At 47.0% G+C, this 144,179-nt stretch overlaps 3 protein-coding genes across 3 annotated transcripts; all 3 read left to right on the top strand.

Annotated features, from left to right (window-relative positions):
• Positions 1-62,529: 62,529 nt before the first annotated feature.
• On the top strand, positions 62,530-85,448 carry LOC142591400 (neprilysin-1-like). The gene is made up of 6 exons (XM_075703727.1): positions 62,530-62,589; positions 65,990-66,322; positions 69,645-69,784; positions 72,370-72,643; positions 82,225-82,533; positions 85,005-85,448. Exons 1-6 carry the CDS (start codon positions 62,530-62,532, stop codon positions 85,446-85,448), a joined length of 1,560 nt encoding a protein of 519 aa, XP_075559842.1.
• A 5,307-nt stretch (positions 85,449-90,755) lies between these two features.
• On the top strand, positions 90,756-97,033 carry LOC142591399 (uncharacterized). The gene is made up of 3 exons (XM_075703726.1): positions 90,756-91,104; positions 95,933-96,266; positions 96,909-97,033. The coding sequence occupies exons 1-3, from the start codon at positions 90,766-90,768 to the stop codon at positions 97,031-97,033; spliced, it is 798 nt and encodes a 265-aa protein (XP_075559841.1). The 5' UTR covers positions 90,756-90,765.
• Positions 97,034-102,390: 5,357 nt separating this feature from the next.
• LOC142591398 (neprilysin-1-like) lies at positions 102,391-133,079 on the top strand. Its single transcript, XM_075703725.1, has 6 exons — positions 102,391-102,508; positions 107,555-107,674; positions 110,988-111,127; positions 118,148-118,421; positions 130,577-130,885; positions 132,636-133,079. Exons 1-6 carry the CDS (start codon positions 102,449-102,451, stop codon positions 133,077-133,079), a joined length of 1,347 nt encoding a protein of 448 aa, XP_075559840.1. The 5' UTR covers positions 102,391-102,448.
• Positions 133,080-144,179: the final 11,100 nt, after the last annotated feature.

The following is a 144,179-nucleotide window of genomic DNA, read 5'->3' as shown; positions in this document are numbered from 1 at the left end:
CCACCGTTAGATCGCGCGACCCTATTCTTTGCAGCCCAACACCATAGCCATTAAGCAACCACGGTGGGTGTTTTATGCGTTAGCTGCTGGGCTGGCTAGGCGTTCTCCCTGTGGATCTCAAGCTTGCCGAACCTCTTGGTGGGTCGAAAGGCCCTGCTATCTGAATGATATTAAAGTGTAAAAGATGGTTCAGAGAGTTCTAGCTTAAACTATACTGTGCTTCCATGGAGCCGCGCTGTTGTGCTTGAGCTTCGAGAACGCACCGCACGTATTTATTTTTCTCGTCTTTCGCAGCCGCCACCGAGACACCGGCAGAGAGTGCCGACCTTAGCGCCCCCGCGTTGCGCGGTCGGTGGGCGCTACAATGGCGTCAGGCCATCAATGTGTAATTAAACAGTCAATCCATGTTGGGCGTGTTGTTGGCACGAACGGCTTCTTATTGCCTGGCTCTGTCATAGTCGCGGTTTGGTGTTGGAGTGCAAATATCTGGAACGCCAGCAAAGTCCAGGTTCCACCGGCCGTTGGTCTTGTTATCGCGTCCAACATACTGCAAGTACTATTTCAGACCGCGTGCCCGCCGTTCCTCTTTTTTCCTCCAAGGAAAAACTCTGGCTTCTAAAAGCCCGCATTCGCATCTGTTGGTGGACTCCACTTGAGAACTCTTCGGGAAGGTAACATTTTTAATCGCTGTCTTTTAGCGATGCCTTCGCGTCTTCTCACTGAAAGGAATGCAACGAAACTAACGTTATCAATGACACAACACTTGAATCACGTGGAGAATATCCATAGCCATTAATAACGTGGTGGTGACGAGTACGAAGCTCTCTCGCGACGCTGTGGATAACACGAGCCCCGTTTTGAGGCAACAACAACAGTAACTCCTAAAGGAAAACCGACCAACCATACCACTCCCCCCGCAGCAGATCCCTCTCATTCCCGCCGGCTTCATTGCCGGCGGTACTACTATGGCGGCGAGCGCCATGTTATGGTGAGTAAACAAGCAAACAGCGTCCGCCAATCCCACACTGTGGGTGTGAGCGAGGGGTACATAGAATAACACACAGAACAACGTGGTCGGCGCCCTACTGGACGGTGGCCACCTTCGCCAATTCCCTAGTCTTTAACAACACGTCCGCGTACATGGCCAGGCCGGCTCTCGCAATAAACGTGGGAGCTCATCGCCACTAGGCGATGAGCTCTTACGTCTTCTAATAACTATAACTACGTCTATAGCTATGTCTCCCTTGGACATTTCTCTTCCTGCAGAATTATTTGATTAACTACTTGTACTACTACGCAAGGAAACTGATGCGTATTAGGAACGTGCAAGTACGGCTTACATTCGCGGCATGTAGCTTAGATCCCAGGGGAAATTTTCACAGTGCACGAGTGTCTCGGAAGAAAATGTCGACAGCGGCTGCGAAGTGCAGCCTCCCATCTGGACGCATCCTTGATCGCCGACTCTTCAATTCTTTCGCAAGAACAGAGCATGCGTTTGAGCGTGGCTAAAGCACCCACAATCTTGGCAATAAGGCTCTGTATTCGTCTCCGGATAAAACATGTTCAGTCTCCGTGGGCAAGGATAAGTACCAGTCTGTAGTAAGCGTAATGTAAGTGCCTGAGCCCTGTTTAGTTTAGGATGCGGCAAACCGTAAAGCCTGCGATTAACAAGGTAATACTTCGTGATTTCACTTTATGTGGAAGGGGAAACTCTGTTCTCGGGGAGTACCGCCACGCCGTGGCGCGGGGCAGAGCGGAGGGTAAGATCTCGCGCTGCCTCATGAGCGGACTCATTGAGATTTGGAGGGGCTCCTTGAATCATCCCAAGGTGAGTAGGGAACCAACATAAGTAGTGCTGATACACAAACGTCTGCATAATTTTAAAAGCAACCTTAGCCACCGAGCCCTTCTCGAAGGCCCTAACGGCTGACTTTGAATCGCTAATACAATTTTCTCACTTTCTTCAGTACCCTAGTTAGAATGCCTTAATTCTCCCATTTCCCCTTACCTCGCGTAGCAGGATGTAGGCGAACGCTACCGCTTCAGAAAATGTCTCTGATTTTATGTAAATAACTATGTCTCTACAGGACATTTCTCTTACTGTAGCACTGCTTGATAAACTACTTGTAATACTACGCAAGGCAACGGATACGCATTAGGAACCTGCAAGTTCGGGTTACATTCTCGGCATAGCTTAGATCCCAGGAGAAATTTTTGCAGTGCACGAGTGTCTCGGAAAACAAGTCGACAGAGGAACCTAAGAATGCTTACTTGTTGGAATGCGAAAGCATTGTAGTCCCTTTGGTTAAATGCTTTTTTCCGCACGTTCCTTGTCCGCGCAAGTTCTCGGCTGCGTTCCAACTGCATCTCGGTAAAGCCAAATCTAAAAGCGCCGAGCGTCTCAACATGCTCGCTTGTCCGCGAGGAATGACGGGTGCCATGATGCATGCACTAGGCATAAATCCCGTCAGCTGGAGCATGCTACTGAAAGCACGGTCGTCACGCATCCCGGAGGACAGAGCTCGATTCCCCCCCGGACGAAAATTTTTTTCTCAAAGATATGAATATACTTTGTTTACAGGAACCACCCTGAGCAATGGTTTTGGCACGTAAAACCCCAAATATTATTATTATTACCCTGAGCAATGTGAGGTCAATCCGAGCATCTTATGACTTACTTTACTACTGCTACATTTAAGTGCACTTCGGGCAGGCCCGTGTAGACGAGTCTAGTGCTGGCAGAGGCTATCATGCCGTGTGCTCCACTTGGCTCACGGGGCTGTAACCAGGCTGAGCAGACAGCGCGTCGATCATGAATACGCAGACAGAAAGCGCCTGACTCCGCATTTCACCTGATTTGAACCTACTGGCTATGTATGTGCCCCTACCTAAGACTTGAGTGAATGAATGAAGAAACTTTATTGCAGGTTCGGCGAGGACTCGAACTCGACGCGCACCCGGCTAGTCCCACGTCGAGACCGGCTGGTCTAGCCCAGCGGCCGAATCGCGAGCACGCCGGACAGCCAGGGTTTGCTTGTCAAGAGCGGTGCAACGTAGAAGTGAGTCCCACACCTCGTTGATGAACAAGGGGTATTTCAACCCGCACTCCCAGGGCATGCGCGCTAAAGTGGAGGTCTGCCCGCAGGACGGGCAGGCGTCGTCGCGATGTGCGTCGGTGTCGAGCCGCTGCAGTGCGACATCATCACTTGGTCACGTCAGTTTCCTTGTCATGTGATGTTAGCGCCGGATGCGAGATTTTCTTGCGATAACAATATATATCAGGAATAGTATAGGTACAATCCGCGAATATTTCAGATGTAGTTCACACATAACCTAAAACATTCCTGTGTGCAGTTTTATTAGAGCCAATTATCCAACCTAACCCGAAGCTGATCCACACAGTGCTACCACACCTCCGCTTCTGGTTATGTGCAAAGATATTGGCCATCTTTTTGGGAGAATTTGTGCAAAATTAAACTGCAAGCAGAAGCGAAGGAGGCAATTTGTTGCCGGTGCGGAAGTTTCATCCTAATTGTCCGTTCTCAATAGAGAGGGGCCAAAAATGTGCAAATGGAGTTTAAAATTACGGCCAAGTGCATTTCAGGATTTGTTAACATTTCGTCATCTTTCACGCACATAGTCAGGCTGCAGGCTCCAAGAAGCTTTCGTTCCCTTCTTTTAACAGTCTAATATGCCCAACAGAAACAAAGTCGGGAGGGTCACTTAAGGCCGGTTACGTTTGGGAATGCGAAAGAACATAGTTGCTTTAGTGAAATGCTTTCGATTGACGTTTTCAATTAGGAGGCACCGCGCTCATTTTATGCACTAATGACGTCGCGCTACCTTCTCCCTGTTTTCTGAGACAGAAAGAAAGCTTTAATGATACGAGGTGCAGAGAAGTCGGCCTGAGGTACATTCCTCTGGTCAACTACTCCGGGTCGGGGGAAGGGGAAGAGGGACAGAAAAAAGGAAGAAAAAGGCGCATGATGGGTGACGATGTTGAGGAAAGATGTAAAGCATCCCCATGGTCTGCGCTGCCACGTGCCCAATGACGCATGCACGCGCAGGTTAGTCCAAAAAAAAGGAGAAGTTCCGTTCGTGATTGAAGTTTTCGTATTGTGTTCGTCACCGTCACTATACAACGTAACAGTATTACGCAATGCGTGCATACTATAGTCCGCGCTCTACTAGAATCCCCCTACGGCTGCCAAGAGAGTGTCGTCGCTGACGAATCTGTACTAAAAAGTACAGCGATGAAATCAGCACCCACTCTGGCAGTGGTGCCAAGTCTATATCCCTCCATTTTCTTGCGGACTTTCACAAGAAAGCTCTGGATTGTCCCCTCGTAGGACGCCGTCTAAGACTTAGTTGTGGCCAGCTCAGCGAAACCCGCGTGCCGCTTTCTGAGCTTATGGTCGAAATTTTGAAGATTGGCGAAAACGAAATCACCCTGAAACTCCTCTGGGAGTTGTCTGAGTATGCGTAACAGTCGCGCCACTTGCTCATCTCCGCGCACCCTGCCGTCATAATCAGCGTTGTGAAACTTGATCCGACCAGTAAGAAAGGCAGCGCTACAGGGACGCGAACTGCTGCGGACGGCGGCGCAAGGTGCTTGAAGGTGGCGTCGTCAGGTGCGATGATGACGTTACGATCATTGTAAACCCGGTATTGCTGTTTAGCGCCTTGTCCGTACGCGTGGATACATTATCAATCGTGATCAACCCTACTCCGATGGCGGCTGCGTATGGAACGCACACCATACGTTGAAAGGGATCGGCGATGCCGACACAGAGTGCCGCCTGCTGATAACTTCGCTCGGTCTGTTCTCGCCGTTTCGCGTTGAAGAGAGACACGTACGTAGGCCCATATATTGAAAATCATCCGTGAAGGGGGCAGGGTGCGGCATGTGCTGACACATTTGTGCATGCTGTGTTCTGGCTGCTTCGTTCGCGTTGAAACGACAAGCAGCAGGAAGGTAAAGTCACTCGCTGCTGCAGGCTCCATCTTGAAAGCGATCGTTTTGTGTGACGGACGGTTTTTATCGAAGGTAAGCATACAAATGCTGACGCATTTAAAGCCTCATCAGGTGGTTACGAGTGCGTAACGTGAAGTTTTTTGCGTTAAAATGTTAAATACGAGATTCCAGGTGCCGAAACCACGACCTCAAAGACACGCCCTTGTGGGGGACTCCGGAATAATTTAAACCACATAGGATTCTTTAACGTGCACCTAAATCAAAGTACGCGAGAAATGCGGTCGCCGTGGCCGCTGTTCGACCCCGCGACCTTATTCTTAGCAGGCCAACACCGCAGCCACTGAGAAACCACGGTGGGTGTTTTATGCTTTGGCTGCGGTGCTGGCTAGGGGTTCTCACTGTGGATATATCAAGCTTGCCGAACCTGATGGGGGGTTGAAAGGCCTTGCTATCTGAATGACATTACAGTGCAAACGATATTTCATATCGTTCCAGCTTAAATTATACCATGCTGCCATGGAGCCACGGTGGCGTGCTTGAGCTTCGAGAGTTCACAGCACGTAATTGTTTTTCTCGTCTTTCGCAGCCCGCACCAAGCCACCGGCAGAGAGCGCCGACCTCAGCGTCCCCGCGTTGCGAGGTCCATGGGCGCTATAATCGCGTGGGAATCGCAGTCAAGCCGTGTTGGTCGCGTTGGGGGCACGAACGGCTTCTTATTGCCTTGCTCTGTTATAGTCGCGTCTTGGCGTTGGAGTGCAAATATGCGGAACGCCAACAAAGCCTAGGTTCCACAGGCCATTGTTTTTGTTATCGCCTGGAACATACATCATGTATCATTTTAGGCCGCCCGCTCGCCGTTCCTATTTTAAAGCGCGAGCTTTAATACGCCAGCCAGCGAGCCAATCCGCCTCTTTCATTTTCCTGTGCTGCCACCTGCCGCACACCGCCAGAAACGTTTTGGAAGGGGTCCGTCAGGCCCATTTGAGCTTTCCACGTGCTGTCTGAACCTTGGTTTGAGCTTGTTGGTTCGCCGTGTGACTTTTAAGTGGAGCGTATTTGTTGCCAATGGCCTCCGCAGGCCAGTACATAGTTCCGGGAGGCTACCTGGCTCTTACCGATGGCTGGGTAAGACACATTCGCGGTCCTGCGCCAACGGAGCGGCTCATAAACGACTACCTCCAGTCGTCGGGCATGCGTTGCGATCGCCAGTTGGAAAGGGGTCGACACTTCAAAGAAGAAGGCTACGTTCGCAATATGATGTACAATGAAGTGTCACCGCAGAGTGCCGTAGGAGTGTTACGTGCGATTTGCCTGCCATCGATGAAGGGTGGATACTACGTGGTTCACGCCGCACTCCGGAAGGATAACGGAGCGGTCTCCGAGGCGCATTGCCTTTGTCCGGCTGGGTGAGTAAATTTTTCTGTTCGCGCGCGATACCTTTAGATGTTGAACGCCACCTAAGTGTAACGTAAGATTAGCGCGTCGTTATATATCTTGCACTGATACTTGAAAGCGGCGGCAGCTTCTTCGGTGAACGTAAACATAGTAAAAACTGCGAAAGACAGCGTCGGGATCTATTGTCTTGCGCTTAGACATAGCTGCACAAGAATCACAAGCTGTTCATCCACTCGGGTGTGTAACTTTTATCAAATAAGCAGCGCCATAACGTAATAACGATGCGGAACACGAGTACACGAACTGTTGCCCTGCTTTTCGCTCACATTGCATTTGCTATGATGCGCATGTTCGCTCAACGCGTACCCGTCTGGCAAGTACGTGTGCATGCAGCCGTTGCCTACTGCAGCGTGATCAGCAGCAGTAGCCCAGTCTTTCATTATGCAAAAATAGAAGTGAGGCCTGCAGACAGGACACAAGAGTAGAGAAATGGACAACACGAACGCCGTAGCCGAACGCCGAACGCAGTAGCCCAGTCTTTCAAAGTGCTGAAGAAACTACCAGCGCAAACTTTTTCTTCGTTTTCATTACGTCATTTCATTTGTTCACCTTGTAGCAGTCTTTCGATAGTTGCGTTCCATTTGCGCTGCTTTGAGCTGGCATTCGATATGCACATTCCAACATTTGGGTTTTTGTATTTCATGCGCTACCACGTTAACAGTTTTCTTCCTACCTGCTGTTGTCCTGCATTTAGCTTTAATTTTGAGCGTTTGCACTGTAAGCCCACGTTTCAAGAAATTGCTTTCTTGTTTAACATCAACTGCTAGAATATTTTGTCAGTAACATAAATCGTCGAGTGTTTGAAAGGAAAGTGCGCTTGCGCGGGAACAAAGCATTACACCCATGATATGTGGCAATGTGTAACAAACAGACGATTTTTCATACTTCAAATGGTCCTTTTCTTTATTTACAGATTAAGTGGAACATGCCAGCACGTTGTTGGTCTTTTACTGACTGCAGCCAGTGTAGCTTCCCTCGAGCCTACGTGCACGGATCTTCCGTGCGCTTGGATTGTCCCTCCGGCAGATAATCATTTTCTTCATGTGCTTTATATAACCCAGATTGTAACCGAAATTATAACAGTAATTTCAATTTCTAGCCAAGAAGACGAGCCTTCAAAGCCTTTCAAGGACATTGCTTTCAAGGTGGCAAGTCCCAACACTGAAGATGCAAGCAAGGGAAAGAGGTGCTATGACCCTTGTCCAGAGGCATTCCCTTGTGATTTAGACACATTCCAGACAAATCTGCAGGATGCGTCATCCCGAGCATTGTGGCTTCGCTATAACAAGGTATCAGTAGAGAAGTGCCTTTCGTTTTTTATGAACACATGAGCAAGAGAGAAAGAGACAGAGTAAAGGGAAAGGCAGGGAGGTTAACCAGAGGGGAAGAACCGGTTTGCTGCCCTACGCTGAGAAGAGAGGGGAGAGGGAGGTCTTTTGCCCCTGAACACTTGAGCAAAATAGCAATAAAACAGTGACAGTTTGTCAGGTAACCTGTGCTACTAAAGCTAAAGCAAATTCCAGATTTTTGTGTTCAGGAAAGCTTACTGATCGGAGGGTGCAATCGTGCAGTAGCAACACGACAAACATTGTGAACAATCTTTATCACATTTTTTTCGTCAGCAGTTGTGACTGTGTTCATGAAGTTGTACACTAGAAACTAGTTAGAAACATTGATAGGTGGGCCCAATAGCAGATCTATGTTGGCATTGGTGGAAATCAGAAGTGATCCCACAGCTACGGTAAATTAATATTTTGTTTGTCAAACCAATGTTCACTCTGATACTCTCAGTGAGACCACAGAACTAAGTGTACCAACTGGCAAACAAAAGTGCATGTGCGCCAACATGCAGTGAGACACGTCACAACTCGAGAAACCTGTACAGATGGAGCGGTTACCACGAAGGTAGCACCACTTGTTAGCATGAACTTGTAGAATTGCTATGTCTAAGCCTGCTGTACCACCAGGTGAATGTTTAGACGAGTTGAATTTTTTATGCATGTAGTAACTAACGCTCACAGAAACACTGTATCATGAAAACAGCAAGCCAACAAACAAGCCTTGAAATATCACTACTGTTGTATTGCACTAGTAGGTAAAGATTGATGCAACTTCGACACACCACTTTGGTAAAAATTCGATCTAGTTAGTACATGTGTACTGTATTGAGTAGTGCAGGGCAAACACAGAGAAAGAAAGACCTAAAGCAACACCTTGTGTGGTTTTTGTTTGTGTGTATGTATGTCTTGTTAGGGCTGCACTGCTCAATACAAAAATCCACTTCAACTGTTCGCAGTCCAAAAAGTACACAACGTACACACACAAACACACACAAACATATATATATATATATATATATATATATATATATATATATATATATATATATATATATATATATATATATATATATATATATATGCGCTTCGCCTTAGTGTATTAATTGTTATGGAGAGCGCGAAAGAAACGCAACAATGAGAGGAGGAGGCAAGGAAGAGACAACGCGCTCAAGAGACGCCAGAAGAACGCGCCGCACGACTCGAGAAGCGTCGTAACGAAGATGCGGCTAGAAGAAGTCGTGCCACGTCCCGGATTGACTCTTCAGCTGCGGAAGAGACCGCATTGAGTTCTCGAGAGCGTCGGAATGAGACGGCGCGTAGACGTTACCTAGTCGTTACCTGAACAGTGTGTCCTGTCGGATCTATACAATAGAGCTAAACCAAACGCTTAACCACAAGAGTAGCCATCTAGCTCTTGCTTTTGCAGTTCAACTAGGGCTAACCAGAGCTAAACCGCAGGCAATTTTTTCTCCAAGAGGAAACGCCGGCTTCTACAAGCTCGGATTCATATCTAATAGTGGACCCCACTTCGACGTTGCTCACGAAGGTCACATTTCTACATCGCTGTCCTTTAGCTATGCCTTCGCGTCTTCTCACTAGAAGGAGGGCAACGAAACTGACGTAATCGATGACACACCAGTTGAATCACGTAGAGGGTATGTATAGCCACCGTTAATGTAATGGTGGCGAGTACGAAGGTGTCTCGGGACGCTGTAGATACCTCGAGCCATGTTTCGAGGCAAAAAAACAACAACAACAACCACTCATAAATGAAAACCAACCAACCATACCACTGCACCCGCCCCAGATCCCTCTCATTACCGCCGGCGTCTTTTCCAACCTCCCACAGTGGGTAATCACCATTGTATGATGAGCAAGCAAGTAAACAAACCACGTTCGCCAATCCCACACTGTGCGTGTGAGCGACGGCCACTCAGAATAAGAAGAACATTTTCGGCGACCTAACAGACGGTGGCCACCTTCGCCAATTCCGCAGGAATTACCAAAACGCCCACTTCCATGTCCAGGACGGCTCTCGCAATCAACGTGGCAGCTCATCGCCACTCGGCTGCAAAGTCTGCCTCAAGATGCAAATAGATGTAAACGTAGTCTGCCTAGCAAGCCATGCTCAAGCCTCGCATGCTTATGTTTAAGAGAAAGTCTTCTTTGAGGACTTCACAGGGGTTTGGCATACATCTGATCTGGCTACCTGCTTGGCCTCGTGGTAAAAAAATAAAGAAAACAGTCCTTGCGCGCCTGCGGAGTCTCGCAGCGAGTCGCAACAGGCGCCGAAATGTAGGGAGAGGAATACGTCCGCCGCGCTCTGGAATCGAACTCACTACCTAAGGCTCATCAACGTACCGCCATATATCCGCTGAGCAACCGCGTGGGAGTTCCTTTGGAGTTTAGCGGCCGACTGTGGTGTTAAAAGTCTTGATATCTGAAATAAAGCACGCAAAAAAGTTTCCTGTCCTGACGACGAGGAGTTAACGACATCGAAGATTGTCATCGTCGCTGACTCCGCGCCCTTAGCAGATTACAACGCGGTCAGATTGATTGTCCAGATGTGACTATTCTTCCAACAAAAATGTATAAAGTGGGCATCTCTCGTTGCCCAGTGGATACCTTTACACGTAGGGATCACCGGAAATGAAGAATCTGAGAGGCTGGCTTTAAAAGTGGGGATCTCTCGTTGCCCAGTGGATACCTTTACACGTAGGGATCACCGGAAATGAAGAATCTGAGAGGCTGGCTTTAATTTGGACTTATAAATGTTGCTTCCTTGCCGAAATTTGTGAAAGCTTGATGGTGCTCGTCTGCCGATCTGTCACTTCCTACTCGAGCAGCATCGAGACCAGCGCGTCGCAAATGAAGCGTAAAGGCCGCCCCGTGTTCGCGGTCGCGGCTTGCCTCTTCGTACTAAAGCGCAATTACTCAAGCTGAGCGTTCGTTGTGCGAACGTGTGCGACCGTTTATGCCGATTATGACGTGTGGTCAGTCCATTGTGTAGGTCTTGCGGTTGCTGCGAGACACTTAAGCATCTGATTGCACAGCGCGTTAGTCAGGGAATATCATATCCTTGGCCTGCGTTGTACTACACTCGACGAATGTTACTACCGCAGTTGGTGTGCATCTCAGCGCGATCAGGCTCATCGCACTCTCCTGGCTTTTCTAAAAGGCAAGTAACTTAGCTTGACGTTTGTAGTTTATATCTGTTTAGAAATGACGATACCTCAGACATGTTTCGTCTATTTTAAAATTTGTGTAGCGTGACCTGCAGTGACCAGCCCTACTGTTCGTGACCTGTACTGTGTGTTCTACTTTATGTTCTCACATTTATCATCTTGCTCTTTCTTTCGTCTTTCCTCTCCTTATTCCTCTCTACCATATCTTCTATGTTTCTGTCTACGCCGTTCTGCGTAGTGCTCATTGCGGCGTAGTGCTCCTTGCGGTGGCAGTTGCCAGCCTGCTCCTCGCATTCCCTTTCGTGTCGAGTGTATATGAGTCTTCAAAAAAAAATAATAATATCATCATAATCAGCCTGGTTACGCCCACTGCAGGGAAAAGGCCTCTCCCATACTTCTCCAACTACCCCAATCATCTATTAATTATGGCCATGTTGTCCCTGCAAACTTCTTAATCTCATCCGCCCGCCTAACGTTCTGCCGCCCCCTGCTACGCTTCCCTTCCCTTGGAATCTAGCCCGTAACCCTTAGTGACCATCGGTTACCTTCCCTCCTCATTACATGTCCTGCCCATGCCCATTTCTTTTTCTTCATTTCAACTAAGATGTCATGCACTCGAGTTTGTTCCCTCACCCAATCTGCTCTTTTCTTATCGATTAACGTTACACCAATCATTCTTCTTTCCATAGCTCATTGCGTCGCCCTCAATTTAAGTAGAACCCTTTTAGTAAGCCTGCAGGTTTCTGCCCCGTATGGGAGCTCTGGTATGACACACCTGTTATACACTTTTCTCCTGAGGGATAATGGCAACCTGCTGTTCATGATCTGGGATTGCCTGACAAGCACACCCCAGCCCATTCTTATTCTTCTGATTATTTCAGTCTCATGATCCGGATCCGTGGTCACTACATACCCTAAATAGATTTATTCTTTTACGACTTCCAGTGCCTCGCTACCTATCATAAATTGCTGTTCTCCTCCGAGACTGTTAAACATTATATTAGTTTTCTGCGGATTCATTTTTAAACCCACCCTTCTACTTTGCCTCTCCGGGTCAGTGAGCATGCATTGCAATTGGTCCCCTGAGCTACTAAGCAAGGCAATATCATCAGCGAATCGCAAGTTACTAAGGTATTCTCCATTAACTCTTATCCCCAATGCTTCCCACTCCAGGTCTCTGAACACCTCCTGCAAACATGCTGTGAATAGCATTGGAGAGACCGTATCTCCCTAGCTTACGCCTTTCTTTATTGGGATTTTGTTGCTTTCTTAATGGAGGACTACGTGGGCTGTGGAGCCGCTATACATATCTTTCAGTATTTTTACGTATGGCTCGTCTACACCCTGATTTCGTAATGCCTCCATGACTGCTGAGATTTCGACTGAATGAAACGCTTTTTCGTAATCATTGAAAGCTGTATAAAAGGGTTGGTTATATTTCGCACATTTCTCTATCACCTAATTGATAATGTGAATATGGTCTATTGTTGAGTAGCCTTTACGGAATCCTGCCTGGTCCTTTGCTTGACAGAAGTATAAGGTGTTCCTGATTCTATTTGCGATTACCTTATTAAATAGTTTGTATGCAACTGACAGTAAGCTGATCGGTCTATAATTTTTCAAGTCTTTGGCGTCCCCTTTCTTATGGATTAGGATTATGTTAGCGTTCTTCCAAGATTCCGGTACGCTTGAGGTTATGAGGCATTGCGTATACAGGGTGGCCAGTTTCTCTAGAACAATCTGACCACCATCCTTCAACAAATCTGCTGTTACCTGATCCTCCCCAGCTGCCTTCCCCCTTTGCATAGCTCCTAAGGCTTTCTTTACTTCTTCTGGCGTTACCTGTGGGATTTCGAATTCCTCTAGGCTATTCTCTCTTCCACTATCGTCGTGGGTGCCACTGGTACTGTATAAATCTCTATAGAACTCCTCAGCCACTTGAACTATCTCATCCATATTAGTAACGATATTGCCGGCTTTGTCTCTTAACGCACACACCTGATTCTTGCCTATTCCTAGTTTCTTCTTCACTGTTTTTAGGCTTCCTCCGTTCCTGAGAGCCTGTTCAATTCTATCCATATTATAGTTCCTGATGTCCGCTGTCTTACGCTTGTTGATTAACTTAGAAAGTTCTGCCAGTTCTATTCTAGCTGTAGGGTTAGAGGCTTTCATACATTGGCGTTTCTTCATCAGATCTTTCATCTCCTGCGATAGCTTACTGGTTTCCTGTCTAACGGAGTTACCACCGACTTCAATTGCACACTCCTTAATGATGCAAATAAGATTGTCGTTCATTGCTTCAACACTAAGGTCCTCTTCTTGAGTTAATACCCAATACCTGTTCTGTAGCTTGATCCGGATTTCCTCTAGTTTCCCTCTTACCGCTAACTCATTGATTGGCTTCTTATGTACCAGTTTCTTCCGTTCCCTCCTCAAGTCTAGGCTAATTCGAGTTCTTACCATCCTATGGTTACTGTAGCGCACCTTGCCGAGCACGTCCACATCTTTTATGATGCCAGGGTTAGCGCAAAATATAAAGACTATTTCATTTCCAGTCTCGCCATTGGGGCTGCTCCACGTCCACTTTCGGCTATCCTGCTTGCGGAAGAAGGTATTCATTATACGCATATTATTCTGTTCTGGAAAATTTACTAATAACTCTCCCCTGCTATTCCTAGTGCCTATGCCATATTCCCCCACTGACTTATCTCCAGCCTGCTTCTTGCCTACCTTGGCATTGAAGTCGCCCATCAGTATAGTGTATCTTGTTTTGACTTTATCCATTGCCGGCTGCACGAGATCATGAACAGCAGCTTGCCATTATCCCTCAAGAGAAAAGTGTATAATAGCTGTGTTTTACCAGTACTCACCTACGGGGCAGAAACCTGGAGGCTTACGAAAAGAGTTCTACCTAATTTGAGGACGACGCAACGGGCTATGGAACGAAGAAGGATGGGTGTAACGTTAAGGGATAAGAAAAGAGCAGATTAGGTGAGGGAACAAACGCGAGTTAATGACATCTTAGTTGAAATTAAGAAACAGAAATGGGCATGGGCAGGATATGTAATGAGGAGGGAAGATAACCGATGGTCATTAAGGGTTACGGACTGGATTCCAAGGGAAGGGAAGTGAAGCAGGGGGCGGCAGAAAGTTAGGTGGGTGGATGAAATTAAGAAGTTTGCAGGGAAGACATGGCCACAATTAGTACATGACCGGGGTTGTTGGAGGAGTATGGGAGAGGCCTTTGCCTGCAGTGGGCGTAACCAGGCTGATGATGATGATGATGATGACTGCATGTCTTCATAGAAGCTTTTGACTTCCTGGTCATCGTGACTGGATATAGGGGCGTAGACCTGTACGACCTTCAATTTGTACCTCTTATTATGTTTCACAACAAGACCTGCCACCATCTCGGTAATGCTCCAGAATCCCTGTATGTTACCAGCTATGTCCTTATTAATCAGGATTCCGACTCCTAGTTCTCGTCTCTCCGCTAAGCCCCGTTAGCACAGGACGTGCCCGCTTTTTAGCACTGTATATGCTTCTTTCGTCCTCCTAACCTCACTGAGCCATATTATACCCATTTACTACCCTCTAATTCCTCCAATAACACTGCTAGACTACTGAATGGTTAACATCCCTGCCTTCCTGTATTCCTCTCTCTCTCTCTGCTAGACTTGCCTCACTAGATAACGTTCGAACGTTAAACTTTGCCAGGTTCAGATTCCAATGGCGGCCTGCCCGGATTTCAACTCTAGCCACCCCCGAATCTCAGAATGACCGGGGCTGTTGGAGAAATATGGGAGAGGCCTTTGCCCTGCAGTGGGCGTAACCAGGCTGATGATGATGATGATGATGAATCTCAGTTGACCCATATTCAACTTTTAAGTAGGCCCACCCCTAATATAATTTGGCCCCTGTTCAAATTTTCAGTTGGCCCAGCCCAATAATTAAGTTGGCCCACCGACAAACTTCACATTGGCCCGCGTCTACTATGCTTCTATTCTAAGGAGCACAATGCTTCTCTATGAATACTCATTTCTTTAATTTTTGTGTTTACATTGTTGCTTATCGCTTTAAAGCTACCAATCATGCACATTTACGCTATCATAATGATTAAATGTCTCAACTTTGTAAATTACGCATTTTTGTGCATACACAAGGCATTACACTTTTCGCATCACAGGGCTGGGGAGCTCGCCAAAGAATGCGTGCGCATTAAAAAAAAAATACTATAATCACTTATATTTTCATATGGGTACTACTGACCAGTAAGTTACGAGGAAGCAAGGACTTAACATTATGTTTCCATTGCGAACAATGGCCAAACTCCCCCTCGTGGGCGGTTGTGATTAGGATCTGTACGGTGAAGATGGAGCTAATTGGCATGCTGTAATATTTCGACTATCCACAATGCTACAGCCACAATTGTCGGTGCGGTTAACTGCTCTCCTTTTGCCAGCGTGAGTGTGTGCATTCGCAGCAATATTAAACGGCAGAAGTGAGAGATAAAGCTTCCTGTTCTGTCAGTACATGTTTTACGACAATCTATATATCGGACATAAAGGAACGTCCCAAATGCAGAATTAGCCACAAAAAGTTTTTACATGTACAGATGAAACGCTGTTGCCTGCGTTCGAACGAAGCAGGTAAATAGAATTAGAATAATGCCATCGCCCGCCACATTCGGGACTCGGCCGACGAATTCCCGTAGGCCATGGCGCTACTTGCAATGAAGTCCGCACGGGCACAGATTCTCACGCAAGTCCTGTGTAAGTATGCTCAAACAGAGCCACCATAGAGAGGTGAAGAGACCGCACGACTTCCTCTTGATAGCGCTGTTCGCTCTGCGTTCAGTGCCAGGAACCCAGGTTCTTAAATCTAACCAAATTACAACGGATCCTTGCGAAACTTCAGAACAAACTACTGAACAATCAGCGTAAATTTCAGTCAGACAATAATCTACACTTGAAAGTTGCCTGTGTAGGTTATATGCGGTCTGGTTAGTCGTACATAGAATAAATATGCTCTTCTAAATAGGTACTCAATACTCGTATTTATTTAGCGGTAAATAAGCATTGATTCATTGGCTGAGACCTACAGTTGGGTAGTTTATATAATGCATGGAGCCGATACTGCAGAGCAGATATGCAGATATAATTCATGGAGATATAATGCAGAGCAGATAAGCGGAGCTATACGTTTCTAGACCGAGAAAAAGAATGGCGACTTCCTACACTAGCTACACACGTGCGGCCAGTTTACATAAAAAAAATAGCCCTATTGTTTCCGCCGTCGGCCGTTTTTAGAGCGATAGCTCTGCTACTTCAGGGGCAAACCCAGAACACGCCTGGTTCCGCAACTCTGTCCTTCAAGCTCAGCCAAGGTCAAACTGGGACTTAGCCTGCCGCTACCGGCGTGCTGCGCCCACCACCTGGACGCCTCTATCTTGAAAGCGATCTGCAATGTGCACAAAGTGCGCCGATTGTTGGTAGCTTCGTATGCGTTGTGCTTGCGGCGCTTCGTTCGCGTTGAAGCGAGACGCAGCACGAAGGTCGATTCGCTCGCTGCTGCTGTCGCGCCGAGCAATGTCTGTGTGTTCTCTTGTGGTGCAATTGTAGATGCGGTAGTTTCTGATGGCGCATAGCAGCATGTGTTTCAGGTGTTTTAATAAATTCACAGCTTAACTGAAGCGACCATGTTGATTACATCTGCTCATCTGCGTTAAAAAAAGACTTGGATTTTTGAAACACAAGCTCAAAGGAGCACCCAGACACGTTAAGCTATCAGCCTATAACTCTCTTATTCGGCCCAAACTTGAGTATGCCGCTGTAGTGTGGGACCCGCACACCAAAAAAGATATAGCAAAAATAGAAAACGTGCAAAGACGGGCTGTGCGCTTCATTTACAATAAATTCAAGAGAACTGATTCCCCATCTGCTTTAATGGCCTCAAACGAAATTAAACCTCTTCATATAGGACGGAAAATTGCTCCATTAACGTTTCTTCATCAACTCATCCAGGGAAAGTTTGGAATTTCTCCTTCACCTTATGTTACACCTTCAACTACACGAAAAACCCGTCACCAACATACCCATGCCCTAACACCATATTTTGCGAAAACAAACTTGTTTAAATACTTATACTTTCCGCGCACAATAAACGATTGGAATGCACTGCCTGAACAGGTTTGTCTCAAGCGACAGTTTTGAAAGAAATCTTAGCAATGAATTTTGATGTGCAGATTGATGTGCAATGTATTTCCTTTGACTTGTTTCGCTCATTTGTGTCATGTGTCAAACCTGTTGTCTATGCAATAACTTTATGGCGTTTGTAGATATGCCTTGTTATCTGCCCTTCCTGCTTGGAGCACATGAGGTCTGCAGTATTATGTAAATAAAAAAAAATTTTAAAATTTCCCAAAGCTAGCAAAACGGTAACATCGCTTGACAAACTTGGTTTAACCGCGTTCAACCAGGGCACTTTTGTGGTCGCTTATATATGCTGTACAGAGCAGTACAAAGCAGTCCTTTCTCTCTACCATCTTTCGGTCAGGCCGACGCCGACGGATTTTCGCGTAATCGCGCTTATGATTCTCTTGCACTAAAAGAGAAATTATTATTTGTACGTATTAGTGAACGTAAGTATTACGGTTAGTCTATTCAAATCGATTTCGCTAGACTGAATTTTGTTTTTCGTGTTCCTCTTCTAAGCGCACATACAGGAAAGCAAAAGCAGACTGACTGACCGAATATTTCGAAGCGATGCAGAAGCCTGCGCTTTCGTTGGCTATGAAGAGCAGGTTATGTAAGCGAAGCACGTCGGTGTGGTCGCTGCTGGAAATAGAGTCCAATTTCGTTCACGTTTTCTTACTTGAAGATGAGAGAACTACCTCATTTTCCGTAACGTTCACCAGTCAGCTATTGATGTTTCATCTTGCTTCTTAGTACATCCTTTCGTGCTTTCTCACATGCAAGACTATGGCAAGTTCTTGGCAATCCTCAAAGGCAAGAGGGTGGTCGCGTTTTGTGAAAAGTGTTCGTCGCCTGCTTCCGAACTGGTCAGCTCTCCTGAGACATCGATGACCACCTTCAGAGAACAAATGGCTGTATATGATCACAACAAATTAGTGGCACTCTTAAAAAAAAAGGAGACAATTTAAACGTCAACAGTTACCATCCTTTTTCAATTACATGCACTGTTTGTAAATTGTTGGAACATATCATCTGCGAGTACATAACAGATTACATGGAAGTGAAAAACTATTCTATCCTAAACAACATGAATTACGTATACGCCTCTCTACTGTGACCCACCTGTTCGAGACAGTTCAACGCGTTCCGTTAGCCACAAACTACAAAGAAGATATCGATGTCATACCCTTAATTTTTTCTAATGCATTTGACAGCGTTTGCCATGCAAAAATTGTGCGTAATCCTTACAACACTGGTCTTAGTCCAAATATAGTGCGATGGGTTCAGCCTTAGTGAAAGAATCGGCAACAGCTCGTAAAAATTTCCACTGAGCGCTTGTCAACATCGCTGGTTAGGTCCGGCGTTCCTCACAGGTTGGTTTTGGGGCCGGCACTCTTTTTGGTACACGTTAATGATACATCCATGAAAAATATCCCACTGATTAAAGTACGGCTATTTGCAGAACACTGTTTGATGACCTGTCGGTTTGCAAAGTGTCGGTGACCAAATCGTATTCAATGTGTCCTGGCATATTATTTATGACTGGTGTAGCTCATGGTATATACAAATTGACTTTAAGAAGTTGAGTGAGTGTATCAAATACAAGAAGCCTCACTTTTTCCTTTTGTATTTGTCGGTGACATATTAAAACAAATAAAAGAAATGAAATAGATCGGAATAACATACCACGTGGTCTAAAATGAAGCCACCATGTGGTGATCCCTTGTGGATCATCAATGCGAAAGCTCAGTTGTTTAAACGGAAATTGAAGTACGCTAGTTCTAACGTAAATCTCAGCGCGTGCTTGTCAATTGTTCTCCCTAGTCCAGAGTACGCGAGTATAATCGGGGATCCATGCCACCAATACTTGTTTAATAAATTAGAAAAAAGTACAGCGTCTCACTGCAAGGTTGGTCTTTTCCTGCTGCAACCGAACGCCAACCTTCCGACACCTGCTGAGCGCCGAAGGGTTGCTAGATTAAAATTTATGTTGTAATTACACACGGAGGCCTAAATGTGGCTCCTAGCCTTTATATGCGGCCTCCTGGCAGAACATGTCCAAGGATTAACCACAACTATGCTTTCATGCCTTATTCATCAGAAGTTGCACTCATTTAAGTATTCTTTTTTAGCTGAAACTGTTGTCGACAGGAACAAAGTTCAGAGGTTTTTCAATGTGTTGACTTTGTGGTTTCCTTTGAAGGAAATTTGCAAACGTTGTTTTACTAATTGTAAGTGCATAAATGCATTGTACTTATATATGCCTTGTATGCAATTCTTTTATTAACAGGTAATTATTTAATAATTATTTTTGCACATGTCACTGTTTTCAGATTGTATTTCTCACCCTGTAACAGCCCGAAAAGTGTTCACATCGGGGACGCAGAAACCGGGCGAAGGCATCCGGAAATCACAACAGCTCGAGTGCGCAAACTGGTGTAAAACTGGTGTAAACTTGTGGTGTACTGGCTCTGCCGGTGCCGTTGTCGGTTGCACATACTGTCTGACGCCATTATTAGGGTGGCCACCCGGGTCAGAGGACATTTTAGGGGCTCCGCGACGCAGGTTGCTTTGCTCTGTGTTCGGAACTTGATATATACGCGATATACATACATCGACATCGATTAGCTTCAAAAGTTAACTCCGAGTTAACTGTGTCCGCCTTCTGCAAAACTAAAGTAACCGTGCGAAATTTGGAGTGCCAAAAACCGAAACCAGCGCCAAGCTTGTCCGGACTACTTTGCGTACGAATAGCTCATCGGAAGCGCTGCCTTTGTAGCTTTTGCGTTGTAGCCGAGAAACGCTGTGCGCTAGTTCACCGCACCACTGAGTGAAAGTATTTTTCCCAGTCGACTTAATGCAGCACGCAAAGTATGTCATCAGCGAAAGAGCAGTAGATTACGATATTAACTGCCGTCTCGCTGCAGGGGACTAAATATGCTGATGATCATGGTTATATTGCGCTTAGTTTTACACTGACGATATTAAGTGGAGGTGTCATATCTTTTTGTATCTCCCCCCTCCCCCCGCGCCATATCTCCTTGTATATAAGCGCGTTCTTTAACAGTATTAAACAGTTGGTAGTTTGCGCTACGTACGTCCATGTCCTGTCCTTCACAAAAATCGTCAGTGTAAAACTAAGCGCAATATAACCATGAACGTTCACCAACTAGCCCCCTTCATTGCTTTACTAAATGCTCAGGATATCGGATGTCTGGAGAGGTATCTCCTGACATAGTCTCAGAGGTTCAAAGACACAAATAATGGGAATACATCAAGAGAACCGTGAGCGTACAGATGAAACCTGGCTTGTTACCATAGCAAGTTACACGTAAATAGATACTTGTAATGAAACAAGTTTCTGGGTATTCTTGTAATTTGCCGATTACGTTGTTTACTCGGTAACGCTCTCTGCGATTCAACTCATTCTTTTTTTCAGTAACCAATCACGCGTTACCAGTTGACTTACAGACGAGACAAGCTGTTGTCACATGCGACGTACCTTTGAGAACCGGAGTTTCAGGAAAACTACAGCACAGCGCCCGAGGTTGTGCTGCAAGGCAGCCAAGCGCATGCGCACATTCTGTTGACAGCCAAAACCCGGCTTCTCTGTATTTCCTTTCTCGTTGAACTGGTGCTGCGCCGCATGGCTTGAAAGCGAAGGCCACTCAAGACCTCAATGCCCGGAAATCACATGTGGACATTTTTTTTTTAACTTTTCATTGGTCAAACCACGACTCGCCAACCTACCTGTCTTTGTCTCTCTTTTTCCTCCTAGAACCAGGTTTCAGTGGCGCTGCTGAAGTATTACCAACAAAAAGTAGGAAGAATGAGAAGCGAAAATTTTCAAAACCAATTGTTACTGCGGATAACCAATGTATGAAGGGCTGTATGAATGTATAGGGCGGAGTGAAATTCCAACGCCATTTCGTTCTGTTTACTGTATCTAAGCGATGGTAGTAACAGTTCAGAGAAAAGTGACGTAGGAGTGAGTACAGGATTACTTTTGAGTAATTCCTTGATTATTTCGGGGGGGGGGAGAAATTGGTAACTGCACGCTATTACATTTTTGAATGAAGTAATTGTAATCGTTTACTTTTTTTCTTTAGCCTGTACAAGTCTATATAAAAGTTCTGAATGATGGAACTGCGTTTTGCAAGCCGTACAAAGATTAGAACAATACCATGACGAGATTAAGGCAGGCCCGCATAACAGAAACAATTGGGCAACTCTATCATCGTGAAGGCCGCGATACCTAGCGCTCGCAGAGCTCTTTAGCGAACTGCATAGCGCATTCTCTACAAACACACCAGAGTGGCATCTAACGTAAGTACTGAATATGAATAGGTCAGACTTCTCTAAAAAAAAAATAAACAATGCCCAAGCACGTTCAAGTGCTTCTCGCTACACCTTTTCAATGTGAGTAACAGGTGTCCCGACTCCTTAAGTTTGGTGGTATACTTTCCTGAGCAAACGCCCGCTGCAAGCCAGTGGGGCGAGGTCAAAGTTGAGTCCAAAATTCAGAGAGCGTGTTCGGTGTTTGTAAGAAGGGCTGCCATCAAAATACAACGTGGGAACGCGCGCATCTGTCCCATGATCAGCAGCGCTTATAACATAGGGCTCTTTGATGCGCAAGAAATAAGCAGTTTCCGCGACGGTCCTTCGCTTCGTCGAATTGTGTTGGAAGAGGTTTCGATTCTATACGTCCGCCGCTTGCAGTACTCGCGTGGTCCAAGCATTTTTTACGCTTTCCTATAGATTCGACGGCGTGTGCATAATAGAGCACACCGTCGTTATCCTTGATCCTCCTACTAGCATGTTTTTTTCTGCTCGCCGAAATTTGCTTTACAGCCCGCAGTGTTTCTGGCAAACTGCGCAATCGTATGGAGCTTTGATACGATTGCCTAGCGGTGGCTTTTTTTCTTACGAAAAGCCGTTCAGTGCCCCTGGAAGCATTATAGACCACTTCGTGCGAGTCGGGCTACGCTGTCAGCGGTACAGCAGCACAATGGCGGAAAGTCGCGGTGGCACCGACGCTGTGAATACGCCTCGAACGTATTTCATCGCTATCGCTATGAGAATACCTTCGTGAAGGAAGCAACAAAGAGCTGACAGAGAGATGGAAACAATACGAGCGCACATTTGGCTCTGGAGAACCAATGTGAAATAGTTGCCAAATATGATCAGAAGCCACTTTCGTAGCAGATGGTTTTCTATATGCCCTTGAGTAAGCGCAGCGTCTCCACACACATTACAATGCGTACGGCTTCTCATTCAGTGGCCTTCAACCAGTCTCCCAGGCCTATTGCCTATCCCACACGTAATTTGAGTTCACCACACGACAAATATGCCCTTCTGTGTCCCGCATAGCATCGCAAGGTTTGAAACAGCGACGCTCCCAAACAAAACAAACAAGAAATATCTGAGAGCGGAGATTTCTTTACGAATACCTCCGGACCTTGCGGACTTCCGTCTTCAGCGATCTTGCCTAGAAGCGCACACGCCAGACAATTCCACATAACGCATGGGTTTACTACCCTCCCACCTGTACCACCTTCAAAGGTGTGCAGGTATGGCCACATCTATTATCTACGGAATCGCGCAATGATGCAAGCGGTGTCAACAAATCCTCACTACCAAAACTATCAGCCTTTGTGACCACTAATTTAAGAAGAAAGCCTTGAGGGGTTCGTTGCAATGGCCCTTACCTGAAAAAAGCAAAAAGATATCGTCGCCAATGGCTCCTACTCCCGTAAGCAAGCAAAGATGCATGGCTGAATATGAATGAAGAAACGAAAGAAAGAAAGAACGAAGGAAAGAAAGAAAGCAGGAAAGAAGGAACGAAAGAAAGAGCGAAGGAACACAGAAAAAAAAGAAAGAACGAAAGAAACGAGAACAGGAATAGTTAACGAAAGAGAGAATAATGGAACCTTTAGGGGGTGCGTTAGGTGCTCGCATGTGTCGCTGAGGAGGTCGACCTACAGCGCCATGAGTATACTTCACAATGCGGCTCGTTATCTCTTGCAAGAAGTCTGACGCCTCCAGTCGCATAAGTGATTGCATTACCACGTGTGCAGCAACCTTTCGCCTTTACGTGATGCAGGACCCCAACGTGCGGCCGAACCCTTATATATGTGGCGCACCATTATACGACCTCTTTACCATGGTTCGCCAAAGTCTGCTCGATCAGTTTCTCGCCGAATACAGTCGGACGGTCTTCGAAGAAATTTATTAGAAAAGTGCACGCCGATCCCAGAGCTGGTGTGCTGAAAAATTGGACGATTTTGGAGGCCGTGTGATTCGTGATTTGTGGGTCACCTAGATCGCAAGGTGGGGGATCCTCGCGTTTTGACACCCTGGAGAGAACTCACGTAATCACTGCCGCAGTGCACGAGTGAGCAGCTTAATAGCTTTTATTACCTGCTTTCAGAAAGCTTTGTTTTTACAGATTGCACTATGTGCGTTGCCTAATTTATTTTCTGCTCAGCCCCCTTGTCTTTAGCTTATAGACCGAGTGACCCGCGGACGCAAATTAACGCCGACCCGTTTATGATTAGTATATTTTGCATCGAAATTAAATTTAAAAGGAAAGCCTAGGGACACACTGCTCTATAACTATACAGCAAGAGACAGTTAGAGGCTCGTAGGCAGGTTGATGGAGCAGGTTGATTAGACTGGTCGACGGCATATGCATCACTCCCAAACCCCCTTCCCTCTACCCTGAGTACACGGGGATTCCCATCAGCGTTTCGAACAGCCCCTTCACTACACCCAAGCTGGAACGAGCCTTGGCTCAAAACAGGGCCGCAACCTCTCGCGGTACGGACCACGTCACCTACTCCCTGTTGAAGAACATGACCGAGTGGACCGCGAAGCGTGTGTTTCGCCGGGTGCCCTCGTGCTGCTTTTTGGTCACTTTGCCGTCGAGTGCGCCTTTGCGAGAAACTCGCGTCTTCTTAGGAACGTCCATAATCGCAAGGTTCGCCAAGTCAATGATGTGTCACCTTACGAAATCGTGCCAGGAACTTCTCGCAAGGCCCTCCGCTCCTACAATCAATGATATCCTCCAAGTCGCCAGGCTGAAGCCCTAGAACTATCCGCTTGCTACCTATATCTTCTAACGGCATCGGGAAGGGACTTTTGCCGCCTGAGGTTTGGGGTTTGTTGCAATACAACAGACGTTTGTTGTCTAGTCTCCCGATTTCATTTCAGGTAGAACAGCGCCGACCACACACGGAGCTGGATGCGAACGCCATTTGAGCGTCTAGTGGCGCTCGGCTCTGTCACGCCTCCCGGCATCCGGTTTCCCCGCGTTGCACCACCATGGGTGAAGCAATCTGTGTTGTGGTTACGTAGCCACGACGAGAGATGGCGCGAGTGTTCACGAGGGAGCGTTATTCGCTCGATGTCCCTGCGCTGGGAGTCCAACTTCCCAGATTATTTCAGCGCGTGCCATTCTTTGTATTTCTGCTGTGCGGCATTCTACATACAGGCTCAATAAACGAGCCTTTATGTTCGCGCTACTGTGTTGTTGCTTACTTTCGATGAGTAGGGCAGTTCAGTTGTCACAAGGTTTAATGTGAACAAGAAGAATAAAAGGGACTGTCGAGTTAAATGGGAATATTGTGGTGCATGAAAAGGTAAAATAATTTAGATTCTTCGCACGCGTTTGCTTCTGAGTGCCTTTGGGAGTGCTAGAGAGAGATGGCGCTTCATTTTAAGTGTCTCGCAAAGCTTGAAATCAACGCAAAAACATGGCTGTCTAGATCAGACGAGTTTACTTTTGGCCCATCGTCGTTAATGAGATTTCGTCTTTGCTCGCAGGTCATGGCGGCTTAAGGCGGTCGTATGCAAAGTGTTCTCATTTTGTTTGGCTGCTTGAAAAAGTCTGCTGAAGCTTTATTTATTTCTCTGTTTTCCTTGGTTTCTCTTTCCCATTCCATGATTTCGTGGCATTAGATGAAGACATGACCCGCATTTCAATGAGGGTTTCCCTAGGCGCAAATTGCTAAAAAGCTAGCGGGTCTTCTGCGTCTCGTACGCATATTTTTCTCGTTCAGTTAAGCTCGGCAATTTAATATAACGAAGAACCCTAAAGTACTCAATAGCAGATTTCCCCGAAGTAAAGCACAGCTCTGACCCCTTTTTTCCCGTCTGCTTCATTATGCGCAACACGAAAGACGTGCCCGTTTTCTAAAGAAGCTCCATCCCGCACTGAAGCGAGTCTCAGTGGGCTACGAGGATCTTGCTTTGTTAAGAAACGAAAGTAGAATAAATTGAATCACTGCATAGGGCCAGCGTTCTAACCGAGCTTGTTGGTTTGCAAATTTAATAGAAGAAAGTGTAATGGGTAACCTTTTTCTGGCTATGCTCAGTTCTTCGGTACATTGCAGAGGAAAAAGAAAAGAAAAACAAGGAGGAAAGTGAAAACGTCGGACGGCAGGAAGATTACATAATGGCAAGGAAAAAAAAAATCAGGAGCTCCTCACCATCCGCCGTCAGTATGATGAACTACCTGTTGACCCTTGGGTTGTGGCACGTAGAACAAAAATCCCGACGATAGTGCGATGCCGGGCGGACAGGTGGCGGAGGTGTAGTTCGCCATTAAGGGGCCCACATACACAGCATCGCTGCCCATTCGTCCTCACAGATTGGAATGACCACATACCTCTTTACAATACTTTTCACACTTTGCGTGCTTCGCGAGAACAAGTACAGCTAGGCTGCAAAAAGAAAAAGAAAAGAGGATTGACGTCAAAGTTGTATTTGGCACGTCCTAAGTCACTTGCAAATCGGAAGCTACAGCAGTGTGGTGATTATTAGGCGGATTGTAGGAAACTACATATTATTTTTACTTTATCTTGAGTTCCAAGGGGCATCTGATCAGATGCGCGCCCCATGGAAAACATGGCATAGAACAATTTCAAATATGATGAAAATGTATGTGGATTTATTTAGAGTACGCTGGTGTACTTGAAATGTTGATGAGTGTAACGGGTGCGTCTTAGGAAATATTTTGCCTCATTGTGGCTCTTCTTTATTCTTAGCACGAGGAAAAATAGCAAGTAATATTGACAGAGACTATTATGCTGCTCCTCATTTTTTTTCCGGTACGATGCGACCGGCTTGTCCAAAGGCTCCGTGAAATTGCACCAAGTGACACGACGGGAGTTACGGAAAGGGGGAGAGACGTCTGAAAGGCCATTTCTTTATAGCCTGGAACACCCCTTACCAGGGTAACAGGGACAGGCAAGAAGACAGAGATGTAGGCTTAGTATATTATAGTACGATATAGTATAGTAGTACGCACAATTGTGTAGTACAATAGGCTATAAACACGTTTGTTTAAAACGCAGGTACGCAATATACGCACGCACTGAGCCCAGGCTTATTGCATCAGCACAAAACGTTCTCGCACAATTCTGTTCAACTTCCTGTTTTGTTTTAGACCACGGGGCCAAGAAAACTCATCTGCCATAGTTCAATAATTTTTTGACACCCAATCACATTTTCACACGGTAACTGCATGTGGCAAATTTCATCAAATATGCTTCTGATTATCAGGATCTACAACGGAGTACTTTATAAAGCGTGCTGGGCTCGTACGGAAGCTTTTATTGAGCCGACGCATGACTTCGAACACATCTGAAGTTTAGGAATTACTAATAAGAAAATGCTTAAAACGAAGAGTTTCTCCAAACATTACAGACATCCAGATAGCTTTGTCCTGGCGAAGTAAGTATTTCAGTGCTGGTTATTTTTTGCTAGGCTGATGTTTCCTTCGTTCAAGGGTGCGGGGCGTATCACTTAGGTAAGTTAAGGAAGCTGTAGGGAGACAATGGAAAAGGACATGTTCGATGGCTTCCTCGCTTCCGCAGTCGTGACAGCAAGCGCCGTCAGCCGTTCCGAAACGGTAAGCAAATGCCTTCGCGAGAGATACTCTACGCCACAGTCGGCAGTAAGTAGTTGTTTCAGTTATAGATATTCCGGAGTTGAATGGTTGGGTACAGGCGGTGCCGAGGAGTCCTAGAGATGGCTACGGGTCCCGCAGACGGGTATGCCGGAAGCCTGGCGTGTTCCACGTGTGACATCACGCGCGAGTAAGTGAAGCTTTGTTGCTGCATCTGTTCTTTATACCTGTATGGGTTCTTGCTGGTATCTTCGTGAGCCTTCCCGGCAGCTTCATCTGCATGTTCGTTGCCCATGAAGCCGATGTGGCCTGGACGCTTCTGAAAAGTGACTTCACGTTCTTTTCTGCCAGTTAATGGTAGATTTACCTTACAGCAATAGTTGGTCTGGTGGCATCTTAGTTGAAATCAAGAAAAAGAAATGGGGGCATGGACAGGACATGTAATGAGGAGAGAAGAGAACCGATGGTCATTAAGTGTTACGGACTGGATTCCAGGGGAAGGGAAGCGTAGCAGGGGGTGGCAGAAAGTTAGGTGGGCGGATGAGATTAAGAAGTTTGCAGGCACGACACGGCCACAATTAGTACACGACCGAGGTAGTTGGAGAAGTATGGGAGAGGCCTTTGCCCTGCAGTGGGCGTAACCAGGCTGATGATGATGATGATGATGATGATGATGATGATGATGATGATGATGATGATGATGATGATGATGACGACGTCACTTCTGTACCCTAGAGCCGAGGCACCCTTAGCAACACGCCCAAAACTAGCCCACTGGTGCTGAATCCCCGGTAATTGCCTACCCATGTTTCTTTTTTTTTTTCGCACACTTTGCTTTCCATGATCTGGTCGCGAAACGTTGCTTCTCTCATTGTCGACTTGAGGATTCGAAAACGCTTGATCTTTCGACGTTGTCGAAGAGGTCTGTAAAGCTCGCCAATCTTCCGTGAATAATATTGTGGAGAGATGTGCCGAGTTGGCGATCAACTTGCCTGCGCGATCTTCATTCCACAAGGCTAGCTTCGGGCAGCTTGGTTGCAAACCGCTGTTACTTTGCAACTTTTAATAAGATAAACCTTCGCTCAAACCTTCAACCCATGGCGACTCAGAAAAATTGCACAATGTTTAGGAATTTCTCAGCAATCGCATCAGTCGAGGGCAAGTATTGGAAGTTGTTCCGAAGTGGTTTTCCGATATAAATGATCCACAGTTAGGTTTGCGTGTCTTCGTTGCAAACACTTGCTTTTCAGCAACCTCGACAACAAGCCACCGATGGACCATCGATCGTTGTAGAACTGCTTGTATAAATCTCACCAATTTTCCAAGGTTCATCGAATTGAAAGACAAATACTATAACCTGCAGAATGATGGCCTCTGCTATCTTCTATCAATTAAGTTATTTGCGAGCCGCTGCCTCCCTCACAACCTCGAGAACACCCCTGAGCAGGAACCCTGATGGTTCAGCGAAGGGAAACATGCATTGCAACATGATCAAGATTTCACAATAATTGTGTCGACCAAATGAAGACGTTACAAGCAGGTGCTAAGTGTTTCTGACGCATATTTCTGCATCGCAATTAACCAACGCGTCGAGCACTCGAAAGCGTTGCTTTCTCCACAAACTCCACAGCACCTCTTCCCTAAACTGTTGCTCTTTCTATTTCTGCGCAGAGTTCTACAACGGTTACCGGTATCTCGTTAAATGCTTCCAACTAAAGTAATATGATCAAACAAGCGGCAAGTTCCTTTATACCACCTCACTCAACCGCACTTTGACTCAAGAGCTGGCGTTTTTTTCCCCTTCCAAACCGCCGCTGCTTCTGCGCCCCGAGACGCCTCAATTCACCCGGTACCGCGGCGAGGATTTACGATTGTCGCGCCGACCCGAGCCTTTCTTCAGCGCGCTGGGTGAAACAATTAGGAGCAAACAAGCGCGGACGCAAAAAATAAATTAATAGAACAATGGCCTACAGGTTGCACCACTAGTGCTGCGGTTCCCTCGCTTGCGCTCGCGACAGCCACGCAGATTAATTAGCCAATTAATCCCCTCAGTGAACGAGCGGGTGCCCCGCGCAGTGGAGCGCGTAATCACTGCGGCGCAAAAGCGCGGTGACAAAGTTGCTCGTAGGCCGAGTGCTTCCAGGCCCGGTTTCGCGCTCTAGGATGGCCAGGGGCGCGAGCTTACGTCCTGTTTATGAAAAAAAACTTGCTACGAAGGTGCGTCGCGGTATCGCTGCTGCGACCGGTCGTTACAGCTGCCACCGAGACGTATTTATTACAGATTTCAGAAGCGGCGAATTTCTAGCTTGGGAGGGCAAAATGGGCTGGCTGCCTTGGACAGGAGTTAATGGATTTTTTTTGTGCCATCCGCTGTTGTGTAAGATTTAAATGCACTGGCGATAGAGCGCTCCGTAAATTATATATATATATATATATATATATATATATATATATATATATATATATATATATATATATATATATATATATATAAGAAGCCAGCGATGCTCACCAGTGAGGAGTCCCGCTGGCTAACCCACGCAAGGGGGAAGGGAGGAGGGGAATAAAAAGAAAGGAGAGAGAGAGAGAGCGTGAGAAGAGGGGAGACCGACATGTGTACGGAAAGCACTACGGATTCAAAGGCGCTCAGCAAAATGCTCGTGCTACTTGGGGACGACGCAACTTAAACGGTGCGAAATCTGGTCACTATTTGACGTGTGTGCTATCTCTCTTATGATTAAGATATTGAAATTATGCGGTGGTCGAGCAAGCAACTAGTTGGCTGAGAACAAAGTTTCACATGCCTAGATACCAATGGCTTGTGTATGATTCTATTCTAACTTCTTTAATTTAACAACAAGCTAGCTCAACTTAATGACCACTCCGTACGCAGGAAAGCGCCTCGTGGCTTGAAGAAATAATGACACTACCTTCATTGAGACCACTTTTCTTGTGTACTTGGAACGTGATTACAGGTTAAATTGAGCTGTGGGGTTTTAGGCGCCATGCCCCGATCTGATTATGAGACACGCCGTAGTGGGGGACTCCAGATTAATTCCGACCACCTGAGGATTTCAACGTGCACCCAATGCATGGTGCGTGGTCGTTTCTTCATTTGGCCCCATTGCAATGCAGCCTCCGCTACAGGGATTTGATCCCGCGACCTTGTGCTTGGCAGCTGAACGCCAAAGCCACCAAGCGACAACGGCGGGAGCAATACTCATCGTGAGAAAAAAAGAAATCCAGAAAACTCAAGCTCGATTTTTGGGCTAGTTGGTTCAGCATTACTATTTTTTAGCATATTAGCCGGTGAGAAGAAAGCGGACATACACAGCGCTGACACGCTGAAAAATACCTCAGGAAAACTGTGACCTGTTTTCTTTTTTCGTTTTTCATATAAGGTTCGTTATTGTAAGGTTCCCTAGTTTTGGAGACGTGCGATCTGTTGATTTCAATGGCTTCGCATTTGTTTCAGTGCGGTATCAATTATATAGACACTCCTGGCAAATTTTCACTCTCACCGTGATGTAAATTTCAACTACGGTACGAATAAGCAGCCCGCGTGCCGTATGCTGCTGGTGCGAAAGAAGGCGCGGAAGAGTGAGCCGAGAAGAATGGCAGGTTGAGGCGCGCAGTTTTCCCACGCCTAATGTTGGAGTTCACGTGATCGAGGATACGCGAGGGAGGAGAGCACGCGCCTTCTCCTCTAGGCCGGCCTTGGCTGCGCGTGGCTAGAGTAGCACTCTAGCGTGGTTTTCCGCGTGGCTGAGTGCATACGCGGCTCATGCGCAGCTGTGCCCATTGAGGAGCTAATTCCGCTGTGTGATTCAGAACGGGAAAAGTTCGCAAGTGTAGTCTGGCCTCCTTGGCTTGAAGCGCAATAAGAGCATGTATAATCGGCACCCAGGCACAGTGCGCACCTCGCAAAACTTCACCTTTAAAACGTGTATAGTCAGTGGACTATAGTCACGAAGATACGGTACTCTGATATCGCCCTCAATGCTTCGCCTTTCGGGTGCGTTCGACGTATCCCTTCAATTTTTAAAGCGATAGCTCTACGGACCCCATTACATAGTGAGCACGCAATCCCCGGCGTTGAGGGTGAGTTGACGCGTTGAGCGTGAGCGAAACGTGTCTACCAATCACAGCGCGGCGCGCGGTCTTTCTACCCTCCGTGGCAGCGGCGGCGCCGGGGTGAACGACAGAAGAGAACCAGAAAGCTCGCCTTTGTGCACGCCATTTGTCGCAAGCGTTTCCTTGTCAAGATTATGGTTGCATACAATAAGGTTGCCGGGAATCATAAGAAGCAGTCAGCGACCCTTTGATGCTATCGCGTTCTACTCTTAAACAAACAGCTTAAGCGTCTCCCAAGCTATCTTATACTCTAAATCGCTACGGCTGTTTTTCTAACGGCAGGTTTTCCTGACGTATCTCGTAGGTTTCAGCATGTTTCACGTTAAAGGCGCACTAGAGGCAAATGCTAAGTCGACGTGGACTGTTTAAATACCTTTCCAGAAACCTCGCAACCCTTATTTCGAGGCAACAAAAGACTCAGTTTACGAGAAAATTGTATCGGAAAGGCCCGAATACTTTTTATCGAAATTCAAATCTCCCGCTATGCAGCCGAGGGAGTGGCGGTGACTTTGCATATGCCATCACCGCCCTTTGCTGAAAAAACGGCGCCCGACAGACGGCGGCACCGAGCCAAAACAGAGCGGCGAATTCGCCGCTGCTGCTGGTCTTTGGTCAAGCCGAGTAGACCGTTCGGGCATCCCTCGGCACGACATGGAAGTTGAATGATCTGTTACTTGCAGTTTAAGTGAGTTTCGCGAGCCAGCAAAACCAGCGCGTCACTACGCGAACAGGAAAGTACTGAAATGCGAAAGCGTGGGCGACACAGAGTCGAGCGAAAACGAAACCTTTCGACCACCCGCGTCGTTGTCAACGGTAATTTCAATGAGTTCTTTTTTCTAAACATGAATGGAACCGAACACGTAGCATTTTATTTCATCTTATAATACAATGCGAGGATGTTTTTTTTTGCAACGAATAGTTGAGTACTAGTGTCAGAATTTAACTGAGGAGTGCTTTCATCATCGGACAAGTGTTTAGATGTCCCGGGGGAGCGTCTAATCGTGTCCTGCATTTAACTCGATTTCTCGATCATTAAGGCTCCGTTCGCGATAATATTGACGCTTTAGATATTGTCGAGCACTAGTATATCACTTTAGCCTGACTTAATGTTCGCCTTTAGTGTCCCCTTAGTATGATTCAGGCTTAAGAGGAAGCTTTAGCTCGGGCTCAACTCCGACGCGGCCTATTCAAATACATGTAAAACGCAAAAACGTTTTTATGAGATAACCCCTGGACCGATTTTGATGAAATTTGTCGCATTTGAAAGAGAAAGTTAAATTCTAGTGACTGTTGGAAGCGGAATTTCGATTTAGGGCTTGAATTTTCTTAAAACAATTTTCAAATATTTGACCGTTTGAAAAAAAATAGAATCACGAAGTTTACAAATTCATAGCTCTGCATCAAGAACTGATATCGCGGTTCTGTAAACGGCATTCATTAGATCATTCAAAGCAGAGAAATTCAATATGTCATTTTACATCTTCCGTGAATTTGTTACGTTGGTTACAACGGTTTTGCAAAAGTTGTATTTCCCTATGATTAAATTTTTTTTATATTCATGTCTAACATATCAATTTTGTCCGCTTTAGATGTCCTATTAGATGTAATTCACAGAATTGTATTATTATATTTAGTGGTTAAGTTACAGAGTTGTAAACTTGATAGTTTCGTTTTTTGAAAATTTCAGATTTTTGTCAATTTTTAATAAAAAATTGACAATCTAACTAAAAAATTCGAAACCAACAGTCACTAGATTTTAAGTTTGTCTTTTAAATGCAACAAACCTCGTCAAATTTGGTGCCGTGGTTGCCGAGAAAAACGAATTCTCCTTTTACATGTATTTAGGTAGGAGCACTCGAGCTAAAGCTTCCTCTTAAGTACGCCTAACAGCTAAATGCGCACTTCCTGTTGCGTGTGCAGCGGTGGAGCGCGCCTGATTGACCGCAACCGCCGATGATTCGCGGGCTCATCTTTGGTGCAACAACCACCGCATCTGTTCTGCAGCGTTGGTGGGCGCCTTGAGTAAAAAAAAAAAAAAAAACGCTTTTCATTGGAAGTCTCGCGGTGCGATACTGTGGCAACGTGCGCTTCTCGCGAATGGGGCAACGATGCAATTACGCTCCGCTACCGATTCGCTTTGAGTGATTGGCGAAAAGGCGTCCCTGTTGCAGTTGCTCCGATATTTCGCGCTCACTGAGGTGTAATTGCGAAACATGCGCTTGGGCACCCCTGTCGGTGACAGCAGTAGCAAAAAAAAAAAAAAAAAATCAATACGATTTCTGTTTCTGCGGCCGTTTCTCTGACGTAGGTGATACCATTTTCGTCAAATATTTCCTGCGAGAGCAAAAATGAAAAGCGGGCAGTGCGTCCTCACTACTGCCCGACAGCCACATTTGACTGCCGCTTCATGCATTAAGTAGTCTTAATGCAGTGTTCTTTTTTTTTTGCAAGCGCTTCAAAGTGCACACGTAGAATAGCAGACTAAACGTACAACAGTGCAATAATAGGTGCATGATCGCATGACCCGACGGTCGCATGGATAATTTAGCACAAGAAAAGTTCGCGGATGTATGCTTTCGACAAGTTGCCTTCAAGTGCGTTTCCAACCTTAAGCGATACACGATCGGATGTCCCGACGGTCAAGTACATGCGACTGTCGAGTAGTAGTGAGAATGAACCGCTTCACCCTGTCATCTTTCCGCTGTCAGAAGCTAGTGGCGCGAAGGAGTTTTTAGCCACCTCTAACAAACTGCCGCGCTGCACAAAAAAAAAAAAAAAAAGGGAGCAAAGAAGGAACATAAGGTGTGATGTGGTATCGAAGCCGGGTACCCCAGCGTGGCAGCCCAGATGCGATTCGACGTCAACGCTAAGTACATGCTACGCACTCGCACTTCTCTATTTGCGATATTAACCACTTACTGCAAACTTTAGAGGCTCCTGCTGCATCATTCTGTTGAATGAGGAGTTCTCGAAGGCCAATTCCAGCGCATTAAAGGAAAAGTATTTATGTTCCACTGGACATTTTATCCATCACATACTTAATGCCTACTGCCACTCCTAGATCCTAGACGCCTCTTTCGTTAGAAAGAGACTTGCCTTCAACCGCGCTGGCTGTGACGGCTAATGCATTGAGCTACTACGCATAGGTTCTCCCTCAGGTTCCCACCTCGTGCCTGTGATCATGAGAACGTATGCCTACAAGATGAACAGTTTTGTGCGTTAGTCTAACCGCCCTGAAAGGAATGTTAAGCTTCTGGGAATGTGGCTTTGTGGAGGGGGGTTTATCCTTATGTATTCGCTGTATCTATGAGAAAATCAACTGGACACTTCGGACGCAATCGGAAAAAAATATGAAGGGGGCCATTGCACGCGTCTTTAATAAATAATAGCGCGTACGTCTTCTTACGGCAGTTCGTATGGAGACAGAATAATAGGTCTGTTATTCAGAGTGAGCTACACAATTTGGCAGGTACGGGCATAAGAGACGTGACGCATGGTTTACATGTCTGCCGTTAGTTTGCGTCAAATTTTTCAATTCTGGGTCACTCCGAAAATAGGCACAGTGTAATTTTTTTCTTTTCCGACAAATCTGACTACGGTTAGTTGGAAAAAAGTGGCTGGCAAACACAAGCAAAAAATCTGAAAATTAAACAAATGAGGGTAGAATGTCGAAGAGAATGCAAGACAGAATGAACCACCAATTAGCACGATAGAATGTTATACTAACAGAACGCAATACAAATTAGCCTAACTGTCAGTCCTATTTACTGAGAAGTTCTGGCTGCTGGGTGCCACTATCGCACTAACAGGTCTTCGAAACTTTAGGTGCTTTTATTTTACACCCTGAAATAAAGTTGATACCAATGTCACGTATTCTGGTGTAATCAATTTTGGGCTATTTCTCTTGTACTTGGTGACTTTAAGGCAATCCTTTCAGAACAAGTTCCAACTTAGGTTAAACCCCGATTTCCTTACACAGACCGACGCGAAAGGCATAACTTCTCTGATTAGAGAAGCACGGAGCAACTTTGGGCGAAATTTGTTGTAATCAAGCAGGAATCTGCCATCTTCTCAGGTGACACCGTCCTTGTCCTTTATGCGCCCATGTCGCGCAAGCCACATGCCCGTGTAAGGGTCTTATGGACCTCCTGTTATAGTGTAGTGCCCACGTTAAAGAGGTCGCATGCTGTCAAAATTGCACGAACCCTGAGCTGCGTCTGTCGGCGACCAGCAATGTGCTTCTGGTGCATCCCAACGACCAAACCACGCATTGGGGTTTTTGACCTTTCGTAAAATACAGTAAATAACCTTCGTATTCTCTGCGGCACGCAAACAGAAGCTCCTCCTGGACCCAGCGGATGGATGGACTGACAGTTATAACGAGCACCACCTTCCAAAGGCGATGGTGGCAGACATGACGAGACTCGTTATTCTTGCCTTTCTCTTGCGCTTTTTATCTGCCCTTAGGAACCGTGTGTTGTGTTAGCGAACCATCGAACCTGTTAAAAATTTATTGCCCTGAGCTTTATTGATTCATTATTTTCACTGATTATGCGTTAGCAAAACTCTAGCCGTCTTTTACAATCATCCAGAGCCAAATCCATTAATCGTTCCTCCGTTATCGTTAATAGCCGACATTAGCTCAGCACGAAATTTAAAGTTGCTATTCATATTCTTGTAAAACGCAGATATGATTTGATGAGACAGCCACTGGACCGACTTAAGTATATTTAGTGCATTCAAAAGAAAGACTTAATTCTGGTAAGCCTAGAGAGCAGAATTTTGATGTAAGACTTGAATTTTTCTTTTCGCGTTAATTGCAAGAACTTGGTAGCTGGAAAACGTTTTAAGCATGAAGCTTCAGTATCGGCACCTCTGAACGAAAACCAGATTTCGCAGTTCCGCGAGGTGCTTGTCTTAGAACACGTCAAGCGAACAAATTTGATCTATAAGTTTACAGCTTACCTAAAATTGCTACAAATTTTATGACGGTCTTTCAAACGGCCTATTCACAAGAATGTTGTCCGTTTTTTATGCTTAAAGAATTATGATATATGTATATATTATAGAATGTTATATTAATATTATAGAATATTATAAAATATTTTATAATAAACAGCCACCAACTTGCCCAACAGGAAGTGCTTTTAAGATATATTTCTAGTACAGTGGGCCCTTCCCTGTGTGTGTGTTCTCCGTCCTTCATTGACGAATAGATTTCACGAGTCGTCATGGCGCCCTGTCGCGTTCTGTTCTTTTGTGTAAGCCCGTTCATTTGGCGTGTTTATATTTTATAATGAACAGCTACCAACTAGCCAAACAGGAAGTACTTTTATGGAAGACAAAGACTAACCGTCTGTGTCGTAGCAGTGAAGCTACGCAGCAATACGTTCAAGCTGTTGTGAACTAGGGTTGTCTGACGTTGAAGAGAACTGTCATCTTTGCTACAGCTGACATTACAGCGCAGCTGTATGTGGCTAGGATCCTGGCATTCTTTTGCGTCCGTCGACCGAAAACCGTCATCATCAATGACTCATACCCCTGTAAGGACTAAGCACTCATACCCCCGTTAGCAGACCAGAAGAAGTTATAGCTCAGGCCGACCTCACTGCAGTCTGTAAATAAATAAAAAACAAGCAGAAAATGCAATGGCTCACAGTCTCGTAAGGCAGAGGCTGCAAACACTCGGCAATATGAAGCAAACAGTGCTCAGTTTTATAGAATCACGCATACAAATGTCGAAAACTATCATGATCAACGTCTCATACCCCTGTAAGCAAGAAAAAATGCAATGGCTCGTACCCCCTCAAGTCAGCGGCTGCAAGCACTCAGCAAAGTGAAGCCAACACAGCATACATTCTTTAGAATCACGCGTACAACACGCAAAACAGCATAAGTTTCAGTAATGAAAAACCTAAAAACAGGCATCTGGACCACATAATTGGTGATAAGGCGTTCGTGCATTGCCTACCCCCTAAACGGGGGTCTTTAAGGTAATAAAGTGGAGCGAAGTAAAGTGATAGCAATGCGAAGCACGTAGCGCTGCCCGCAACCATTTTTCGGCAAAGGACGCTCTTGCGCAAGCTGCCGTGGTGACGCTGGGTTGCGACGTTGGGTGCGGCGTTCCTGGCTTTTCGCATGTGAAATTACCAGCCTAGCAACTGATGTCAATGTTGTTGCAGCACCGCAACGAGCGGTGGCGTGCTGTCAAAATTACCATTACTCCCATTCCTACCATTACCATAAAATCGCCCTACTGCTGTTACTCCAGAGCCATAAAGCTTTGCATGCCTGCCTCAGCAGTTGTAGTGCTGGTTTTCAACAACTTTACCGGACATCCACTTCCCTAGGGCGGGGATGACGAGCTTTTTCTCAAGATTGCCGGGCTCCTGTATGAAGGGTAAAAACTAGGAGTTCGCAATAAATTATTTAGCCGCTTCTTTTAGCGACCGCACCTGTTTCCAGGCGGGAGTCTTTATTAAGAAGGAGTTAGAACCTCAAACCCCCAGCGAAAAGTGAAAACCTCGAAAACGGACAAAACTTTTATCGAATGCCGGTGGGGAACATCGTTCGAAAAGTTCAAAGAGCTTTTCGAGCAGGATGTCAAAAAGAGAAGAAGACTAAAAGCTGTTCTCCGAAGCTGCGGTTCATCCTGGAAGGCGTTTTAAAGCGAGCAAAGAAAGATAAAGAAGGTCCTTCCCCTTGTGCGTGCTTCGAAAGGGAGATGCCTCAAGATTCGCTTTCGCAAAGGGCTCACTGCTGTATGCAGTGTCAGCCGCAACAAAAGCCATCAGCCCGTCGTGTTGCCTGCGAGTTGCATCGCGATTGCCGCGCCTAGCTAAGGTGTACCCGCGCGCGCCGGCGTTTTAAAAATCGATCAGCGAGGCAGGAATTGTGACAGTTTTGCCGATGACAGCACTTAGCGGGCAACAAAAGTTTCAGTGCGACCGGGTGCCTCCCTGATGCTGGGGCTCAACGCAAGCCCATTCAGTGCTCGTCAATTCAATTTCACCGGGCCGCCTCGCCTTTTTTTTTTAGCACGATGCAGAAGAAGGTCCAGCTTGTTGCTCCTCTCACAACCAATTTCATTTTTGAGAGCAGGAGAAGGAGTGGTGAGATCGTCAGTGGCTGTTCGGTGCAGAAAATCTGCATTCCTCCGAAGTGAACGATAAATACGCGAAAAAAGTGGATAGGGGTGTCGGTGATGTGGAAGAAAGTGCTCTTGCCTAAAAGCTGTGCGACGTGTTTAGAATTGAAAGTGTGGCGCAGACGCTTTTCAAGGATGAAAAACAAAACGAACCAGTGAAATGGCGACGGTAAGGCGAACAAGCTTTCTCCCGTTCCTGAGCAGAAAGTTGGGAGATGTATATTTTTTAACGCAGGAGATAAAGAAATATCAAAGAAAATAGGCGTGAATGTTTTTGATGAATTTGTTCTATAAGCCACGAATGATTCCCACAAGTCGCGTGTCATAAATGGCTCCCACAGCCCCGCCCTTCAGCAGTCAATACTGGCACGTCGAGCAAGATTTTCTCTTGCTTTTCTTCATTTTGATTTGTGAGCCCGAAAACTGCGCAAAATGTTTGTCTGCCAAGCTGAAACCCAGCGACAATTTATTTACTTTTAGTGAACAAATATTGTTTCTCGGCGTCAGCAAAACAAAGCAAAAAAAACATCGGCTCGTTTTCCATTGTCTAGAGTACTATGCGGCACGCTAGGAAATAAAATGTGGAACTACGAACTCTACAAACAAAATGGATAACGTGTGAGTTCAGTTCCACTAGAGTCTAAAGCTTTCTTTAAGTCCGTTTTCTTTATTTCTTTCCTTTAGTTTCCGACAGCAACTTCGTAGAGACTGCTATCCGGATCTCGAAGAGATGGGGCACACGGGCAATGGGTTGCAGAGAATGGCGAAGACAGAAAAAGCTGAAACTAGGTTTGGTGATCTCGTACCAAGCCTATACACGCGTCTGTAAACGAAATCACGAAGAATTCCTGCTGCTCGAGATAGTCAAAAAGGTAATTTTTTTTTTCACGCGTAGCAGCGTTAGCTCTTGTAAGCGAATCTCTCCCACGTCCCCTCTTAACGACATTCTACAGAGTTCTCGAAGCTGCACATCTCTAGGCTGTCGGGTGAAGCCGCCGTTCTGAAAAAAAAAAATAAAAATAAATAAGGGAACCCCACCTGTTTCCAGCAGCAAAAGAAACGTTCGTTCGAACTCGACGGTTACGAACTGCGAAAGTGTTAAACAAGTGTACCATTGCCCGAGCCAAGGTTTGAGAAAACGGCAGTTTCGATTAGGCTGCTCATAAATGGGTGAAATCTTTGGCTGATTTTCTCTGGGAAAACTGTCTAGAAGGCGGAAATTCACTTCCAGAGCTGAAAAATGTTTTCTCCACATGTCGCTGCCTAATGTGCTCGTCGATGAGCTCAATGCAATATATCACGAAAAGTACTGCACGGAAAACGTGCTGTAGGAATGGCTTTACTTCTATTTTCGGTGCACAACCTCGGCTGAACGCTGAAATAGGCGGGAACGAGCGGAAATGTAAGAGCTGAAATGAGTAAATGAAAGATGCAGTGAGCATTTTCCTGTGCTATTGCGTTAGGACATTGAATTAGAGCACGTTAGCACTTGTGAAAACGAATGCGCTTGCAAAGTGTTCATGCTGGTAGCTGTGTTGTCCTGATGGCGATGTTCGCACATCCGAAAGAATGTTCATTCCTTCGGTCGCTTTCTCAGCAGGCCAGCTTTCTGCGGTCAAGTGACGAACACCTAAGCCCGAATGTAGCGCGCCTACCAGCTAGTACCAATATTGACTAGGAAGACGGGCATACTCGTTGTTTTTCTCTGGCTCAAAAGTTGTTCAGCTCATTCCAGCAACCTTGTTGGGTTCTGCACGTTCTTAAATGTCACCCTATGCGCACCTTTGTTCTTTTGTAAATTTCGTAAAAGGTTAGTACCGAGGACTGTTGTGCGCTTTGAGGCAATCTCTCTGCTAACGTCTTACACCTTGCTCTATTGAATACGCTAAAAAAATGAGCGAAAACGAAATAAGAATACAGTACTACTTCATGGACCCACTGCATTGAATAAATGGTGGGGTAAAGAAATTCGGGAAGTTTGTGCATCTTTCGGAGAACCGAATATGGAAGTAAATAGTTAAAGATCACAGGAGACCCCAGAATGTGGTGAGCCGTGTAAAAAGCGGCACTTCTCTATAGATTACTTTCTTGATATGCTTGAGAGCATGGCCAAATAATTGCGACAAGTTGGCAATATCGCCTATTAATTTAGAATTTTTGCAGGAATTGATTAGACATTGTGTACATCCTGAGTGATACAGGGGTCACGTTTTTATAGAGTTGAGACATCATAATATATATACGAATGGCAACGCACTCACACTATTTATATATTTATGTATTTATTTACTTATTTATTTGTTGGTTGGTTTATTTATTTATTTTCAATACTCTCAGAGCCATAGGCATCACAGAGAGAAGGGGCATACAAAGGCGGCGGCGGTTTGTTTAAATTTGTTGACGTAGGTGGTCGCAGCGATGAAGGCAGGGAAATGGTTCCAGTCATTTCCAGTTCGAGAAATAAAAGAATTCATTCATAAAAGAATATGTCATTCATCTGTAACGTGTATAACTTTAATTAATCAGATGGAAGAATTTAGAATGACAGTAAAGATGCAGGTCCCACGCACTGTTGAAAGCGGTGTTACCGGAAATCCTTTAATGTAGAGAGAGAGAAAACATTTATTTGGACCATCGAGGTAGTTTCTCTTGAGGTCGAGTGCGTGGTGTCCTCATTCCAGGACTCCACTGGCACTGGCTGCTCAACGTACTTGCGGGACGAGAGCTTCTTTTTCCCGCCAGAGTATCGCCGGCCAGATGTACCTCCCACCGCTCAAAAAACGTGCTAGGCGTTTTTATGTGTTGAGGTTTGCCCCAGCACCCACGAGAGATGTGAAAGAGTGTAGGGCGTGTGTCGCCGCACCAAGGGAAGATACCGCGATATGTTTGTGGGTACATTTTGCTGTATCTGTGTAGGTTTGGGAATATGTTAGCCTGAATAAGTCTGAGAGCTACTGCCTCTTCAGTGCTGAGCTTTCTGTGAGGGGGAGGCTAAATCCTGCGGTTGAGTAGCTGGATCTCGAGTAGGTCGCAATAATTGGATGGCAGGGGCACGAAGGTAAGGGGTGGGGATTGATGCGACGATTGGTTTTGCCCCGCTCGGTTGATTAGCGCTCGAGCTAAGGCGTTCGCCCTTTCGTTCCCCTCCAGTACTGAGTGCCCCGGCGGCCATGTGATTTGACGGGATTCTTGCAGCCTCGAGAACAGAATCTGAGCCGCCAGCAGCGGTGTTCGTCCGTTGCTAAAGTTACGGTAGGCCTGTTGCGAGTCGGTAACGACATGAACTTCCCTGCCTACCCTGTCTAGTCGTTTATTACTGGCACCGCGGCTATAGTCTCAGCCGCAGCTGGGGTCTCTGCCCTTAAGGAAGCCGCGAGAGTCAAGGAGTTGTCTCTCCTGTTCACGGCGGCCACAGCACGCCACCACGTCCATGTATGTGCGTACGGGTCACCCTTGAATTGTTGGCGCTGTCTGCAGCTATGCGCTGCCCGCAGCCATGTCATTCAGTCCCTCGAGAATGGCCTCGAGTGCGAGCAGGAGGGGTTCTCCTTCCTTCGGGATGCCCTTGAGAGCTTCTTCCCTGAGGATTAGGAAAGCATCTTGCGCAGAAATTCCCGACCTGAAGCCAAGCATGGTGTGCGGGAAGAGGTCACCGTCCTCTATGTAATGTTGGAGGCGGGTTTCGATAACCCTCTCGTACAGCTTGCGGAGGCATGAAGTCAGCGAGATGGGACGCAGGGCGTCGCTCTCGGTCACGATTTCCGAGTGTTTCCAGGCGTTCGGTACGTGGCCCTCGCTCCAGAGGTGCTCGTTTAGGTATTCGGTCAAGTCCATGATGTGCATCTGGCTCAGGTTTCTACTCATGGCATTGGTGATTTTGCCAACCCCGGGAGCAGCGTTGCGCTGTTAGGTTCGTGCCGCGGCATACACCTCTTCCACCGTGATCGGAGCGTCCAGTTCTATTCTTGGTTCCCTTAGTACTTTAGGAGGCGGGGTCGTATGGGGTCGCTACTCAAGTATCTGGTCTTTAGGGTGTCAATCAGATCCTGTTCGTTCCCGGGGAACATGTGAGCGATTTATAGAAGCGTCCGACTGGTTGTCAATTTCACCTCGTCGGTCTCGATCAGGCAACGTAGGATGGCCCACGTCTGCGCCCTACTCAGGGTATTCTTGAGCGAGGTCCAAAACTGTACCAAATTTTGCTGCGTCAGCTTGGTCGCGTAATTTCTGGCTTCTTCTGTTATATGCTCGATTCGTAAACGTAGTTTCCCGTTTAACCACTGTCGGTTCCACCGTTTGAGGAGGTCCTCAAGGGCTTCCCACTGGCGTAAGAGCTGGCGGTCGACTTCGGGCGTCTCGACCGTGCGCTGGATAGTTTTGGTGGTTTGGATGTGGGCGTTCCGGAGGTGCTGCATCCATTCCGCTATGTCCGTTATACCGTTTTCAGGCGGGAGGTAATACCTGTAAGCCTCTTAGTTCTTGAGCCTAATTTCGCCATTCTTGTCTTGAGTTTCGGGGTGGATACCGAGATGCTTAGGATGTAGTGATCGCTACCCAGTGTTTCGCTCAAGTGCGTCCGTGAATATTCCCTAACGTTTTTTGACAAATGGCAGGTCCGGAAACGTGTCTCGACTTACACTGTTGCCTAATCGGGTTGGTTGGAGGAGGTTGGTTTTCAATTCGAGGCCCGTTTCGTCAACCTCATTGAGGAGCGACCTCTCCTTTTGCGTGTCTTTTTGGTAGCCCCAAGTCCTGTGTCCAGCGTTCATTTCTCCCACCACTACCAGCTAACTGCAGCCAGCAGCTCTGACGCTGTCGTAAATGATGTTGCGGAAGTCGTCTTTCTGAGCCGTCGGCGGACTGTACAAATTCAGGGTCAAAGTGCAACGTCTACCCCTCTTTTGGGGCAGGACTTCCACTACCACGTGATTAATGTCGTGATGTTGACAATGTTGTCCCACGGCCGTCACCGTTTTGTGAACTAATCCGTGGCCTTCGGTGATCCTGCGTGTTTAATTACGTAGTAACCCCGTAGCTTGACCGGCTGGTTTCCGGCCTCTTGAAGGCAGATGAGGTCGGGGGGGGGGGGCGTATGCGTGTTTTTGGATGAATAGCTGGAGTGAACTTGCCTTCTTGTTGAAAGAGCGACAATTCCCCTGCCAGATCTCGAGGGGTTTGGGCGCGCTGCGTGTGATGGTAGCCATGGCTGACGTCCATGCCACCACCGTCAAAGTTGTCGGCGTCCCTGACGTCACCCGTGTGATTTATGCGCCTATACGCCTTGGTGCGTGGGTTGCTGCTCTCGTCGTCGACCCGCTTGCGCGAGCCAAACTAAACCTTGAGTATTCTTGCTTCAAGGTCTTCATGGCTTAGTGTGTTATCCTTGACTTTATTGTTTAATTTGCCCATCTGGTAAATCATCTGTTGAACCGTAGCATAAATACATTTCGAGGGTGACTACACTTCACTGGCCTGCCGCTGCAGAGACCGCACCGGGAAGCGAGGAGGGCGTGGTGGTTCTTAAGGGCGGGGGAGGAATGGAGATGGCGGGCTGGTGGCCTATTGTACCGCTTTGCGATTCTGCCTGTGTGTTGTTCGTTCTGCTTAGCATCGCTTCTATGCGCTGCAAGCGTTGATTTAGGTCGTTAACCTTAGCTTTTATTTTTTATTTTCTTCCCTTACGCGCGTACGTTCTGGGGAGCATTTACTATTGTCACTGGTATATTGAGCGGAGGAGGTACTACACTGATTCCGGCTGACCTTGATGTTGTTGTCTTGGTTCTTCTTGCCCAATTGGTTCTCCTGCTTCGACGTGGATGACGAGTAGAAGGCTGCCGCTGCCCTCGCTTCTCTCCTGCCTTTGGCCACTCCGAGCGGAATCGGGACCTAGACCTGGACTGGGACCGGAACCGGGACCGGGACCTAGAGCGGCTCACCGAGGACTCCAAGCTGAACCACCGCAGGCGGCTTCGCCTAGGCCTTCCTCCATCATTGTCGTCTTCTTTCCTCCTTTCGGGCAGAGGGTGCATTTCGGTGGTAGTGGTGTTGTTTTTGAGCCTTCGCTTGCACTCGTGAGACCCCGTGGCGTGGGCTTCGAGGTCGTCTCTCGGGTCGTGCGTCCCGCAAGCGAGACAGATCTTGATTTTCGGGGTAGGACAAACGTCTGATCAGTGTCCCATGCCCTGGCACACGTAGCAGATTTGTTTTGTTGGCTTGTAGGCGTGGCACTCGGTCTCCCCTCCGTAGGAGTAGACGTATCGTGGAACTACGTGAAAGATGAATGTGATCACGGCCGTCTTGGTCTTTCCCAGCATACGGACCTGCATGATCTCCACGCCTTGGGTCGTCACCCCTAGGTGAGTCATAAGCTCCTCGGAAGTGGTATCCGGGTCGATTACATGAAGGACGCCCCAGGTCACTCCGTCCGGTGCGGCAACGGAATAGTTGACTTCGTAAAGGTTGCCACCCAGCACAATCCGCGTTATTTTGCGCGCAATAGCCTTGACTTCCTGTTCTGGGGTACTAAACATGATTATGCTGGAACCGGGTCTCAAGCGCACGATGAAATACGAATCGTCAGCTTTCCCTCCGCAGGCGGCCGAGAGGGCTTTCGGGATTTGGTGGTTGGTAAAACTCTTCACCTAAAGGCCTTTCTTGGGTCGAATGATGATTCTGAAGTCGCTACGTGACTCGGGGAGGGGGGGGGGGGCGTCGTCGCCTCTTCTTAAAAGAAGGCTTCTTCGATGCCCAAGTGTTTGCAACTGCGTAGGATTTTGATGATAACGCGGTGGCGGCGGAAGGTGATAGCGGAGAGACCACCCTGCCTGCCAGGCGTACTTGCTCGCCTCTGGCGAGCTTCTTCTTCGTTCTTCGTTTGAGGTGTAAAGACCAATAGGAATAAAGAAATTCCGATGGCGTTCCTTGCGAAAGGTCCGTGTCCATAATGGCAGACTCGTCATGGCGATCTTCCGAGATGTCTTGGAAGTCCATGCCTGTGGTTTCTTGCGACGAAGGCCCGGCGGCAGCTTGAACTATAGCACCGGGGGCGGGGGGCTGTAGTAACAACTCCACCTCCACTCCCTCCGGTAGAACTAGAAGCGGCCGGCTGGGATCCCGCGATGTGCGCCATAGTGAGCGTCGAGAAATCGTAGTAAGCGAGTGAGTGGCGGAAAAGGGGGCGGAACGCCTCGCCTACCTCTGCGCTGGCACGCACGGCAGCGTCAGGCTTAACACGGCAGTGGCACCCCGGAGAACTGCAAAGTTCAAAAGCGCAAAATAATATGCACTCACGGTCTTCACACTTCTCATGGGTGTTTCGGATGACTTCACGAAGGTCTTCCGACAAAGGCTTCGGTCCTCCGATGTGATTTCTTACAAGAATAATGAAAGTCGACAGAGCCCATGAGAAGCACGTCCACTCCGCTTGGAACTTCTTCATTTGTTCCCTTTAATGTAAATGCTTCTCTCAATAAAAATCTACTGACTTTACGTGATGTTGCATCAGTGACATAATTTCATATTATCGCCATGCTATGAGCAACGCTATGATAATGTTAAAGTAAGTGAGAATGAAACTTGGCATAGGAAAGCGCAATGTGTATGCAGTGGAAGATTAGAGCAGCAATTTAATCAACAATTGGGAAGTAACTGCAGCGAATAAATTCTATACTGAATTACGCAGTACCAAGAGCAGCCGCACAACCTTCACCTAAAGTATTGATAGAACCAAGTATAACAAAATCTCATATAAATTGCGGTGAGGTTAGAAGGTCTTTGTAAGACATGTCCCGATGAAAAGCGGCAGGAGACATAGTAACGGTCGACTTATTCAAAGGTGGAGAGGATATTGACACGTCTACATGTTGATCTTTCTCGGGTGACCACGTTTCACCGCTTAACAAATGCTATCGCACAGCGCAGCACGCGCCTGCACGTATAGGAAGTTTCCGGCATATTATCGATGCTTGTATCCGCTGTCTGTTGTCGCCGAACCTTGTGGTATCTGATTTTATCGCGGGACGCGAATGGTGTAGAACTTTGCGGAAGACACGCGGGTCCCAGTGATTAGTCTGGGACATTCGACGACTGACGTATAAAAGCCGACACGCTTGACCCGCTGATCAAATTTTCGACGATTGCTGACTGTGTTCGCCGCTGTCGTGCTGTAAGTGTAGCCTGTTTTGTGGGCACAGGTTCGCCCAATAAAAGCTATTTTTGTCTTTCACAGTATTGCTGCTGTGTTCTTTAACGTCACTACCACGTGACAATATTATACATGAAAAGCTTGCCATAAGGAATGCGTCCAGATTTCAGCTGTACCATATAGTTCGAAGCAGGCACACATTATACTAATCCACAAGAGCGGAGACGGGAAAGAATTGAAGCACATTAGCTTGCTTTCAGTACCTTACGAACAATTCATCAAGTAAATTTTCAACAGAATCTGGGTAACACATGGCTTAAATCATTTAGAGAAAAGGCTGGCCTCAGGAAGGAATATTATACAGTGGATTGCGCCCATGTAATTTACGGAGTGTAACAGTGGAGTGCAACTGTAGTGTGTACTCTGTTGTGTACAACCAACCTCTTTACATGGCTTTCATTGATTGCGAAAAATCATTTCATTCAGAGTCACATATGCAGTGCGCAGTGAAAGAGTACAGGAAGCAAGCGTGAATACCTTTATGCTGGCGACACCGTATTACTTGCAACCGATCGTTCACTAACTTCTCTGACTACTAAGCTAAACACTGATCTCAAAAATACATTAACGTGGTGCCACTTTAACTCGCTAAGACTAAATTCTACCAAACCGTCTCTTATTATTTTTTCATTCGAGCCGTACGACACTAGAATTAACCACCCTGTCAATCTAAACTGTCTTGTCATCAGTGCAGTTCATGAATGCTCATTTCTTTGTATATCTCCTGACTCAAACTTAATGTTTACAAGGAATATCTCCTATTTGAAGCGAAAACTTGCTCCCGGTATTAGAATTTCACTTAAAATGAGGCATTACTTACAGGCATTAAAGCCATCTCAATTATTCTATTATAGCGTGGGGTAACACGTATCTAGCACATATAATACCACTACATCATTTGCAGAATCAGGCCATCTGGATATTACCGTTCAGCTCATTCCACAGCAGTGCTTCTGATGCGCTTCACAGCCACAGTATACTCTCAGTAAATAATCTTGTTAAATATGAATTAGCCGTAATCTTATTTAAAATAACACGTAATCTTCCCCCTGTAAATATATTTTCCGAGGCTACCTTGGTTGACACAAAACTCACGAGATTCGCAGCTAACAACAATTTCTTATTGCCACTAATATGTGCTAATTATGCAAAACGATCTGGATATTTTGTAGCATTATCTACTTGGAACAGCCTCCCACTACATTTCAAGCGCTCTTCGCCGTTAGGTTTCTTCAAGAACAGTTTATTCACTTTCTTACTAGATGGCCCAAATTATCTACATATCTAAGCTATTCACTCCACTCCTGCTCATTTCTTTTTCGTTTGTTCCTTTTTTTTAAGCATCTTTTAAAACTTGTAGCCTTTATAAACATTTTTGGCTTGTTCTGTTGCGAATGCCTTAACTACTGTTTTAATTCCACAAGTTATTTACTTTGTATTATTTGCAGCTTGTACTACATTTACTTTGCATAATCTTACACCAAGTGACTACTGCATTGTTATTTTAGGCTGTATATATGCACAGATGCATACATATTCTAACACGAGGTCCCCTTCCAGCCGCACGTTCTGGGACTTCCTTCTGTATACTTGTGTAAGCATTGATTCCACTAATCAAAGAAATAAACTGAAATAGCAACGGAAAACTGAAACCCAAATACATTCGTAAATGTATATTAAGGACTTCCCATCTACCGAAATTCTCCAGAAGAAATTAGCAAAATACTCATCACGAAAGGCAACAGGCAAGGAGACGCGATGCCTACAATGCTATTCACAGCATGTTTAACAATATTCAAGCTATTAGAGCGGGAAGCATTAGAAGTGAAAATCGATGTCGAATATCTCGGAGACCTATAATTTACAGACGACGTTTTCCTCTTGAGCAATGACGTATATGACTCGTAAAAAATGATTGGGGACCTTAGCCGACCAAATTCAAGAGTTGTGTGGGAGATAATCAGCAGTCGCAACGTTAATATTCAGTAGCCTGGCCACACAACCATTATTACAGATTCTACAAGCTGACTGCTTATCGGCAGTCCGCCTCTGGAATCTGTGCAAGAGTATGTTTATCTGTCTCAGTTACTGATAGGCGACGCTGATCATGACATGGAAATTTAGAGAATTACAAATCTTGACGGGAGCGCACCAGGCAGGCACAAATAAATCATGACTGGCCGCTTGCCGCCTTGCTTGAAAAAAAAGGGGGGGGGGGGGAGACTTCCATCATTCGATTTTACCGGTATGAACATTTGGGGCAGAAACTTGCATATTAACAATGAAATTTGAGAAGAAGCAAGGGACCGCGTGACGGTGTATTGACCGAACTACGTCGGGCCCAACTTTAAGAGGAAGGAATATAGCGGCGTGTAAAGGAGAGCAGAAGGGAAACAGCTGATACCCTAGCTCAAATTAAGAAGCCAACAAATGAAACTTTACAGGCCATGCAGTGGGTACGGCTGATAACGGGTGGCCTGTTTGAGTTACAGAACGTGTGCCACGGGAAGAAAAGCCACGTCGCACACTGTAGATAATGGGCTGGTGTGATTAAAAACGTGGGAAACAATTCCAGGCTTAAAATGGAACAAATGAATGAAACCACGTTTATTCCACATTGGAATGCGCCGAGGGCGCTGCGGTGGAATGAGAGGGGGTATTATCGCAAAAGGGGCAGGGTGAGGCTGCCTCAGTTTTGTTAACGAACGTCCTGGAGGCAGCTACCTTGGGGCCGCATGACTCTTGTGGCAGTCACAGAGCCGACAGCCGACAGGTGGAGCTACCCGGTCTTGGGGGAACAACAGCAGTGCTCGCCAGAGCTCCATGGCATGGTCCGGAGGCGTGGTATCCCGCAAGGTCCAAGCCCGGAGAGAAGGCCAGGGTCCCCGCTTTATGGTGGCCAGGGCACGAAGCCTAGGTGGGATGTAGAGGGGGCACTCCCAACACAGGTGATTGAGATCAGCACGACATTTGCACCTCTGGAACAGAGCCCACTTACGGGTGTTGGTGTGCCACCCCTGAGGAAACGGTTCAGCAAGTGAGGAGTGTGTGAACTCTCTGAAGCAAGACTGACTCTTGCCGTGTGAATGCCTTCGAGGGAAGCGACGGCATAGGTTGTGGATTGCCCACTGCTGGGAGGTAGGTGGCACGTCGTTGTCTGGTCGCATGCTTGTCGGCCATCTGGTCTGCTATCTCAGGTGGGGTATAGGATAAAGGGTATCGGAGGCTCTGGCTTGTGCGGTGGACAGATGAGCGCGCGCCAGTCTAGGAGCATTCTCGTTTCGGGAGATACCGCAGTGCGCAGGGACCCTGTGGGTGGTAACATCGGGACAGCATTCGCGGAGCAGGCGTGGCTGGTGCCGGATCTTCTGCAGTACGGGATCTGTGTAAAGAACGTTAGTGCATGCCCGTTGGGCAGTCTGGGAGTCTGTGTACACGTGATGGTGAACAGGGTCAGTTTCAGACGAAGGCTGAACGCACTGTTACTGGACTCCCAAGGTACACAAGCCCTGAAGCGCTCTATAGCTGCGGCAAGCTCAACAACCTGTCCGAGCTTGTTGACATGTACATCTGTACACAGGAGACGATACTTTCCGTCACAAATGCCGGGCGACACACACTGGTGCTGCTCGGGTATGACGTCCACACATTGCCCATTTTGCCCTACAAAATGCGGTCGTGCGAAATAACAGCTCTCACCGATGGCAAGCCACTCCCTCTCAATATGGACTCTAATCAGAGAATGCGGCGCCTTGCATATGCCAAGAGTCATGCTCAAGCTACCAGTTCGCTCACCTTGACTGAACGCATCGCATGCACGGACGCTGCACTTCTTGCAGACGGCATTAGGAACACTTAGGCCACTGCGTGGTACGACCAGACAAGCGAAAATCAGGAACGATGCCATCATATATCAGCACGAGCAATGTAGAGCACCCGCGCAGAATTAATGGCCAACCTGAATTATTTGGAGTGCGCTTAAAATGGAATCATTTGGCGCAAGACAAGTGCGAGTGGAGGTCACTGGAAGAGGCCTTAGTCCTGCAGCGGACATAAACAGGCTGGTGACGGTGATTATAATGGCATGCTACTATCTTACCATGCGCCTTATGATATTTCTTGTTTCAAAGCAATGCATGTCAATGAATGAGGCTGACTGTGAGGTAAAAGAAGTGGTGGGACACTGGTCTGAAAGAGACAATTTAGCCGAGCGTTAAGCGTGGTGTTAATGTTTTTTTATTTATTTACAAATACTGCAGGCCCTATTCGGGCCCAAGCAGGAGTGGGTACATACAACAACGTAAATTACAACTACCAATTAGCAATTAAGAACACAACAAAACATGTACATACATCATTGTAACACCATACGTAACAGAAATAAACATGAACATACAACAGTGCAATACGTAAAAAAAAATAACAATGAAAAAGCGTAACGCAAAAGAAACTGCTTTCATTGCGGCAATTTAGAGGTCAAAGAAAAGGTTATTTGAAAGCTGAACGAGCGATTCTGTTGTATTAGCGTTAATTACTTCTTCGGGTAATTTATTCCATAGTGAAATTGCATGGGGAAAAAGAGAATATTGATGGATGTTAAGGTTACTAAATGGTTGCTTAATTGTTTTGTTGTGGTTTGTACGAGCAGAGCGCATGGGGGGCTCAGGTAAATAACATTCACGCGCTATTTTGTAGTGACCATGGTACAGCTGATATAAAAATTTGATGCGAGATACAATAATAATAATAATAATAATAATAATAATAATAATAATAATAATAATAATAATAATAATAATAATAATAATAATAATAATAATAATAATAATATGTACATTGTGCATCTGTGTTGTGAAATGCGCACATCATTTCATTTTTCATCCTATCCATCTCGAGTAGCATGCTAAGCATGTTTACAGGAGTCAATAACTCTTTCTCCCTCTCTCTTCTTTTTCTCTCTCTCTCAAGTGAATGATCCTCACTCCTTCCCGTTCAAGAATATCCAAAAGCAACACGACTGCAATTACACAACAAAAGTAATGCGCTCACATTGGTTATGCACGGCAAGCGGAATATCAAATAGGGTTGTATAAAAAGACGAGATCGGAAGAGTAACAAGTCCCTTTTAACGCGCCAACGGGTCTTGCAAAAAATTATCAATTGCGCATCCTCGTTAAGACCTTGGTGCTTATCCGTCTGGTTCATCCTGTAATATAGGAACACACTTTTTTTAAGCCTACGGCACATCGACGAATCAAATGCTTCCTCTCCAAACCCCACCGCGCTGGTGTCGCTGCTGTTCTTCGTGGAAATGCTCTACGTCATTTTTTTTTTTCGAGCCATTCTCCGTACCAAGACGCAAATGTCCCTTTCACGCCATTACAACGTGAGTGGGATTGGCGTTTAGGATATCCAGCTATATTTACTCGTCGAGACACCGAAGCCAAATTATAAAATCGAGACAAGCAAATGCAGATTTTTGCGCACAGGATGAGGACAAAAAAAGAGGCTGGCACATACGAGCGCTTCTCGTCGCTCAATTGAGTACCTACCGAGGGAGCACCGGCAGAAAATATCGGGAGGCTTCGGGCTTTCTTCAATCTGCTTGACCAGGCCACTGGCTCCGTATGGCAGCTAAACCTCAAGCAGCTTCGTCGGGATCTTCATGAGAAGTGCCCAGTATGAGAGGGAAAAATCCACTTCGTTCAAGACGTTAGCTTGCCTCATGACGTCCAGCAAGCGCTCGGCACGGGACCCAAGTTCTCCGTTGGGAGGAGGAGGACAGCCCCGACACTACTGGCCCTTGTCAGACAGGTTGCCTGGCGTACTTCAGTGGATGACTCTGTCCGGTGTGTTGGACGGTGTGGACGCTTTATACCGGAGCGGGACCCCTGGACAAAAGGTACCTGTAAAGCGCGCCTGGTCTTTCCTGAAAGGTAATAATCTGTGTGTTCGGCTCTCGTGCGTTTCAGCCTCTTTTGCCTTCGTCTTGCGCGCAAAAAAGCTACATTCATGTCCTACTAGCATACCCAAACAGTCACCTTGGAGAGGCAAATTAGCTGCAGCTGAGCGACTGCTGCAGCATAGCAGTATCAGGGTGCGCTCAGCCACCCTGTGACCACGCTGCCTCTGGAATCGGCGCGCGTTACCGACTGCATTAAAGCCATTACAAGGTACATGCACGGTGCACTGGGTGTCAGTATTGGACCACCAAGTCAGCGCATATGATTGGGCTCTCTCCCGGAAAGGACCACTTTTGCCTAAAACCATTTATAGGATGGCGTTACCGTCCTTGAACATCCCGCGCTTTACCCGACCTCCGATGTCCACAAGCCGGTTTCTGTTTGCTAACGCACCGAACAGCATTTTGCTAACGTACTACCTATTCTTTGAAGCTGTTGGTTCGGGCTGCCTCCTCAAGAGTGCAGTGGCTGGAAATTTTCCATGAACGCAAGTAGACTCGTCATGTTCATATCTAAACGTTCTTTTGTTATCTTTTTTTCTATGCGTACCTTAGCCTTGACGGGCATAATAGTGGTCATACGAAGAACACGAAGCAAAATTAACACCTTGAAATGAATTGCGCAAGTTAAACAAATTAGCTCAGAAGTGTGTGTATGTGTGTGTGTATGTGTGTGTGTGTGTGCGTGCGTGCGTGCGTGCGTGCGTGTGTGCGTGTGTGCGTGTGTGTGTGTGTGTGTGTGTGTGTGTGTGTGTGTGTGTGTGTGTGTGTGTGTGTGTGTGTGTGTGTGTGTGTGTGTGTGTGTGTGTGTGTGTGTGTGTGTGTGTGTGTGTGCGTGCGTGCGTGCGTGTGTGCTTTGTAACGTACGGCAATCATCGTGCTTACTGAAAGTGCTGCGTCTGTGGAAACTAAAACTTTTCTCTGTTTTGTTTCTTTATTTACTCAGCAAGCGACAGGGTTGGTGCTCGGTATAGAAACGAAACTACTGAGGCCGTCAACCAAGCAACAAATACACCAGGACGGGATGAAAGCAGAGTGGGACGCCAACGCCCGCAAAGCACGGTGCCAAGGAGTGTATACAGGGTGTCCCAGCTAACTTTGACCCGAGTTTCAAGATATGCGAATGCCGCCTAGCTGGACAGAACCAAGGTAATGCTGTATGTGATCGCTTGGAGATACTCAGAATATTTTTTGGTCGTTCTACTTAGTTACCTAATTAGTGCGAATTAATTAATCAGCTCTTTAAATATTCTTGCGGGGATGTTAAGGGTATATAAAGATGGTATTTACAATATATCTACAGGATGAGTAAGCGTAGATAAGATGGCTGACCACCAACAACACGCAGCAGCCCGCGTCTCGCGATCTTCTTATTCCTCTGTCTTCTTTCACCCTTCCGTAACAATGATTGCATGAAAAGTATCAATGAGAAAATTGTAGAACAACATGAAAGTATCCCAATACAGCTTTCTGTTGCTCATTACGTGCTACATAAAAATGGTTTTTCCGAGCGTGACAGAAGCCCACGAATACACGCAGCGTGCCTCGAGTGGCCAGTCTCGCGGCTATCTTGCGTGCATTTGCGGGCTCCTTTCGCGCTCGGAAAAACACTTTTATGTAGCATGTACTGAGCAACAGAAAGCTGTATCGGGAGTTTTTCATGTGGCTGTACAATTTTTTCATTGACATCTTTATCTAATTATATTATTCGAAAAGTTGAATTATAAATTAAGACTAATTATCTAATTATGCGGAATGAAAAAAATATAGTAATTTCAGTATCGCGAGTGGACGGCGAGCAACATTTCCTTGGTTCTCTACAGCCTTGTGGCATTCGCACATTTTTGAAGTCTGGCAAAAATTAGCTGCTATCCACCCGGCATATTGCGCCGGCATCGAGCACCGCAGGTAGCTTACCGAAAAGTCGCAACGCCAAAAGAGGTAAATAAACCGGGAACACTGCAACAAACTTGAGTTTTGTACTCGTAGAAAACGAAAGGCAAAAGAGACGACAATAACAATACATAAGGTAATGTTTGGGGGAACCGTACGAGCGATCCCCAAATTAGTGGCGCGCACTCCTAACTGCTCTTGAACGGCGAATAGCACGATGCCTGCGGTATGCGAAGCAAGCGCAGTCTGCGGATACCGCCGCACAAACGCGCGATTAGGCAGATTTGATGACCGCCATTGTTCGGTCCGTGCGTGGCCCCGAAGCCGGAGCAATTAAGGCTGCTAAGCCGAGTGGAGTCAAAGGGATCCGGAATGGCCTGATCGAGTGTCGGCCTTAGTGGCTCTCGGGGCTGGCGAGGTGACTCGTCCCGGTTGCGTAAGTGTCATTGGCGAAGCCTAAAGCAAAGCATGCGCGCGCTCTATAGGAGGCAAGGGCGGTTCAGTTTTGCCCTGGGACGAAAGATAAAACGCTGGATGCGGTTCTATTAGCTCCTGAATGGGCTGTGCTCGGTAGTTTGTAAGCGAGCGCGCATGGATTCTCAGGCAGGCACGTGCCCGGCGCTTCAAACTGACGTCAATGGCGAAGCTTATCTATTGGGAGCGTGCATTTCTTGCCTTTTTCTTTTCTTGTGTGTGTGTCATTCCATTTTTGTGTCATTTTTCTGTTTTTTTTGTGTGTGTGTTTGCCAGGTAATCGCTAGGCCGCTGCAGCTGGCAGCTACTCGCGATGCTCTGTGAAATAAACAGCCAAGGTCACCGACCAAAATTGCTCTTGATCATCCGTCAAGGATAGTTGCCGGAACCGGTGCGAAAAAACTGTAAAGTTGGTATTTTATCCATCTCCATGAATAGACGCGTAACGTGATTCAACAGTGACACTTGAAAATAAGACGCCTGACTTGGTGCGGTGGGAAAATGTTCGAAAACGTCTATTGAGGCAAACGAATAAGCACGGCATTTGACTGCCTCCCTTTTCTGTTAGTTTTCGTAAAACAAAAAAAAACACAGCATATTTGTGTGAACTCACATAATCATGCCCTGATTTCCAGTCATGTTGATTCTTTCAAGCGGATATTTTCTTTTTAATTGCCCGAAATTAAATAAAAAAATTACACATGGTGACACATGATGAACGTGTCATTCACTGAGAAAATTGGACGACTTGCATTGCATAACGCTATTTTAAACCTTTCGAGTGATGCAGTAATAACTGCCAAAACTAATAAGCCACATGCAATATATTTTGAGCGCGCATAACTATAACAACAAATTTTCACGAAATATGAAGTGTAATAAATGGGCAAGCATTTCGCGGAAGCTCCTACATAACACGTGAAGGTCGTCGGGTGGCGTCTATGAAATATTTACTGTTAAGGCCATACTTATAGCATACCTGCACCCGGTAACCAATAACTCACCGCAGATTTACCCTAAATAGAAATTAATGACTACATTAAGTTGAATCAATACAATAAGGAGATATTCCACATGCTTCCGGCAGTTTCACAAATACGGATAAAACGAGAAACCACTAGTTAAGTGCAGAGTCCGTATAGTTAAACCGCAAACTATCATTTGGGTTGCACGTTACTCCCATGGCAAGCCATTTTCAATGCATATGAACTTGTTGCCGCATTCTTTTCTCCCAGCACTTGCGAAACATACGAACAAACATTCTATTAAGCTTTAGCGGTCTTCATAGTTTCTTTTTTTAAGCTTGTATTGAATTCTCGGTGCCACATGTTAGTCCTCACGTTACCCATAACATGTTCTTCGTACGCTTCAAACTGAAACACTGTGCAACATTCAGACCTCCAGAAATACGGCCAATATAGTTAAACCGCAAACTATCATTTGGGTTGCACGTTACTCTTGGCAAGCCATTTTCAATGCATGTGAACTTGCCGCATTCCTTTCTCCCAGCACTTGCGAAACATACGAACAAACATTTTATTAAGCTTTAGCGGTCTTCATAGTTTCTTTTTTTAAGCTTGTATTGAATTCACGGTGCCACATGTTAGTCCTCACGTTACCCATAACATGTTCTCCGTACGCTTCAAACTGAAACACTGTACAACATTCAGACCTCCAGAAATACGGCCAATATAGTTAAACCGCAAACTATCATTTGGGTTGCACGTTGCTCCTGGCAAGCCATTTTCAATGCATGTGAACTTGTTGCCGCGTTATTTTCTCCCAGCACTTGCGAAACATACGAACAAACATTGTTTTAAGCTTTAGCGGTCTTCGTAGTTTCTTTTTTTTTTAACCTTGTATTGGGAATTCACGGTGCCACATGGTAGTCCTCACGTTACCCATAACATGTTCTCCGTACGCTTCAAACTAAAACACTGTGCAACATTCAGACCTCCAGAAATACGGCCAAGTCTATACGCTGTTCAGAGTACACTTACGTACCCATGTAGCGCTCTCGAACGCTGGTATACGTAATTTTCCTGAAAGTACTGCAATGTACTGCTGACGGCTTAATGTAGGATTTTACGTGAGCGCTCGCCTTCATCCGCATGCAAATTCCACGTTCCTGCCACGTCTACTTTTTGTCGATATCAGTCCAAAACAAACTACGTTCGTCGTATAACACATACAAAATTTAAAAAAAAAACGAGTATTTATGGTTATTTCTACAATTGTTGATTAACCAAGACACATTTTTATTCGGCGCTGTACATAATAACGCGCACGGTGTTGGCATTCCCCTGTTTTATCTGACTGTGTTTTAAATTTTGCTCGCATATTTAGCTCTTCCACAGTACCGGAGTAACGTCGTGCGCCTTTTGAATATTATAAATAGAGCCCCACTTTCAAAGCAGAAAATGAATGTTTAACAATTTTTTACGTGTCCCGTAATGACGCAACACTCTTTAGCCTTAGTCCGCAAGTAATGCCTATTGCCCTGCAGACCTATACTAATATAAACTCAGTGCATAATTTATACCGTTTAGGAAACCGGGAAAACATGCACATGGCACTTTCAAGCCCTTCCGCAAACGCGTCTGCGCAAGCTAACGGAATAGTTAACGGAATAGCTTACAGAATAGTGGAGTTGGATATCTAAAAAAGAAAGGCGTGTAGTGGAACGCATAAAAGAAATGCAAATGATATGCTATATTGTTGACTCCTTAGGCCGCACGTTGTGTTTGCTCCGTTGAACCCGCCAATTGTTTCGATGAAACACCAATTCGGAAGCACATGTACATATTCCTATATTCCGCCGTTGTGCTCGTCTTCTATGCTTACTGCCGGACTAGACTACTTGGAATACGCATGCGATTGTAGCTATTTGCTATGTTTATTTGCCTTGCGTTTGCATATCACAAAAGCGCGGCCGCTTTGCCTAACCAATAGAATGCCTGGCTAATTCGATCGCTCAAGTTCAACTACCCAAAGCGCCTTTTCGGGCAGGAACTCTACAGGGGAGGGCGCATAAATTTTCGCAGCTGTGCCTATAGTTCATTTGTTGGTTTAATCATTTATTTATTCATTCGTATACTAATATAGAGACAATTATCACACGCTTTAGCTCGTCCGTAAACCATGTAACGAGAAATATCGTCATGATGACGATTTACGCGTTGCTGTATATGGCCGCATCTGAGTTTGCACATACAGCGAGCTTCATGGCACGCTTTCAGGCACGCTTTCGGGCTGTCCAATGCCTTAAGCCACTACTCATCTCCCTGAAAATTTCTGCTTCACTGATTTTTAACAAGTACTGGCGCAAAACTGTTGTCCAATTTGCATCGTAATCACTGAGCGCAGCCGAATCCGTAGTCACGCTACGAGACATAAATTCCTCGAACCTTTGACAAATCGTGAATTGTGCCACATTTTAACGCCACAAACGCGGAACGCGCGTCAGTTATAGGCTTAGATATAATTTACATTGTCATTTTATTCCTTAAAACGATACAGGTCTAGATGACGTGTCTCCGTGGCAAAAGGCGACACGACATCACAAACGCTCGACTGTGCTCTCGGAGCCAGCACCCATGCAGCAAAGGAGCATCGCTTTCCGGCCAACATTGTTGACCCTAAGATACGAACCCATTGTTATTGCTCCATGTACAGCACACACTAAAATTGACAAGATTGACACTAGCTGCTGTTCTCCTGAGTGGTTGTGGCGCATACCCAAAGTTATTGGGAACGAAGACTGCAAACTGAGACGAAGTTGCACTTCTGATGAGGATGATGATGATGATGATGATGATGTATATGATGATGATGGCCTCATGTTATGGCTCATACCCACACTGGGGGATCGGCCAAGAATTTCGTGCTGAAACGATTACATATTCTTTTGAAGTGTTACATATTCGATCAAAAAAGAAAGAAAGAAAAGGAAACGTACAAAGACAAACAAATTACAAGTGAACCATCAAAAAGTTATTCCTTTTGTTGATTGTATGTAACCGCAAACGGATTAAAACACGTCCATGTGGCTCCCCCCTATAGCTGACACACGGACAGATACTATGATTTCTGATGATAACATTAACCCTAATTTAGCAAGCGGAATGTCTAGATGCCTTTTTCTTAGCGATTGTATCGCCGACATACCAAAAAAACAGCGATCTACTGATTCTGTTTCTTGGCAGTATGGACACAGAGGCGATAGCGTCAGACCAGTCCTGCGTAAATATAGGTTTAATGGAGGGACACGCCAGCGTAATCTCGCGATCACTACTTCTGATTGTCTTGATGGATACCACTGGATCTTCCACGGAAATTTTAAGTGCTACAATTCTGTCCATGTTATTATCGATTCATTGACATGTCTATGAATTGAATATTTTCTATATCTAATTGCTGTTATGTGCGCCACTACGGGAAGAACCGGTATTATAGGTCCACTCAGGGATGCTCGCGCTAATGAGTCTGCCATTTAATTTTAATGTAAGCCACAGTGGCCAGGTACCCATAATAGTTTTAGAGAATTCAACCGCCGAGTAACTAATGTTAGAAACGTCTTTAGAGTTAGCGAATTTGACGAAGCTGGACTTCTTCACGTCAGTTTGGGCCTTCGCTACCAGTTTAGTGTTCCTCTTGTCAGTGGACATTTGCAAATCCAAAACAACCACAAGCACAAAATTTGTCTTTTTTTAAAGTTTTGATATCAGGACGAAGATCGTTCATGTTGCCGGTTTTCTCATTGGTAAAGTGCGGTCACAGATATGTAATTACATTTCTTCCCGACTACCAGTGCCTCTCCACGTATCATGGTGCTTACGGCCCGAAGGATGAGAAGAAGTGCGGCTCGTGGTGTTCCCCTGCTCGAGCCAGCTGAACTAAATGAGACTGCACTATGTTTACCGAATTCAGCCCCTGGCCCTGATGGCGTCACAAATGCAATGTTAAAAATATTGTTACAGGAATCGCCTAACGTTCTTTTAGACCTGGTGAATTATTCAATTAAATATGCATGGATTCCGTTACACTGGAAGCTTGCGAAAGTAATATTGATGCTTAAGAAACAAGAAGGAAGGTATGTATTGGAGAACATTAGGCCCATTGCGCTTACATCAAACGTAGTAAAATTCATTGAGAGGCTTCTTCACCGTCGCATCATGACATTTATTAATGGTAATTCCATTCTTAGTCCCTGTCAGATTGGTTTCAGGGCTGGCTGCTCCATCTGGCATGCCCACGTCGACTTAGAAAGCCGAATACAACTCGCTCGACGTCATAGGCAATACGCTGCCTTAGTGACGCTCGATATCGCTAAAGCATACGACACTGTGGAGCACAGTATATTGATCAATCGCTTATCTTCCTGTGGTGTTCCTGGTTATATAGTAGCGTGGATTCGGTCATTTTTAGGTGAAAGAGAATTCTATTGCTACGAAAGGGGCGTTTCTTCTTCTAGACACAAACAAACGAGAGGCGTACCGCAAGGCTCAGTTCTTTCCCCGGTACTTTTTAATATTCTCATGAGCACACTACCTTGTCATCCAGAAATAACCACTTATGTTTATGCAGACGACATTGCGTTTTTTGCATCTGCCAACGACATCCACACGCTATACCAACGACTGCAAACTTACCTTTATGATCTGGAGAGGTGGTTAGATGCTAGTCACTTCACACTCAATGCCAGCAAATGTGCTGTTCTCGTATTTCCGATACGTGACATAGTGCACATTTCATTGTCTTACCACCTTCAAGACATACCACAGGTGGAATCTGTTAAATACCTCGGAATTATTTATAACGCCTCTCTCAACTGGCGCTCACATATAGATCATTTGACTGGGAAAGGTACCCGTGCAATTGGCATATTGCGTAGGCTGAGCAGTCGTCGAATAGGAATGCGAAGAGATACACTCCTAATGATATATCGTTTGTACGTTCGCCCTGTATTAGAATTTGGTTGCGTGCTCTTCTCTGGAGCTCCAACCTACATGTCCCGTCCTCTAATCCTCTTAGAAAGAGAGGCATTACGTCTGTGTTTAGGTCTTCCTAAATTTGTTGCAAATTCTATTCTTTATCTAGAATCCCGTGTCCCGCCACTTTCGTGCAGGTTCCGGCTTTTGACGGTGCAGACGTTCTTAAGGATTTACGAATCACCACTGCGTCATCCCCAGATAATCTTTATTTCACAACCTGCGTTGTTTTTCGGTGTCATCTGGCCGCGACTACATAATCCGCAAATTATATTCGTGCAAAAATTACTTGACTGTTTGGGCGTGCGCATATGCGATGTTCATCCTATTACCGACAGAGCTGTTGCCACGGATATTCAATTTGATGATATCTTTCCTAATAATGCAAAATTACTTCCACACCGTATTCTAGACGGTATATTACAAGATCACCTGAAAAACCTTCAAACAAACGTTGTAATTGCTACAGATGCTTCGCAATGTGAAGAAAAGTCAGGTGTAGGAATATTTTCCCCGATTCTCGATTGGACATTTTCTCTTCGGCTGCCAGATTTCATACCGATTTTTTTAGCCGAATTCATGGCCGTGGTGCTGGCATTACGCAAATTAGGACCATCAATTACGTCAGCCGTGATAGTCACTGATTCTTTATCATTGTGCTCCTCCCTTACTGCTTCTAATGATTCTCGCGTAATGAGGACATTTCAATCATTGGTACCTGGTTACTTGAGAAGCGTGCGTTTGATTTGGGTGCCTGGCCATAAAGGACTATTCATTAATGAAATTGCAGACTCTCTAGCCAAGGCATCAATAAGTGGCCCGATTCTTCCTTGCTGCCCTTTGACTGCTTATGTTACTGCAGCTAGATTTCGCAGGAGTATCATTATACAGTCAGTATCAGGCTCCACAATTACTAACTCTGTGGATTACGGACATCTCCTGCACCCTTGGAACAGAGATTTTTGCCGAACACGGAAAATTGAAGTGTCCATAACAAAGCTGCGCTGCCGTATACCTGCATTGAACTTCTACCTCCACAGGTCTGGTCTGGTCCCCTCACCATTATGCTCATTCTGCGGCGAGGCGGAGACAATCGACCATTTCTTTTTGTCTTGCAGACGTTTTTCTATTATAAGAAAACGACTACTCGAAATCCCGCTTCGCTCTATTGGTCTAACTTTATCAGAGCCAGTGATCCTATCTTTTGGAGCCTCCATTGTTGGGTTCAGCAACAGAAATGTTTGCTTGGCGATCCAAAATTACCTAATTGAAACCAAGCGATTTCCATGTTAGATTGATCGTTCTCCCTCCCAACCATAGCTTTCTTTTATTTCTTATCTTTTATTAACTATTATTGTTAATATTATTATTATCTTATACCCGGTTTTCATCTGATTATTTCCTTTTTCTCCAAACACAAAACGTTCACTTTTAAACTCACACGCCCAAATTGTTAACTCCCTTGTTATCATTATTATTTAGGCACCTAATTAAACCGCCCGATTCTTGGCCAATCCCCCACTGTGGGTATGTGCCACGGCCACTCAGGACAACAACAACAACAACAACAACAGCGAGGACGTGCGAGAAGAAGAAGATCCACCCCGAGCCTCCGGTCGCACATTCAACGAGCTCCGTAGTGCCGGTGTTGTTTTCCACCCACAGCCATGCACTACCTGCCAAACCTGCGCAAGATCATCACCAAAAGGCAGAAGCAGAAGCCAGGGGTAAGAGCGTCCCCTGCTGTCCGTCCCTCTATCGCAACCGCTCGCGTTATGAGGGAGCTGAGTAGAGATGCATTCGTCCCTAACAGCCCAAAGCTTCTGAGCCCCTTGTTCCTGAACGATTCTACCAACTGAACAGTTAACGTCGACTCAAGAAAGTCAATGGAAGCATCTCCCTTCGAAAGAAATGGTCACCACGCATTACATCCTCCCCAGCGATTCTTTGAGTAGCGTAGTGCCTTCTTCAGTCGAGGAGCGCCGCTGTGTTCAACTCGGTCGAGTGGAGAAAGAGGTTCGAGTCGAAGATCGTTTGAGAATAGTAGTGTTAGGCCCGCAGTGTCCGAAGGTTCCCCTTATGCACCAGTATTGGGACAAGGCCACCGGGTGTTGGGGCAGAAATCGACGGACCTTCTACTAAAGTTTTACGACAGTGTACAAGTTATAAAAAAAATTCACCGACGATTACGATACTGCCTAATGCGAAATTTGAGCGCAGCTTTATGCGTGTTGGCATTTCGCGATGCGTTGGCTGTCGTGGACAATCTGTCCCGTGCGGCATGTTACTAATGGAGCGAAGCGTTGAAAAACAAGTAACACTCAAGTCAAGCATGACATCTGCGAGCAGAGTCGGAAATTGCAGAACGTTTTTCTAACTTTTGAGGTGAAGCTTGAATTGTCCGGTTCCGCTATTCGGAGGTTAGAAGGGAATGCTTTTGTCATCGTATCATCATCATCATCATCATCATCATCATCATCATCATCATCATCATCATCATCATCATCATCATCATCATCATCATCATCATCATCATCATTATTATTATTATCATCATCATCATCATCATCATCATCAGCCTGGTTATGCCCACTGCAGGGCAAAGGCCTCTCACATATCTCTCCAACTACCCCGGTCATGTACTAATTGTGGCCATGTTGTCCCCGCAAACTTCTTAATCTCGTCCGCCCACCTAACTTTCTGCCGCCCTCTGCTACGCTTCCCTTCCCTTGGAATCCAGTCCGTAACCCTTAATGACAATCGGTTATCTTCCCTCCGCATTACATGCCCTGCCCATGCCCATTTCTTTTTCTTGATTTCAACTAAGATATCATTAACTCGCGTTTGTTCCCTCACCCAATCTGCTCTTTTCTTATCCCTTAACGTTACACCTATCATTCTTCGTAACGTGTAATCAAATTTAGAATGTCAACCTCAATGTTAAGACATGAGAAGGTGCCAGCACAGTTTAGATATTGAACTGTGACAGCTGTTGTTACGATGGGGATTCCTAGAATATATACTACACAGAACTTTGAGAGTAATTCCTACGGGAGCTGTAAGCAACATGTTTCCGTCCGAGAGGGAATGCTGGAATGTAGGTGGGTTTCCCTAAACCTCCTATAATGGCTTAAATCGGCTTCGGGACTTTGAAAATTGTGTGATTCCAACAAAATATAGTGTTATGAGTGTAATAAATCACAGTGATTATGCATGTGCAGAGAGTCTTATTGCCTTACGCGTTTAGCATAATAAGATTGGTCCCAAATTTATGCAAAAAAAGCATATAAACGTAGTAAACGAAGCCACAAGTACATCGCAATCCAGAAGCATGAAGATTAGACAGATCAATATACCAGTCATCATTTCCATCATATATGAACGACCGGAGAGCTCGACTGCCCTTCAGTAGATTTGGCGGGAACTCCTTTCTTGTTAGAGTGGACGGTATACTTTTTCTGCTTTTTGTTAATGGTAGTATCACATTGTATGACATGCCAAAACACTGATGTAGGTCCTAGCGTTGATGGTGATATCTCGTAACGTTCTGGCGTGAAGGCAGTGGGAGCAACAATTGTTAACGAGTAGCAGAATTATTTTTTCATGTCCCTTATGCGAGATTAATGATACAACACAAAAACGCTCCTGAGGCATTGTAGTCGAAGAAAGCGTTACGGTACGGCTATACACCGTTGCCACCGGTTGACGTCTTCAGAGTTCCGCTGTTTCGCAAGTGGCAACACGACATTGAGGATAAGGTACAATTCTCCATTAACAAACGAAATTGTCGGGACTGACACATTTGCGCAATGACGTGGAGCACTGTGGTAAATGCCGAGCATAACAGTAATTGTACAGATGGAACGCTCATGCTGGAAAGCTAAGATGTCGTGGAGAGGTTATTTAAGTTACACAAAAAATAAACGCGATTGAAATTGTCTTTATTGTCATCCCATGCAATGTGCAATCTAGTCAATGTTTAGAGTTAAACGCAGCCCGTTGCACAATTTTTAACATCGTACGACTGTTGTGTTCCTGGACTGCCTGGTCCACAAGCTATGTCGAAACAGAAACTGCAGTTCATGCGAACGCACAATGCGAGACGTCGACGCCGCGATGTAACGAGCATGCAGTCGATATTTGACGTTTGCCGAGGAAGTAATGACGAAAGGAGGCATATGCGGAGATAAGTACGACGTGAAATGCAGCGGTTAAAGTCGGCTATTCTCCCGTGGCATTTCCGCGGCCAAGGGCTAATGGGCCCATGGCAGGCACAGCTCGCGCGCGTATGTTATCGCGCGCACGTGGTCTCGGTCACGTGCGACAGGACTTAATGCGCGCGCCCATCTGCGCGACAGAAGTATGCTTGCAACTGAGACGCGTTGTTGTTAAAGCGTTGGACTGTTGTGCCGGATGTCTAATTTCCATTCCAACCGTCGGACACGTTTTCTGCGTGTACACTATTGGGTAAGACAGCGGAATCTGCAGCCACGGTCAGCAAAGTTTCGAAGAGGTGGCACAAGAAAAAAACGCATTCGTTTAAAATAGCATAGCGGCGGTAATGCGACGGATAAATATTGGCTCACCTAGAGTCCAATAATTTCTTTTTTCGCCATCAACATGGTTTCAGGAAAGGATTATCATGTGAGACACAGTTACTCGAATTCACGACTGACCTGCACCTTAACATGAACAATAACCAGCAGACCGATTGCATTTTTCTCGACTTTTTCAAAGCATTTGATCGTGTAGCTCATTGTCGCCTTGTTGCAAAATTAACTGCACTTCGAATTGACTCCTTCACTCTAACATGGCTTCGTAATTTTCTTTCGAATCGTCAACAGTTCACAGTAGTTAACAATATCGCTTCGTCTCTGTTATTTCTTTAAGCGTACCTTTGTGGCCTTTCATTACTTCAGTTGTTCCTTTTACATGTTTTTGGTAGTAATGAGCCCTGCATTGAGGCGTATCTTTTGTATTACACTTTAGAAGGCTGTTTACTCTTTCTTTTCCCCCTTGATTTTGTACCCCCCTTACACAATGCCCGCATAGGGCCTGTAAGGTATTTTATATAAATAAAAATAAACGGCTGTACGTGGTCTTCCCGGGTTCCATTCCACCACGCAGCGAGTCAAGCTGCACCAGCCGCTGGACTTCCAGGCGGAGAGGAGCAAGGCCTCGAGCACAACGCCGGCGGTGCCCGAAGCGGAGCCGCCGCACCTGGTGGACACCGTCCGCGGCAAACTCAAGCGCCGGCTGGTACGCGAGCGCGTGGCAGCCGCGGTTCCCGTGCCCGAGAAGCTGCGCCACTTCGCCGCGGGGTTGCCGTGGCGCCGAGCCATGTGCTGCGGCGTCGCCGTGCTGGTCATCGTCGGCGTGTGCGTGGTGGCGCTGTTCGTGGCGCGAAATTTCGAGGTACAACAGCCCACCTGCGACGAGGACTGCATGCGATACGCCAAGGTGCGTGCGCGATCACCGGAAAGACGTGTCTGGCCAAGGGTGTTTGGCTTTGGCCGTAGTTGGTTCCGCATTCAAAGTACCTGCAAGACAGGACACGGGTTACTCCGGAGATGACAAGCGATCGCGTAGCCTTTCAGACTCGCCTTTGTCTCTCGAGCTGCTTTCGGAATTGTAAAAGCGACTGCGTAACAATCATTTCAGTGGCTCTGGTAAGTACTGAGGCTGAGGTCACATGGCCGCGGCGTTTGTGCTTCCATAAGAGGTGAAGTGCGACTAGGTTGACAAAGTGCGAGCTTTCTACGCGCCGACGAAGGAATCCCCCTTGGTAGTCGAAATTTATCCGAAACCCTTCCGCTATGGCGTGCATAGCCGAAGCCAGTGTCTTGCACAGTGACGTCCCCAAGCTGCATGTGAAACGTCGGTTACACGTTGGAAGCCGTAAGGCGCCGCCATGGCAGGGTTCTACCACCAGAATTTTTTAAGCGCTGTTGTAACAGCCGAGATGGCAAAAAAATGAAGTGTTGCGACACAGTAGGGGAGGCGACCCAACCGTACCGCACCAGAGGCGATCTCTCATTGCCTTGAGCAACGTCCCGAATCGGTGCTTCTCCCTAAACCTATGCCACGTTGCTCTCAGTGCGCCGGCCCACCTCCCTTTGGGTTTTTTTTTAATCCTATTCTTAAACGTCTTTGTAGTTACCGGTTGTCACAACATTCGTGATTATAGTATAACTGCAGTGGATGGCGGTACAAGGATTAACATTGACAGGTTAAGCAAGGTAGTCATTGTTGCTAATAAATCTCGCCTACCAATTCTAAATTCAGTAAGCCTCATCGCATACAAAGTGTCTAGCCCAGAATGTATATATCGAAACCGCTCGGAGTAGCTTCTGAACTTTGTATCCCGTGGTGCAGAGTGCGTTTTGAATTGGTAGCTAAGACCCAGTAGTAACGGGGACTGCCTCCTTTAGTCAGTAATGCTGCTAACCTCGTTGTTATCAAGTCTGTGTTATTACAGCTGTTCAACCGCAGTTGAACAGGTGTAAGCGTCTATAGCAGCAATACCAAGTTAGTGAGTGCTGTGAAAACAAGGCACCAACTAGAACAATCTTACTTTTTTAAAGTGTACTACAACAAAGCGGCAAAGCAAGCGCATTTTGCTACAATTACACTACGGCGCCACTTGTAATTTGTAAACCGAAATTATAGGCTACATCGGCGAACTGCAGCACGTGGTTTGTTTCACCGCTTCAACTTTATATGGCAGCATGACTTTCCATCACACAAATGCTGCATTTTTTTTAATGTGGAATCACCGTATGGGACCACCGAAATTCAAGTTAATATGGACGAAACGGGCACGTGATCCACGAAATGCGATGTTAGATCACATCGACAACAAAATGTCCACCCTTGTGAGATGTTTGAGCGCGAACGATTCGATGGTTTAGCCGAGATAGCCAGTTGTACTTGGCACTCCGATTCACGCAACATTCTGTGTATCCCATTGGACTCGAAGCTTCTCTGAGCAAATGGACACCGTTGCTGCCGGTGCCACGACACTAGCAGCCCTGGCCACGTTGGCTCTGACCTTGAGTTCGAGTGAAAATTTGACCGAAATGACATTTCGAGCAGCATTTCGGATCATACCCCCTCAAATAAAGCTTAGGAAAATGATTTTGACTAGAACATTAGCCTAGGACAAGGATCAAGCACTGGTGAAAGAAGGAAGAAACATTGCTTACTTCTTTCACTCTGTCCTTGTTTATTGTGGACACTAAACGTAGCCATGAATCCGTTTCTACCAGTGCGGTCAGGCCGTGGCCGATTTTTCGGCCTCTACATTGCTCCTCCAATTAAACCTCCTTTCGACGCAACTTTACCTGATGTGTTGAAGGGGCAGTAAAGACGAACCGTAAAACTAATTTGAAGGCTTATAAGCTTCCCATTCAGAACGCTGTATTTTTTTGCATAACTCTTTATTCGTTAATTCTACGGAAATATGCTCCTTACTAGAGTAAAATATGCATGAGAAACTTCAAACCCTTGAATTTTTTTGCCGTAACCTCGAAGCTGGTAGAACGCTGTGACGTCGCGGATCTCAACTTTATTTTTTTATTGGAACCGTTTTGACACAGAAAGTGTCCTCGAAACTCGCCTAATTAAGTCTGTATCTGTCAGAACCCATGACAAATGCCAGATCAGTCAAACAATATAGTAGCTCTACAGGCCATAAGAAATTGCTGCAATCCCGGCATCTTTCGCGGCACCGATGGCGCCATGAAGCTTGTATTTCCCGCAAGAGGGAGCCGCCAACGATGTTTAGTGACATGTCTTTTTTGCATGCGCAGTGTGTAAAGCAAATGCGTGTGCCTTCAGAATCGTAATTATATGCACAATCGATTATTATTGTTCCTGAATATTCGCTTTAATCACTATAGCGACTTTTGCCTCACCTTGTGCAGCGCTTGCAGAGAACTGCGTTCCTTTTGTTTCAACATTCGCAGTCCAGTGTAGTGAGTCCTCTAATGAAATGTCTCTGCCCTGAACGCAGAGTACTATTTCGATAGCAATACAAACGGACACTTGGAGCGAATTCACGCCGTCGGCACCACCGCCGTCTTTGACGTGCTGTCCCGCTTACAACGCATGAGCAGCTCGCGCGTGGGAGGTTCGGGGGCAGGTATCGAGAGACGCGGAGTTTGGCTGCATAAACGACAAAGTGAAATGGCCGTACCGTCACCGCGACAGGTTCAGTCGCTTCAGCGGCCGATCATGAGCGCGTTCAGCCTTGCGCTGTTTGCATGTCCATTGCGCCCACGTGCTCTACAATGACCCGAGTCTTCATGCTCAGCTGCTGTGTGTATGCTTCGGTTTGAACAGTCAACGGCAAGGTAACGTTATCTGATATTATCACGGGTTGCTGTATAACACCAATGGCTTACCGACGTTCTCATACCGTGCGCCATCTAGGTGCGACTACTACAATGCCCCTGGCGGAGGTCGGCCCGTCAACATTGTGAGAAGCCTGGTAGCTGCCGGGGGGATGTTCCTTATGTACAGCAGGAGCTAACTTGTTCGCTGGGTCGCGCCAATGTGTGGCAAGCGCTTATCGCTAGATGTCCGAGCAGTTCAACCGTAACGTTGAACCTTCCTATCAGAATGAATGCTCCCCGCACTTCGCGTGTAACTGCCAAATTTCCGGGTAACGAATAAAAGCTCTGCGCACGTGAAAAGTGTAGACCAATTTGCGCACCGCGTGTCGACAACGAACGAATCAGTCAGCAAAGCCACTTTTACACTGACACATTGCTGATTGCAGCTTCTCAACGAAACCATGGACTGGTCAGTAGGGCCCTGCCAAGACTTCTATCGCTTCGTGTGTGGCCGCTTCAAGAACAAGTCGTCGGTGCGCCAGCATATTACCCGTCACTTTATCGACACGGTTGCCCAGTCCGCCAGGTAGGCAACCGGTGCTTTTCTGTTCATAAAGTTCATGTACATAGCTTTCTGACGACTATTTGTACAGTTTTACTGTCGCGGTAATGTTTTCAGGGGCGACTCCGTTTTAATTTTTTTTGAAGCTTCACTTTTCTTGGGCTGTTTCCCCTACTTTGAGCTTGTCAGTTTCAGGCCTTTTATGAGACCTGGATGGAGACCCCTCGACGCGTGCCTGGTAGCACGAAACCGTTTGCGGCTGAGGATATATATATATATATATATATATATATATATATATATATATATATATATATATATATATATATATATATATATATATATATATATATATATATATATATATATATATATATACTTGTGTGTGCGTGCGTGCATTCATCTGCGTTTGTGCGTGTGGCTTTCGAACACGGGTTTCCCAGCACTGTAACCCTATGTTCGAACAATTAGACTATGGGTGCTGGCCTAACCAGCACGCTTGACGCGTGTGGCCGAGTTGCGCGGCAACAATCTTCATTGTCAGTTTAAAGAGGGTAAGTCAGCGCGTGTACCTTCTAGTTGACCATGAGGACAGACACGACAGTTCACGTTTGTCGGAATATTCCCAGCGCGTCTCTTATTTTACGATGGCGCTTTGGCGGGATTCTACAAGGTCGAGCAAACGCCTCTCATAGATCCGGAGGCGTTGACGGTTGAGCAAGTCGTCTCTTGTGATTAAACAGGTCATAATGCTGAATAACATTTCCGCTTACTCTGCAAGGTCTGCCATTGTCATTGACCGACCCGTTCGTCATTGAAGTTTGCATCACGTGTGTAGTCGTTATGCGCCGTTTGTCCTTGTTGGTTCTATAATGCTCTCGATAACACCGGTCGCCAGAGTGCGTGGGACTTGTACAATTTTTTTCGCAGCCCGTCGTTTGCAGCAGCGGATGCACGTTGTTAAGGCGAAAGCTTTAGGCGGCTAACACCCATGATCACTCTGGAAAAACTCGTCATCCGATCTGCTGGTAAAAGAACTATCATAGTCAGCAATGGCTCATACCCCTCTAAGCAAGCCAAAAATATGGCTCATGCCTGTCGTAATACACAGGCTACAAGAACTCTGCAAAATGAAGCGTAGCGTGAATACATTCCTTAGAATCACGCATACATCGTGCAGAGACGCGGCGTCCAGTCTAGTGGTAGAATCAAAAAAGAAACGTTACCTTTTTAAAGGCCCATACCCCCGTTAAGCAAGCAAAAAATGCAATGGTTCATACCCCCGTAAGGCTGAGTCTACAAGCGCTCAGAGAAGTGAAGCGAACCGCGCATACATACATTAAAATCGCCCACACAACACAAAGGACAGCATGCCTTTCAATCCCTGCTGAGAGGATGAAGCGCAAAACCGACGAGAAACGTCGTTGGCGCGAGTCGCACCACGCTGTACGAGCTTGCGCAGCCACAGCTGAGCTTCAAAAACGAGCCGAAGTAACTGAAATGCGAAAGAAGCGAGGCGACGATGCCAGACAGAGCATTACCAAGTTGACAGCGGGCTTTCCCTCAGCGTCTTAAAGGAGTATAACCTCCTGCTGCTGCTGCTGCTGATGATGGTGTGATGATGATGATGATGATGATGATGATGATGATGATGATGATGATGATGATGATGATGATGATGATGATGATGTGCAGCAGTCGACATGGCACTGCCGACGGCTGTTTCGGGGAGCACTGCCCTAATGCTGCTGGTGGAAAGTATACTTTGGGAGCGTCGCATACACCTGTGATACTAATGTAGAGTATTGCGAAATTTCCTTGTCGTTAGTCGGCTCCAAAGTTTTTTTTTTCATTAGCTTTAGTTAGTCCTTCTCAAAGTAGCTTCTCTTTCATAGTTGTCGTTCCCTTTCTCTTTTCACCAAAACCCTGATGCGAATATTCGTGGAGCAAGAATCTTACGCGTATATTAAGGTCACTACGTTTTACCGCTAACCTGCTGTGCATTCGGAATCGTAGCCAAAGGTGAATCGCTTAAACAACAGGCGATCGCCGAACTGAACGGTAGCACACGGCAACGGCGCGAACACCGCAACCACATCGCCAGAGACCTCTTTGTTAGTAAATTAGCCGTGGATCTATACGTGTATCACGGCCCGCTTTAGAGAAACTTCTCGTGCTCATTTGCATAATAGAATGCGTGAGCCCTCTCTTCGTGCGAGCAACATGATTAGACGTGATTCTTTCGATATAGCATCGGCGACATCCGTTGATGAAATTTCAGATCGAGGACACGCCTCTTGCGCCTTACTATAATTTGATAACACTTAGAACCCGATACAAACAACGGTCACAGGCTAAAAGGAAGAATGTACACGTTGCGTAATTTTCGTTTATTTCATTGCCACCTCGTGCTGAAACTTCAATTAGTGTTGTTAAACATAAGTTCCGCAGTATGTGGCTGTGTTGGGATCTGATTATTAGGCACGCCGTACTGTATTACACCGGAATAATTTTGAACACCTGGAGTTTGTTAATGTAGACAGAGATCCAAGTACAGGCACAGGTATCCATGCTGGTACTTACTGCGCGCGTTCTCCTATCCCCGGCAGGCAAGAAGACGTCCCAGCCGAGGGGCAGACGGTGGCGCAGAAGGCGGCGCGGTTCTTCAAGACGTGCTACGATATCGTGACGCAGGACACAGACTACGTGCCGCGCATCCGTGGATACATGCGCGAGGCCAACCTGCACTGGCCGACTCACCCCCTGTCACGTGACAGCGAGTCGGTCGACGTGTTTCGAAGCATGCTTGAACTCAGCAACAATTGGGGGTGGTCCTCCCTGCTCGAGTTCCACCCCGACTACATCAGCCAGTCCTCGTTCGAGGTAAGGAATGACATGGTCATCTGCTTCAGATTAAGTGTACCGCAGGCAAAGACTATAGCTTCTATCGTATGTAGATGATGAGGGCGATAGAATCTACGTCGTTTGTTTCAATACTGCGAATAGATAAAATTGGGAGTAACGATAAGCGAATAAGTTTAGCGTTGCAGTTGCATAAAATGCAGCAACTTAAGCAGCCCAAGCAAAAACAGAAGGCTTAGCCTATCTCACGATTAAAGTAGATGTCAAGGCAATTAGCACTCAAGGAATGTAACTAATGAGACTGAAATAATCAGAAGAATAAGAATGGGCTGGGGTGTGTTTGGCAGGCATTCTCAGATCATGAACAGCAGGTTGCCATTATCCCTCAAGAGAAAAGTGTATAAAAGCTGTGTCTTGCCAGTACTCACGTACGGGGCAGAAACTTGGAGGCTTACGAAAGGGTTCTACTTAAATTGAGTACGATGCAACGAGCTATGGAAAGAAGAATGATAGGTGTAGCATTAAGGAATAAAAGAGCAGATTGGGTGAGGGAACAAACGCGAGTTAATGACATCTTAGTTGAAATCAAGAAAAAGAAATGGGGGGACATGGGCAGGACATGTAATGAGGAGGGAAGATAACCGATGGTCATTAAGGGTGACAGGCTGGATTCCAAGGGAAGAGAAGCGTAGCAGGGGACGGCAGAAAGTTAGGTGGGCGGATGAGATTAAGAAGTTTTCTGAGACAACATGGCCACAATTAGTGCATGACCGGGGTAGTTGGAGAAGTATGGGAGAGGCCTTTGCCCTGCAGTAGGCGTGACCAGGCTGATAATGATTATGATGATGATGATGATGATGAATGTAACTACACACTGTACTGCCAATGACGAAACATGTATGGAGCCGTCCTCTCCTTTCGCGCTTCTTGGATGGATGGATGCCATAAGCGTTCCCTTCTACCACGAAGTTCTTGTTATTGTCTAATGACCTACCTACGCTAAAGAAAGAGCAAAAGCCAGGATAAATTTCTACATCTAAACTTTTTGAACCCCTCCTGTGAACTTTGTTTTTGTACGCCTCTGTGGTTAGTCGTTTCCCCACATTTTTCTCCACCAATCATTCGATCGTCTCTTGCTAATCTCTATTGCACACTTGTTTACTTTCCCCCTGGTCTCGCTGAGCCCAGTGGTTTCAAGGAGGCAAGGGGTGCCTATATATACCGCGGGGCAGGTATCTTCACATTCTAATAAAACATGTTTCACCGTTTCCCTAGCTTTGCCGCAGCAAGCACATGCTTCTTCTTTGTTATGTCTCGCTGTATGAGCATGTGTTCTAAGGCATCCTGACCTCGCTTCCAAAAGTTTTTTATAAGAGCTTCCCTTTGAGTTACATTAATTGTTTATTTCCTTCTGATATCGTTTTTTCCTCTTACGCAGTTACTCATGGCAGGAAAAAAAAACCTGCCCAGTGATTGCCACCCATGATCAACCCATGAGATTGTCTCAGCCTGTGTCCCTTTATGTTTGACGTTCTTTGTTGCCAAGTTGATGACAATACCGACCGCATACTTGCTAGTAGGCTTTATAGTGCTTTTCCTTCAATGCGAGTCAACGTGTTTCCTATACAAATATCTGAACAATTTACCAGCCCATTTGCTTCCTTCCATATTCCCCAGTCATTCTTCATAATCAATTTTACTGGGAGCTTCGCTTGCTTCAAAACTTGTCCAGCCCATATCACACTGCGCAGCCTCATTTGTATTCTTTCCGTGAGCTTCCAATGCAAGGCATCCCACTGACCTTTGGTTGCAATGGAGTCCTGATTTTACCCCTGATTTCAAGCTAACAATCGCATTTCCAAATGTAAGTCGAGGAATCATTACACCATTCAAACATAACCCGACAGCACCTCGTACCCCTTGTTTCCCCACAGTGCTCTGTGTTTCATTATGGCCGCATTTCTCTTCCCCTTTGCTTTTGCTTGTGTTTCCATTTGTCTATTGCCTTAGTTTATCCATATACCAAGGTATATATATTCTTTCACGCGAGGCATTTCCTGGCCCTGTATTAGCTCTCTCTGTTCACTGTTTGCATTGAAAATTGTTACGGATGGGATGGGTTTATTTAGGAAATGATAGAGGGTTAGCGTAAATCAAGAGACAAGACGGTCATGCAAGGCTAAGTGGCCGCGCCCAGCTCCTCGTGCAGAACTCTACTTTCTCTTCCATCAGCTATGTCGTGCAGCGTGACTATTTTAAAGCACCTGATTCCTAATGCTAAATTTCAGAGTTAAAAATTCTCGCCTTCCTGTCGACAGATATTAGCCAGACGTTGCATATTACTTTCTTGTTAGCTAGCAATGCAATGTCGACCGCATAAACCAAACCTGGAACCCGCTTTGCTACTACTGTACCTGCCTCCTTGTGTGCGGGAATAAGTCCGACATTACTTCCTTCTCGCGCCCTTTACATCCACACCATGCACGTCATGAACAGCAGTGGGGATAAAGGGCGTCCCTGCATCAATTCCTTGTTGATATTACCTATCTCCCGACTCTTCAACCCTTCTTATAGAACGCAACCTCTATTTTCAAGGTAAATCGTTCTCAAAACCTGTATACAATCGTGGCTAAGCCTTCCCCTTTCACAATGTTTGTTATGGAAGGATGAGAGAAGAAAGAGGATGAGGAAGATCGGAGACGCTGGCTGCTGCGTGTTTTGGTGGTCAGCCATCTTAAATATCCTGAGTCATGCTGTATATACATTGTAGATATATATACTCGCAACGTCCCCGTAACATATTGGTGGAGGAGCCAGTGTACCACGGCTGGAAACGGAGCTCCGCAGTGGACGTCGCATCAACGTCCGCACCATGAATGGCAGAGAGCACGCGTGATCAATGTCGTTGCCACCTTCAACGTCACCGTCGCCAGCTACGTCGCCGTCACCTTCGGTTGTCCTTGTGCAACCCAAGGATCCTGAGGCTTCCTGCGGGACAGATGGCGCCGACGTTGAAGCGTGGGTTGCCATCTATGAACGCGTGAGTGGAATCAAGAGATGGACTCTACGCTTATACTAGCTAACCTGTTGTTGTACCCAAGAGGCACGACAAAGGTGTGGTAAGAAAAGCACGAAGAGGAGCTAACCAGCTGCGACCAATGCAAAGAGAAATTGACAGAGTTTCTTGGCAAACCATCTGGCCGTAATATTGCCGCAAAGCAGGAACTGGCCTCCCGTGCCCAATCTCCCACGGAGTCTTAAGTCTCGTGCATCCGGGACGTGCTGGCACTATGTCGTAAAGCCGAGAACGAGATGACAGAAGTTGAGAAGGTCAGGCACGTGTTTAAGGGCATTGCAGACGACGCGTTTAATCTGCTCATGCGCAAGAGCTGCTCTACAGTTGTCGCAATCATTAAACAGTGCCGACAATGCGAGCAGGCCAAAAGCCTACGCGTGTTGCAACCATTCGCCAGACTTCCCAATACTGCCGCAACGTCGACATGTGAAGATCAACGCACACAGTAGCATGCGTCGCCATCAGAGGACGTGGTGCTAATCGTCAGACGTGAACTGGATGCGATGGCGCTCGCAGCTTTCTGTTCGCGTAGCCCTGATGCTACCGCATCTTCAGTTCTCCTCGTACAAGCCATAGTTTGCCAGGAACCTGAAAACATTGGTTTGCAGTCTGTATGTGCTGTCGCCAATCTCAGAGCTAACGAACGCCCTTCTACTGTTTTCGCTCCACCCCGACGCTTCTCTCCACGTTATCGCAACCCGACTGAGTGGAGAACTGCGGACGACCAACCGATATTTTTCACCTGTCGCCGCATTTGTCATGTCGACCGATACTGTCGCAGCTCGTGGCCCCCAACACCCAGCACGCCGACCAACCTGAGCCGTTTTGATGGAAATGCCGGCAATGTTTCGCCCACCGCCGAGCCTAACAGCGCCGCAAACTCTCCTCGGAAAACGTGGTACAGCAGCTTACCATCCCCGCGCGCACATTACCCTCGTTCGCCAAAAGCACGTCTGCCATCTTCCCGTTCGCCGCAGACACATCGCCTTTCGTTCCCTATGGCTTTAGGCCGCACCCGTTCAGAGAACTAGGAAATGCAAGCCTCGGAGTTAGTGCTGCTGTGGCGACTACTGCAGCAAATCCTCTGGCTGTCCCCACAAGGAACAGTGTAATTCACGTCAAAATAGATGGTGTACCTGTCCACGCACTCGTCGGCACTCGAGCTCATGTATCTGTGATGAGTGCTAGCTCACGTAGACGCTTAAAGAAGGTCCCGAGCGCTTCGGGTGGCCGATGCCGGCGTGCTGGTTGTTCTTGCAATGCGTACTGCGCGTTTATATAGCCGGCCGCCCTACTTTTGTTCTGTTTGCTGTGATCGACAACTGCCCCCATGACGTTATCCTCGGAGTGGAAGTTTTATCCACTTATACTGCTCTCGTCGACTGCTCGACCGGCGATCTTCAATTACAACTGCCTCAACTCGCCGATCCTCCGAGTACCGCCCCTTCGCGCTTGTGCTCCCTTCAAGATGTGCGTATGTCACCCGAGGCAATTATGTCACTTCGACCGCCCCGCCACAGCTTTCTGACGGGGAATAAATGTTTCACCCCATCATCGACGTGCTTTTGAACCGGAACGTAGCTGTTCCGCATACGTTGGTCACGGTTACTAATAACGACGTCGTTCTACCGCTTCCTAATTTCAGCCTGTGCCCTCAAGCGATTCCGGCCGGCATGTTCATGGGCAGCGTTTCTAGTAGTTGCGAATTTGACATTGAGAGTCCTAATGCCAAGAGTGGCTTATTAGCGCCAATTGCAGTTGACAGCTATGGTTCCTTAACGGATGACATCGCGAAATGATTGCATCTGACCTCACTTCCGCACAGGCCACGGATATACGACTACTGCTTGAATCGCACAATGACATGTTTGATTTCGGCGAGAGGCCATTAGGCCAAACATCTGTTGTTCACCACCGCATAAACACTGGAGATACCAATCCTATTCGTCGGCATCCCTATCGGGCATCGCATGCTGAACGTCGCGTCATCCCATTAGAAGCGGACAAAACTCTCTGTAAAGGGGTCATCGAGCCATCAGCCAGCCCTTGGGCTTCGCCTGTCTTCCTTGTGAAAGAGAAAAATGGTATCTGGCATTTTTACGTCGATTATCGCCACTTAAACAAGATCACGCGAAAAGACGTCTACCCACTACCACGGATCGATGACGCCTTGGACTGCTTGCACGGAGCGAAATACTTCTCGTCGATCGACCTTCGGTCCGGCTACTGGCATATTTCAATTGATGAAAGGGACCGCGAGAAGACGGTCTTCATCACGCCGGGTGGCTTTATCAGTTCAAAGTTAGGCCCTTTAACCTACGCAATGCTCCTGCTACATTTTAACGTATGATGGACTCTCTGCTGCGGGTCTACAAATGTCTTTGTTACCTTTACGACGTTATTGTTTTTTCTTCCACGTTCGACCGCCACCCTACCCGACTCGCTGCAATTCTTGCGGTCTTCCGAAAAGCCGGCCTTCAACTGTACTCCACGAAGCGTCAATTCGGGCGCCGTTAGATCACCGTGTTGGGACACCTCGTTGACTCATCCGGTTTACAACCAGATCCGGAAAAAGTTCGCGCCGTACAGTTTCCTTGTGCCAAGTTCTGCCTCTGACGTGCGCTGCTTCGTCGGCCTGTGTTCTTACTTTCACCGTTTCGTCAAAAAATTCGCCGACGTTGCTCGGCCTTTGACAGATCTTCTAAAAAAGAAAACGTCATAGTCATGGGACCCGGAGCCGGCTTACGCGTTCGCCGCTCTCATCGGCTTTCTTATCACCACTGCCAGACTTGCCCAATTTGATCCGTCTGCACCGACCAAAGTGCATACTGACGCAAGCGGCTATGGCATCGGCGCTGTTCTCGCCGAACACCAGAATGGTACCTAGTGGGTGATAACTTACACCCGCCGCCTGATGTCTCCTGCCGAGATAAATTACTCAATCACCGAGCGGGAACGCTTGGCTTTAGTTTGGGCTGTCGGCATGTTGCGGCCATATTTGTACGGCCGCAAATTTTCGGTCGTCACAGACCACCGCGAACTCTCCTGTCTGTCTTCCCTACTGGACCTGACAGGACGGCTTGGTCGCTGGGCTTTCCAGCTCTAGGAATTTTCATTTAGTGTCCATTACAAGACTGGACGCCTCCACAAGGACGCTGACTGCCCCTCGCGTCACCCCGTGGATCCTCCCGATCCTGTTGCTCATGATCAGGTGAACTGTGTGATGGCTTTGACTGACATGACCGACATGCGCGCTGAACGATAACGCGACGCATCCTTACAGTCCATAATCGCTGGGGTGCGATCTGGCAGCACCGATGGCACGTGCCGCATATTCGTGCTGCTTGTCGGCATCCTCTACCGCCTCAATGTCAATGCTGACGACCCTAAGTTGCGCCTTGTCCTTCCTCGTCATTTGCTATCCGTGGTTCTCGAACAACCTTACGATGCACCGACGGCGGGACACCTTAGAGGTTTGCGTACATACGACCACGTACGACGCCGGTTATTCTTACCGGGTCTCTGCCGCTCTGTGCGTCGTTGTGTCGCTACTTGCCAATTGTGTCAGCGCCGAGAGAAACCTCCCCTGGCACCGGTTGCACGACTCCATCCCATTGAAGTTCCCTCTGAACAGTTTCTTCGCGTAGGCCTTGACCAGCTTGGCCCTTTTCCCACGACGACTAGAGGGAACAAGTGGATCGTCGTCGCTACTGATTACGCGACACGCTACGCGATAAAAAGGCGTTGCCGACAAGTTGCGCAGCGAACGTCACCGATTTTCTCCTTCACGACGTCATTCTCTAGAACGGCGCACTTCCACAGTTACCGTTGAGGTGCAAGGTTAAGGAGCGGCCCTGGTCTGTAGACCACGACAGCTCCTTCTTGTGTCTAGTTGTGGACGACCTCACCCGCTCTTGTGCCACAGAACACAAGGTGTCTATCAACTACAACGCATAAACGAATGGTCTTACGGAACGTCTCAACCGATCAATCGGAGAGCAGCTCTCGATGTACGTCTTCGACGTTCACCGCGACTGGGATGCCACGCTGGCTTATGTGACGTTCGCGTATAACTCGTCCCGACATGACACCGCAGGATATTCACCCTTTTATCTCTTGTATGGTCGCTACCCCACACTGCCGTTTGACACCATCCTCCCTATTGTGCCACGTCGTGCAACTGAGTACGCTCGTGAAGTCATCTATCGTGCTCGCATGGCATGTCAATTCGCCCAATATTGTTTATTAGCCTCGCAGCATATACAGTAAGAAAGTTACAACCGCTGCCATCGCAATGTTAAGTTGGCACCAGGTGCTTGGGTGCACTTCTGGTCACCATATGGTCGGGTTGGCCGCTCGCAGAAGCTTCTCTCTCGCTGCACAGGGCCTTATGAAGTCCTACGTCAAGTTACCGACGTAAATTACGAGATTTCGCCGCGACACTTTGATGCATCCTTAAGTCAGACGCCTGTCGACGTCCTGCCCGTTTCCCGGCTGAAGCCATACTTCGCTCGCAATTCTTCGCCTGCCATGCGCCGAGACGGCGCTTCGCCACCTGGGGCTCCTGCTACGGAAGGATGACAGAAGGGAGAGGAAGAAGAAGATCGGAGACGCTGGCTGCGGCGTGTTGTTGTTGACCAGCCTTCTTAACTATTCTGACTCATCCTGTGTATATATAAATATAAGTAAGGTTTTTGTATACTCCCAACATCCTTGTAACAATAGCGTACAAACTGTTGCGGTCTGCCTTGTCACACGCTCCATTAATGCCTAAAAAGGCCAGATATAAGGTTTCTTTTCTACTCTGCATATTTCGATACGCTGAGTAAGGACAAATAGGTTATAATGCAGACGACTACCTATTCTGAAGTCATCCTGAAGTCATTCTGAAGTTCTCCCGAATGCCATAATTCTATGCCTATGCTCGCAGGTTTAATTTAGTTACCTGCATTGTTAACCTGTATATAACAGACCGCATCGTCAGCTGTATGTATGAAAGAATTTTTCTTTCTGCCCTTTACCTTTATCAATTAAATTCATTTTTGCTTTGTCGCCAACTGTCTGGTTTTCTTCTATTTATAAAGTTTTTTCTTCTGTTCTCAACAGTGCTTTTTTACATTTTGGTCCTAGTTCGTCAATCAGCCTAACGGGAACCTCATCAAGGTCTGTGCCGGTGTGCTTAGGAATTTTCTCTTCGGCTTTCTTCCAGTTGAAATTTGTCAGCACCAGCTCCTTTCCCACCTGGGTTTCTTTCATATTCTTTTTTTCTTCAAGTATAACCTCATCATTGCCTTGGAAAGTTCGTCTGTTAGTTTTCGGATATCATTTATACCGCTTACCCTTCCACTTTGTTTCCAGCATCGTCTAGAATATCTTGCTGTATTGTCGACTTACTGCCTAATACGTTTATGTGGTTCCAAATTACTCTAGGTGACGCCTTCTGTTTCTCACGTATTTCTGACAGCCAAAGTTCACTTCCACTTTTTTATCTTTGCTTGTACCAGTATTCGAGCCATGCTTCTTTTTCTCCCGGCATACGTTTCATTTTCTGGCTACTTCATTCTGCGGCAACACAGATGTTTTTTTGCCTACCTGTGCTCTCGGAATGCTTTCTATCGTGCGCCGATTACTTCTCGTTCCTGTTGCAACAGGTTTACGGTTTCTTTTTTTCCATTCCGACGAGCATGTTTCCTTTTGCGTATTTCTGTCCTATTACACTTAGCTCACGATATTCCCACTCTTTGCTTTGAGCAAACCGAGAATATGGTAAAAGTAGCAGCCCCAGTTTCAACAAGTGGACTTGGCTTCTTCAAGGCGACATATGTTGCCTTGAAGACAAGTCCTCATGTCGAAATGGTGGCCCTTGCAATCACCTTGTTCTCGTTTTCCTCATTGTCTTGAATTTCCATCTCCCACCTTCCCCCTGTTTTCCCTGGCAATCATTGCTTTGCCATTTGCCAAGTTCTTCCTCGACTCTAGTGGCTATATTTGTTATTTGTTCAGCGTTGTGTTTGGACGGTCCATTTTGAGATCCTTGCTCGGTTTTCCAACTACATATATCTCATATTCAAAATGATGCGTTTATGATCACTCCCTATGCTGCTATGCCCTTCGTCGTCAATGACCATTTCTTTCACCTTATCATGAATTCCGTCTGTCATCAAACAGTAATGAATGGTAGATTTCTGACTTCCCACTTTCCACGCGGTCTGCTTGTCGCACTTAGGCCCTGTGTTCAGCCCCGTGACTAAGTTGATTAAGCCATGGGCTGACCTTGCGTCCCTTCGTTTCGTCGTTCTCTTGCATACGAACATGATCCGCGTCTTTTAATCTCCTACAGCAACAACCACGCGCTAGCCGCGAACGTGCGGTCGATCGCAGGACAGCGCAATGGCAGGGGCGGCGACGACGGCGGGAATGCGCCTTGGACGTCCGTCGTGAAACTACCATAGAAGAATCTCTATTTTAACAAATTGATCGACTGTTACATTGTAGTGTTCCTCCAGAGTCATCTACCAACTTGCAGGTTGTCATGCGCCCCGCCAGAGACCTCCAGGAGTTCCAGGCGCACGCGATTACGCTTGGCTTGGGGTCGCCAGCCCACCGGACGTACTTCGAGACGCTGTACTCTCACTACGGTGGCGGCGTCCAGGATGGCGTCACCTTCGAAGAGATGCTCGACTACGAGAACGAAATCATGATGCCACTGATCCAGGTGTACTACGACCCGCCCAAGCCGTACGAGTTCAAAAGGAACTATTCCGATACCTCGGGAGTCTGGGAAAAATGGACCAGCACCATCGAGGATTTCTACGATCTGACCGGAAACGAGCAAGTGAGGCGGGGCCCTACTACGAGCTCTTTTTTTTATTTCCCGTAGGGCAGTTTACACCCAAGCACTAGTTTGAGCAACCGGAGGTATACACGTTTCTCGGCACCTCTGCTTCCTGCGGTAACTTACACGAACATTTTCCGGAATGTAATCTCGGAGCGCCTTGAACTTTACGCCGATCGTTACCACGACACTCGGAAGAAGAATGAAGAATGACTTCAGTTTGTTACTAAATCACGTTGCTATAAGGATCAAAGTAGGCATCGGTAAACATGAGACACGGTTGACAAGCCTGTCCTGTCTTTGCGTACCAGTTCACAGCGACGTTCGCACCCGGTGGCACCAACCTATTCGTAATGTCTTGCAGAGTCTACCCGTTATTTGGCTCTTTTTTATCGATAATGTACCACTCTAAAGTAGAGCCGTGTTGCTAGAAATGAGGCAGGAATGGGCAAAATACTACAGAAACAGTAATGTAAGGCGAGTCAATAGAGAGATCTAGAATAGGGGCCCCAATAGTTTGTGGCCCCAAAGAGCTTTTCGGTTGTTAACGTTGGGGCACGCAGGAGTGAATAGCTTTAGAATAGGGCTCTGCGTTTGCGGATAGCGTCTTGCGCTGACAGTCGCCACTACGGCGTCAAAGAACAGCTATTAGAAATAGTTGAATAAAATACACGATTTCATGATAGGAATACTAATTTTGACTTGCGTGTATTCGGGCCTAATTTCAATTTAGAGGTTATTCTGTTTGCAGCAAAAAAATTTGTTGCGCTTAGTTTTGAGCAAACCAACTTTACTAGTTTTTACCAGCCAAGCTTAGCCATGTTAGGCCTACGAGCCATAAAATCCACAATAGAATTCAAAATCAGCGGCGTCTAATGAGTCAATATTCATAACACACGCTAGTTGAGAGAAAGTGATAACCGCAGTCACTTCTCCTAGCTTGCGAACTTCACGCGTTACTGCGAAACGAAGCCAGTTTTGTGCTAGGTTAGAGCCGTCGCTTCGATGGGTGCCGCCATGTTTGTCGACGCAAAGCTTTTGGGGCCGCTATTATGGCTCCTGCTAAATCGGCGAAATAGCGTTCCCAACGCTAAACCCAAATGCAGTTCGCGTCTCGCGCATGCGCAGTGGCTTCGACGCAATTCCGTTGGGGCCCCAAAACGTTTGGGGCCCCTATTATAAAACTCTCTATTACACCTAACTTGTGCTGCCAATGAAAGCTATTGTATATTGCAGTCACAGAAACGCTTTGTTACCATTGAAACCAAAACCCATTGAAATTCGTTGAAGCAATCGCTATTTTCTCGCTTCCACAAGGTTGCACGATGCAGTCAATTGGGCGCACGCTTTTCAGTGGCCATTAGGTGAGACTGGGCTATTATGGAACTCCCGAGTAGCCCGCCAATATACGGCAGAAATATACGAACATCGGTTACATTTCAGTGAAAACAAGTTGGTGAAAGGACTTGCCATAGTGTGCGTCGAAAATTATGTATTGTCGCCGCTTATTTGTCATACAAAGATTCACCAGAAGTACGCTTAAAATTTAAATCAGAACCAGCAGCCTACGCGCATGCAACTGCGATCCTGTTGGTAAAGAGGCTCCCTTGTTCTGAGAGTTATCTTAGTTACGATAGTTATGTAGCGATAGAGAAATATACTCGCAGATATGTAACCAGCCACTATAGCGCTCATATACCACCAGCTAGCGAAAACAATCACGTATTACGCTTGATAGTGCACCCACCCTCTACTCCACGCATATCTTCCACGCGAAACCATTTCTCCGCCATGTGCTCGCAATACTTCGTTTACGGCGGCTCATGGTTTCCGATATGCCTGACGACCGCGTAGGCCACGAGTCCCTACAGGCCTGTGTATTACGTGCAAGCGCTGTCTCTAGAACCGTAAGTTCGGATGTTGCATATTTCGCACTACATGCTATAAAATCTCTGTCAACCGTCAACAGGCCACGGGTTATGTACAGCTTTCAGATTCTGCATAAGCCACAGACAGTCGTAAACTTGCAAAAGCGCGATATGGACTAGACGACAACGAAGGCACCAATGCAAAGAACACGGCGCTATTTTGAACAAACGTTATTCGACAGATTGGACAGATTGGACGCCCAGCAAAACGGGTAAATTAGGTGGGCAAAACAGACAATCTTGTCTTCGCGGGCTAAGAGGAGTGTGTATAATATGGCAGAGTAGGTTAGCATATAAAGACAAAGTATCAGTGTGTCTGCCCAATACCTTCGTTGCTGTTTTTTGCAGTCCCCATACTGTTATTCTCCTAATGAACGCAAGCAGGAACTATCGCCGTGTTTTATTGTATTCGTGCCTTTTCCTGTGCTTTCTGCGGCGCGCTCTTGCAAGCTCAACAACAATTACCAGATATCGGCCCCCATGTACACACCGCGTTGACAAAAACGAGCTAGTAATGTGCCTCACGCTCACGCACACGCCCAGATCACCATCTTCACCACCAACCAGCGGTACTTCGAATTCATCATTCAGCTAATCGCGACGAAAGACGTCATCGTCGAGCTCGTCATAGGCTGGCTGGCCGTCCAGTTCACCGCGCGGTTCGCCAACCGGAAGCTCATCGCCAACTACCACAACACCCTGGACCAGGCCGAGGAGTTCCACCGGCAGACCTGCTTCACCTTCACCGGCTCGCTCATGGGAAGCGCGCTGTTCCTGCCCTACATGGAGCGCGTTTACACGGAAGCGGTTCGTACCGACGCGTGGCGAATCGCGCGGGAAGTGCGCCGCACCGTGTACCAGACGCTCGACAGCGCCACCTACCCGTGGGGCGAACTCGACACCGTCTTCAGATACATGGAGATGACCCGGGTGGACGACATCGAAGCGAGGTTAGAAAAGCCCGTGCGCCTTATTATTGCGAAGTGATTGAGAAATGAAGGCATTTTTGTTATTTAGATTGGCGTTTTACCTTGCAGATATATGCGTTAAAGGGAAGCTGAAACACTTTTCGAAAACAAAATGAGTTCCCTGCGGCATTCTACAGTTTTGAGTCCACTGAACACGAATATCTTGTTTCAAAAGGGCGGAAACAAACGCAAGCGGCTGTTTTTTTTTTGTAAGAAAACGCGCACCAGCGTCTCAGGGCATCGCGCGAACGCCGCTGTTGCCCGTGATTGGTCGGGACCGCTGTGACGTCATTCACGGGTATCGCCGCTCGGCGCCGCCGCTTCAGCGCGCAAAATGCTGTTCTCTTCTGGCTTGACAGCTGAGTTGTAAGTATTATGGAACGTTCTCGCTCTCTTGGACAGCTTGTATCTTCGCCGTACATGTTCGAACCAACAGCCGATATAGAATACGATGACGGCAACAGCGGTAACGACGATGTTGAGTGTGCCAACAGCGAGAGCGATGTGTGCATCTTCCCGCGCGATGGAAATCTTAGCTGACACGTATGTCTTTTTCATGTAGCTGCACGTTCCAATGCCGGGAGAAAAAACGCGCTAAAGTGTCGCTGAGAACTTGCTGCTGCAAGAATGCCGAAGCACTAACATCTCATTAGATTGTAAACACGGGTGCGATTCCGCGATGTCAAGCACCTTGCCGCTGCTTGTCTAAAGTTCCGTGGTTTTTTGCGTGTCGATACATGATCGCGAAGATAACTGCCGCGTTTGGCTACTTCAAACTCAACATTATCTGCCTGTGTCACACTGGCTGCTTCAAGCTCTTCGATTGGTGATGGTAGTGGAACAGGTTCATCACGGGCTCGGTTCTCAAGGAGCTCTGCTGGAACCTGAAATTGTTAAAGGCATGGATGTCATGAATTTCAGCATATCATGCATATGAGCAAACATGGCAACAGTTGGATAACTTACAGTAATTGAAATACTTTTTCACCAAATTGTGTGTTGGATTAGTTGTGTAGTGATTTAGTAATGGTGAATTATTTGGTGTCTGTAATTTCATGCCTAAAGTAATTTATTGATTACGTTAAATATGCACCAGTAAGCTGTGTACGGCGCCAGAACGATGGTAGTGTGTTGAGGTGTCGTGGAGAAACATGGGAGGAGGGCACGCAATATTGTCAAGTGTATGTTACCTTGAAGAAAGATTGGCGTCGCTTTATACTTTGCTTTTTGCTTCTTGTAGGCATGAAAACTTTTTGGAAGCAATCCTAAAGTAATGCAATTACTTTTTTGAAAGCGGTAATTGGTAATGTAATTCAAGTGAACGAGCGTAGTAAGAAAGTAATGAGTAATGTAATATAATTACTTTCAAATAACAATTTTGCCGTGCGTGATGTATAGTTAGTTCTCTAGGTACAAAGGCAACAAAACATTTTTCGTCCAGCAGCGATGCCTGTATTGGGCTAGACCACGTCGAACGCTTACAAGTTCAATACCTCACAACGTTACTTCATTATTTGGGCCCGTTCGCCTTGCCACGGGCGCGGCTGTGCCGACCCTCGTTTTTTGCGGCATTTCGCTGCGGGCAGCAAGCTGTGAGTGCGAACTCTACGGAACGAAGTTTTTACACGCCGAGTTCAACTACTCTAACGCGAGCATGAAAATATTACCGTAACGCCTCAGGTCATGCGATTTAACACGAATGATGAACTGTTTAAACTGCGGGCACCGCGTGGTAGGACGAATAACGAATATCACTGAATGCGCAAACGTACCCCCGGCCAGTTATTTCACCATATCGAAACAAACAGCCGTAGTACAGTGTTCCGTGACAAAGTTGAGTGGCAGAACAGGATGACAACGGCAAGCACTTTGCACGCATGTCCATATTCCCGGCTGTGCCTCCACCTCGCTTCGTCATAGGCCGCCGTAAGGCCGTTTGTTCGACACTCAGGTGATCATCTGTTAAAAAATTGCCCGTGTGCACATTGGAACCCAAACCTCACGCTTTCTCCTCTTGGCGATGGCCGCTCTTGGAGGTGGCGAGGTGTTTCTCTTGTAGGAGAATATAGATTGAACAACGCCGGGCTTCAGTCGCGCTGATTTAATTGGAATACCGATTTCCCGCATCGTCGTCAAACTCCGATGATAATCACCGTCGCGGAAGTGGTCTGAGCACAGCACAGTTGTTTTCGTCGGCAGGAAACTATCTCTCCTCACCGCACGGACCCACTGCGCTGCAAGCTTCTTGTCCTTCGGGAACATGCCAAACACCACATCGTCTCGCCCACCTGTGTTCGCACAGCCGAATGCTGCACAGAACGAGGGCATGCTTGGCGCTCTTGGCTGTAGGCACTCACGCAGGAGAGAAAGGAAGCACAGTTCACGAAAATCGCAAAAAAACAAAACAAACGTGAGCGGCGACAGATCTCTTGTAGCGTCGTTTAGTAAAGTGCAGGACGGAAAGAAACATGCCAGCACATGCCAGCACGCCGGTCCGGCAGCATGGTCCACGGGAATGACGTCACTCTCGCCGGTTCTCTCCACCGGCTGCCTCCTCACCCGGCGCTCCGGGAAGCGACGGGGGCGTGTCCGCGGGGGCGGATTTAGAAAGCGATTTCCGCCCCTTATATTAACAAAACGAAGAAAAAAATTCACAACCATAAAAGAATAGGTCTGTTTTCCCAACTCCAGCAATTCATGGAAATGGAAAACCGTTTCAGCTTCCCTTTAAGGCCCGGACTGAACCTACACGCTTTGCAGTCGAGTAAGCACCCACGTGCCGAGCGTCGCGAGGAATGGTGGTTAGCATATTGTCACGTGGTAGTGACGGTTAAGAAGGCAGCAAAGCTGTGAATAACGAAACGAGCGTTTTATTGGGCGAACTTGTGCCCTCAAAAACAAGCTGCACTCAAAGAACAACGGCAGCGGCGAACACACTCGGCGGTCGTCGAAAATCTGATCAGCGGGTCAAGCGCGTCGGCTTTTATACAGCAGTCGTCGAACGTTCCAGACTAATCGTTGGGACCCGCGTGCCTTCCACAAAGTTCTACACCATTCGCGTCAGGCGATGAAATCAGATAACACGAGGTTCGGCGACAACAGACAGCGGATAGAAGCATCGATAACTTTCCAGAAACTTCGGATACATGTAGGCGCGTCCCGCACTGTGCGATAACATTTGTTAGGCGGCGAAACGTGGTCGCCCGATAAAGATAAGTACACGTGTCAATACCCCCCTCTTGAAAAGCATCGACCCGATGCTGCATACAAACGAAAGTAATAAAGAAAAGCACTCATAGCAAAGAAAACAACAAAATAAGGAAGTTCGTCAGCGTCCGTAGAAGGGTTTAAGGCGCACCACGTGGACCACTTCAGATCGTGCGCGGCGCCGCTGTGAATAATCGCGATTTCCGTACGGGCGGAGGTGTACTGATTGCCGTGAGCTCTGCTGTCCATTCCTTCACTTTCTCCATTGACTCACCATTAGAAATAGTTTGCACTCGTGTTGGCTTTTCCCACTGGCGACCTCATCTTTTGCGCGGGTTATAGGTCGCCATACTCCACTACCAACTTCTGCACTGATCTTCCTGATGTTCTTAACAAATTAGTTGTTCGATACCCAAAATCGCATTGGTTCTTAATAGGTGATTTCAATTTTCCAAACATAGTGTGGCAAAACGGTGTTCCCTCCCTTAAGCAGTCATCTTCCGAGTGCACCCATTTTTTAGACATCTGCGCTGATTTTATCTAACCCCGCTGATTCATGAACCGACAGGCACTACCAGCCCAGCACTTCCTTTAATACTTTAGATCTCTTTCTTACAACAGCTCCAGATTTGGTTTCTCATCCAACATACCTTAAAGGAATCAGTGACCACTCGCTTCTCCACTTAACACTTAAGAAGGAAGTTTGCTGCAAGAAAACCATTAAAACTATAAGTGATTGCAATGCTGCCGATACCACATCCGTTACAAATGAACTAGAATGATACATTACTGACTGCACAGTCAACGTTTTTGAACGTACCGTTGAAGAGAACTGGTCATTGTACAAGAAAAAACTGCTGACACTAATAGATCGCTGTGTGCCTAACAGAAAGATTGTTTCGAGTCCTTCCTCGCCATGGTTTACTGGAATTCTACGCCGTCTGCGCAACAAAAACGAGCGCATTTTTCGTCGCGCCAATGCAACTAACCTGTTCATTGCATGTCATTGCATTCACGCAGAATATACCATCCCCCAGTGTTAGACATGGGTGGCGGCTGGCGCTTGTTGCTGCGTTTATCGCAAGAGTGTATCTAGGAGCAGGCACTGCTTGTAGGCAAATACGAGGAATATACACGCGTCATTTATTTCTTCGTAAGATGACGCTGAGCGCCGGTAGCACGAGGATCTCACTGAGCGGACATGACGCCTTCGCTGCAGCCGAATTTCGAACCCTACATATGGGCCTGTTGATATGTCGTCTTCTATTTATTAATAGCTCAGGCAGAGCGACAGGGATGAAGAAGGTGCATGAGACAGCATACAGTGTCGAACGACCAGCTGCATACAGCTGCGAACGTCCACGACGTCGTTTCACACTGAACTTCAGGAAACGCTGTTGCGCACTCCAACACAAATTTGCACTTCGCCGCGTTCTTAAATTACTAAGCACGCGTATTAGTGGCTCCTATTAAGAACATGTAAACAATGAAACAACGCGCATACTTTTGTCATTAAGCTCTAAGAACAAAACTGCCAGGCCTTACATCCGAAAAACTATGCTTGCTGCCAGGTCTTGTGGCAGTTTTTCGGATGTATGCCACATGACCTGGCAGCAATCAAGTTCGGGCGTCACACCAGCCGCATCGTTGAAATCGTACTCGTGTGGAAATGAGCCCTCTAAAAACCGCATCGCAACGCGTGCGACTGTGCCGATTTTTCTCGCTCCAGTCAGTGCATGTGAGACAACGCATTTTCGCTGCCGGAGTGAATTTTTTTATACCACTGCATTCACAACACACCTGATCCTATCGCTTCACAGTTGCACAGTGTCCATAGGTGCCATATATATATATATATATATATATATATATATATATATATATATATATATATATATATATATATATATATATATATATATATATATGTGTGTGTGTGTGTGTGTGTGTGTGTGTGTGTGTGTGTGTGTGTGTGTGTGTCACGTGGTGGACGTGAACCTCCACCACGTCTTTAACCAACGCACTCATTTTTTTTCATCATCCTGCAACACTCCTAATGACTACTAAAACTCCCTCTTGTTGAAATATTTGCGCTTTCGTACCGGGGCAGGTTCTCCAGCTACCCGGACATGGAGGCCAACTTCGTGAAGAACCTGCGGGACGTGATCAAGGCCAGCTCTCGGACGGACATCGATGACATTGGCGTGATGCCACCGCAGTGGCTGTTTGACGAGATCCTCTACCACGCACGCATTACGCACGACCGGCACGACTACTCCCTCAAGCCGCCCATTCTGGTACCGCCCATGTACCACGTTAACGCGCCTATGCCAGTACGCCTAGGCACTTTCGGCGTTGAAGTGGCCAAGGCCACTATCCAATCCTACCAGCAGCTTCGATTCGAAGGCCACAGGACAGAATTGCTGGACCGCTTCCATTCATGTTTCGGGCATGCAGCAAGAAAGGAGGTGGGTGCATCAGGGCGGGCTAGTTAGTTGGAGGACACGATTAGTGGGCTAACTGGTTCATTTTTGCTGGCATGGCTTGCAGCGCATGTAAACACTACCGCACAAAAATATATGGAGGCGTACGGTCAACGTATCTCTGTATGGTTGCGTTCCTTTTGCAGCAAAGCACGTAAGTGGTGGGCAGACGGTTTTGCTCCAGTAGTACACGGAGTATATAGAGAACGCAGGGACACGTCTGCGTTAGCAGTAACTGTGGGCTACTGGACACAGTGGCAGAATACGCGACATTATTAGCGATCATGAGTGAAGCAAGCCGCATAGTACAGCACAAATAACAAGGAAACCATAGCGTTTCCGCAAGTTGTCTGTTAGCAATAAGCTGTACCCCAGGCAACTCCTTTAAGCACACAAAGGTTTTCAGACGTTTTCCACCCCTAAAGGGACCATTACTAAAGGACAGATGGCCGTTTACAGCAAACATCTCTCCTATTCCTAAGGACCTGGGGGTGTCCGTGGGCCATTGTATTTTGTGAACAGTTCACGGAATGGCAAACTGCCTCAGACGTTTACGGTCACAGCAGCGCTCGTAAAGTACGAGCTTAAACTACAATGCCTTGAAATCTTTTGTGTTTGCGTGTGTTCCACAAGATTCTGTTCCGAACGCGGAGATCGAAGGAGCAATCACCCGTACGGTTTATTGTTCTTGCTTCCTATCTTTCTGTGCACGATTCGACGAGTCAGAATAATGTGTTTGCAATTATACTTTTGTGTTATCTGACGACAGTGTCAGCAAGAAAATACCGCTGGCCCTGCTACTCTCAGGTACCTAGACACGTTTTGAAGTAATACCATACTGCGTTTCCCACTGCCCTCATCATCTAGTCATCCTCCTGCATGGATTGGCGCTAGCGCCCTCAAACGGTTCCATTCCTCTCCACTCGCTTGCAAACACAAATAGCTTAGTTTCTGTGGTAGCACATTTATTATCATTATTACTTGTTTGGAAACTGAATTCTGTGCGGTAAACCTTATTCATAGGCATGTTTACCGTAAACTATGGTATGTTAAACGTTAAAACTATGCCACGTGACCGCACTGAACCAGTCACGCACTGGCAGTGGCGAGAGAGTGCGAAGTTAGCAAGGACGGCGGCTAGACTGAAGAATGGCGTTGCTGTGAAAATCCTTGTATACAGACCTTATATGCTGCTCAAGTCTGTCTGTCTCCGGTCTTGCGGCACTTGGTAAGCGGTCATACGCACCCGGAAGCGCTAAAACGAGAGAAACGTACTAGGGAGTTGTATGTTATATGTGCATACGTGTTGCCATTTACGGAACACCAGGTGACTGCTGTAAGGCTAGCTTTCCAAAAGTGTTTAGTATTTCTCGCAAGAAGATCATAAGTTGTGGGGACAAAAAATGTCGGTGATGGATTTGTGTGCCTGAAGTACGTGCACGAAAAAAACATTACTAGTGGTAGCGTAAAAGATGAAAACTGCTTCTTCAAAAGAGTGCGAAACACATTAAATGAGAGGCTACAAGTGAAAAAAAAATCGCAGGTTGTCACGTAATTTTTCCGTACAAAATCGAAAACCTAGCTTTCGTAACCATTTCTGTTTCCGCATTGCTTCAAATACTGAACAGTACCTTTAGGAATGCGAATCGAATATTACACCCTGAACATTCGTATTTGTATGCGAAAATTTGAATATTTGCTCACTCTTAAAAATTACTTATCAAGAAAAGCGTCAGGCAGGGAGGATCCAGTGTTCCGTACACGGCAGTACGTTTGAACATAACATACAACTCTCTAGTATGTTTCTCTAGTTTTTGCGCATCTGCGTGCGTCTGACAGTTTACCGAGGGGCGCACCACCAGAGAAAGACATACTTGAGTAGCATACAACTTTCCGCTCACGGTTACACATTGAACAACGTCAGCTCTTTGACTAAAGATTTTCAGAAAGCTAATAAATAATTAATATAATTTGCGAGCGCAATAAAAAAATAAGAGACTGGTCACAACAGCGGTGCACATTTCTATTGCACATATTTACGCAGCACACGAGTACGGACGAATAAACAAGGCCCACGAGGCGCGCTATATTCGAAGCATTTGGCTGCTCCACCATTCGAGCAATGTTGCTTCTTTGTAGGTTCATTTTTGCTTAATATTCGTGGTGTTCATCTTTGTAGACCAACATTATAGACCAAAGAAACTCTTGGCCTATGATGCATTGTGCATCGGAGGGCTCGGGAATAATTTCGAACCCTTGGGGGTTCCATGCCCCAAGCACGGTGCAACATCGCTTTTGCCCCCGTAAAGATGAGCCCGGAGCGGCCGCGGATTTGAACCTCCAACCTCGTACTCCGAAGCGTAACCACGTAGCCACTGAGCTTGCGCGATGGGTCTGGCTTCATTTTTTTACCGTACTTTCCGTCGACAAATAATTACTTTAAGTTTCTAGATGCTAAGCAGTGGTGCTAAGAAGCTACGCTATGTTGTGGTTAATCCGGGCGATTGCAGGCGCTCTCACGTTGAGCGTCTATAAACAGTGATCCAATTTAGTGGGTCTGTCCCGATATTTGAGTAATAGTGCCAAGTCCCGACTTGGTCCGCTCGAGACGGCCAAATGTGCCGGCTTTTTTATTTCTCTTTTTTTCTACCGTGTGACAACCAACAAACAGGATTCATTTTTTATCATGCCTCTTAGCTCAGTTGTGGGTTATTCTCTTCTGTATTTGGCTGCTTTGTCATCATAAAGCTGGTTTTGAAGTTGTCGTGGGTCGGGTTTTGTTGTAGCCTGTAGGCTCCAACCGTTCAGCAGCAGCTGCAATTTTGTGTTGGTAGTCTTGTCAGTCGGACCAGTTCTGCAACTTTCTTGCTGCACATTGCCCCATGGTAAGATATTTTTTAAAGAAATGAACATTTTGCACATCAATAGTGACGCAGCCTAGACACCAAAAAAAAGACATCTTCAAGACGCAACATAGCTGACGAGTTCGTTTCAGGGACTTTACCTGAACATGAGAGAGCGAATTCGAAAGGTTCACGAACTTATAGGCCAGGCTCGAAGCGCAAGTCGCGGCGAAAAAGAAAGAAATACAGAAAGAGAGAAAGAAAGAAAGAAAGAAAGAAAGAAAGAAAGAAAGAAAGAAAGAAAGAAAGAAAGAAAGAAAGAAAGAAAGAAAGAAAGAGAATATTCTAGAAGTAGGTATTTTGGTCGCAAAACAGTATACGCCTCTTGAGAATGCTTTTCGGATGGATATTCATGGCTGCTAAAAAACCCGCGAGGGTTGATTTGGAACGGCACTGTTTCAATAGCAACTGGACATCAAAGGCGAGCTCTGCCATTTTAGTTCTGAATCCAGCCACACAGTGTCGATAGTCGAGCCTACGTAAAGCCCCTTAAACTTCGTAAAGTAGCACCCCGCTTTGAAGAATGCCGCCCTCTCCTCGCATGCTCTGGCCGACGCCGCGTCGCTATTGGCCTATATTATCACGTGGGCCCTTGCGCCTTGATTCAGCGCCATTTTTGCTCGAGAAGCGTCTACGAAGTGGCGAGGAGTGCATGTTGGCGGCATCGCTACGCTCGAGCAGTGTAGGCGGCGCCACAGTCGAGGAGGGAGCGTGAAAGAGAGGAGAAACGAGGAGGAGTGAAGGCGGAGGAGGAGAGTGTCGCTAGTTTTTGACGTTTAGAAGGCTTTAAGCCTACGCTCATACAGCCGCTTCACAGCTCCGCTATAGAAATAAAATCAGACGCCGCAAGCGCTGCCAGAGCAATGCGCTTTTGGATTGTCCCTTATTATCCGCTACCAACAACCGACACCCCAATCGCTTCCTCGGCGACTGTTTTGTAGGGTCAGGACTGCAGGCTTCTACAGGCTGCCACGTCGTTCTCAATGGTGACGTTGTTGTTTATGTCTAGAAACACGCTTTCCTTCTCCAGTAGCAAGCACAGTTGACACCTCGAACTATAGTTAGCCGGGCAATTTCGCTGTACCAAGCCCGCGTCAGTGACGGTTGTGGTGGTTTGGCTTAACCCAATTTGCGCTTCGTGGTAACATTTTTTTTATTGCATCGGGTATATATAGAATATTACAAACAGCACATTGTACGTAATATCATAACATCCGGCCTAATTGGAATAGTCCTAACGCGAGCGTTGTTTATTTTACCGCGATAGCGTTTTAGGGACCACGTGTCGCAGAAAATCCGGTGTCGATGTCGGCGGAGTTGTCCGTGAGGAAGAATATCCGTATATATTTAGCTATATGTTTACGACACGTCCTGCTATATAACATGCGCTGTACGCGGGTTATGCCGTACCATTCTATCACTAAAGTTGCTCATGCGTTGTCTTACGCTCTTGACGAAGTTATTGCTCGGAATTTTGAGAATCGGAGCCCGCAAACACATACCGTAAGACACAACACCGACAGCGCATGCCTTTTATGTTAAATCTTTCCAGACTTGAATATTAAATGTGCGAAAGAACTACACAAATCTGAAAATGATGTAATTTTTCGGCGCGGCTGCGCACAACCTCCGAGATCGGCCCACGCTAGAGGCCGCGTTTCTACCAGAAAGCCCGCATTCGTGTATAGCGTTCGCCGACAGCGTTTCCCGCGGTAAACATTACGATTGCAGAAGCTACAGCAGCCTAGGAAGCCTGAGGGAGGAGTCAGGGATCTATGAATGCTATCGCGTTGCCACTCCTTAAGGCGAACCTTAAGGGTAATCCCATATTTTTGTTCCTGTTTCGGGTTTCCCACTAGTAGCCCATATTTCGGCTGACTGTATCTCATAGTCGGCCGCACTGTTTTCAGCGGACAGAGGCGTTCACCCCCGAGTGGATCGAAAGCATGCAGAAGGCCATGCTCGATAGCACTGCCTTGGACGCTGCGCGCTCCGTGCTCCAGCTGACGCCGTCCTACGACGAGGACCGTCTGCGCTACGTTCCGCTCACGGGCCACCAGCTCTTCTACGTGGCCCACTGCTACACCCATTTGCGGCGACAGGGACGGCCCGATAGCGTGCAACCTTCCTCTGAGGTACAAGGAGGACTTTGCGAACGCCTTCTCGTGTCCGACGCAGAGCAACATGCGATCCGAGTACCAGTGCAAGGCCTTCTGACCGGATCCCTCTACCGCACTGTGTCCCGTGCGGTATACCGTAGTGCGACGTAGTGCCGGTTTTATGAACCTTGTGATAATGTTGCGAAAAGTGCGCATCACACTCTTTGGGACGTTTCGGATGCAACGACAGCTTTAGCGCATTTGCTAAAGTTGTATGTCTTTAGTAAGGGCTCAAATTATTTTGTTTTGCTCGCCTTTGTGCGACTAGCGAATGAACATACGCAATCATCCGAAGCTATGCAGCGAAGACGGTCAGGAGAAAAAAAAAGCGACAAACCCCTTATCAACCAATTTACCCCCTTAAGTGTGCATGACGATGTAAGTGGATCTACAACACACATCCTTACGCCCTTTTTTGGGTGTAAGAGGGTCAGATATAGATTGATTTACACAGTTATTAATTTCTGAGTGTAAGTTATTTTACGGTAGAGCTAACACTTACCCAGCGGTAATCCTTCCGTGATAATACGATTCACACGGAAAGATTAACGATGGAAGGTGGATGAATCGTTTTATTGCTGCTTCAGTTCCTTGTTTTGGCTAGAAGCACGGACTAAACTAGATGAGCCGGTGTATTTGTCCTGTGAGAAGTGCCATTCCTTTTCTTTTTCATTTTCTCATGCTTCATTGTACAACATGTGTCCTTCTTGCATCTGCTGCAACACAGGTAGTGCGTTTTTGGTGTGGGTGGCACACAGTGCAGCAAAGTCTCGCGCGGGTGACGTCAGCGAGACTGTGGGGAACGAAAAGCGGCTACACGGGCTTCACCTGCCCCCCGTTGTGGACGGCTAATCATTCCGTGATAACTCATTTCGCATAGGGTATGCCTTGGCCATTGACAATGGACGAATTGCCCGTTTATTCTGGTTTTCCATCCCGACTGCCTTGCGTCACCAGTAATGTAGCTTTTTTAACGCATTGCATAACTTATACAGGTGTTGTGTCTTGTTTCTTTTCGGCGGAGACGTTTTCTCTATTTCCTTTTTTTTTTTCCCGTTTTCGTCATTATCTGTATATACCGTGTTTTCATACGTATATGCCTTTGCTGTCTGACAGCGCATCCGTTTGAACAAGCGGTAATGATGTATGCGTTCTTGTATATTCAGCACGCGTGTTCAAGGTCCAAATAAATCATCTTTGTGCAATTTCAGAAGTGTTAACTCCTTGCTGTGGTTTTTGCCCTTTTACAGTGATGTACAGGTCACGTGCGCGTCGTGATAATTTTGCGAAGACCAACTGCCCAATCTTCACCCCAGCTGAACTCTTCCTCTGGCTCGCGCTCTTGTAAAGGTTCACTCTGCGTAGAGAGATACAACATGCCAGGAGCTGTGCCAGTTGACGTCTGCCTTATACTTTTCCTTTTTTTTTTCAAATGCCAATATTCTTTAGAAGATTCAAGTTCAATTTTTGGCATCAATGTGGCCCGTTTATCAGCAATAGTGGATATACCTATGCACACGAGTGTCGACGTGGCAGCGCTTAAGCTGTATGCTGTCGTGCGATGCATTTTATTCCGCACTTCTCGTGCGAGTTTGCTGGCGATTTTTATCTGGAAGAAGAACAAGGAAAAAAATACGCATGGCTGTCACGAGGCTTGTCTTGTCTTCCTCTGGGCCATACCAAGTCAGCCGTTTGCCGAGGCCGTCGTCAGCCTGTTTTGCGCTTCAACAGTTCATGTTGGAGCCTGATAGCTTTTGACTTCGGCATGACTCGGGTAGGTCCTACCACGAATAAAATGGTACAGGAACACAAAAGACAAAAATACGCAGATCCCACTTACTGGGGAAATCGATGTAGGCGAAGCTTTCCGTTCTGTTTGCTGTGATTGACAATAACGAGCGGTCATGTAGACGGTCATTTTTTCGACATGTAGTGTTGCTTCAACGTGTTGTCCAACACGAGTGTGGTGGGTTTATGTTAAACGTTACCTCGCGCGCACCACAGTACGCTGTTTGTCTGCGTAGTACACAGAATACACAGAACAACCAGGAGGAGGTGATTGCTCGAGGCTTTGTTGTGCGCCATACTACGTAACCACGGAGAGGGTTGAGTTTATTCATTGGCTCACACGGCACATCCCAGCGTGGCAAAAGTATTGAACTTTTGCCACGCTATATATATATATATATATATATATATATATATACATATAATTTCACACCCGTCGAAATGTGGCTACCGCCGTCGGCATTAACCGCGCGACTGCGAGATATGTCACAGCCGCAATTCTACCGCGGCGTGGACAGGAGGTCATCATCAACATTATTTATTGTTAAAAACAACGCAGCTTTGGTCAAGGGTCGATTTGTCCAAATATCAATATAGAAATTGCATCACGTAAGAAAATTGCGGTAGAACCAACCTTCCGTTGGTATATATATACATAATCGTTGTTCAGCGTATCAGATTATGTAGTAACGCACAAGTACACGTATTCTGTAAGGTCCCTCTAGTGAAGTGCAATTATTTGAACTAAACGAAGATTTCTATCACTCAGTACATTCATCGTAAAAAGTAGACGCCACATTTACTGAGTTCACGAAAACAATCCATAAGGTCTCTCACATGCGCCTGATGAAAGAAACTAGCTGGTTTCAATGTTGCCACTATAATAAGTGGTTTAATAACGTCATAACCAAGCAGTTTCGGGGAGTAACCGCTAAAAGCCACTCTTCTCATTTAGTTCGAGTAAAGTCAGGTGTACCGCAGGCTTCATTCCTTGACGCTGTTTTATTTGAAATGCACCGATGTCATTCTAAGTAACATGTCATCTGCTATTCTGCTGCGTTGTTTATAGACAAATTACTAACCCTGAAGAATTTTATTCATTACAAAATAGCCCTAATTTATTTACAAAATGGTGATGCGTTTGTCAGGTGGAAATAAACCTGTCCAAAACCAACTCCAACAGCTTTACTAAATGTGGCATCTAAGAGCCGCGTGTTTATTTATTATGCCTTTATTATTTATTATTTTATTATGCCTATTGAAGCTGTAACCATGGTAAAAACTTAGGAGTCTAACATCAAGTTCAGCCTGAAATCATCACATTGATACCAGAGAGAGAGAAATTTATTTACAGAAAGGCAGAGAGGTCGGCCTGAGCTATAACTTGCTCTGGCCTGCTACTCTACTCTGGGGAAAAGGGACGGGGAGGGAAAGGGCTGATGAATGATGATGGTATAAGGAAGAGATGCGTATATACAAATTCACAGAGTTGTGGTATCTCTAAAGGCGTGCGTCCAGCCCAGTGGCTTGGAGAAAAGCTACAGCGGCTCTTGTTACCAGGGCTGCGCTGGTTGCATTAGGCCAAGGACCTAAAAGAAACTCGTCCGATAGCGGTCTCTCATGGATGTTTGCTATGGAAGAGACAAGTTGCTGTCGTTCTTGCGCGTACGCGGGACACACGCAAAATATATGTTCAAGTGTTTCTGGCACCTCACAGCATTCACAGTTTGGGCTAGTATCACTGGCACCTATCATATTTCTATAACGGTTGGTGAATGCGACACCAAGGCGAATCCGGTGCACCATGCTCGTGTGGTTTCTATTGAACTTGTGAGGCATACGAAATCTCATTTCTTGGTCCCATTTGTGTAATCGCTTGTGTCGTCGATCTGGTTGGGCCCAGTGTTCCAACGTAGAGTTGCGGTTTACGCGACGAAGTAGGGCGTTTGTGTCTGTTCGTGAGAACGGAATGCGTACTTCACAAGCATTATCTAAAGCAGTTTTTGCTTCAGCGTCTGCCTGTTCGTTCCCTATCACGCCACAGTGTGATGGTATCCACTGAAAGGTGACATTGTGGCCATTTCTTGTTGCGTGGTCGAGATACTCTGTAATTTCTATAGCCATAGAATAATACGGGCCCCGTCTGAGGACACAGTCAATCGTTTGCAGAGCTGGCTTGCAATCGCAGAATATCGTCCATGCGCGAGGACGCTCCTCGGAGAGAAATCATAGATACCAGAAAGAGCAATAAATCACTTGGTTTTATCACGCGCATTCTGCATCAAGCTAATGCATCTACTAAACTATTGGTCTATAGGGCACTAGTAGGATCAAAAATTAGAATATCGATAACTAACCTAAAACCCTTCTCAGTCGTATCTCGTAAATAAACTTGAATCACTTCAAAACATAGCTTTCCTAGTTATTTTCAAGAAGCAATTGCGAACATCGGGTATAATAGTCTTCCCCTGGGCCATACCAAGTCAGCCTTTTGCCGAGGCCGTCTTCGGCCTGCTTTGCGCTTCAACAGTTTATGTTGGAGCCTGACAGCTTTTGACTACGGCGTGACTCGGATAGGTCCTACCACGAAGGAAATGGCAAAGGAACGCTAAAGAGAAAAATACGCAGATCCCACTTACTGTGGAGATCGATGTAAGCGAAGCTTTCAGTTCTGTTTGCTTTGATTGATGATTTTGAGCGGTGATGTAGACGGCGAATGTGTCATTTCTTCGACGCGTAGTGTTGCTTCAAGGTGTAGTCCAGCACAAGAGTGGTGGGTTTGGAGGTGATCCCTAAAGTTAGCTCCCATAAAAAAAGAATAACGTTGCTTAATTACTTAGTCATCTCTCCTTTCTTTATAAACTTTATCACGCCCAGCCTTCCTTCGCTGCCTTGCAAGTAAAACGCAGCTACTTCAATTCCATCACGTTTCTAATAAATTATCTATCTCTTGCTATTTCGATTTTCACCGCTCTTTCTTGCTGTTGGTCATTGGAAACAGCTCCCAAAAAACATTGCATCCGGCATATATATATATATATATATATATATATATATATATATATATATATATATATATATATATATATATATATATATATATATATATATATATATATATATATATATATATATATATATTCAGGCGTTTTGAACGTCTACTGTGCTTAATGTGGGACTACTCTCCTTGAAACACTAATGTGATTACAGTTACTCTTCATGTTTAGCCACTTTGCGTTCGGATACCATAAAAGCGCGGCCGCTTTGCCCAACCGATTGATTGGCTGGATAATTCGCTTAAGTTCAATGACTTAAGTTCAATTCCACGTACCTTACATGCCTCTACAAAACGCGTTTAGTAAGACGGGGCCAGTTCATTGATATGATAACGCAACAACAAAAATGTAATTTAGACAAAATTGTAGAGTCTTTTAAACGACAAACGTATTTTCCAAAAAGAACAATCAGGGGCTTTAGCTCGTCCATAAACCACGGAACTTAGAAATATTGCCCTAATGACCATCTACGCGTTATTGTATGTGGCCGTATCTGAGTTTGCACAAACAGCGAGCTTCACGGCAGGCTTTGAGGCACACTTTCAGAGTATCCAATGCGTTACGCCACTACCCAACTCCCTGAAATCTTCCGGTTCAATGAGTCCCAATGAGTGCTGGTGCGAAATTGTTGTCCACTTTGTATCGCAATCAAGGATCGTGGCGGACTCTGTAATCATGCTACGATGCCTAAATTCCTCGAACCGGTAAGAAATCGCGGATTGTACTATTGTACTGTATCTTCTTTATACTATAATAACAAAAATATTAGGCCTATATATAATTTACATTATTATTTTATTTATGGAAATGATACAGCACAAAATGACGTGCCACCGTGGCAAAAGGCAACAGTATACCTCAGTAGCGCTCGACTCTGCCTTCGGAGTCAGCGCACACGCAGCACAAGAGCATCGCCTTCTGGCCAACATTGTTGAGCCTAACATACAAATTAATTTTTTGCTGCTCCATGTACAGCAACACTAACACGGGACACGATATACACTTACTGGCAATGAAGACTGCAAACTGAGACGAAGTTGCACTTCTCTGTGTCAGTTTGCGTCTTCGTTACGAGTCAGTGTCCATATTGTGCAGCGGAGATTTCTGCAAATCCAAAGGAGCCATACGCGCACAATCTGTCTTTTTTGTAAAAGTTTCTAGATAAAGTTTGAGGACCGTTCATTTTGGCGGCGTTCAGATTCGTAAAGTACGCTCACAGATACGTAATCACTTTTCCTCCCGACTACCAGCGCCTCTCCACGTTTCATGCTGCTAACGGCCTGAAAGATGAAAAGGAAGCGCTGCTCGTGCGGTTCCCTTGCTCGAGCCAGTTAGGACGTGCCAGAAGAAGAAGATCCACCCGAGCCTCCGGTCACGCATTCGACGAGCTCCGTAGTGCCGGCGTTCTTTCCCACTTGCAGCCATGCACTACCTGCCAAACCTGCGCAAGATCATCACCAAAAGGCCCAAACAGAAGCCAGTGGTAAGCGCGTCCCCTGCTGTCCGTCCCTCCATCCCAACCACTCGCGTTATGAGGGAGCTGAGTAGAGATGCGCTCGTCCCTATCAGCCCAAAACTTCTTGGCCCCTTGTTCCTGAACGATTCTCAATTAACCAGTTCACATCGACTCAAGAAAGTTGATGGCAGCACCTCCCTTTGAAAGAAATGGTCACCGCGCATAAGATCCTCCCCTGTAATTTTTTTTTAGAAGCTTAGTGTCTTCATACGTAGAGGAGCGGCACTGTGTTCAACTCAGTCGAGGGGCTTTACTCAGTCGGGTGGATGAAGAGGTTCGAGTGGAAGATCGGTTGAGAAAATGAGTGTTAGGCCCGCCGCGTCCGAATGTCCCCCTTACCCACCTGTACCGGGACGCGGTCACCGGTATGTACGGACAGAACTCAACCGATCTTCTACTAAATTTACTTTCACGATAGGGCAGAAGTAATAAAAGAAGTTACCGACAATTACGATACTCGGTAATGCGAAGTTGGCGCGCAGCTCTATGCTTGCTTCCATTTTGCGATGTGTTGGCTGGCGCGGACAATGTCTGGTGCGGCATGTTGCAAACGGAGTGAACACTCTTAAAAATTTCACACCCTTTTGGGTGTAATGCGATTGTATTTATCTTCCCGCCCTTGTAAACACCCGTGAAACACCCTTTGTTAACGGAAAAGGGTGTTCAATAAGAAAACACCCTTGTATCACCCCACTGTTTCTAATTTACACCCTAATTTTAAGGGAGTAAGGGAACAAGCTTACAGTATAGGATAAATGAACATTGGCAGTTAACGCGTTGATATTGGCTATACATGAAGCGCGCGCTACCTGCACTTGAATCAGGTAGCTGGAATGATTAGGTAGGGGCATCTAGGCACCAGCGCACTGTCTTCGAACAGCGGTCAAAAATGAAGTTTCCCACTAGTGTTGATATCGAACGGATGACACTAACGCGCCGACTTTGCATAGCCAGATATCTGCAAAAGGATTCGCATGATCAATGGCAAAATATTTACAATTCTATCACTGAATACTTAAAGGTGTGCAACCAGTTAGACTGGGAATGGGGCGAGGGCTAACGGTAAATAGCTCACCAACTTACCGTTTGTAGATGACATTGGCATACTCAGTAACGCTACAGACTATTTACAACAAACGTTTGAGGACCTTAGCGGAGAACGTGTAAGTCTGATTGAAAGTTAGTGTGCAGAAGAGAAAAGTAATCTTCACAGCCTGGCGAGTGAACCAAATGTCATGGTCGGCAGTCAGCCTCTAAAACCTGCGCAGAAATACGTTTATTGAGGTTAATTACTCGCAGGGGCCTCTGACCAAGGAAATTAACAAAAATAAAAAAAAATAGTTGGATAGCTTACGGAAGGCATTACGAAATCATGACCATGGAGCTTACTGCTATTCATTGCTTTCTACCGTTACTACCGCATGGGGCGGAAACTTGGAAGTTACCAAAGAAGCTTGGAAAGACGTTGAGGACCACGCAACTAGCGATGGAATGAAAAATATTAGACATGACGATAATAGACTGTAAGACAGCGATGTGGATTAGAGAGTGAACGGGTATAGCTGATATTCTGGTTGACATTTAGAGGAAGAAGTCGTGCTGGGCAGACATTGCAATGCGTAAGGGAGAGAACTGCTGGTCTATTGGCGTTGTAGAATGGGTGCTAAGGGAATGGAAGCACAGTCGAGGACGGCCGAGAATAAGGTGGACGGGATGGAATTAGGAAACATGGAGACAGGTGGAACCAGTTAGCTCAAGACAGGGGTATTCGAGATTCCTGGAGAAGCTTTCGTCCTGCGATGGACATCCAAATAGGCTGCTGCTGCTGCTGCTGCTGATGATGATGATGATGATGTCACGACATCCATGCCAGCTTCGTGGCATGTAATTCATGTTATGTCATGCATGCGTGTCATGCACGTCCTGATACTCGATTTGCGTCGATAGCGGGGCGGGGGGGGGGCGAGAAGCGGCGTAGCCAAGGGGGGCACGCCAGGCACTTGGAACGCTCACTAACCGTAATTTTTTTGTTTCTATGGCAATGGCCCAGCTCCTGCCCACTCCACGGTGAACTCGGACCCCCCCCCCCCCCCCTTCACACAAAACATTTTCTGGCTACGCCACTGTGGTGAGGGGGTGTAAGATTGCTATAGACCCCTCCCCTTACTTGTCAACGGAAACGGAGGAAGGGAGAGGAGCTGCCTCTGGGCTGCAAACCTTAGGCAGCGCAATTACCGGCTGCCTTTCCTTTTGGACGTGAATACTGCTCTAATGTCTTTACACAGTGCGATTCATGGTGGTTCGAGGGCGTGCGACAATAAAGAAAACCACATACAGCCATCAGCAAGTCTTAGCTCGAGCACATACTTGGGAGTTGGCAAGACTCTCATAAAAAGAAAAGCTTCGGGCCCCTCTTACATGCATTGTCAGCTCTGGGTTACCTGCATCTGCACCTTTTCGACAAAAAAAATTAGCACCTAAGCACTTCTGGGTTGTGAATGCGAAAGAATTCACGTCCAATTGAGCGCCACTGAAGCGGTCCTTCAAACTTTGTGCTGCGAGCAATGTTTGCGCTAACGCTCCTTCCGCCCGAAATGTATTGGGAAAGTTGACGACGATGGCAGACTTTGGTGCCTGCCTCTTCAATCGTTCAGCTGCGTTCTTCCGCTTCCTTACTTAGCCTGCACTGCACTGGCATAGACGGCCATTTTTCCCCTAGCGCCGAGGTTGTGGCCGCCGCCATTATAGATGCTTCAGACTCCGTAGCGGTGTGTGCTGCGCGAAGCAGCAATCGCTTGCCAGCGTCATGAGCACGCTCGGGACCTGGCGTCGCAATCAATGGGTATAGTTAGGTGCCATATTTTTTTTTGGTTGCTACAAATGCTGCCAGCGTTTCCGCTCGATGGGCCATTTCACGCTTTCGCATCAAGATACGTACAGCGCTCAGCCGTTGAAGCACGGCAATTGGGCCGCATGGCGGGGCCTTTCTGCGCCACCAGCGAAGGCTCGCTCATCGCTGCGGGGGCGAAATGCAGTATCGATGCATCACAGCGACTTTTCGATTTGATGCGGCACAAGAATGCGCCATCTCGGCGTCCCCAGTGGCCGTGGGTGGTCCAAGAAAGGGCCAGCGACTACGCGCCCCATGTGTCGTGCTTTGATCGCTCAGAACTGTGCCTTCTGGGGTAAACTTTACAATGTACCGCTCACGACGTTCCCACTTTCATATTTTGGGGGGTATCGTAAGGCAGAAATTGCAAAACTTTTTTGTAACTTTTGAGGTGAAGCTTGAGTTTTCCGGTTCCGCTATTCGGAGGTTAGAAGGGAATCCTTTTGTCATCGCAACGTATAGTCAAATGAAGAACGTCAACCACAAAGTTAAGACGTGGGAAGGTGCTAGCACGGTTTAGATATTGAACTCTGTCAGGTGTTACCATGGAGTTTCCTAGAATAAGTACTACAGAGAACTTTGACAGTAATTCCTACTGTAACTGCAAGCAGGACGTTTCGGTCTAAAAGGGAATGCTGGAATGTATATGGGTTTGCCAAACCATAATCCGATGACTTCAATCAGCTTTGGGGCTTTGCAAACTGGGTTATTCCAACAAAATATGGCATTATGAGCGCAATAATTCACAGTCATCATCCATGTGCAGAGAGTGTTACTGCCTTACGCGTTTAGCAGAATAAGATTGCTTCCAAATTTACGCAAGTAAAGGTAGGTAAAGCGTAGTAAACAAAAACACAAGTACGTTGGAATCCACAAGCACGAAGATCAAAGAGAACCCTAAGTACCAACAGTCATTCCCATCATAGATGAACGACCGCAACTCCTTTATTGTTACAGATGACGTTTTATACTTTTTCTGCCTCTTATTAAAGGTGTCACATCTCACGATGTGCCGAAACTTCGCACACTGACTTACACCGCAGCGTTGATGGCGAAATCTTGTAATGTTCTTGTGTGGAGGCATTGGCAGCGGCAATCATTAACGAGGAGTAGAATTATTTTTACGTGCCTCTAATGCGAGAGTAATGATAAAGCACAAAAACGATTCTGAGGCATTGTGGTAGAAGAAAGCGTTACGATACGGCTATACATCGTTCCACGGTTGACGTCTTCAGAGTTCCGCTATTTCGCAAGTGGCAACACGATATTGAGGATAAGGTAAAATTCTGCATTAACTAACCATATTGTCGCGACTGATACATATGAGTAATGACGTTGAGCGCCGCCGTAAACGCTGAGTATAACAGTAATTGTACAAATGGAATGCTCATGCTGGAAAGCTTAGATCTCGTGGAGAGGTTATTTACATTCCACGAAAGGTAAATACGATTGGAATTGTCTTTATTGTCATACCATGCAATGTGATATCTAGTCAACGTATAGAATTAAACGCAGCCCGTTTCACAATTTTTAACATCGTGCGACTGTTATGTTCCTGGACTGCCTGGTTCACAAGCTATGTCGAAACACAAACTGCAGTTCACGCGAACGCACAATGCGAGACGTCGACGCCGTGACGTCACCAAATGCAGTCGATCTTTGACGTTTGCCGAGGAAGTAATGACTAAAGGAGGCATACGCGGAGATAAGTACGACGCGAAATGCAGCGGTTAAGGTCGGCTGTTATATTCTCCCGCGGCATTTCTGCGGCCAAGGGCTAACGGGCGCACTGGCAGGCACAGCTCACGCGCGTATATTATCGCGCGCACGTGGTCTACTTCTGCCTCGCCCATCGGCGAGACAGAAGTATATGCTTTCAACTGAGGCGCGGGGCTTTTAAAGCGTTGGACTGTTGTGCCGGATGTCTAATTTCCATTGCAACCGTTGGACACGTTTTCTGCATGCACGCTATTGGGTAAGACAGCGGAATCTGCAGCCACGGTCAGCGAAGTTTAGAATAGGTGGCACAAGAAAAAAACGCATTCGTTTAATTTAGCATAGCGGCGGTAATGCGACGGATAGCGGCTGTACGTGGTCGTCTCGGGTTCCGTTCCACCACGCAGCGAGTCAAGCTGCCCCAGCCGCTGGACTTCCACTCGGAGAGGAGCAAGGCCTCGATCATAACGGGAGCTGAGCCGACGCACCTGGTGGACACCGTCCGCGGCACACTCAGGCCCCACCTGGTAAGCGATCGCGTGGCAGCCGCGGTTCCCGTGCCCGAGGAGCTGCGTCACTTCGCCGCGGGGTTCCCATGGCGCCGTGCCATGTACGGCGGCGTGGCCGTGGTGGTTATCGTCGGCGTGTGCGGGGCGGCGCTGTTCGTGGCGCAGAATTTCGAGGTACAACAGCCCACCTGCGACGAGGACTGCATGCGATACGCCAAGGTGCGTGCGCGATCACCGGAAAGACTTGTCTGGCAAAGGGTGTTTGGCTTTGGCCGTAGCTGGTTCCGCATTCAAAGTACCTGCAAGACAGGACACGGGTTACTCCGGAGGCGCCAAGCGCTCGCGTAGCCTTTCAGACTCGCATGTGTCTCTCGAGCTGCTTTCGGAATTGCGCAAGCGAATCCGTAACTATGGATTCAGTGGCTCTGGTAAGTACTGAGGCTGAGGTCACACGGCCGCGGCGTTTGTGCTTCCATAAGAGGTAAAGTGCGACTAGGTTGACAAAGTGCGAGTTTTGTACGCGCGGACGAGGGAATCCCCCTTGGTAGTCGAAATTCATCCGAAAACCTTCCGCTACAGCGTCCATTGCGGAAGCCAGTGTCTTGCACTGTGATGTCCCCGAGCTGCATGGGAAACGTCGGTTACACGTTGGGAGCCGTAGGGTGCCGCCGTGGCAGGGTTCTACCGCTAGAATTTTTTAAGGGCTGTTGTAACAGCCGAGATGGAGGGAAATGAAGTGTTGCGACCTATACGGAGAGGTGACCCAGCCTCACCGCACCAGAGGCGATCTTTCATTGCCTTGAGCAACGTCCCCGATCGGTGCTTCTCCCTAAACCCTATGCGACGTTCCTGTCAGTACCGCGGCCCACCTCCCTTTGGGTTTTTTCTGCATCCTACTCCTAAATGTCTTTGTAGTTACCAGTGGTCACAACATTCTCGATTTAGTATAACAGCAGTGGTTGGCGGTAGAAGGATTAACATTAAGAGATCAAGCAAGGCAGTCATTGTTGCTAATAAATCTCACCTACGAATTCTAAATTTAGTCAGCCTCATCGCATACAAAGTTTCTAGCCCTGGATGTATATATCGAAACCACCCGGAGTAGCTTCTGAACTTTGTATCGGGTGGTGGAAGTACGTTTGGAATTGGTAGCTGAGACCCAATAGTAACGGTTACTTCCTCCTTTAGTCAGTAATGCTGCTAACCTTATTGTTATCAACTGCAGTTGAACAGGTGTAAGCGTCTCTGGCAGTAATACCAAGGTAGTGAATGCTGTGAAAACAAGGCAGTAACTACAGCAACCTTTCTTTTTTCAAGTGTACGACAACAAAGCGGCAAGGCAAGCGCAATTTGCCGCAATGGCACTATGGCGCGACTTGGAATTTATAACCCGAAACTATAGGCTACATCGGCGAAATGCAGCGCCTGCCCTGTTTAGCCGCTTAAACAACAGATGGCATCATGGCTTACATCACACTAATTCTACATTTCTTTTTATTTGGAATGACCCTATCAGACGGCCGAAATTCTATTTAATATGGACGAGACTGAGAGATTGGTGCTGCCGTCGTTACGACACTAGCAGCCCTGGCCACGTTGCCTCTGACCTTGAGTTCGAGTGAAAATTTGACCGAAATGACATTCCGAGTAGCATTGCGGATCATCCCTCTGAATAAAAGCTCAGGAAAATGATTTGGTCTATGACATTAGCCTAGGACAAGAATCAAGCACTGGTGAAAGAAGGAAGAAACACTGCTTACTTCCTTCACTCTGTCCTTGTTTATTGTTGACACTAAACGTAGCCATGAATCCGTTTCTACCAGTGCGGTCAGGTAGTAGCCGATTTTTCGGCCTCTACATTGCTCTTGCAATTGAACCTTCTTTCGATGCAACTTTACCTGGTGTATTAAAGGGGCAATAGAGATCAACCATAAAATCAAGTGAAGGCTTATAAGCTTCCCATTCATAAGGCCGTATTCTTCTTGCATAACTGTGTATTCGTTGATTCTATGGAAAGATGCTCCTTACTAGAGCAAAATATGAATGCGAAACTTCAATTCCTTGAATTTTTTTGCCGTAACCTCGACGCCGATAGAACGCTGGGACGTCACGGATGTCAACTTGCGTTTCTTTATTGGGGCCGCTTTGACACAGAAAGTTTCCTCAAAGCTCGCTTAAGTCTGTATGTGTCAGAACCCATGACAAATGCCAGATCAGTCAAACGATATAGTAACTCTACAGACCATTAGAAATTGCTGCGGACCGGGCTTCTTTCACGGCACCGATGGTGCCTTGAAGCTTGTCGAATTATTTCCCGCATGAGGGAGTCGCCAACAATGCTTAGTGACGACATGCCTTCTTTGCATACGCAATGTGTAAAGCAAGTGCGTGTTCCTTCAGAATCGCTAATTATATGCGCAATTGATTATTGTTGTTCCTCGATATCCGCTTTAATCTTTACAGGGAAACTGTTGCGTCACCTTGTGCAGTGCTTGCAGTCAACTGCGTTCCTTTTGTTTTAAAATTCGTAGTGCAGGGTAGTGAGTCCTCCGAAGAAATGCCTCGGCGCTGAACGCAGAGTACTATTTCCATAGCAATATAAACGAACGCTTGAGGCGAATACACGCCGCCGGCGCCGCCGCCGTCTTTGACGTGCTGTCCCGCTAACGACACATGCGCTGCTCGCGCGTGGGAGGTTCGTCGGCAGGTATCGAGAGACGCGGAGTTTGGCTGCACAAGCGACAAAGTGAAATGGCCGTACAGTCACCACGACAGGCTCGCCTTCCCCTGCTGGCATGACCGTTGTGCACATGTGCACTCTAAGGACACAAGCATTCAGGCACAGCTGCTGTGTGTATGCTTCGGTTTGAGCAGTCAACGTCAAGCCAACGTCATCTGATATTTTCGCGCGGTGCTGTATAAAACCGATCGCTTCCGCACGGTCTCATCTCGTACGCGATATAGGGGTGACTACTACAATACCCCTGACGGAGGTCAACCCGCCAGCGTTGTGAGAAGCCTGTTAGCTGCCGGGGAGATGTTCCTTCTGCATAGCAGGAGCTACTTCTTTGTTTGCTGCGTCGGGCCAACATGTCGCACCCGCTTATCGATACAACTCCGAGGAGTTCATGTGCAACGTTGATCCTTCCTATTCTGGTCAACGCTTCGCCCCTTGCGGCGTAACTGTCAAATTTTTTGGTAACGAAGAAAGGCTCTGCGCATTTAGAAAGTGTAGACCAATTTTCTCATCGCTTGTCGATAGCGAGCGAGTCAGCCAGCTAAGCCAATTTTTATACTGACACATCGCTCACTACCCGGTGGCTGTGTGCAGCTTCTCAACGAAACCATGGACTGGTCAGTGGGGCCCTGCCAAGACTTCTATCGCTTCGTGTGTGGCCGCTTCAAGAACAAGTCGTCGGTGCGTCACGATATTACCAGTCGCTTTGTCGACACAGTTGTCGAATTCGCCAGGTAGGCAACTGGTCCTATTGTTTTTATAGAGTTCACGCACATAGCTTTCGAACGACTATTAGTACAGTTTGGCAGTTGTAGTAATATGTTTTCAGGGGCGACTTTTCTTTATTTCTTTTTTTAAGCTTCAGCTTTCCTGGGCTCTTTCCCCCAGTTTAAGGTTGTCAGTTTCTGGCCTTATATATATATATATATAAACGAGAAGAAAGGGGGTTAACCGAGGGGCCCGATTTTTATTAGTCATATCATGAGAAGCCAACAAACACTGACACCAAGGACAACATAGGGGAATTACTTGTGCTTAATAAATGGAATGTAGAAACGATAAGGTAAATGAAATTGAAGTGGATGAAAAAACAACTTGCCGCAGGTGGGGACCGAACACAACCTTCGCATTTCGCGTGCGATGCTCTACCAATTGACCTACCGAGGCGCTGTTTTCCCATCCACATTCTTGGGTATTTATGTGTACTAGTAGGACCCCGGGAGTGTAGCAGTGTAGCGGTTCCCACCTGCGGCAAGTTGTTTTTTCATCCGCTTCAATTTTATTTACCTTATCGTTTTTACATTCCATTTATTAGGCAGAAGTAATTTCCCCTATGTTGTCCTTGGTGTCAGTGTTTCTTGGCCTCTCATGATATGACTATATATATATATATATATATATATATATATATATATATATATATATATATATATATATATATATATATATATATATATATATATATATATATATATAGTTGTCACTGAGGAAATCACGATGGCCCCGGTAGTAACATGAAACGGAATAAGACGCTCATTGAATTAGCACGGTATATTTCACTGTCGTTTCGGCTGGTGGACTAGCGGAAGCATCAGTGAAGTTTATTGTGCTAATTAAACGTACGTCTTATTCTTTTTCTTCATTTATGTATATATATATATATATATATATATATATATATATATATATATATATATATATATATATATATGGTTTATTCTGACGAAGGCCGTGCCACGACCGAAACGCTAAACCATTACAAATGCAATTTTCGTAAGTGTACTCCTTCGTTTCTTCAACCTGTATATATATATATATATATATATATATATATATATATGAACGAGTGTGTGTGCGCATGCATGCATCGGCGTGTGCGTGCGTGTGTGGCTTTCGAACCCAGGTTTCCCAGCACTGTAACCCGATGCTTCAGCAATTAGACCATGGGTGCTTGCCTACAAAGGACACTTGACGCGTGTAGCCGAGTTGCACGGCGACAACCTTCATTGTCAGCTTAAATAGCGTAAGTCAGCGCGTGTACCTTCTAGTTGACGATGAGGACAGATACGACATTTCACGTTTGTCGGAATATTCCCAGCGCGTCTCTCGTTTTACCGACCGCGCTGCCCTCGGATCGGGCGACTCTCTCCCCGGACACAGAGACGCTCCTCTCACACACAACGAAATCACTAAATTCTTCTACTTAGAGAGAAGGGTTTTCCCCCCGCCTCACTCCAAGTTAAGCACGCCGCAGGCGGTCACACTAAGACTTCTGCAAACGAACTCGTACCCAAATCCGGCGTCTCTTAATAGCATATATCCCGAGATTTATCCGAATTTTTCTTGCGTGGCCTGTGGTGAGGTAGCTACGTTGCCTCATATGCTCTGGGAGTGCGGGTCGCTGGGCCCGAAGTTCACCACGGAAGAGTGGGACGCGCTCCTGCGAAGTCCCGTCTTTGAGGATCAAATCCTGGCCGTCCAGCGCGCCCGCGATCGGGCCGGCAGACTAGATCTGTCAGTCCCGTCGTGGGATTAGCCGGGTGCGCGTTTTATCGTGCTTTGCTGCACCAAATAAAAGCTTATTCACTCACTCACTCACTCTCATTTTACTATGGCGCTGTGGCGGGATTCTACAAGGTCAAGCCAACGCCTCCCATTGATTCGGAGGCGTTGACGGTTGAGGAAGTTGTCTCTTGTAATTCAACAGGTTTTAACGCTGAATAACATTTCCGCTTGCTCTGAAAGATCCGCCATTGTCACTGACGGACACGTTCGTCACTGAAGTCTGCGTCACGTGTGTAGTCGTTATGCGCCGATTTGCCTCGTTGGTTCTATAATGCTTCGCCAACCCCGATCGCCAGAGTACGTGGGACTTGTATATTTTTTTTTCGCAGCCCGTCGTTTGCAGCAGCGGACGTACGCTGTTAAGACGATAGCCTTGAGCAGCTCAACCCACCGTGGTTGCTCAGTGGCTATGATGTTGGGCTGCTTAGCACGAGGTCGCGGGATCGAATCCCGGCTACGGCGGCCGGATTTCGATGAGGGCTCAATGCGAAAGCACCCGTGTACTTAGATTTAGGTGCACGTTAAAGAACCCCAGGTGTTCGAAATTTCCGGAGTCCTCCACTGCGGCGTGCCTAATAATCGGAAAGTGGTTTTGGCACGTTACACCCCATAATTTATCTTTTTGAGCGGCTCAAACCCGCGACCGTTTTGGAAAAACTCGTCAACCGATCTGCTGGTACAAAAACTATCATAATGCCTGCTCATGCCTGTCGTAATACAGATGCTACAAGAACTCTGCAAAATAAAGCGTAGAGTGCATACATTCCTTCGCATCACGCATACATCGTGCAGAGACGCGGCGTCTAGTCTAGTGGCAAAAAAAAAAATTGTGACCTTTTTAATGGCCCGTACCCTCGTAAGCAAGCGAAAAGTGCTACGGCTCGTACCCCCGTAAGGTTGAGTCTGCAAGCGCTCAGTGAAGTGAAGCGAACAGCGCATACATACATTAAGATCGCCCACACAACACAAAGAACAGCATGCGTTTCAATCCCTGCCGAGAGGATGCAGCGCAAAACCGACGAGAAACGTCGTTGGCGCTAGTCTGACCACGCTGTATGAGCTCGCGCAGCCGCAGCTGAGCTTAAAAAACGAGCCGAAGTAACTGAACTGCGAAAGATGCGAGGCGACGACGCGAGACGGAGCATCACCGAGTGCGCAGCGGGATTTCCCTCCGCGTGTTACAGGAGTATAACCTGCTGCTGTACTTTTAATCAGTTTAAGAACGTTGGTATTAACATTGACGTTACCACTTTTGATTTGACTTGACTGGACACGTTTGAAAACCCAACTCGGGATGTGCATTACCTCCGAAAATACCCGGTACAGAAAGGGTCAAGGACAAAAAATGAGCAAGCGAAAACTTGTCAAAGATACTAATGGCGAGACGAGCTGATGCAGTGCGGATTCTTTTTTCTTACTTTGGGGGGGGGGGGGGGGGCGGGGCAGGCCGGAATACGATGTCAGCTCATCTTTTGCTCCGCCATCCTTTCAGATGATGTGCTTTCCTTTGTGTTAGTTGTAAATAACACCTGCCGCAAGCAGGTGTCGGATAGTCAAATAGGGAGTACAGACTCACTTGTGTACAGTAAACTTCACCTTTGTGACAAATATACTTGCATGGCCTTGCTTAATATGAAACTCAGAATTGATCGCACCTGATGTTGGTAGCATACACTAACTGTACGCTATGTATAGTAAGATTTACCTTTCTCACCAGAACTTTTCTCGTGGTCTCACTTTTTATGACCATTAGGGTCATATGCACGGAAGAAAATTCTTTTTTGTAAGGTGATCTTCAAATTTTTCATCCTCCTTAAGCGTTAAAATAAGTCCAGCCATTTGTCCGACCTACTGAACCTACAGCACTTGTTCCAAGGAATCGGGTCTCATATATATCCCCTGTTCAATCGCTGTTTGCCTTGTAAAGGAGGCTGCGGGCTCTAGTCAAGTCGCTTGCCTCTAAAGCGACTTTTACTCGCAGTCTCCTCCATCACTGATGGCCACGGCGGCCGCATTTCGATGGGGGCGAAATGCGAAAACACCCCTGTGCTTAGATTTAGGTGCACGTTAAAGAACCCCAGGTGGTCAAAATTTCCGGAGTCCTCCACTACGGCGTGCCTCATAATCAGAAAGTGGTTTTAGCCCGTAAAACCCCAAATATTATTATTATCCATCACTGATGGTAATAAAGAAGTTATTATTATTATTATTATTATTATTATTATTATTATTATTATTATTATTATTATTATTATTATTATTATTATTATTATTATTATTATGAGCGAAGTAACACGCCCTGCTTTTATAGCTAACGCTCGTTATCATTGCGTTTTTTGTGCCGACCATGTGAGAGTTCATTGGTGACCGCCGACGCACAGCATAGTTTCCTGCTAAAATTACTAGAAGGAGCTATGGTGCTGGGGCCGTTCAGCTATCAGGGAAATGATGGATTATGCGGAAATTGCTAGCGTAAAGCTACACTAGGTGGGTAGGAGCCGAGATTCGCGTACTTCTGCGCCTATCATACTGCGCATGCGCTAGAGAGGCGTGACGTCACGAGAGCAGCCGCTACGTCGCCCTCGCCGCCGTCGACTGCGGCGCCTTCCAGAGGTGTGACGTCGAAGTGTCCGCAGACACGCCGGCGCCGTGTGTGCCCGCTGCTGCATTTACGATTGCGGCGCCGCGCCGCACTGCGCATGTGCGAGGAGGGCGCAGCATGCGTATAAATGCGCGCGAGAGACGGTTGATGCAGCGCGCTTGACATGGTAGTTAAGGAGAGTCAAGCCGCTGCCAGTCGGCACAATATACTGCAAAACCTAAATTCTTCAGACCCCGAGGTTGTCGCTTGGCAGTTGGCGGTCGAGCGTCGAAAGAATGAACGTGCCAAGGCAAATCGTGCGGTCGAGACACCGGAGCGACGCGAAGAACGCCTAGAGAAAAGACGTCGCCAAGAAGCTGAACGCCGTGCTATGGCCTCCCAAGAACAGCGGCAGGATCAAGAGAGCGTCACAGACGAGCCCAAGACTCGTCGGTGCACCGTACCTTTACGATATAGTACACATTTATCCTGGCATAGCTGAGCTAAGCCACTGCCATTTTTTTTCGTGGTTGTGGCTCCATACGTTCTTGTGGCTTTGCTTACTGCGTTTTGTGTATCTTACTTCACCTACGTCTGAAAGCGGCCCCAGCGCTCATCGTCTTGTTCTTTGTTGGCCGTCGCCACCGCAGTGACGTAGCAAGTGCAGCAGTCGGCCAGGCACTGCCGACGGCTGTTTTGATTACCACTGTCCTATCGCTGGTGGTGGAAAGTATACTTTGGGAGCGTCGCATACACCTGTGATACTAATGTAGAATATTGCGACATTTCCTTGTCGTTAGTCGGCTCCAAAGGATTTTTTTTAGAGCGCAGCTCTTTGGCGTCCGTTCCTGGGTTTCGCGTCGTCGTCGTCGTCGGCCTCGTAACCAGCTCCGCCCCCCTTTCATCCCCCCAGCGCTAGCAGCGACCGACTGATACCGCTGGATGCCGCTGACGCCGCTAGAGAGTCAAGATAACGTGACTGCATAGAACACCGTCGCCGCCATGCAGAAAGAGGAGGAAAGGGTCCCCCCCCCTGTTCTTGTGTGGCGGATAGGGTGCTCTTCAGTTGCCGACGCGCCGGTTATTCGTTGTCCCTGAAACCAACTCCGCAGCTGGGGTTGACTCACTATCGGCGTCAGCGGCATCAGTCAGTCGCTGCTATCTCTTCCCTCCTCCCTTTATCGTGTTGTCCGCTTGCTGCGCGCGCTTCTGCCCCCATCGTTTGCCGCTGGGTGTACACGCCGCCCCCCTCCCCCCTCTTCCTGCGAGTCTCCGGTTGTCAAAGCGCCGGCTCGAACTTAATTCCTTTCTTCGCTCCTCCTCCAATGCAACCCCTGTGCGGTGGCAATCAGAGAGCCAGATCGGTGGCGGCGGATCTGTATATGTGCACCGCCCGAGCCGAAATTTCCGCTGCCGTTCGCCCTGTGCGGTGGCAATCAGAGAGCCAGATCGGTGGCGGCTTGACATAAAGACAAACAGCAATTTCCTAACACTTATGCGGGAGAACATCCCGTTCCTCTCGCTCGTAACGCGTCCCACGGCTGTGACAACCTCGCGAGGCACTTGTATAGATCTCGTCTTTGAGAATCAAGCATTGGTGTACCAAGTCGAACATATATCAGTCTATTTCTCCGACCACAAAGCTTCCTTCATGACTGTCAAGAACTGTTAGTGGAGTCTTTGTTAAAGGAATACGTGTGAAAAATTAAAAAAAAATTCTGTGATAGCGCATACATGTGTTGCTCGATTTCTTTGCCTCAATCTATCGAAAAGGTGAAACAGCTTATTTGCTGCGCTCAAACTTGGCATTAGGAAGTAACGTAATCGTCGGTAATTTTTTTTTATTAGCTTTAGTTAGTCCTTCTCAAAGTCGCTTCTCTTTCATAGTTGTGGTTCCCTTTCTCTTTTCACTAAAACCCTGATGCGAATATTCATGGAGCAAGACTCTTACGCCTATTTTAAGGTCACTGCGTTTTACCGCTAACCTGCTGTGCATTCGGAATCGTAGCCAAAGGTGAATCGGCGATCGAGAGGCGATCGCCGCGCGGAACGGTAGCACACGGCAACGACGCGAACACCGCAACCACATCACCACAGACGGCAGAGACCTCTTTATTTGTAAATTAGCCGTGGATCTACACATGTATCACGGCACGCTCTAGAGAAACTTCTCGTGGTTTTTGGCATAGAAAATGCGTGAGACCTCTCGTCACGCGAGCAATACGATTAGACGCGATTCTTTCGATATCGCATCGGCGACAACCGTTGATGAAATTTCAGATCGAGGACACGCCTCTTGCGCCTTACGATAATTTGATAACACTTAGAATCCGATACAAGGAACGGTCACAGGCTAAAAGGAAGACTGTACGCGTCGCGTTATTTTTGTTTATTTCATTGCCACCTTGTGCAAAAACTTCAATTAGTGGTGTTAAATATAAACTCCGCAGCCTGTGCCTGTATTGGGATGTGATGATGAGGCACGCCGTAGTGGATTACACCGGGTTAATTTTCGACACCTGGAGCTTGTTAACGTAGGCGGAGATCCCAGTACAGGTACAGGTATCCATGCTGGTACTTACGGCACGCGTTCTCCTATCCCCGGCAGGCATGAGGACGTCCCTGCCCAGGGGCAGACGGTGGCGCAGAAGGCGGCGCGGTTCTTCAAGACGTGCTACGACATCGTGACGCAGGAAACGGACTACGTGCCGCGCATCCGCGGATACATGCGCGACGCCAACCTGCATTGGCCGACTCACCCCTTTTCACGTGACAGCGAGTCGGTCGACGTGTTTCGAAGCATGCTTGAACTCACCAACAAGTGGGGGTGGTCCTCGCTGCTCGAGTTTTACCCAGAGTACCTCAGCCAGTCCTCGTTCGAGGTGAGGAACTACATGGTGGTCTGCTTCAGATTAACTGTACCGCAGACGAGGACTAGAGCTTCTATCACATGCAGATAATGAGGGCGATAGTATCGACGTCGTTTGTTTCAATACTGCGAATAGATAAACGTGGGAGTAACGGTAAACGAATATGTTTACCGTTGCAGTTCGTTACGCCACTACATTTTATAAAATGCAACAACTAAAGCAGCCCAAGAAAGAAAAAAAGGCTTAGCCTATCTCACGCTTAAAGTAGCCGTTAAGGCAATTAGCAGTCAAGGAATGTAACTACACACTGTACTGCCAATGCCGAAATATGTATCGACCCGGGCTCTCCTCTCGCGATTCTTGAATGGATGGATGCTATGAGCTTTCCCTTCCACCACGAAGCTCTTGTTATTACATTGCCTAATGACCTACCTATGTTAAAAAAGAGAAAAAAACAGGATAAACTCTGCATCCAAACTTGTTGAACCCCTCTTTAGAACTTTGTTTTCGTGCGTCTCTGTTGTTAGTCGTTTCGCTACTTTTTTATCCACCAATCATTCAATCGCCTCTTTCTAATCTCTATTGCGGACATGTTCACTTCCTACCTGATCTCGTTGAGCCCAAGGGCTTCAATAGCCAGTGGTTCATGAATCGACCACTGGGCAGATATCTGCACATTCTAATAAAACATGTTCTATCGTTTTCCTAGCTTTGCCGAAGCAAGCACACGCTTCTTCTTTATGTCTCGTTGTATAAGGGCGTGTTCTAAGGCATCCTGACCTCGCTTCAAAAAGTAAAGAGCGTCCCTTTGAGTTACATTAATTGTTTGTTTACTCCTGATATGGTTTTTTTTTTCTTTTTACGTAGTTACTCATGGCAGGAAAAAAAACCTGCCCAGTGATTGCCACCCATAAGCCACCAATGAGATTGCCTCAGCCTGTGTCCCTTTGCGTTTGACGTTCTTTGTTGCCAAGTTGATGAGCATACCGACCGCATACTTGCTAGTAGGCTTTCTAGTGCTTTTCCTCCACTGCGAGTCAATGTGTTTCCTGTACAAATATCTGAACAATCTACCAGCCCATTTGCTTCCTTCCGCACGCCCCAGTCATTCTTCATAATCAATTTTACTGGGAGCTTCCCTTGCTTCAAAATTTGTCCAATCCATATCACCCTGCACAGCCTCATCTGTATTCTTCCCGTGAGCTTCCAATGCAAGGCATCCCACTGACCTTTGGTTGCCATCGAGTCCTGATTGTACCCCTCGTTTCAAGGTAACAATCGCATTTCCAAATGTATGTCGTGGAACCATTACACCTTTCAAACATAACCCCGTAGCACCTCGTACCCATTGTATCCCCATAGTGCCCTGTGGTTCACTACGGCCGCATTTCTCTTCCCCTTTACGGTTATTCCTTTTCCGTGTGCTTCCATATATCTATTGCCATCGTTTATCCATATACCAATGTATCTATATTATTTCACACGCGTTATTTCCTGGCCCTGTATTGACACTGTCTGTTCACTGTTTTAATTGAAAATTGTTACAGATTTGATGGGTTTATTTCCAAAATGATAGATGGTTAGCGTAGAGCAAGGCACAGGATGGTCATGCAAGGCCAACGCGAAGCGGCCAGCTCCTCGTGCGCAACTCTACTCTCTCTTCCAGTGGCTGTGTCGTGCAGCGTGAAAATATTAAAACACCTGATTCTTAACGCAAAATTTCAGACAGATTCTAGCCTTACTGTCGACAGATATTAGCCAGATGTTGCATGCTACTTGTGTCTTAGCTAGCGATGGAATGTCACCCGCATAAGCCAAACCTACTACTCCACCTGCCTCCTTGTGTGCGGGAATAAGTCCGACATTACTTCCTTCTAGCGCCCTTTCCATCCTCACCATGCACATCATGAACAGCAGTGGGGATAAAGGGCATCCCAGCCTCAGTTCATTGTTCATATCAACTTTCTCCCGACTCTTCAACCCTTCTTATACAACGCAAACTGTATTTTGTAGGTAAATCATTCTCAAAACCTGTATACAATCGTCGCCGAAGCCTTCCCCTTTCAGAATATTGTTACGGAAGGATGAGAGAAGAGAGAGGAAGAAGATCGGAGACGCTGGCTGCAGCGTGTTGTTGGTGGTCAGCCATCTTAACTATTCTGACTCATCCTGTATATATACTGTAAACATAGTTTTTACATGCTCGCAACTTCCCCGTAACATATTGGTGGAGAAGCCAGTACGTGCACCACGGCTGGAAACGGAGCTCCGCAGTGGACGTCGCATCACCGTCCGCACCATGAATGGCCGTGAGCACGCGGGATCAATGTCGCGGCCGCCTCCAACGCCACCGTTGCCAGCTACGTCACTGTCACCTTCGGTTGTCCTTGTGCAACCCAAGGATCCTGAGGCTTTCTGCGGGACAGATGGCGCCGACGTTGAAGGGTGGGTTGCCATGTATTAACGCGTGAGTGGAATCAACAGGTGGACCCTAGGCTTATGCTAGCTAACCTGATGCTCTAACTAAGAGGCACGACAGAGGTGTGGTAAAAAAACCACGAAGAGCAGCTAACCAGCTTGGACCAATGCAAAGAGAAATTGACAGTGTTGTTTGGCAAACCAGCTGGCCGTAAAATTGCCGCAAAGCAGGAACTGGCCTCCCGGGCCCAATCCCCCGCGCCGTCGTATGTCTCGTGCACCCAGGGCGTGCTGGCACTTTGTCGTAAAGCCAATCACTACATGACAGTAGCATTGATGAGCATTGCTGACAACGCGCTTAATCTGCTCACGTGCAAGAGCTGATCTACAGTTGACGCAATCATTAAAGAGCTGACACGTCTTGCAACCATTCGCCAGACTTCCCAATACTGCCGCGACGTCGACGTGTGAAGATCAACCCACACAGCAGCATGCGTCGCTATCAGAGGACGTGGTGCTAATCGTTAGACGGGAACTGGATGCGATGGCCCTCGCAGCTTTATGTTCGCGTACCCCTGATGCTACCACATTTTCTGTTCCCCTCGTACAATCCATAGTTTGCCATGAACCTGAAAACATTGGTTTACACTCAGCATGTGCTGTCGCCAATCCCACAGCTAACGAACGCCCTTCTACTGTTTTCGCTCCACCCCGACGCTTCTCGCCACGTTATCACAACCCGACTGAGTGGAGAACTGCGGACGACCAGCCGATATTTTTCACCTGTCGCCGCATTGGCCATGTCGCCCGATACTGTCGCAGCTCGTGGCCCCAACACCCAGCACGCCGACAAGCCTGAGCCATTTTGATGGAAATACCCGCAATGTTTCTCCGACCGCCGAGTCTAACAGCGCCGCCAACTCTACTCGGAACACGTGGTACAGCCGCTCAACATCGCCGTGCGGACACCACTCTCGTTAACCGCAAACACGTCGCCCATCTTCCGGTTCGCCGCAGCCACGTGGCCTTTCGTCCCATGTGGCTTAGGGCGCACCCTTTCGGGAAATCTAGGAAATGCAGCCCTCGGAATTAGTGCGGCATTGCCGACTATTGCAGCAAATCCTCTGTCTGTGCCCACAAGGAGCAGTGTAATTGAAGTCAAAATAGACGGTGTACCTGTCTACGCAGTCGTCGACACTGGAGCCTATAGGTGTCTGTGATGAGTGCTAGCCTACGTAGACGTTTAAAGGTGGTCATCACCCAAGGAACTGCCCAAGTATTTTGTGTGTCCGACGGCGGCCTACTGGTTGTTCTTGGAATGTTTACTGCGCGTTTAATTATAGCCGCACGCCCTACTTCTGTTCTGTTTGCTGTGATCGACAACTGCCCTCATGACGTTATCCTTGGATTGGACTTTTTATCCAATCATATTGCTCTCATCGACTGCTCGACCGGCGATCTTCAATTACAACTGCCTCAACTCGCCGATCCTCCGAGTACCGCCCCTTCGCGCTTGTGCTCGCTTCAAGGTGTGCGTCTGTCACCCGAGGCAGTTACTTACGTCGCTTGGACTACCCAGCCGCAGCTTCCTGACGGTTAATAAATGCTTCACCCCATTATCGACGTGCCTTTGAACCAGAACGTTGCTGTTCCGCATACGTTGGTCATGGATAGTGTTAATGACGTCGCTCTATCGCTTCTTAATTTCAGCCTGGGCCTTCAAGCGATTCCGGCCGGCATGTTCATGGCCAGCTTTTCTAGTAGTTGCGAATTTGACATTGAGTCTGGATGCCGAGAGTAGCTTGTTAGCGCCAATTGCAGTTGACAGCTATGGTTCCTTAAAGAATGACTTGGCGAAAATGATTGCACCTGGCCTCACTTCTGCACAGGCCACGGACATACGCCTCGGGCTTGAATCGTACAGTGACAGCTTTGATTTCGGTGACAGGCCATTACGCCAAACGTTCACCACCATGTAAACACTGGAGACACGAATCATATTCGTCGGCATCCCTATCGTGTATCGCATGCTGAACGTCCAGTCATCCAATTAGAACTGGACAAAATTCTTCGCAAACGAGTCATCGAGCCATCAGCCAACCCTTGGGCTTGGCCTGTCGTCCTTGTGAAAAAAAAGATGGTGCCTGGCGGTTTTGCGTCGATTATCGCCACTTCAACAAGATCACGCAAAAGACGTCTACCCACTACCACGCATCGATGACGCCTTGGACTGTTTGCATGGAGCTAAATCTCGTCGATCGATCTTCGATCCGGCCACTGGCATATTTCAGTTGATGAAATGGACCGCGAGAAGACGGCCTTCATCACGCCGGATCAGTTCAAAGTCATGTCCTATGGCCTATGCAATGCCCCTGCGACATTTTACCGTATGATGGACTCTCTTCTGCGGGGCTACAAATGGATCACCTGTCTTTGTTACCTTGAGGACCTTATTGTTTATCTCCCACGTTCGGCAGTCACTCTACCCGACTCGCTGGAATTCTTGCGGTCTTTCGAAATGCCGGCGTTCAACTGTACTCAACAATGTGCCAATTTCGGCGCCGTTAGATCACCGAGTTGGGACACCTCGTTGACGCATCCGCTGTCCAACCAGATCTGGAAAATGTTCGCGCCGTACGCAGTTTCCCTGTGCTACGTTCTGCTTCTCAAGAGAATGGTACCGAGTGCGTGATAGCTTACGCCAGCCGCCTGCTGTCACCTGCCGAGAGAAATTACTCCATCACCGAGCGGGAGCGCTTGGCTTTAGTTAGGGCTGTCACCAAGTTCCAGCCATATTTGTTCGGCCGCACGTTTTTGGTCGTCACAGACCACCACGCACTCTGCTGGCTGCCTTCCCTACCGACCCGACAAGACGGCTTGGGCGCTGGGCTTTGCGGCTCCAGGAATTTTCAATTTGTGTCATTGACAAGACTGGACGCCTCTGCAAGGACGCTGACTGCCCCTCGCATTGCCCCGTGGATCCACCCGTTCCTGTTGCGCATGATCCGGTGACCTGCGTGAAGCTTTGACTGACATGACCGACATGCGCGCTGAACAATTACGCGACGCATCCTTCAGTCCATCCTCACCGGAGTGCAATCTGGCAGCACCGATGGCACGTGCCGCATATTCGTGCTGCTTGTCGGCATCCTCTACCGCCTCAATGCCAGTGTTGACGGCCTTGAGTTGCGCCTTGTCCTTCCTCGTCATCTGCGATCCTTCGTTCTCGAACAACTTCACGATGCACCGACGGCGGGACACCTTGGAGCTTTGCGTACATACGACCGCGTACGACGCCGGTTATTCTGACCGGGTCTCTACCGCTCTCTGCGTCGTTATGTCGCAACTTGCGAATTGTGTAAGCGCCGGAAGAAACCTCCCCTGGCACCTGTCGGACGACTCCATCCAATTGAAGTTCCCTCTGAACAGTTCTTTCGCGTAGGCCTTGATCTGCTTGGCCCTTTTCCGACGACGACTTGAGGGAACAAGTCGATCGCCGTCGGTACTGATTACGGGACACTCTACGCGATAAAGAAGGCCTTGCCGGTAAGTTGCGCAACTGACGTCGCCGATTTTCTCCTACACGACGTCATTCTCCAGCAGGGTGCACCTCGACAGTTACAGACCGCGGCCGCTGGTTCTGGTCTCGAGTTGTCGACGACCTCCTCCGATCTTGTGCCACTGAGCACAAGCTGACCACCGCCTACCACCCACAAACGAACGGTCTTACGGAACGTCTCAACCGAACAATCACGTAGCTGCCGTCAATGTACGTCTCCAACGATCACCGCGACTGGGCCGCCAAGCTGGTTTACGTGACGTTCGGGTATAACCCGTCCCGACATGACCACCGCAGGATACTCACTTTTTTATCTCATGTATGGTCGCGACCCCACACTGCCGTTTGACACCATCCTCCCTTCTGTGCCACGTGGTGCAGCTGAGTACGCTCGTGAAGTCATCTATCGTGCTCGCATGGCACGTCAATTCGCCCAATCTTGTTTATTAGCCTCACAGCATATACAGAAAAAGCGTTACAACCGCTGCCATCGCGATGTTATGTTAGCACCAGGTGCCAGGGTGCTCCTCTGGCCACCATATGTTCGGGCTGGCCTCTCCGAGAAGCTTCTCTCTTGCTTCACAGGGCCTTATGAAGTCCTACGTCAAGTTACCGACGTAAATTACGAGATTTCGCCGCTTCACTTTGATGCATTCTTAAGTCAGACGCCTGTCGTCGTCCTGCTGAAGTTGCCCGGCGGAAGCCATACTTCGCTCGCAATTCTTCGCCTCACATGCGCCGAGACGGCGCATCGCCACCTGAGGGTCCTGTTACGGAAGGATGAGAGAAGAGAGAGGAAGAAGAAGATCGGAGAGGCTGGCTGCTGCGTATTGTTGTTGGCCAGCCATCTTAACTATTCTGACTCATCCTGTGTATATATAAATATAAGTAAAGTTTTCGTATACTCGCAACATCCCTGTAACAATATCGTACAAACTGTTGCGGTCTGCCTTGTCACACGCTCCTGTAATGCCTAAAAAGGCCACATATAAGGTTTCTTTTCTACTCTGCATATTTCAATACGCTAAGTAAGAACAAATAGGTTATAATGCAGATGACTACCTATTCTGAAGTCATTCTGAAGTTCTTCCAAATGCCATAATTCTCTGCCTATGCTCGCAGGTTTAGTTTAGTTACCTGCATTGCTGGCCTATATATTACCGATGTAATGGTCAACGGTATATATGCGTGAATTCTATCTTTCTGCCCTTTACCTTTACTAATTAAATTCATTTTTATTTGTCGCCGACTGTCTGGTTTCGGTCTATTTCCTTAAAGTTTTTCCTACTGTTCTCAACAGAACTTTCTTGCATTTTGGTCCTAGTTCATCAATCAGCCTAACGGGAAACTCGTCTAGCTGTGTGTCGGTGTGCTTAGAAATTTTCTCTTCGGCTTTCTTCCAGTTGAAATTTGTCAGCACCAGCTCCTTCTCCACCTGGGTTTCTTTCATGCTCTTTTTTCCTTCAAATACAACCTCGTCATTGCCTTGGAAAGTTCGGCTGTTAGTTTTCGGATGTCATTTAATACCGCTTCCCCTTTCAGTTACTTTGCAACGTCATCTAGAATATGTTGTTGTATTGTTGTCGACTTCCTGCCTAATACTTTTATGTGGATCCAAGATATACTAGTAGCGGCCTTCTTTTTATCACCTGTTTCTTACAACCAACGTTCACTTTCACGTTTTTTTATCTTTGCTTGCACCAGTATTTGAACCATGGATATTTTTCTCCCCGTATACTTCCCATTATCTTGCTACTTCATTCTGCTGCAACTGAACTTCTTTTTTTGCCTGCCTGTGCTCTCGAGATGCTTTCTGTCGTTAGGCGATCGCTTCTCGTACCTCCCTGTTCCACCAGCTTTTCCCTAGGACAGGGGGATACCACACTGTACACGCACATTGCTATCTAGTGGCGGTTCAGTGAAGTCCCCGTGTGGCGTTGGTTCGACTCAGCGGAACATCGGACGAATGTGAAGGATCACTTGTTTATCACAGTGGAGTGGCACACACTAAGTCCCAAATACCCAGTTACCCGATTTAGTGTCCAAAGAGGTTCTTTGAAGAGCGGCTCACACTTAGACAGGGACATGCTCAGTGACCCAAGTCGGTGTCATAGATGTTCGTTGAAGATCGGTGCAAGCCCAGAGCCAAATCCCCAGTGACCGCTGGCGGCATCAGATAAGGTCGCTGAAGAGCAGCGCGTATCTATAGTGACCAATGCTGGGCCGCCGGCTAGGTTTTATTCTTTTTTTTTATTCTCCTGCTGCCTTCTCACGCGATGGCCGTGGCAATCGCACGAACGAATCAATCGAATAATATTTGGGGTTTTACGTGCCAAAACCACTTTCTAATTATGAGGCACGCCGTAGTGGAGGACTCCGAATATTTTGACCACCTGGGGTTCTTTAACGTGCACTTAAATCTAAGCACACGGGTGTTTTCGCATTTCGCCCCCATCGAAATGCGGCCGCCGTGGCCGGGATTCGATCCCGCGACCTCGTGCTCAGCAGCCCAACACCATAGCCACTGAGCAACCACGGCGGGTCGAAGCAATCGAGTGTCGTCGTGACGCGTCCGCCACCCAGGTACCGAAACTGGGACTGTGTTAACGAAAGCTTCTTACGCTAGTAAATTTCGCAAGAACAAGAACAGCTTAATAGGGACAGCGAACATATATCAATAACGAAGGCCGCCGACCAATAAGAAAAAACTTCTTATGACCGAAAACGTTTGTGAATCCGCCTCCTGGTTCATAGAAACAGCTGTTACAGTAGGTCATAGAGGACGCTCCAGAGCCTTCCAGTACTTTTTTCCAATGGGTTAGCGAGCTTGAGCTTTCGTTTACCGCAAAGCTGAAAAGTCGAAAGCGCCGCGCCAGTTCCCTTTTAAAGGGCAACTACTACGGTTTCAGTGGGCAACTGCGGCGGTCCTGCTCTCATGCTGACGTCTTGAGCTACAAGATGCAAGCTTGTACTTGATAAGATAACAGATGACAAGATAAGCACTTGCCATGCTTATGCTCTACGAGGGCCGTGTAGGCGTGATTATGACATCGTTCACATCGGCGCACCTTTAAGAAATGTAGGAATATTTTAACTGCAAGCCGCAACGCCTTAAGGCGCTTGCGAATCGCGCTTGACAATACCGCGATGATGTCGTTGGTTCAAGCCACTTTGGAGCCACTTTTGCGGCAGCGAAAATTTCATTTTTTGAGCAGGAAATCAACCTTTTGACGCAGTTGCAGGGTACACATTTTCGCCAGCAAATATTTAACTCTATAGCTAGAGCAAGTAGTGCCATGTCCTCCAACGAGAATTCACGTATGCGCACGCGCATGTTTCCTTCTTTATGATACCTCAGAGGATGAAATTCACCCATTGGTGTTGATTATGCTGTCGAAAAACCTCAGTTTCGTTAGTCCCATGAGTTGCTGCCCTCCTAATGTACAAAGTAATTTTCAAATAGGTTTCCTATTTGTACATCATTCAAAGGGGCTTCCCAGATGCTCCGTTTGCCGCGTCTGAGAAAAGAAGCAGAACGAAGCAGAAGCTTGAGTACTGGAAGCGCGTGCTGCGCAAATTTTCAAGGCGTTCTTTTCGCTGTAGAAAAGAACCCTCCCGGTGATTTTCTGTCTTGCAGTACAAGCTAAGTGTTGCAGTCGTCTGGGAAACTCCATGTGGTGTTATGGCGGTTGATACAAATAACGCATTACTCGCATTTTACTCTAACTAGAGGGAAATCTGCCACTGCGATCGTTCAACTATCATGGGAATGATACGGGACGTTCACGTGAGGGATCGCCAGCCGTTTCTGCGCAGACGTGAGTAAGAACGTGCGCGAGAGAGAAATTCTGGGCGCTTTTGCCCCTTGAACATAGGACTCTGCCTAGGCACTACGGATGAGGTTTCTTGGCGCGCGTTGTATGCGTTTGTCCCTAGGCGTGCCGGCATAGCGGAGTGGGGTGGAGATTTGTTACGCTCGGATGCTGGATGGCCGGCGCGACGAAACAGGTGATGCAGCGGGCACTGACGCCCCGTTTGGCGACCGCTCTGTCGGACAGACTGTCTCGCACCAACGCCGCGCATGCTACGTCAGTAGTGACGGATCATACTTTGTCGCGCCTCACGCCGATGTACCTTTAATATAGCACGCAGATGGTTCCGTGGGAGCAGTAGGGACCGTAGCAGAGGCCGGGTCGCATATATTGAATATGTAGAAGTCAGACCGCCTTAGCAACCGCGTTTTAACCCAGTGGGCTGGGAGGTCGCCGGTGACGCTCGACGCCCCTGCGACCGCTATGAGAATACGTCGCGCTACCCTAACGCCTCTTACGCTCACATAACCTAACCTAACGTGGCCGAAACGCAAACACAAAAATCCGCACGGCGTAACCGCTGTGAGAATACGCCACGCCACGTAATGCCCTTTCAGGTTAACGTAACTTAACCTAAGGTAACCTAAACCTAAGCTGACCTAACCTAAAGAAGGCGAGACGCAAAACCAATACTCCTCACGGCGTGACATCAGGCAGTGGCGTTCCAGCGCGGTTGCTAAGGCGCTGTGCGTTTATTTCACTCAAAGGGGACCACTCAAAGTTGCTCCTGAAATTTCACGGACAGCAGCACAGGAAAAGCCTGTGACTGTGAAGATATCTGCCCAGCGGTCGATTTAGACACGACTGGCCTCCTTGGAGCCCTTGGGTTCAGCGAGAGCAGGGGGAAAGTAAACATGTCCGCAATAGAGATAGGAGACGATTGGAATATTGGTAGAAGAAAAGTATAATAATAATAATAATATTTGGGGTTTTACGTGCCAAAACCACTTTCTGATTATGAGGCACGCCGTAGTGGAGGACTCCGGAAATTTTGACCACCTGAGGTTCTTTAACGTGCACCTAAATCTAACTACACGGGTGTTTTCGCATTTCGCCCCCATCGAAATGCGGCCGCCGTGGCCGGGATTCGATCCCGCGACCTCGTGCTCAGCAGCCCAACACCATAGCCACTGAGCAACCACGGCGGGTAGAAGAAAAGTAGGGAAACGACAAAAGACGGAGACGTACAAAACAAATATCGCAATAGAGGGTATAAAAATTTGTTTATGGGAATTGAACGTGTGTGTTCATTTTTCTTTTTTTTTCTTTTTCTTTACCTTAGGTAAGACATTAGGCAGTATAACAGCAAGAGCTTGCTGGCGCAACCCACCGCCCCGTTCCAAAGGAGAGGCTCATAACATCCATCCATCCATCCATCCATCGATATGGTGCCTCGAGGTCCGCCTCACCCGCCGCTGCGGACGAGGAGGAGGGCATCGAGATACCCTATAAGTCGAGGACGGCTTTCTGTGGCAATTAGGGGAAAGCTACGGAGACAAAGCGCGCACAAGTGAGAGCGCTTCTGAAAAGAGTCCCATGTTTTCATCCACGTTAATTTTAGCTGGGGAAGGGAAAACATAAACACCTCACTAGTAACAGTTAAATAATATAAAACACACCACTGAATGTAAACGCTCTCTTATTGTGCGGCTTTTCCTTCCCGCGTCGTGGCAAACGCGAAACCGTCGCACGTGAAGATGAGTCGATTCAGGGTCTCTTCCGAGCAACCGCAAGCGCGTTCAAACGCTGGCGGACTACTTGGCGCCGTAACGCGTGTGCTGAAGCCACGCGCCCGTAGCATTCCCTTCATTGCCACAGAAAGTTCTCCGCGAGTATAGTGCATGAAATAAGAGCGAGAGGAAGCCGTCGACGTCAGTCAGCGCGTAAACAGCTGGTATATAACGTTAGCTTGAGACCGGCCCTTCCACTCTGACCAGAGAATACACTCAGTGATTCAGCGTGGATGGAACCGTGTTTTAGTGCCCACAACGCTCGTGCCAGGAGAAGGAAAGGGAATTGCCGTCTGGACACCGGCCACCACGTCGACTGAGTGGTGGGCTGACCATGCATCCCTTCGTTTCGTCGTTCTCTTGCATCCGAACATGATCCGCGTCTCTTAATCTCCTATAGCAACATCCGTGCGCTAGCCGCGAACGTGCGGTCGATAGCAGGACAGCACATCGGCGAGGGCGGCGACGACGGCGGGAAGGCGCCTTGAACGTCCGTCGTGTAACCGCCATAAAAAAAAATCACCATTTTAACAAATTGGTCGACCGTTTCATCGTAGTGTTCCTTCAGAGTTACCTACCAACTTGCAGGTTGTCGTGCGTCCTACCAAAGGCCTTGATCTGTTCCAAGCGCACGCGATTACGCTTGGCTTGGGGTCGCCAGCCCACCGGAAGTACTTCGAGATGCTGTACTCTCACTACGGTGGCGGCGTCCCAAATGGCGTCACCTTTGAAGAGATGCTCGACTACGAGAACGAAATCATGGTGCCACTGATCCAGGTGTACTACGAACCACCCAAGCCGTACGAGTTCAAAAAGAACTACTCCGATACCTCGGGAGTCTGGGAAAAATGGACCAGCACCATCGAGGATTTCTACGATCTGACCGGAAACGAGCAAGTGAGGCGGCGCCCTACTACGAGCTTTTTTATTATTATTATTTCCCGTACGGTAGTTGAGACCCAAGCACTAGTTGGAGCAACCGGAGGTATACACGTTTCTCTGCGCATCTGCTTCTTGCGGTAACTTACACGAACCTTCTCCTGAACGTAATCTCTGAGTACCTTATGCCCAGAAGAAGAATGAGTTCAGTTTGTTACTGAATCAGGTTGCTATAAGGATTAAAGTAGGCATCGGTAACTATGTGACACGGGTGACAAGCCTGTCCTGTCCTTGCGTACCAGTTCACAGCGACGTTGGCACACTGTGGCACCAAACTATTCGTAATGTCTTGCAGAGTCTACCCGTGATTTGGCTGTTTTTTTATCGATAATGTACCACTCTAAAGTAGAGCCGTGTTGCCAGAAATGAGGCAGGAATGGGCAAAATACTACAGAAACAGTTATACAAGGCGAGCCATTACATATAGCTTGAGCTGCCAATGAAAGCTGTTTTATATTGCAGTCGCAGAAACACTTTCACTTACCATTGAAACCAAAACCCATTGAAATTCGTTGAAGCAATCTCTATTTCTTCGCTTCCGCGAGCTTGCACGCCGCAGTCAATTGGGCGCGTGCTTTTCAGTGGCCATTAGGTGTGACTGCGCTATTACCGAACTCCCCGGTAGCCCGCCAATATACGGGAGAAATATACAAAAATCAGTTACATTTGAGTGGGAAAGAAAGTTGTATAAAGGACGTGCATTAGTGCATGTCGAAGCTTATGTGTTGTTTCGGCTTATTGGTCATGCAAAGATTCGCCAGAAGTATGCTGAAAATTTGAAAGCCAAACCTTGCATCTTACACGCATTCAACAGGGATCTCGTTGGTAAAGAGGCTTCCCCCTTTCTGAGGTTTATTTTAGTTATGATAGTTAGGTGACATCAGTTACATATCTATACATCCAGGTAGTTATGCAACGAGCCACTACAGCATTCACATACCTCCAGCTTGCGAAAGGATCCCGGATTGCGCTTAATTGTGCACCACCCTCTACTCTACGCATATCTTCCACGCGTAACCATTCTCCGTCATTTACCCGCAATACTTCGTTCACGCCGACTCGTGGTTTCCGATATTAGCTGCGCCTTACGACCACGTAGGCCACGAGACCCTACACGACTGTGTATCACTTGCAAGCGCTATCTCTGGAGCCGTACGTGCGGATGTTACATATTTTGTAGCACAGGCTATAAAATCCCTGTCAGCCGTTAACGAGCCACGGGTATGTACACCCTTCAGATTCTGGATAAGCCGCAGACAGTCGTAAACTTGTAAAAGCGCGATATGGACTAGACGGAAACGGAGGAATCACAGCAACGAACACGACGCTGTTTTAAACAAACGTAATTCAACAGATTGGACGCCCAGGAAAACAAATAAATTAGGCGGGCACAACAGACAATCCTGTCTTCGTGGGGCTATGAGGAGTCTGCACAATGTGGCAGAGTCCGTTTGCACATAAAGACAAAATATCGGTTGCGTGTGCCCAATATCATCGTTGCTCTTCTTTCCCATCCGCACACTGTTAATCTTTTAATAAGCGGAAGCAGCAACTATCGCTGTGTTTAATTGCATTCGTTCCTTTTCTCGTGCTTTCCGTGGCGCGCTCTTGCAAGTTTAACAACAATTACCAGCTCTGGGTCCCCAAGTCCACACCACATCAACATAAACGAGCTAGTATTGGGTCTCACCCACACGCACACGCCCAGATCACCATCTTCACCACCAACCAGCGCTACTTGGAGTGCATCATCGAGCTGATCAAGACGAAAGAGGTCATCGTCGAGCTCGTCATAGGCTGGCTGGCCGTCCAGTTCACGGCGCGGTTCGCCAACCGAGAGCTTATCGCCAACTACCACAACACCTTGGACCAGGCCGAGGAGTTCCACCGGAAGACCTGCTTCTACTTCACCGGCACACTCATGGGAATCGCGCTGTTCCTGCCTTACATGGAGCGCGTGTACACGGAAGCGGTTCGCGCCGACGCGTGGCGAATCACGCGGGAAGTGCGCCGCACCGTGTACCAGACGCTCGACAGCGCCACCTACCCGTGGGGCGAACTCGACGCCGTCTTCAGATTCATGGAGATGACCCGGGTGGACGACATCGAGGCGAGGTTGGAAAAGCACGCGCGCCTTGTTATTGCGAAGTGATTGAGAAATGAAGGCATTTTTGTTGTTTAGATTGGAGTTTTACCTTACCCATATATACGTTAAGCCCTGGATTGAACGTATACTCGCTCGCCAGGCCTGTAAGCACCCACGTGCCACACCCTGGCGAGGTAACGCCGTAAGCATACGCACGAAATGACGCGATCTGGCACGCGCTTAAACTCATCACGTCTGACGTCGTCGTCGTCATCATCATCATCATCACCATCATCATCATCATCATCATCAGCCTGGTTACGCCCACTGCAGGGCAAAGGCCTCTCCCATACTTCTCCAACAACCCCGGTCATGTACTAATTGTGGCCATGCCATGCCTGCAAACTTCTTAATCTCATCCGCCCACCTAACTTTCTGCCGCCCCCTGCTACGCTTCCCTTCCCTTGGGATCCAGTCCGTAACCCTTAATGACCATCGGTTATCTTCCCTCCTCATTACATGTCCTGCCCATGCCCATTTCTTTTTCTTGATTTCAACTAAGATGACATTAACTCGCGTTTGTTCCCTCACCCAATCTGCTCTTTTCTTATCCCTTAACGTTATACCTATCATTCTTCTTTCCATAGCTCGTTGCGTCGTCCTCAATTTGAGTAGATCCCTTTTCGTAAGCCTCCAGGTTTCTGCCCCGTAGGTGAGTACTGGTAAGACACAGCTATTATATGCTTTTCTCTTCAGGACGTAGCGCCGCATAAAGCTTAATTTACGGAGTTTCTTAAAAGTCCCTCACACACGGTAATCGTATTATTGAGATGTTATAGACTGCCAGTCATCTTGTAAATCGACAACAATGCCACAGCGAAAAGGACACGCTTGCAGCGCGGTATGCTTTTACGGACGGATGCAATTTCGAGGATGTGCAATCAAGGTCAAATGCTGCGTCCAGGGGACGTGACATGAACGCGTTCTTTCCGAGGCTTCAACGTCGCGCTCCAAGCGCGATCATTTAGTGACAGTCTGTTGGCGTCGGCTTTCACACATTTCTTTTTGTTTCGGTGAATTTGGCGTCCTATTTCAAGGTTAGGTAACTCTAGCTGCGCGAAGCTATCGCTCATCAAGCTCGCAAAGTGAACGTGCAAACCCTATTTTTCTGCAGAAGTGTACTTCGGCTAGGAATAAACAGGAAGAAACTTCGACTAGGATTAAATGCTTTGAGTTGGAATCAACAGCACCGTCACTTTCTTTCAGAAGCGTTAATGAACGATAAGCATCATATAAACAGTTCTCTCTCTTATTTTTTTTTCTGATGTATAATTTCTTGCCTGCATGGAAACCAATATACCTTCAATGTGATGCAAACTTTCTATGCTTACTGCGAATGTACGGCTATTAACCCTAACTTAAGAAGGCAGTTGCATGTTGCACATTATATTATTGAATTTTCGCTTATCTTGGTGGCAACATATTCGAAGAAAATACTTCGACGTAAACATCCCGGCCTTTCCCTCTTTGTCTCTCCTTCTCCCTCCTGCAAAAAACATCCAGCACTGTGGAAAGCAGGCAGACACCTTGTTTGTATAAGCAGTACATAGCACATTAAACAAAAGCTAATCAGAATCCTGCAGGGAAATCGGCCAGTTGTGTCCATTCATGGGAATGGTAGCATCCATTCAAGGCCAGACTATTCTTGCAAATCCACCTCTAATGAAGTGTGCAGAGGTATCTCGAGACATTCCCAACAAGAGAGAAGGAAAGTTGCTCATCAGTTGGAAATTAAATTTATTACTGCATAAACTCGTATAACAATATCCTGTCATTAGTGCTTTTATAATTAAAGTATCCTGCACCTTGCACGATATACAAACGCAGCATGACACTTGTGTATCTGAATCTTTTTCTTGTTACACTGTGACACGCAGCTCCTTACTGATTTATTCCGCCGTGGGATTTATTGTCACGTGTGTGCAGGCTCCCCGAATTTCTACTACGGTTAGGTCTCCCGGACTCAAACTAAGCCAAAATTTTACTCAGCCCGAACTTTCTCCGCGTCGTATTAACCAAAATCCCACTGAGCCAGCTTCACGCGAACTCGTCCTAAACGGGCCGGCCCAACTCTTAGTGAACTGACTCATGAGTGAGTTCACCGACCTGTGTACACTTTACATGATAATAAAACTGGGGTAATGCAGGTCGTGAAGCAGGCGTAAGATTTTACTAATACAATTAGTTCACGAATATCAGATAAGACTGTGCCTTGAAGCTTTCCTCGCACTAATTTGTGAAGTATAATCCAGTTTTGCAATGGCTCCTATTAGCGTTCTCTAACAGTGGTCTATTGCAGCTTAAATACATGACTAGCTTAACAGACCAGGATGTTTGTTTTATGTTTCAGTAAAGGAACCATTTCACCTGCTCCAGTTGCAAAGGTTTTTGGGAATCTGGGATTTTAAGCTCCAGTTTAGGATAACGTACATAAGCAGATGTAGTGTCACACAGACGTCAACAGGATTTACCAATAGTTCCGAAAACTTCGTAATTTACGCTTGCCACTAAGAATACAAAAGGATCTAGCGCTCCAGTTTGGTAATAAACAAACAAGAAACAAACAAATACACTCCTAACAATGTATGTCATGTTTGCAGTGGGGTTAAGCCGCTGCACCACGTACTGCGGCATATTGATTTGAGCATCTAGGCATAAATTCACCAAATACTAACCGAGCGAGGCACAAGGCAAGAAACTAGACGACGTCCATGCCTGTTTGAATCCTATGACGCTGTAGGTACACAAGTGAGTGCAGCTCCTAAGCAAATTTGGGGTGTCCGCTTTTACGCCTCGAGATACATTTAGAGCCCAATTATAAAAATAAATACAGCGCAGGCACCGTGGTAAGACGACCCAGGCTAACGCTAAGATTAGAATTGACAACACAAATTTTATTCCACCCATTCCACGTTCAGTAATCGCACACTGATCCTCTGCGCCTTCCTTCAGTGTTAGACATGGGCGGTAGCTGGTGCATGCTGCTGCGTTTATTGAAAGAGTATGGCTAAAAGTAGGCACTGCTTGTGGGCAATTACGAGGAATATACAGGCATCATTTCTTCAAGAGCTGACACTGAGCGCCGTTAGTACGAGGATCTCACTGGGTAAACATGACGACTTCGCTGCAGCCGGATTTCGAACACCGCACATGAGATGCTGGTAGCAATGTGGACTCGTTGATATGTCATCTTCTAATTTGTTGTTAGCTCAGGCAGAACGACAGGGATGTAGAAGGTGCATGAGACAACACACAGCGCCAAACGACCAAGTGCAGACAGCTGTGAACGTCCACCACGTCATTTCACACTAAACTTCAGGAACCGCTGTTGCGCACTCTAAAAGAAATTTAGACTTCGACGCGTTTTTAAATTACTAAGCACGCGTCTTAGTTGCTCCTATTAAGTATATATGTTAACAATAAAAAACGCGCACACTTTTGTCTTTGCGTGTTAGAAAAGAAAGAACTGCCAGGCCTTCCATCCGAAAAACTATGCTTGCTGCCAGGACTTGTGGCATGCAACTGTGAATCGATTGGACCAGGTGTTGTGAATGCAGCGGTATGAAAAATTCACTCCGGCAGCGAAAAGGCATACGTCTTCGAGACAAGGCTCCTTCACATGCGCGGACTGAAGAGAGAAAAATCGGCACAGTCGCTGCCGCAAGACCCGGCAGCAATCAAGTTTGGGTGTCACACCAGCCGCATCGTGGAAATCGTGCTCGCGTGGAAATGAGCCCTCTAAGAAACCGCATCACGACGCGTGCGACTGTGCCGATTTTTCTCTCTCCAGTTGGCGCATGTGAAACAGCCTTGTCTCGAAGACGTATGCCTTTTCGCTGCCGGAGTGAATTTTTTGTACCGCTGCATTCACAACACCTGATCCAATCGCTTCACAGTTGCACATTGTCCGTAGCTGCTGCCGCCACCTCTGATGTCGGAGTCGCCGCCAACAGGCTCAAAGGCATGGAGGGACAGCATTAAGCTTACCTCGCACCTCCTGATTGGTCGAGGAAGCCGTAGCTTCGACAGTGCTGGGAAGAACTACCGAAACAGAGCATAAAGGGAACGCACGGGAAAGTCAAGGTGTAGTGGGGCGAGGGTGTCGCAGCGAACCGAAACTGAGCCAGAAAAGCGGAGCTGAATCCTTATTTCCAGCCGTACCGAAAATGAACCGAACTTGATACTGTTTTTGGCCGCCTTCGAACCAAATTGCCAAGCCGCGCGCACTATAGTCGAACCCTCGACCTCGCACTCGGCAGTAGAACGCCTTCAGTATAATAAGATACCTATGAAAGAGTGTATACAGTAGGTCGTTGTCATTTTTTCGCTACCAACAGGGCATAGGCTGCCTGATATTCGAAAATAAAACGATACAGAAAAACCGAGAGGTACACAAGAACGCATGCAGGGCCGCCGGGCTTTCGTTACGCAAAGGGATGCGTTGCTTTCGGCTTGCACTACAAAAAAGAAAGCAAACATCAATGGCGACCTAGCGGCAAATGCGAGAGACATGACTTTAAATTCCATGCCGCCATTTTCAGGTTTCGTATCCATGATGTAAACAGCGTTCAGCGCATTGCAAAGTGTTGTTCAGGAGCTCACTCCACAGACGTCCTGGCACTTCCAGGCGTGACGTGCAAGTGACAGTGGTCGGGTGCAGAGTACCGTCAGTTCCTATATATATATATACTGTCATGGCGTGGACGTGAACCTCCACCACGTGACCGGCTTCCCACGTTTCACCGACGCACTCACTTTTTTTTTTCTGTCATCCTGTGACACCCCTATGACCATTTAAGCTCCCTCCTCTTGAAATATCGGTGCTTCGTTACCGGGGCAGGTTCTCCGAATACCCGGACATGGAGGCCAGCTTCGTGAAGAACCTGCGGGACGTGATCAAGGCCACCTCTCGGACGGACATCAAAGACATTGGCGCGATGCCACCGGACTGGCTGTTTCACGACGTCCTCTATTATGTGCGCGTTATGCACGACCGGCACGACTACTTTCTCAAGCCGCCCATTCTGGTACCACCCATGTACCACGTTGCCGCGCCTATGCCAGTACGCCTAGGCACCTTCGGCGTCGAAGTGGCCAAGGCCACTCTCATATCCTACGAGCAGCTTCGATTCGAAGGCCACAGCACAGACTGGCTGACCCGCTTCCAATTATGTTTCGTGCGTGCAGCAAGAAAGGAGGTGGGTGCATCAGGGCGGGCTAGTTAGTTGGAGGACACGATTAGTGGGCTAACTGGTTCATTTTTGCTGGCATGGCGGGCAGGGCATGCAAACACTACCGCTCGAAAATATATGGAGGCGTTCGGTCAACGTATCTCCATATGGTTGCGTTCCTTTTGCAGCAAAGCACGGAAGCGGTGGGCAGACGGTTTTGCTCCAGTAGTACACGGAGTATATAGAGAACGCAGGGACACGTCTGCGTTAGCAGTAACTGTGGGCTACTGGACACAGTGGCAGAATGCGGGACATTATTAGCGATCGTGAGTGAAGCAAGCCACATAGTACAGCACAAATAACAAGGAAACCATAGCGTTTCCGCAAATTGTCTGTTAGCAATAAGCTGTACCCCAGGCAACTCCTTTAAGCACACAAAGGTGTTCAGACGTTTTCCATACCCCAAGGGGCCCCTACTAAAGGACAATTGGCCCTTTACAGCAAACGTCTCTCCTAGTCCAAAGGTCCTGGGGGTGTCGGTGGGCCATTGTATTTTGTGAACAGTTCACGGTATGACAAAATGCCTCAGACGTCTGCGGTCACAGCAGCGCTCGTAGCGTCATTCTTTGACGTCTCCTTCAACTTCAATACCATGAAATATTTTGTCTGTGCTTTTGTTCCACAAACATTCTGTCGCGAACGAGGGGAGCGAGTGAGCAGTCACTCGTACGATTCATTATTCTTGCTTCCTATCCCTCTGCGCACGATTAGACGAGTAAGAATAATGTGTTTGCAATTGTAATTTTCCGTTATCTAATTGACGACAGTGTTAGCAAGGCGACACCACCGGAGCAGGTACTCTAAGGCCCCTAGAGACATTTCGAAGTAGCGCCATACTGCGTTTGCCGCTGCCGTAATCTGCTAGTCATCTTCCTGCATGGATTGGCGCTAGCGCCCTCAAGCGGTTGCATGCCTCTCCACGCGCGTGCAAAACACAAATAGCTTCTTTCTGTGGTAGCCTATTTATTATTAGTACCCCTTTCGAAACTGAATTTTGTTCAGTAGAGGTTATTCATGCGCATGTTTACCGTAAAGTATTGTATGCTAAACTTTAAGAACGTTTACTATGCCACGTGACCGCACTGAGCCGGTCACGCACGGCCAGTGGCGGGAGAGGGCGACGTTAACAAGGACGGCGGCCAGACTGAAGAATGACGTTACTTTGCAAGTCCTGGTATGCGGACCTTATATGCTGCTCAAGTCTCGCTCCGGTGTTGCGGCACTCGGTAAACGGTCTGTAAACGCACGTGGAAGTGCTAAAACCAGAGAAACATACTAGAGAGTTGTATGTAATGCGCATACTTGCTGCCGTTTACGGAATACCAGATGACTGCTGTAAGGCTATTTTTCTAATAGTGTTTAGTAATTCTAGCAAGGAGGTCACAAGTTGTGGGGACAAGAAATGTCGGTTACCGATTCGTGTGCCTAAAGTACTTGCACGGAAAACATTACTGGTTGTAGCGTAAAATATGAAAACTGTTTCTTCAAAAGAGTGCGAAACACATCAAATGAGAGGCTACAACTAAACAAATTATCGTATGTTTTCACGTTAACTTCCGTACAAAATCGAAAACATAGCTTTCATACCCATTTCTGTTTCTGCATTGCTTTATATACTCAACAATACCTTTCGGAATGCGATTCGCATATTACACCCTGACCATTCGCATTTGTATGCGGAACTTTGAATATTCGCCCACTCTTAAACATTACTTATCAAGAAAAAGCGTCAGACAAGGAGGATCCAGTGTTCAGTGAACGGTAGTATGTATGAACATAACATAACCAAAGAAAACTATAGACCGAAGCGACTCTTGGCCATAATGGATTGTGCATCTTCGGGCCGGGAAATAATTTCGACCCCTGGGCTTCTTTTAGCTGCACCCTAAGCACGATGCACGATCGATTTTGTATTTCGCAACCGTAAAAATGAGGCCGCAGAGGTCGCTGATTCGAACCTTTGACCTCGTACTCAGAAGCGTAACGACGTAGCCACTGCGCTTCCGCGGTGGGTCTGGGTTAATTTTTTACCATAATTTCCGTTGACAAATAACTTAAGTTTCTAGGTACTAAGCAGTGGTGCTAAGAAGCTACGCTTTGTTATGGCTAATACGCGCAATGGCGGGCGCTCTCACGTTGATCGTCTAGTTGAGATGTGAAGACATCGGCCCAGCGGTCGATTTAGCCATCACTTGCCTCCTTCAAGCCCTTGGGTTCAGCGAGAGCAGGGGAAAACTAAACTTGTCCGCAATAGAGATTAGTAAGAGGCGATTGGAAGATCGGCGGGAGAAAAGTAGGGAAATGACACCAGACGGAGACGTACAAAAGCAAGGTTCGCAATAGGGGGCCATAAATTTGGTTGTAGGAAGAGGATTGCAGTAGAGGCTTGTTGGTACGGCATATCTTATTTTGTTATAACGCAAGCTTGACAATGACAACACAAGGCACATCTGGCACATGCAGCGCTAACTTTCAACAACAGATTTATTTCTCGTTCTCGTCGCTATATATACACCCTCGAACCGTCATACAGCACGTGTAAAGTCTTTGGAAAAATGAACAAAACCAATAAACTAGGAACCACACGTAGGCAGTTTCTTGACTCACATATTCACAGACATGTACACGTTCAACGCGAACAAAGATAATTGATCTCTTTTGAAGATCATGAAATGGGAAATGAAATGATAATGAATGAGAATGAAATGAGGATAATGAGAACGGTCAGTAAACCTTCCATTTCATTATCCTTAAAAGAGCTCAGTTATCTTTGTTCGTGTTTAACGTGTACATGTGTGTGAATATGTGAGTCAAGGAACTGCCTACGTGTGGTTCGTAGTTTATAAGTTTTGTTCATTTCTCCAAAAATATTACACGTGCTGTATGACTGTTCGAGGGTGTATATACAGCGACGAGAACGAGGAATAAATCTGTTGTTGAAAGTTAGCTCTGTGTGTGTTAGATGTGCCTTCTGTTGTCCTTGTCAAGCTTGCACTATGACAAAATAAGATTGGTTGTAGGAGTTCGTAGTGTTCTTTTTTTTCTTTTTTGTAAACATAGGTAGAACATTAGGCATTACAATAGCAAGAGCTTGGTGGCGCAACCCACCGCCCCGTTCCAAAGGGGATGCTCATAGCGTCCATCCATTCATCCATCCATGAACAGTGACTCATTTAGAGGGGTCTGTCCCGATATTTGAGTAATAGTGCCGAGTCCCGATTTGAGCCGCTCGAAACGGCCAAATATGCCGGCTTTATTTTTTCTACGGTGTGACGACCAACAAACCGGATTCACTTTTTATCATGCCTCTCAGTTCGGTTGCGCATTCTTCTCAGTTGTCTTTTGCTGCTGTGTCATAAACGTAAAGGGGTTTTGCAGTTGTCATGGTGCTGGTTTTGTTGTAGCCGGTAGGCTCCAATCATTCACAGCAGCTGCGTTTTGTATTGGTAGCCCTGTCAGTCGGACCGATTATGCAACTTTCTTGTTGCAAATTGCCCCATGGTAGGATTTAAAAAAAATATGTAGATTTCGCTCGTCCATAGTCGGCAGCTGAGACTTCGTGAGGGGCTCGAAATTGACCGGGAGAGGGGAATTGGGGGGACGGGGAATTGGGGGGACGGGGTGGCAGGCGGGTGTTGTCGCAGGTTAGTTTATCGCTAGTCATCCTGTAACACTGAATGTTATGACGGGGGCATGTGCCCCTCGTGTCAACTCCCTCCCCCTCTCCTTCCTGGCTACACCAGTGGATAACTGCGTATTTTTCGGGGAGATTCGTTTCTTCTTTAATTGGGCTACCCGTGCAGTTAAGCATTGTCGCATGGTCACTCGTCCAGAGAGCGCTCTAGCTATTGTCTCATTCGACTCATTTACCGCATTTCTGGCCACGATTCCGTCTTCTCATCGCGTGTAAACGCGCGATCAGCTCTTGTACAATTTCCGTTCGCGCGCTCGAAGCCGGAGCCCAAAGCGAACGCAGAATCTGGCTCTCGTCATTTGCAGAATGGAGCCAGGTTCCATTGCGCGGCGCACACGGCACGAAACAAAAAAAAAACACCACAAAAGAACAAAAAAGGGCGTCTTCAGGACGCAACAAACATGGTGAGGTCGTTTCAGGGACTTCACCCGAAAATTAGAGAGTAAATTTGTAAGGTCCAGGAACATATAGGTCTGGTTCGATGCGCCCATCTCGGCGAAAAGCAAAAGAAAAGAAAATAGTCTCGACGTAGGTATGTTGGTTGCAAAACAGTAAGCGCCTCTTGAGAATGCCATTCGGATGGATATTCAGGGCTGTTAGAACACGCGGCGATGGCTTCGTTCATTTGGGGCTGCACTGTTTTGATAAAGAATGAGCAGCGAAGGCGGGCGCTGCCGTTTTAGTTCTGAATACAGCCACACGACGTCGATTTTGAGACTGCACTCATACAGCCGCCTCACAGCTACGCTATAGAAGTTAAATCGGACGCCGTAAGCGTTGCCAGAGCAATTCGCTTTTGGATTATCCTGTATTACTGGCTATAGCCAGTAAACGACAACCAACAACCAACAACAACCAACAACGACAACCGACAACCAACAAACGACAACCCGATGGCTTCCTCGGCGACTGTTTCTGTAGAATCAGGCTTACATGCTTCTACAGGCTTCCGTGGGGTTTTCAATGGTGACGTTCTTATTTGTCTAAAAAAACGCCTTCCTTCTCGTGCAGCAAGCACAGACAGCTGACTCCTCTAACTACAGCTATCCGGGCAATCTCGCTGTACCAAGCCAGCGTCAATGACGGTAATGCTGGTTGGCTTAACCCTATTTGCGCATCGTGGTAACATTATTTCTTTCTTTTCCATCGGGTATATATAGGGGAAAAATGGCAGTGGCTTAGCTCGGCTATTCCAGGATATACGTAGCAAAAGCTAAGGCATAGCATGGTTAGCCTTGGTTAATCTTGATTGCAAGTGCAGGTTAGTCTGGTTGTCTAGCTATATTTCGGCGTTTAGCCAGTCGTTCGGCGCGCTGTTGGCCTGTTTCCTGGGTGATTGGTTTCCTCTTCATCTCGTTCCGATATAGATTCCAGGCCCCCTCCTGCTTATCACAATTGTCGCCGTTCATACTGCCGCCTCAACTGTGGTTGCGGCGCACGCGAGCTCTCCTTTTCAATCATCTGACATGTTATCAGGCATGCGACGTAGCTGGCGAAGTAAGCGGAGGCGAGAGCAACGACGAGGAACGCGGTGTGACGCCATCCTAAACAGCAGCGGCGGAAAGGCGCGGCGCTGCGCATTGGCGGAGCACCTGCGGCTCCGTGCTACTAGTGGCGCGTGCGCAGTAGTGACTAGAGAGCGAGAGAGGGAGAGAGAGAAATATCCTTGACGAGGCGCGCGTTGTTACGTCATGTGCCTCCTCGGAGCACCGCCACGGCGAAATTGCAAATTTGCGGCCAGCAATGCTTTCGCTAAAACACATTGTACGTAATATCCTAACATGCGGCTTAACTGGGATAGTCCTAACGCGAGCCTAGTGCATTTTACCGCTATAGCGTTAGGGTCCCCTTGTCGCAGAAAATCCCGTGTTGATGTCGGCGGATATGTCCGTGAGGAAAAATTTCCGTATACATTTGGGTATATGGATATGACACGCCTTGTTATATGGCATGCGCTGTACACGGGTTATATTGCCATACCATTCTATCACTAAAGTTGCTCATACCTTGTCTTACATTCTGGACAAAGTTATTGCTCGGGATTTTGAGACACAGCCCAGAAACAAATTTCATGAAACGCAACACGTACAGCGCATGCCTTTTATGTCAAATATTCCCAGGCTTAGATATTAGAAGCGCGAAATATTTACGGAAACCTGCAACTGACGTAATTTTTCGGCG

The sequence above is a fragment of the Dermacentor variabilis genome, chromosome 8 (genome assembly GCF_050947875.1).
Source record: "Dermacentor variabilis isolate Ectoservices chromosome 8, ASM5094787v1, whole genome shotgun sequence".
NCBI lineage: Eukaryota > Metazoa > Arthropoda > Arachnida > Ixodida > Ixodidae > Dermacentor > Dermacentor variabilis.
This window is presented reverse-complemented; position numbering and strand designations above follow the sequence as displayed.

What these genes read in the sequence shown, in the direction of transcription:
- LOC142591400 (XM_075703727.1), top strand. Translation starts at nt 62,530, where the DNA reads ATGCACTACCTGCCAAACCTGCGCAAGATCATCACCAAAAGGCAGAAG. An exon ending in GGCAGAAGCAGAAGCCAGGG is followed by an intron (nt 62,590 to 65,989) that starts GTAAGAGCGTCC and finishes TCCACCACGCAG; the next exon opens with CGAGTCAAGCTGCACCAGCC. An exon ending in ACTGCATGCGATACGCCAAG is followed by an intron (nt 66,323 to 69,644) that starts GTGCGTGCGCGA and finishes TGCTGATTGCAG; the next exon opens with CTTCTCAACGAAACCATGGA.
- LOC142591399 (XM_075703726.1), top strand. Translation starts at nt 90,766, where the DNA reads ATGGAGGCCAACTTCGTGAAGAACCTGCGGGACGTGATCAAGGCCAGC. An exon ending in GGCATGCAGCAAGAAAGGAG is followed by an intron (nt 91,105 to 95,932) that starts GTGGGTGCATCA and finishes CACTGTTTTCAG; the next exon opens with CGGACAGAGGCGTTCACCCC. An exon ending in CCTCTACCGCACTGTGTCCC is followed by an intron (nt 96,267 to 96,908) that starts GTGCGGTATACC and finishes GCTGCAACACAG; the next exon opens with GTAGTGCGTTTTTGGTGTGG.
- LOC142591398 (XM_075703725.1), top strand. Translation starts at nt 102,449, where the DNA reads ATGCACTACCTGCCAAACCTGCGCAAGATCATCACCAAAAGGCCCAAA. An exon ending in TCAGCCAGTCCTCGTTCGAG is followed by an intron (nt 118,422 to 130,576) that starts GTGAGGAACTAC and finishes ACCAACTTGCAG; the next exon opens with GTTGTCGTGCGTCCTACCAA. An exon ending in ATCTGACCGGAAACGAGCAA is followed by an intron (nt 130,886 to 132,635) that starts GTGAGGCGGCGC and finishes GCACACGCCCAG; the next exon opens with ATCACCATCTTCACCACCAA.